The sequence below is a fragment of the Chanos chanos genome, chromosome 4, assembly GCF_902362185.1.
Source record: "Chanos chanos chromosome 4, fChaCha1.1, whole genome shotgun sequence".
In the NCBI taxonomy this organism is placed as follows: domain Eukaryota; kingdom Metazoa; phylum Chordata; class Actinopteri; order Gonorynchiformes; family Chanidae; genus Chanos; species Chanos chanos.
The window spans coordinates 48,246,521-48,390,699 of NC_044498.1; the positions used below are offsets into that span (position 1 = coordinate 48,246,521).

Sequence of the window (144,179 nt, forward strand, 5' to 3'; positions counted from 1 at the left end):
CCCTGATCCCAGGACCTGACTTGCAAACTTGTGTGTGGTATTGTATGAAGAAAGAAAAGAGCTGTCAACAGTAAAGATATAAAAGTCCTCTGATGCTCATCAAGATGGTCTAGTCCCTGTGATGTAAAATTAAAACCAGTCCATCAGACAGTTTCACCAATAACTTTTTTTTTTTTTGTTTTAGAGATGCTGTCCCTTTCATCTGATGCAGATCTTTTATAATCTTGGATTTAGATCTGTAACCGTGACTCATTAAAAGGCTGAACTTTCATTGTTCAAAGGACAGACAGAGAGAGAGAGAGAGAGGCGGTTTGGCACTGGGGAACTGATAGGTCTTGATTTGAAATATGACCTGATTAGAGGCCACTGGTCTTGTTTTGATCGCATTTATTTGTTTCATTTTGTGTGTTCTTCCTCCTCCTCCTCCTCCTCCTCCTTGCCCTTTGGAATGACTAAGACAGAGATGTGGCTTTTGGAAGTGGTGCACCCCCCCCTAAAAAACAGGGCTGCGGTCGCATGCAGATGTTAAAACGGTTTTTGCATGAGCTCTTGCATGACTAATTTAACCCTATACTTTCAATCATGGACGGAATCTATAAACCATTCTGCAGCTACGTCACAGTGCTTTACCGTATATCATCCCTACTCTGTACATGACTCTTTGATTATTTTTTTTTCTTTTTTATTATTATGTCAAAACAGCATTAGCAGACTAGGAATTTTCATTTTTTATATATATATATATATATAACTGTTCTGATCTCTTACCCTATTTAAAGAAAAATGTGACAGGAAAAACTTGAAGCGTGTTTTTCTTTTTTTTTGTTTTTCTGTGCGCGGATATCTTTGCCTTAGCGTTTTGTTTTTCTGGTTTAAAAACGGCATGCGTGCGTGGCATGGGAATTTTTGTGCATCCCTGCATGTGTATAGCATGTGAACCTTTTTTTGTTTTTGATCTCTTACAATTACTCCTTTTCACCATGCGCATGTGAACATGTTGAATAGGTTTTGGTTTTTTCGCACTAAGCTGTTTTTGTCTCTCTTGACAACCTGCTCGTGTAGACATGCATTTTTTCCCCCCCTGTGAATATTCCTCAAGCGTTGAGTGCATTTCACATGTTTGCTCTCTGCATTACAGATGTTTGCTCTTTCTCTTTTGTGTGTGTGTGTGTGTGTGTGTGTAGTGCATGCGTTTTCTCCATTTCTGTCTTCTGTCTTTCTCTCTGGAGAATCCTAGTACCATACTTCCCTAGCCACAGTGCTGCTTTACTACAGCGCTCAAAGTGCTTCATCTTCCCTCTGCTATAATTATGGCCTGGGTAACGTTTCAGGGGACGTGCTCACTTGAAAGCTTTTCTGTTCTTTTTGAAATGATATACTGCCTGTCTCATGGCCCTCAGAACTAAGAGGGAGATGAAAGGTTGAAGCCAAGAATGGGTCTCTGTCAAGGGGGAAGCTTTGGCCGCAGAGAGATGCTAACGCTAACGCTAAGGTCACTCAGAGCTTGACGGGCATGTTGTGTGTGTTTGCCCGTCTTAACGAGAACGTCAGTGAACTGCAGGAATTAGTCCTTAGTTCACGACGGTTTCTCCTCCATTATGTTCTGTCAAATGAAACCATGCCAGGAGACCCTATGAGAAGCTTTCATGCGAAATGTGTACAGAATTGCACAAATGCCCCGCGTCAATACCTTTTTCCCTTCTGTCAGACTTTACAGAAACAAGTCATTTGTAAAGACCAAAGCAGCACAACAGCAAGACAGCTTTGCGGAAATGGTTTATCAAGCGCTGCTACACAAGTGATTTAGCATCTAATGCATTTGTTTGGCTGTCGCAAGGAAACCCTCCTTTAGCAAAACACATCTTGCGGATCTGACTGTTAAACAGCCAGTAAGTATGGAACACAAACACGCCTATAGATATAAAGTACATCAGACACAGAAACCACCACTAAAAAGTGTTACGAAACATTATGTGAAATATATAATGACTAAGAGACAGCAAATATTAACTAATGCGACATGGTCTTGCTGACGTAAACACATAAGGTAAACCTGGCATCCGCTGACCAATAGGTAGACAGGCCTGTCAGGCAGATGGCTGTCTGCTGGACGCTGGTCCCCTCCCCGGCACTTTGAAGACTCCTCACGTCTCACATGCCATGCATTGAAGACAAGTCCATGAGGGAGGCGCGAATAACTTGACTGAATGAAGAAGCAAAGGAATTCCGGTTAACCATACAAGACCACTATCTCTCACTGTTTCACAGCAACCTGTCTGATAAAGAGTTTAATTCTGGATATAGTGTCAGTTGGTGGATTTTTTTTTTAAAGAAAGGCTGACTTGCTGTTTGTTTGAATGTTTTACAGAACATGTAAGTCAAATCCCTCTGGCCACATGTTTGAAATGGATATTTTTGGGGTTGAGTGACCTGTTGGTGCAGTCTGTTTGTTTCACGTATCCATGAGTTACAAGCTAAACCAACTGCAGTCTTTAAGTTGTTACATATTTTTTTGATATTGAAATGATTTTTGAACTGCTTCAGACTGAATTGGTTGAATTCCAAAATAAGTAAAATAATAAAATAAACAAAACAAACAAACAAACAAACAAACAGAAAACCCCTAAAAACTTCAGCAGATACTAAACCTTTTAGCTGCACACACTGCTGACTAGAACCACTGTTATACTCCTGTAACTACACTAAGATTGACACATCAGGTTTGTGTACTACTTGGCACAAAAGCCAAAAGTGAAAAGGCTCAGTATTCACTAAGTTCTATACCTACATTCAAGAAGACACGACATAAAATTCCTGACCATGCTTTAGTGTCGCTTTCTTCTATTGCCTTCAGTAAATCATGGTTTTACAAGGATGAGCTACCATCTGTTTTTAGGAGTTCCCGTTTGGATGCTCCCCACTGGGGAGTCGGACGTTAAGTCCTTGCATCCTCGGACTCTGATCTGTTTTAGTCTATGCTCATGGTCGTCTTCCCGGGGCGATTTGCCGGGAACATAAACACCTCTACGAGAATAGTCGTCTACTACTCTCCATCTATACGACCATTAAAGTGGGCACTTTGCCTCTGGAATTAAATACCACCTCCTTGATCTAAAAATAATCGAAGTTTTTAAAGCGCAAAGTTATCGTTAACTTCTGTTCGTTGTCAAATGAGAACCTCCTGAGAATTCGAAGGCCTTGAGACCGCGGATTTATCGTCACTGACATCTTTTCAAGCTGAAAGCAGAGAAAAAAAAATCTTTAGTTGAATTTGGCCGCTATTAATGGAGTCAAGTGTAGGAGCAAGTGTATAAGAATATGGGGAAAATATGTATCCTAAGTACAATGGCAGATGTGTCATAATGACTTCCCAGCAGCTTAAACCAAAGGGACAGTCAGTGAGAATTTATCAGCACAGAGGAGAGGTGAGATTCATGACCGCACAGAAAAATCTGGAATCCTACACAACAATCTAGCGCGATGACTCTGTAAAACCTGCATCCCATAGTGACTCATATTGTTTATCTTTATAATCAGCTGAAGCCCTCATAAGCGTGAAGCAGCATTAGGAAAAATTAGAGCGCGGTGTTTTTCAAATCCAGCCCTAGGAACTCACGAGGCGGTATATTTTACAGTGTGTCTGTGTGGTCAGACTCTGAATGGAATTAATTAAGGGTATGCAGATTAGCAGACAAGTTGTATCAGGTATACTGGTTCTGGGAAAAGAGCAAAGAGTTCTGTTTTTAGGACTGGTTCCCAGTGACTGGCTTTGAAAAACATTGCTGGAGGCTGAATTATAGGCATGTTTAAGATTAAAACGGACATGAAAAATAAAATAAAGCAGATGAGATGAATGCAATGCGGTGTAAAACAAGCTTTCTGATGCCTTTTGTATTATGCTAAATCTTTTGTGTGACTCTAATCTTTTTTTAGAGCTCACCATGAAATTGACTCCATGAGATGCATCTTTTCTCACGGTTCCAGATTAGTTTTTTTCATACTTAAAGAGCACTCAGCTGATGTGTGCCACTACGGGAGGGGCTTTTGTAAAATGTAGGTCGGTTCATTAAAAATGCTTTTTTTTTGTTTTTTTGAAACAACTCACTTGTGACTTCACACCCTAAGCAGACCTACAGGTAAAAAAATATACACTTAATCCAGGCTTTTGTACGATAACGTCACGAGATGCCACTCAGTGGCAAACATGACTGACGTCTAATTAACACACATATGACTACGGCTCAAAAAAGTGAGAAAAAGCCTCATTTACATACAAAATATGGCCCATGACACATAAAGCTTAGTCCTTATCACCCTGCAGGCTTCACAATGACACAGATCACAGTTCTTCACAAGAACTGTGATCTGTGTCATTCTTTGGAGGAGAAAAAAATGATCATGTTTCAATATGCTTGCTGAGGAATCTCTCTCTCCCTCCCTCTCTCCCCCTCTCCCTCATCCTTCCTCTCTCTCTCTCTCTCTCTTTCTCTTTTACTCAGTCTCAGTGAAGAAGAATTTGCTTGGATTTCTCGTTTTTAAACTTGAACTACAAAAACACATTACTGAGAGAAATCCATTTTTCTCTCACTCTGATACCAAAAACAGACACTTGGAGAGAAATTATGACATATACATGTCTGAATGTTTTGGATTTTGCATTCATGTTTTGTGAGGTGGAACACAAGAAACATATTAAAGAGAGAAATGGAGACAGAGCAAGAGAGAGGGAGAGAGAGAGAGAGAGAGAGAGAGAGAGAGAGAAATGAAAACAGAGTAAGAGAGCGAGAGAGAGAGAGAGAGAGAGAGAGAGAGAGAGAGAGAGAGAGAGAGAGAGACTTCCCGATGTTTCCAACACTTTCTTGGCTTACCAGTGCTTTTCTAGCATCAGTGTGGGGAAACTCAGTCATCCCCTTCATTCTGGATCTCGAAATAAAAAATTTTGCAAAGAAAAGACAGACATGGTTCACACCAACATTTTCTTTTTCAACTCAAGTCATCGTCTTAACTGCAGAAATGAAATACCTATTAACGTTGTAGGGCTGATACTCTTTGCTTTGAGTCTCTGAGACAAATTGGAACCAAAGGGGAAACGCACAACACCTATTACATGATTATCCACAGCACTGCTGCTGTACTCACACTCACTAATGTGTTGACCAGAGTGCTTTACTAACACACTTTTTAACCCCACTGTGGATGTATTTGAATGTGAATGGCACAGAAGTAGGCCCATGTCTATCTTTAGGCGATGGGTCATTGGTAGGCATAATACCCCCACATGCCTGGGAACTCAATTCCACCGCTTTAGTGCACCAAAGGGCTAGTAGTTAGCCCGCCTGGAAAAGGATGTTTGTGCTGTCTGTCCACTTTCTGGACAAGTGTTTCCTGATTTGTGCTGAGAAACTGTTGTGAGAGCGAAAGGGTTTTATGGAAAGATGAGTAAGTCACTCCGTTCAGACTGTGTGAACTCTATGTACAGTTGGTCCAAACTGTTCTGAAACCTATTTGATTTGTGTGTAACTGGAAATAGGTAGCATTAAAAAAATTTTTTTTGTGATCTGTAGCCATGCAAAAAGGAGTAGCCTGTAGTTTAAATGTTTTCTTTCTTTCTTTCTTTCTTTCTTTCTTTCTTTCTTTCTTTCTCTCTTTCTTTCTTTCTGTCTTTCTGTCTTTCTTTCTTTCTTTCATTCTTTCTTTCTAACGTTATACTGCTGTATTGCTTTGGGGTTACTGTAATATGTTCTGTTCACTATAAGACATATCTGAGGCTGGTGTTTGAAGACTTCCGATCGTACCTATAGTCTGCGTTGCTTCCATATCAGAAAGAAAGTTTGAAATATTTGAAAATATAATATAAACATATTATACAACTGTACATCATAGGATTTATTATAATGATTTATTCATTTAGTCGATTCAGACTTGTTTAGATTGACTTATTTCCTTTTCCTGGGGGCACATGTTTGAACAGCTTTGGGGTAGGAAAGTATAAAAACAATCATAGGCTGGTTCTAACTGACATTTTTTCAGGATCTAAGTGAGCTAAAGAAATGTTTTTTTTTTTTAATTTAAAACAAACCAAACCAAAAAACAACAACAAAATCATAGTATTGCCATCTTTCCCTTGTGTAAACAGCTCTCAGCCTTGTTTTTTTTTTTTTTCAGACAAAAGTTTGTTTGTTTTCTCACAGAAATCTCTTTCGCGAGAGATTTTTTCAACCCGTTTGTCTTTGCTCCGTGCCTGCATCGCATCTCAATGATTTTAATTGCTTAAGTGTTTTTTTTTGGTCTTCGTTGTCATGGTTGACGGGTAATGGACAAAGAGAAGAAAAGACTCCGGTAAATGAGGCATACATAGCATGTTAAAAACACATGCGATACCTGTAACTACACAGATGTCAATTAAGTTAATTAAACAATTAAAAACCCATCAGCCAGGGCACATTTAAAATGCAGCTCCAATTAGACATTATTTTGGTTAGCATGGCTAAAGGAAGACATCTCAATGATTTAGACATGTCAGTGACTTAGAAACAGGAAAACATCTCAGTGACTTAGACATGCCAGTACCTTAGAAACCGGATGACATCTCAATGACTTATAAACAAGGCTGATTTTTTGGGTGGGCATGTTTGCTCATCACTGCTCCTCTGGCTGGTGTTTCATGAGAACCAGGGGCTAAAACCATGTTCCTAATGGGAGTCTGAGGGAACGCTTCATCAGTCAGGGCCAGCTGTGGATGAAAGAGTGGACTCCTCCAACACCATGTGAACGCATGTGCGTCTCTAATGCGGCCGAGTTTCATTAGATGACCAGACCACTGAAAGGTAATTCGGGTACAGTTTTAAATAAATCAAAGTCAAAGTGATTTGGAAAGGCAAACTATTGCCTATTTTTATTTATTGGTAACATATCATCAGTAAATTGGGCGCTCCCGGTATAAACCGTTTTTCTAAGTTTGAAAGAGCATAAGATTCTAGCGTATTCTCCCGTTTTTGGAGCAGTGTATCGGGAGTAAGCACACGTTGTTTATTTCTTCGGCGAATTACAGTGATTATCTGAGCAGTAAAAGGTACTGACGTGACCCACCCTCACTTAAAATAAGTCTTTCTACAGGCATAGGCTTTGGCAACGAGTCAGGTACGGTAACGAACACTTGCCAGGTTCGACCGACTGCAGCACCGCTACTGGATGTCCCACAGCGAGGCTACTCAGTGAAATATCCCACAAAGACTCCGCCCTCTTCCCCGCATGTGTGTGTGTGTGTGTGTGTGTGTGTGTGTGTGCATGCGTGCGTGCATGTGTGTGTGTGTGTATCTACCCTGTGGGCCACCTATGACTAGGCTACAGCAATGCGAAGCCTGCTAAAGCCATCAGGCCGACCTGGTCAGAGGGAGGATAAATCATGTTATAATAACTGACGTCAGCAGGTAAAAGAGCCACCTGCTGTAAATCACCGCCCGACGCCCGCCCAGCGTCCGCTTTGGTGTGGAAAGCGAGGTGTAATCCGCACAGCTTTAGAAAATGCCTCGCCACCTGGCGTTTTAGAACTGTGAGAAATTTCGGGCCCTTCGTCTTTTTTCATACCCCCTCTTTGTTTTTTTTGAGAATCAGGTTGTTTACTTTGGTCCTGCTACTACCTAAGAATTCATATGATTCACTTTTTTTTTTTCGGGTCTTTGTGTTCGCTGACGTCTGTTGTAATTGATATGTTGATGTTTGAGTCATTATACTTTAACCATGCCAAAAAAACCAAACCAGGATATTTATCTTAAAATGAATATCCTTTGGAAGCTGTTGTTGTCTTCTTTGTCAGTCAAACACGTACTCAAACAATTCTTGATCTGATAAAAATACAAATTGAATCTAAACTTTGGCTTTGCCCCAGTAGTGCAACAATTATACAGCCTAAAAAAGCTTTGAAAGTTCTGTTAAAACAGAGAAAGATCACCTGATTCAAACATGTGTCCTGGATCTCTTGCCCCTGGCCTGTCCTGTTTTTGCTGTGAGCTTGTCTGTAAGGCCAGACAGACCCTCCCAAATCTTGTTTGGATTTTCGGGAGGTCTTTTCATGCGTCCCTGGTTCCCTCTTTAACGGGCCAGGGGGGCAGGGATCCTCTAAAGGTTAGGGAAGCAGGCCTGTGACTGAAAGGTCGCCGGTTCGATCCCCTGGGCCGCCAGGAGAAATGTGGGCGGGAAGGAGTGAATGAACAGCGCTTTCCCCTCCCTCAACGCTCCCTCAACATCCTTGAGCAAGGCACTTAACTCCCCCAACTGCTGCTCCGGCACGATGCTGAGACTGCCCCCTGCTCCTGCTCCTAGTGTGTGTGTGCTCACTGCTCCCGATGTGTGTGTGCTCACTGCTCTTAGTGTGTGTTTGTATAGGATAGGTCAAATGCAGAGGCTGAATTTCACTGCTAGTGTGTGTGTGACAAATAAAAGAACTTAACTTAACTAAGGCAGCATTCACGCCCTTTCCCCCCCAGTCTCCCCCTGTGTGAACATTTCCACTGGTGCTCAGGTCTTTAGAAAAGGAACATGAAGGAACACTCACACAGAATGGATTCATACATATATTTTAATCATTCCACTGGCTATAAGTATTCACTGAAAGCAAATCAAATATCTATCAACTCATACATGTATAGTGCATCCCGAAATACTTCAAAGTTCCCTTTGAATGTCAGATATGTCTTTTCAGCTTGTGGGATCATCATACAACATTAACCTAAAGATCCCTGTGTCGAATAAAGGATTCTTTATGAATGAAAGTTCATTAAATGCATGCCTGCATATGATTTACATATATATTCATGTAAGGTGAATATGTATGTCTAATAAACTTAATAAATAACTCTAATAAACGATAAACTTATTGTCTAATGAGTTGAGTCTCCCTTTGCCTCCAGAGCCGTTTCAGTCCTTCTCTGGAATACCCTTAGGGATGTTTTGATTTGTTTCTACTGGGATAATGGACGTGTTTCCATGAGTGAAAGCTTTTGTGTGCAGGAAAGCCTCTTTGAGAGACGAGGGGAAAGAGGGGAAGCTGGCTCCACTTTCTACATTTGAGAACTTTCCATAAAGGCTTAATCACTCCACAACTATATTTAGTGAAGAGTGTAAAACGAGACACTTCAGAATGTATTGCTTTCTTGTATTGCTATTTCTTGTAATGTATTGCTGTTCAGAGATTCAGGTTTTATGCTTGTAACTATTTATGCGTTCTTGTGTATTGGCCTCGGTTACGAGCAGTTCCACACGACGTCGGGAACTATTGTAAATGTCAACGTTGTGACGTTTCTGACGTGCTCTTGTTCTTCAGGCTCAGTCACAGCAGTGTGGATTTAGTTTTTGTGGACATTTTGGGACCTATTTTTTTTAGAGGATTTTAGCAACTTTTCTGCTGAGTGTCAGTTTACTGCTGTTGGTGAACTCTGACTTTTGACCTCTGTTCCTCTTTATTGGCACAGCCTCTTCTTGATTTAGGGGCTGCTGCCACAATTTTGGTCGGTCTTTTGCCTTGACAGATTTTGTGGTTCAAGTACCACAAAGCTTGCTATGCTTGCTATCCAAGTATCAGCTGCTCAATATACTTTAGAGGCTTTTCTTTTCATATCAAACACAACTGCAATTAGTTTTGAAACTAAAATGAAATGCATGCGTTAAATCTTCTTTACGTCACCATATCCTCGTAGCCACTTCAAAACACGAACTCTTTTTGTTCGACTTTTCTGCCGTTTTGTTCCCCTTCCCTGTACATGGCCAGACTAACTTTTTGTCTGGGTTAAGTGCAGTATTGACTGCTTGCCCCTGAGTCTGCAGGTCTGACACACTGGGACTTTGAAGTCTTAACCTGCACTTATTTCCACGCCCTTGCAGGTGCCCCGGGGGAGCAGGAGGACAGGTTTACACCAGGAAGGACCACAGTCTCTCCACATCGTCTCATAAAAGTCCACCTTTAATCCAAATATTCTATATCTCCTATGAAAAATTATAGCGGCACATCTGTCCCGCACGTGAGAGAGGTAGACGGCCGGGATTCTTTTGGGAAACGGAGGTGTTCGTGCATAAGCGTTGTAACATTAGAGCCTAATGGAGGCGTCAAAGCTTGACACTGACACGGCACAGGCCCCAAACCCACCCATGTCAGGTTTGACGGGGCATTCCGCTTTTTCATCACGGCGTTAGATCATAGCCACATGAGTTTGACCGTTTCTTTTCCTGAGAATGCCACATGCAGATCTTTAGAAGAGGAGGTATGAGAGCTTACAACGAGGAAGTTGTGGTATTACCGCTTTTTGAAATGTAAGAATGAATACGCTGCGATATTTTTCTGACCCTTAGTCGTACTTTGTGTCGTTGTGGGTGAAGCCAAAGTTTCGCGAGGTTCCTTTAGTCCTATTTTTTCCCTGTTGATTCACGTATCATCGTAGACTCTGTGGTGGATTTTAAATTGAGTAGCCCAGGGCAAAAAAAAACTCAGCAAGAAATCTATTGTCTATAGACAGCTTTAAGAAATCTAAAATGGTTTTATGTACACACACACACACACACACACACACACACACACACACCCGTCACACACACACACACACTCACACACACACACACACACACACACACACACACACACACACACACACACACGTACACACACACACACACACACGCACACACACACACACACACGTACACACACACACACACACACACACACACACGTACACACACACACACACACACACACACACACACACACACACACACACACACACACTCACACACACACACACACACACACACACACACACACACTCACACACACACACACGTACACACACACACACACACACGCACACACACACACACACACACACACACACACGTACACACACACACACACACACACACACACACGTACACACACACACACACACACACACACACACACACACACACACACACACTCACACACACACACACACACACACACACACACACACTCACACACACACACACACACACACACACTCACACACACACACACACACACACACACACACACACACACACTCACACACACACACACACACACACACACACACACACACACAGACACACACACACACACACACACACACACACACACACACAGACACACACACACACACACACACACACACACACACACAGACACACACACACACACACACACACACACACACACACACACATCCGTCACACAAAACAGATTTTACGCTCCCACGCTGGCATAATGACGATGTTGTCTTAGACGTGGAGGAACACAAGTCACTTTCTTAGAAACAGGTATTTTGGTCTGGAGCACGACCTGTCAGATATCAAAACATGCTCCCAAACCCCCCCCCCCCGCCCAAAAAAACATGCCCACACTGTTTTCTTCAGTGCTCTGGCACAACATCCCCGGTGACGCGGGGGGCTATTATTAGCAGTCGGAGCACGACCGAAGGGCCCGAAAAAGGCTCTGGCCCCTGTCAAACTCTGTCATAACACTTGCTGTTTCTGCCTGCGTTTGATTGACATATTTTGGGGAGACAAAAGAAATGGCCCAGACCTCACATGTGGCCGTGCCTTGGGCTGGAGCCTTGGTGAGGGGCTGGCTGAAGGCTTAGAGACAGAAAACATGAATGATTTAGAGCCGGAGAGGACACACCTGCTCTATAGGGTGGTCGAACGTTGAAGTACTGTGTTGAAAGCAAAGACTTAAAGCGTAAAAAAAGCAAAGCAAAAGACTAAAGCATAAAATACCCATTCTGAAGAAAAAAAAAAAAACACACACACACAAGAGATTTACGATACGTGGAGTATTAGTTGGTTTCCTCAAATATTTATCCAGGTTTCATATAACAGTGAAAACTTCAGATTAGGGCAGGAAATTTTTGTAAATCTGTTTTTGAATGCGAAAACTAAAATAAATTACAGTTATAGAAGGAATGTGAAGTTTCCTTTTGCTAAGAAATTTTGATGGACGGAGCAGCTACAGCCTAAAGGATAGAGAAGTGGACTTGTGATCGCAGATTCGATCCCCTGTGTGGGCGGGGGGGTGGGGTGGGAATGAATGAACAGCGTCCCCCCCCCCAACACTCCCTCAGCGTCCACGCATCCATGCCGAGGTACCCCTGAGCAAGGCACTTAACCCCCAAACTGCTCCTCGGACACGGGACTGTGACTGCCCCTTGCTCCTGCTCCTGGTGCATGTGTGCTGACTACTCCTAATGTGTGTGTGTGTGTAGGATAGGTCAAATGCAGAGGTTGAATTTCACGGCTCGCTGTTCCTAGTATGTGTGTGACAAATAAAAGAACTTAATTTAACTTAACTAAGGCAGCGTTCACGCCCTTTCCCCCCCAGTCTCCCCCTGTGTGAACAGTTCCACTGGTGCTCAGGTCTTTAGAAAAGGAACATGAAGGAACACTCACACAGAATGTGTTCATACATATATTTTAATATTTTCACTGGCTATAAGTATTATATACATATATACTTAACTTAATTTATACATCAAAGCGCACAGATACAGCAGTCATTAGACACGATAATCAAAGATATTTAACGGATAAATAAATTCATAGTTGTGTTAAAAGTGACCGATGATCGTTTTGAGAAAGAAAAAGACCAGTTAATCAGAAAAAGACAGTCTTTGTGACCTGCTTTTGTTTTTTGAGTAAACATCTCCCCTTTGAGTTGTAAAAAGCAATGCCTCAGGTCTATCTTTCATCTACAATCATTTTGTTGACGTGTGTGTCGGCCAGCTGTTTTCACTTTCGGTTAAAAGTCGACTTTTTTTTTTGGAACACGCTCCTCTCAAGCTGTGATGTGCTGAGGATCTCGTCCAAACTCAGAAACAGCTCTTGGGAGCCGAAGAGCAGATTTAGACAAAGCGTACACACAAGCTTGGATATGACACAGCTGCGACCAATCATAACAACACATGTTCAGAAGAAGTCCGAATGTTTACCTCAAAATAGATGACAGGGTGTCGAGGAACCATCAAATTAAAAAAAAAAAAAAAAAAATTCAGTGACTCTGGGCTAAGACTCATTTAGACGCCGGTTGAGTATATCGCCCACGTAAGGAATTCATTAACGTTAACAAGGATTGTGTTATAAAACAGGTGTACAATCCTGCAGCAGGTCTAACCTTTGGACGCTCGTTGAGTAAGTATTTGTCCAGTTTCCGGAACTGAGGCACCGAGGATTGTTTTTTTGTTTTTTTTTTCCCCGCTCGGTAAAATTCGCCTGTAGCTCTTCAATTATAGAAGCATGTGTCTGTTAGATCGAGATGGTGCAATAAACAACGGGCGTTCAAAAGATCAGCCTGTTTACCCAGCATTTCTTTCGTGCAGCTGTGCAGGTCAAACATGGCTTGAGGAGAGCTCAAAACATGTGCAGCGCGTTACTGTTTAAAGAGGGTATTTAGAAATTATGAATCTGACAGGTTTTAGAATTATGTTTAGGAATTTAGTCTAAATTAAGTACTCCAGCGGGAGTTACTAATCAAGTATTAATTAAACAAAATATGTGGAGCGTATAAATCTCATTGTTACATTTCTTTCATTTAAATATTGTTTCAGTGTTTGATCGGCGCGGTGGCGGTTATAACAAATTGTCTCGCTTAAAGAATTACGTCCTAGTTTGAAGCGAGTTCATTCGGTTGTATCCGCTCGTGTGAGACTCTTGACCAGAGGAAGTCTAAGCAGATGACTTGTTTTACAACAGTTGTCACGTCACTCGATTCCCTGTGAAAACTTCTTAAACGTCTCTGACCCAGAAAAAGAGGTTGAGTAGTTGAGTTGACCCTGGCAGACAGTCCCATTTCTTTTATAGAGGAGCAGAGGTTACAGAGTGTCAAAGGCCACTGACTTCTTCTGGCCTTAGTAGTGTCTGACAATAGCTACCTAGTGTTTGACCCAGGGTGCTGCGACAACTGCTTTGATTGATCTGCCCACTCAAGGAGCCGTTCAAGGCAAGAGCGTGTGCTGGGACGCAACCACTCCTATTGGGGAAGAGAAAGGAGACAGCGTGTGAACGTGCTGGAGGAAAGCAGTTATCAGCGCCGTGTCGAAACGCGCGAATCCGCAATCCAAGGACGGAGTGTCCTCGACTAAAATTAGCGCCGCAGCGAGCGATATACCCCCGTCGCAAAAATCGTGGGATTCTCACGGCTTGTCCGCCCACAGAGAGCGGTAAAAACTCCCCTTTGCAAAATCGCCTCTCCCTCCTGTTTGATGACTCCACCAGAGTTACTAGGCGATCTCTCTCTCCCCGAAAACGATCGATACGGCGGATAAATCAACCGGTAGAATCCCCGTCGTTGTGTACAAGCCCGCGTCTGAAAAAAGCATCAGAGATAGGCCCTTAAGTAGACACACAGCAAGAATGTCATAACCCGTTCAGCATGCTGGGCTTTGTACGTGATGCCCTCTCTCCTGTGTCTCCCACAGTGGGGCAAGCCAGCATATTTGTGATGTTCTGAAAAACAGAGTAGAAAACCAGACCGCTAGGAGATGTCCTCTCAGCTGTGAAGACATGAAAATGACTGCTTTTCCCCAGGCGTTTGCCCGACTGTTTTTGTTGGGTTACGGCCTGCTACAAACGTATTGTTGCGTTACCACAGATCTTTCTGTGTCTCTGTCCTCATTTTAAGTCAAAACTCATCAGTCAAAGCTATGGTGCAAATCCACCTTCAACCACAACATCACATGGAAATGGACCACAGCATGTTAAGTCAATATAAGTCCCCTCACATCGACATAAACAAAACTCTATGTTGTTTCCAGAAAAAATACAATTTTGCAATACAATTTGTCTTCATCTGCATGATACATCTACACGATTCCTCTTATTCACCATATGATCCGTCTTAGTTGGTCAGTTTTTTTTTCTCCGAATAGTTGAGTGACAGAAAATGTTTTATACTGTTCTCAATGCCATAAACCAGGAGGTGCGAGGATTCCTTTCCTTCAGTTAATTAGCAGGTGGGTTGAAGCTATTTTATTCCCACGACAGGAAGGAAATAGTTTAAAAGGGAACCTAAAGGAGACAGCGTAACTACTCGAACTTTATGAAGAGGACCTTCTCATTACTGACCAATCTTTATAAGGCCACAAGCCCCATTCTAAAGATTAGGTTCCGTCTCCCGAGAACTGCTCTGTCTCTTTTGTTGGGGTTGAGCCTTTTTCCAAGGTGGGGAGAGTAGGGAGAGGAATTTGGGATGCTCCCACACCCCCACCCCCACCCCCACCCCCAGCCCCCCTCTTGTCTTGATGGCCTTTGCAGGTTTGGGAATCAGGAGAGAGATGTTAGTGGGTGAGAGAGAGAGAGAGAGTGAGAGAGAGAGAGAGAGAGAGTGTGAGAGAGAGAGAGAGGGAGAGAGAGAGAGTGAGTGAGAGAGAGAGAGGGAGAGAGAGAGAGAGAGAGAGAGAGAGAGAGAGAGAGTGTGAGAGAGAGAGAGAGGGAGAGAGAGAGTGTGAGAGAGAGTGAGAGAGAGTGAGTGAGAGAGAGAGAGAGAGAGAGGGAGAGAGAGAGAAGGACAAGAAGGCCAATGATAGCGGCACAAGGACTAGGGACTGGGAAAGTGATCAGGATATTTGATAGGGGATGTAGTGGAAGTGTCTTCCTTTTGTGAGGCGAATGTCATACTCACTATCTATCCCCCCCCTTCCCTTTTTTTTTCTTTGTATCTCGGTCGTTAGTCCTGTCTGTCAGTCTACAGACTTCTGTCTATATTACAGTCTCTCCCTCTCTTTTCATTCATCTCTTTCTTTGTACATCCCTCTTTCTCTCACTCCACCTTTTCTTTATCTCTTCTCACAACCTCTCTCTGTCCTTGTATCTTTCTGTCACTTTGTCTCTCTCTCCCTCTTTCCATCTCAGTATGGAAGCTTCCGGATCAGAGTGGATGTGGATGTGAGGTCACCAGTGGGTGTGTGGTATTGATTGCTGTCTGCGCTCACCGGAGGAAGGGGATCAGTGTGTCCCATCTCCGTGTCCATAAAAACGTCACTCGCCGGTGCATGGTGATGAAGAACTGCCGTCGATGAGGGGGCGACGACTCCAGATGAGATAAATCCCTTCAATGAAGATTGAACGCACAGAGTCCAGGTGTAATATGCCTCAGGTCAGGGCAGGAAGCATTTAAATGGCCATTATTTAAGCCTCGTTCGGTTTGTTCCATAACACGCATCGCTTCTTTCTGTCCTTATATCCAGGGGCACAATAAAACAGACAGAGAGAGAGAGGGAGAGAGAGAGAGAGAGAGAGAGAGAAAGAGAGGGGAAGATACTTCAAAAGTCATTCCCCAAATGCCCTTCTCACTTTACTTTTGTCCTCTTGACCCTGTAAAGAGTTCTCACTGTTATTAGCGTTACAGTCGGTCGATTTGGTAATTAAACACAGCACCTGTAGGCCTACGCCGAAATAGGGGCTTGTACAGATTCACGGCCTTTCAGCTGAACACTTGAAAATAATTAACTGATGTGAATACTCCCGAAGCCCCTGGGCTTTCAGTGTAACGTCACCATTATAATAATGTTTATCTGTGAGATCCTGTGGTGATCAAGGCCAACCTCCTCAATTGCTTATTTCAGTTGCGGAGCCCCCTCCGACCCTACCCTTTAATGTCCATTGGCTCATTAGAGCCACATGTTTCGTCAATGGGAAAGAGTTCCCTTTCTCTCTCTCCCTCTCCCTCTCTCTCCCACTCTCTATCTCTGTCTCTTTTATTTGCTTTGCTCATGTTGTACCCATTATCTGTGCCCCTCATAGCCTCGCGGCTCCCAAACTTTCTCATGCCTTTACCGGTGAGCAGAGGGAACGGAGGTGTGCGAGCGAATGACTGCTCTAAATGGAAGCTCCTTCTTCGTCTTTCCCTGTAGCTTCCTCTTCCTCCTCCTCCACCTCCTCCTACTCACCACCACCACCTCCTCCATTTCCCTTTGGGGATTCACGCAGTACCCCCGGGGCTCGCCGTCCCACTAAACCCACCCCCCCCCCCCCCCCCCCCCCGTTAAGTGCTACTTGAGCTTCCTGCTCTGGGCCTCGCTTTGTTCTGCCGTTGTGAGAACAGGGGGCTTCATACAGAGAGCGCGGCCGCATGCGAGCATGTGTTCTTCTAATTTGCCTTGATAACTGCCAGATGAAAAAGTCCTGGCCAAAGCAGCAGGCAGGGGCCCCCTCCTGACTGGGGGCTGGAAGGGGACAGGATAGGCCCTGTCTGGAGAAAACCTCAGTTGGGGAAACTCAAAGATGAGTTCCTGGAAAAAAAAAAAGAAACAACTTCCCTTTCCTGAGTCATGGAAGTTGTTTCAGTCACCTGTTTCTCAGTGTACCTGCATCTGTTACGCTTCAGGACGCAAAATAACGTTAAAAAAAAAAAGATAACAGACATTATATTACGACAAAACTTTTATATTTGCAGACATAGCATGTGCCGTGTGATCAATCCAATAAACTTGGATTTACAGCCTTTAAAACACCACTCTCCCGAGGGCAGATAGCTACATTTAAATCGATTTGTTTACATTATTAATGTAAAGCTTATATTTTTTTCCTTCGTTTTTTCCTTCCTTTGCACAGATGTTTACCATTCAGGCAGTTATCGTTGCCGAACTTATCTTACGGTTTAAGTAGGGGCCAGAGTGTTGGATGTGAAACATTGGTATCAGGTAAGGTAAAGTAAATTCTAATCTCTCACAAGACGGAATGTTGTGAGAGATTAGAATTTCTTAACCACAGACACGCCAGACCCAGATCCTCTCCAGATCTCAGTGTGTCTCTGCCCAATCAGTGGAACAGCGCACGGAGCTGTCATTGTACATGAAAACCTGAAGAGAGTTTTGTGAGTTTTGAGATGAGGTCAAAAACTGCTCATAAAAAAAAAAAAAAAAAATTACGGTTCTTTCCATAAAATCTGACACCAAATATTAACATGTCAATCTAACACATTATTGTGGTAAAAACCAAGCAATTGCTGCACGATCACTAGCCGATTCCATATGGTAACACTTGTTTTTTGGTTTTTTTTGAACGTCTAAACTGTGTTTAGGCTTTATGTTTGGTAATAAGCAGATGATAAAATCTGAGATTTGAGTGGTAGTCGTAGTATATTTATAAACAGCGAAAGACAGGAAGGTACACTGAAAATGTTTGTTGTATTAACAAGACAGCGTTGTAAATAAAACCACTACTTATTAAATTGTTGGAAAGTCTTTTTCCCTTCGGTTCCTTCCAGAGAAGTCCGATAATTCCAAACACGTACGTATTAACATCTGTTGTTTTGGTGTAATCACTCCCCCCCCCCACCCTTAAACTCTACATGATGCCTTTTAATCTGGTGTGGGAGACAAAAGCTAAAAATCATGACTTCCTCGACGGAGGGTTTCAGATGGAGAGCGTTGTAACGTGACACCTCTGCTCTTTAGAGTGACTGACTGTCATTGCTGCTTACTGCTTTTCACTTCATTTCATCTCCATATGGTTTCACCTCCTCATCAGTTTTTGTTTTGTTTTTTTTTTTTACCATCTGGGCGCTGGACGCTGCGATGAGGCACGTTTTGAGAGGTTTTGTTTATTTCATGCCGACCCCCCTCCGTCCGGCGAAGCCCTGATTTACTGTCGGGGTTGGTCAGCTCTTTTCGGTGGAACGATGGGAAAGAACCGAAAGTGATTCGTGGAGCATCCATAATTCAACCCGCTGTCCTGTCTCATCACTATCCTGTCTGCCAGCTGTATGGTTAATTAGACACTACATCTCTCTCAAGGAGACGTTTTCAACAGGGGCACCATTTTGTTATCAACATTGTGCACCCCCCCCTCCCCCCTGTTTAATTTAGTGTTTAATGTCTATTTCAGAATCCAGTTCAGCATCCAAAAGCAAACAGGTTCATGCTCTCCTTCCGAAAATGTCAAATCCAGACATAACTTTTCTTTGTTTTTAAGTGTGAACTTTTAAGTGTGATTAAAATTGATGTCTGTCATCCTGCCATCATTAACCTTCTCAGCAAAACACTTTCCATATATTTGATTTACATGGATGTTACAAATTTATGTTTTGTTTAGACTTCAGAAAGAATAGTTTTGGTTGACTTTGTGCTCCACCTAAGAACTGTTGAGGACAAGTTTTTCCCTTTGTCAGAAGGAAATGTAACTTAAAATGATATATGTTCTTTTAGTTTTTCCACACGCATGACCTTACAGAGGCATCTTCTGTGCTTGTGATTATGAGGGACCATGACCAGGAAGCAATTTGTTAGGGGCAGGAAGTCTCCACTGGAGGTCACCTCAGCAGATATTTCCACTTAGTCTCCTCTCCAGGGTGAGGAGTGGTCTCCTTTTGTGCAACAAAGTTTCCTCAGTGACAAAAAAAAAAAGGTGGCACGTGTATAAGCTGAAAACAGAAACACAAATATGTACGCACACACACACACACACACACACACACACACACACATACAAATACACACACGTACACACACAAACACACAGAGACACACACACACACGCACACACACACACACACACATACACATACACACACAAACCCATACAAACACACACGCACACGCACACACACGCACACATACACACACACACACACACACACATACAAATACACACACATACAAACACACACACACACACACAGACAAATACACACACAAACACACACAAACACACACATGCGCACATACTCACACACACACACACACACACACACACACACACACACACACACACACTCATGCGTACATACTGTATATAACTGTTGAAGGGAATTTATTTCAGTTTCTTATGTGTCCTTGTCAGTGTTGTGGGCCAGAAAAGTCAGCTCTGCCCAAGGTCACAGCAACACCCTCAGTACTTGACTTTTTTGGTTCAAAATAAAGAGACTGTCTCTGCTGAACACATCCTGCGTTATGTCCGACACATAATCCCACGGGAATAAATGTTTCCCGTATGGCTGCTGAAAGAGTATAATGCTATTTAAAATGTCAGCTAGATTCTAAAAAATACATCCATTCGTTAATCAGGGATTATGCTTCCCAGTTTGAGTGTGACATTTTACGCAATTTGAAAATATGTACTTTTTGCAACCATGAGACTCCAGGAAAACTCTCCAGCCTTTCAGGAGTGAATAGAGCTGTCAGCACTCTGAAGTAAAAAAAAAGAAAAATTCAACATTTCTCTCATGTTTGGAACTCTGTGGGGACGGAGCAGGACAAGGGTATGGGTATAAAACCCAGTCTGGCTATGGTAGAGCTGGACAGAAGCAGGCCATTAAACGCATCATGTGAGAAGTTTTACTGCACCTTGTAGGGAAAACTTTGCAAGATTAATGGCCACAATAATCACAAAGCCCTCTCTGGTAGAGAACAATATTTGAAAAGTCTACTACGGTGTTGTTTATTCTGGAATTCCACTTGAACCCTCTGCAGAACTCATATTGACCGTAGCACAGGTTTACTTATCTTCACTTGAAAAACGTAACAGTTAATCTGCATGTATCATCGATTCACTATACCACATAGTCTGAGCTCTTCTGGCCTGACATGTTTACATACTTATTCCTTGAATGTCTCATGTTTTACATCTAAAAATGTACTATCTGAGCTCGATTTTATATGTACAGTTTTGTAGATCATAAATGCCCAGTTGTCCAGCTTGGGGGTGGTTCTGAAAAGCCGAGTTTGTGAGGCCGTGCGTCCAGCGACCGCATTCTGGCCCGACACAGGAATAAAATCTCTGTGGCATTACCCAAGTAAAAAAAAAAACAAAACAAAACAAAACATGGTGATGGCGATTAGAAAAGCTGAAAATACTTTACCCCGGGCAGGTTAATTACCACATAATGTCAACAAAGAATAATTGAAAACCTTTCTGAGCGTTTCGGAACAGTGACTACACCCATTCCCTGTGCTGCACTTGGATATATTCACCTGAAACTCTCTAATGTTACTGAATTCTACCACTACTGAAATACTACTCTGCGTACTACTAAATAGTGTAGCAGTACAGAGAGTAGCTCATTGAAGGTTTCAGAAGGTTACAACGTATAATACGCAGTATATGAGTGGAAAAATGAGAAAGCAGGACAGGGAGATGTGCTGGGGAGGTTCTGTAGTCTATTGAGGACAAGGTTACTGGAGCAGACACTTACAGTCTCTGTTAAGAAAATGTGTACCCTGGCTTTGATGTCTTAGCCTACCAGTCGAATCCACCAATGATTCCACAGGAAGCAGAAAAAAGTTGGAACCCAACACGCAGGAGAATCACCAAAGCAAGAATACAGGCATGGGCTGCCATTAAAAAGACTGCATTAGAGTTAATGATTTTGCCATATGTTTTGGCTTTAAGCATAGGATACATAAAAAATAATTAAAACTCGACCGAGGACGTCATATGAAATATATCCGATTGAATTAGCGTTTTAACGACAGATTGAAGGCCGGTCAGATCTTTTAAATGCAAGCCACACAGACAAGAATGATTTTTACTATTGCCAGAGTTTTTTCTTTGTTGATGCAAACAAAGCCTATTTGAAATAATCCAAGTTGCTGTTAAATTGCAAAAAAAACCCCAACAACAACAAAAAAAAACCCAGGGAAAAAAACAGAGACAAAAACCACTGCTATCAGAGATTTATTTTCAGTTTAACGAGTTACTACGTTTTCTTTTAAAGTCAGTTCACCAAAAGTATTATGTCCTAATTCTTTAAAACGGACAGAAAGACAGAACCAATAAAATGACACTAACAGCTAACAGTTGCCTTGGTAATCATCCAGATCAATCAGATTATGGATGACGCATCAGTTTCTGCAGTGCCTCATTGCAACTGATCACAGGGACCTCAGAAAGGGAGCACGAGAGTTCAGACGTTCAGTCTGTAAATGAATCTAAATCCTCAAAAGCAACTCTGTTTGTGGAAGCAGCCATGGCGGACTCAGGAGGAAATGTTTCGGTTTCCAGAAAGTCTCAGTTTCTCTAGTATCATTAATACAATTTAAATGATTGATGATTTCTTATGTTAAACTGTCCCTTGACAATCCTTGAAGAGAACAAAGGAAATTACAGCTTTAAGGATATTTTATAACAATGTGACATTTATAGTACCCGTTTATATCTTAGTTTGGGTCGGAGTGCTCCGCATCATCTTTCAAATTCAACAGTGTTTAAAATCAGGTGGTGGCATGTCTATCTGCAGGATATCCCAAATAATAACAGGAGTGCCACGGAAACCCTATTGTTTGAGCATTGCTTGTGTAAAACTGAAGATTATATTGTCTTAACCTGCGTCATGTCCAGCTTTTTAGATGCCTTTTTGACCTCATGTCCTTCAAATTTTGAGTGTTAATATAGTACATAGTTAACATGCAATCAATGCCTAAGCAATGAGATAAGATGTTGACTGGTTTCGTGCACTGTAGGCTACTGTTCTGTGGGGCGTTACCATATCCTATGTCAGAACAACATAGCAGAGAATGGTTGAACAACCATTTCATGGACGTGACATGGATCACTTGAGTTTAAAGACATACTCAATTCACTAACCGTGTAATAGCCTGAAATAGACTGCATGGGGATCAACTCTGTTTCCAAGCATTTGAATGCACTTAGACGAGTTTCTTCTCCCTCTCTCTCTCTCTCTCTGTCTCTCACTCTCTCTCTCTCTCTCTTTCTCTCTTTAAACAGCTTCTTCTCTTTAAAGCCCTTGCCTTTGCTTCAAGACTCTTTTGAGTTGACGTCTAGAGATCCAAGGGTAAGGAGGGTAGTTAGTCTCCGTCTTTCTCATTTCTCTTCCGGACTCTCTGTATATTTTCCGTAATCTATAACTTCCATACTAAACTTAAGGCTACACAAAGTCCATACGGAGTTAGCTGCACACCCCAGGCCACCTCTTTGAAGAGAACAAAAACATACTTTGAACTCAACCTGATGAACTTGATAGATGTTCATTAGACTCTCCCTTTCATCTATGTATAGAAAACAAGGTAAAGGGCCAGTTTCTTAAAATCCCATGGTAATTATGGGCATTGCAGTGACAACGGTATGTTTGCCTCTCCTCAGTCCAACCTGATTAGTGTTCTGGTATCAGGACCCTTTCCGTGGCTCTGAACTTTAACTTTAACAGTCGGTCACAAGTCTGAGTAATCCCGTCAACCATTTCTTTAAGCTACTTTTTGATATATTTTAATGTTCTGAGGTCTCGTACTTTCTAGTCCGAGGGAGCGGTTATCTTTAAAGGTAACTCAGAATAGAGTCAAGCAGTTTACTGGTGCACACACACAATAAATCCATTTATTGACTGAGTCGATTAGAAATTTCTGGTCATACAATTTCATCGTGTCAAAAAAGGAGCTTCTAGGTCCTCCTCTCTTTCTCTCTGCGTGCTAATGAACAGATTCTTTTGCGTGATGATTCTCACCTTTCTTGACTTTTCATTCCTTTGGCTTTTGCTGGTTGTATCATTCTCCGGGTCATCAGCGGGGCAGAAACCCTTCTTAATAATAGCGTTCCTTTGAAACAACACAATGACACTCATCAGAGCGAACATGCTTGGAAATGAACCATGGATGATTTTCCCTCAGGCATGTATGTGAAAGGAATGACTGAACCACATGGTCTCTTCACCCTAAAAGACACGTAGCATTTCAAGGGATGTCAGGTCCTACTAAAGAGACAGAGAGAAGTAGAAACACAATAATTAGGGTTGGTCCCCTTTGACCAAATTACTACTGAAATAACAGGGCCGTAATTGCCGCGATGAATGAGGGCTGATAACAAATTAGCTTTAAAAAAGAAAAAAAAAGGAAGAAGAAGAAGAAGAAGAAGAAGAAAAGAAATTCACCCTGTGAATTTTGTTTGAGGTGCTCTTAACATTTTCTCTGTCTTTTTACTTAGCTTTGCTCTTCACTCATCACCCTGAGAGAGATGAGCGGTGTGGTGTCTGTCAAATGCAGCAGAGATGAAGAACAAAAGAGCGACTTTGAACGAAAAGTGCCACCCACAGACTGCTGCATTGGTCATTAATGATAACTCAAACACCTGTGTCAACAACCTCAGAGCTCGAGTGTAATGAGCGTCTTTAGTTTGCCTTAGTTCCTTCAGTCAAGTCAAGTGCGGCATGGCCGCAATTATTCGTCATTGACGTTCATCTGATGGAACAGCCCCACTCCCCAATGGAATATTTGTGTGTTTCTGGGAGAGGCTGTTTTTCAGTCTTAAAAGAAAAACAAGAAACACGCCACTCGAATTGGTTTCTTTCACAAAACCAGCGTCACAGGCCAGGAAAACTCTTAAAGTTGCTTTGAGTGGCTTAACTTCCAGGTTCTGTCGTTTTTGAGCTGCTGCCAGCATTTTGGCAGTAGCAACAGGAGCTGATATCATCAAGTGGTGTGTCAAGCCTGGAGAGTCATTCATGAGCTCTCTTAAATTGTTAATTGCAGTTAATTTAAATCTTTTTTTTTTTTTTTTTTGTGGAAGTCCCAGAAGAGGAATTCGGGAAGAACTGAAATGCTACTGTGTTGCAATGGTATTTTTAGTTGGTGGTGCAATTTTGATGTTTACCTCTTGGGAAAGTTATTGTGGGTGGTTTTGCCTGTAGGTTCTGCCTCTCTTTGAAAGTGCGGCCTCTGGAATCTTTTATAATTTATCACAAGCTCATCACAATAAATCCTGTAATATATTTGCCTCAATGTGTCCACTAATCCACGAAGTTTCTATTCAACAGCTCAGCCAAAAGGTAGAATTATCCACAATGCTGTGACTTCAAGTCATTACGGGGGAAAATAAATATTCTCACACTGCTAGTATAACGGATTATTTAACTTCACATTGATCATTTTAGAGGTCCAGATGAAATCTTAATTTGGTGTTGGAATTTACATTGGCCAACTGCTGTCTGCAGTATTCCAGATCACCAGTGCGATGTTTAGGCTGTACAAGGATCTGTTCTCCAAATTCCTCAAAACCATCCCACCCACCTAGTTTTGATGGGGCCTGCTGAGCCCTGTTCTGAGGGAATCTGTAAATTCTGTCTTTCTTTATTGCCTTGAACACACTTAACCCTCTTGTTGACCTGGTAGGGTGTGATTTTCATGCCGAGGAGACTAGACCTTTTAAAATGTGATGAATCGGCTCCTTCTGTAAGACGGTATTGGGAATATCCCCCACACGAGGGGTGCTTCTTCCCTCTCACCCCTGAACTGACCTCTTGTAGCAAATTCCTGTTCGCCCATGTTCTTCTAGGTCTTCAGTTTTTAACAGAGTTCTGTGCTTTCTAGAAGTCACTACAGAAGGTCTGTTTGAAACAAAATTGTTATAAAATGAAAAGTAGGAGTTGGTTTAATGATTGTCATAACTTTTGCATGTCAAACCCTGTCTGTCTTACATTCCAGCAGCGTGTTTAATTAACACTGAGAGTGTATATGTGACTCCACATGGATTCCTTTTTAACAGTCTTAGTGTTCATTTAACACTGGTGAATTTGCTGTGAACGCAACTTTCAAGACTGCTCTCTTTGACCTACCAGGTCCACACCCTAAAGTAACAGTGGTAAAAAGGGAGCAACATAAGTTTGTGGAAAGTCCCTGGTTTTAGTCCAGTCATGCCAAGCTCTGTATTAGTTCCATTTCCAGCAATTAGCTTATTGACATTTAAAATGTTTGCTCCATTCGAGCTTGTACAATTAGTGACAATAACAGCTTCAGGGGAAAAGCGGACTACTTGAACCGAGAGAGACCCTAAGACAAGAGTACTGTCTAGACTACAAAGGAAAAAAACTAGTGGCCAAATATTCCTCCTTACAAATGTGGAGTGACAAAGTCGTATTTACTTTGGTTATCACAGTGAAAAACATGTTGTTCTTGGAATCATATCACAATGTCTAAGGATAGTGCAAGGAATAAAGTTCAAGGAACTTGGAGGGTTATCGAGTGGGAAACTGAAGAATAACATTCCCAGAGTAACGGATACAGTTATAGACAGTTACGGCACTGAAGAAGTGCATCCGAACTCCTGCCCTGTTTCCTTCTGTTTGCTGTCCAGTTCTTAAACAAGAGGTCAATAAAGGTATGTAACATGTATTCATTTATCAGATAACTTTGAATCTCTATCAGGGATAGGTCTACGAATGTTTCCAGTGTGCTTGGATTTATCTGGATGTCTGATATGTGTACTATGTTCAGATACTATGGTGGCATGTGGAGAGAAATCCTTTGATGCTCCAGAACACTGACCATGGCGACTGTCAACAGCACATGACTGTTCATTAAGACGTCAGGTCTTCAAACAGTTTTAAAATAGCTTCATTAAAAGGTTGAGCCGAGATTTTAATCTGTGTTGTCACAGTATTCATCGGTAGAATGAAAACAGCTGAGAATAATGAAGAATACTGAGGTTTCAGCTGTTCTTTTATCAGTACTCGTTGGATACTCCATTATGCAACTCTACGTCCCAATACATAATTGTTATTTCAGTTTGCCTGCGAACATGAATGAGGACACAGGAAGGTTATCTTAGAGATGAGCTGGCAGACATTAATTATGAGGGATTATACAGATTTCCGACTGAGAATTACTCGACGTAGAGAGAGATACAGAAAACACCTGTTTGGCTCTGAAGGTAGAGGCGATGTCTGAGATGTAACGCGCACGGCAGGTTGGGTTTTCTCAAAAAAATTTATGGCATTGCCCTCTTTTCCTCTCGACACTAAATATAAACACTGACAGCTGAGTTGGGTAAGATCAAGTGTTTCTGGGAGATGGCACGAGATTTGATTTATGCTAAGGAAAGACCAACAAACACTTTAACTGAGCGTGCTGAGGGCAAAGAAAATTTATAGAACAGCTGACACAATGTTCCCGACACAATGTGAGAACAATTTGCTTACTGAAAACCACGATAGTCGGCGGGGAAAAAAGGAAAGAGAAGGAAATGTTTAAGCACACTTCATAACTTCATACTGAGTTGTATGTTCTGTTCTTATCTCCAATAGTCTTTCTGAATCCTCCTTTGAAGAATAGTCAGCCTATTTGTTAACACATTACTCAATCACTATCAGTTCTATTTGAAAATATAGTTGCTGTCACTTAGTGGACGGATGATAGATTTTTTTTTTTTTTACCTTAACCTGCACGCCAGTGAGAGTGTGTTGGAGATGTTTGCGAAAGCACTGTGGACCCAAATGGTTCTCTTGTGGACAACTATTGTGATTGAGGTTCTGGGGATGAGGAATCGTCCTAGATCGAGTGGCTTTAAGCCGGTATTTCACTGATCCCTGCCAATCTAATTTGTTTCTTGGGGCATCTGATTAGCTCTTGAATTGCTGTGATTATGGGGACGAGCTCTCATGTTTTCTCAGCTGACAGTCAGTCAAATCTTGCCGCAAGCCAGCAATTAGCAATCCTCTGCCCTCTAATAGCAAAAACATGGCTAGGCATCCAAAGACCGCATTTAACGGGAATTATTGCTCCTTGACAAAAGGTCACGTTTACTTTTGGTCCCTGGGATGTTGTCTGGTAATTTTTGGTGGCCAGTGAGAATATTTTGAGTGGACATAATGTGTTTAAGAAAATATAACCGTTTCATTTATATGGTGACTACAGTTGAACCACTATCACTTTAGCAAATGTCCTGTTGTCACATCAGCAAATTTCTGAAAAAAACATAATTGAAGTTTTATTCTTCCATTTCTATAGGATAGTGATGGTTAATAACTTGAATTTGATTCTTAGCTTGTTAGCTTGGTTTAGTAAATTTCATTTGCCAATCATATTGTGCCTGTTGGACTTTTATGAAATGACAACTTGTCCTCTTCCCACCAAATACAATCCACAGCAAAGGTTTAGACTGAGCCAGGGTTTCAAAGTCTGCCATGAAAAATGTCTCTGGACTTTCCAAAGGTAAAATGTGTGAGAAAATGGCTGTGGCATTTGTTTATCCTCCAGAATGAAAAACAATCAAAAATGGTTGGTCGGTGCATAGTAAGACAGGTCAGACAATGTCAGACATCAAACAGGCCTGGCCTTTTTCAAACAAATACATTATAACATTCCCAGTAGTCAAGGAATTAGTTTAGGAATGCACTGCTGAGAGACACAACGGTCCACAGGTATGCGTTGACTGGCATTTCACATGGATTATAGCACTTTTTTTTATGTATGTAAGTCTCAGTAGACCAAGGTATACTTTTTTAATTGCAAGCTACGGCACAATATTCATCTAAAATTGGTTACAAACTTGTTTCTTGTGTCATAACACAAGCTGTCAAGAGGCAGTTTCTTGTTATTTTCTGTTTGTCTGTCAGAGTCCAGTGGACAGTTTTAGTGAGAAGGACTAAATTAAGTAGCTCACTGTGTCTGTTTTTTTTTTTTCAATTTTGTTTAACTTCTTTGGAGGTGTCAGGCATTTCAGGGAATACTGTAAGTTTTATTTTATAAAGTCACACTGACCTGTAATTTCTCCCCCCATTTTTGGCTTGCCTTCTCGTGAACTCCAGTTTTATGATCCTTGTGAAGTGCACTGAAACTGCAGTTGCTTCTATCCTGTCGTGCTTTCGAAAATGTTGAGAAATGTTCTCGTTTGTTTTGGGAAAATACTTGTTGAAATTTACTGTATGTTCAGGAAATGATAACAGTAGAAGAATCATGTTATTAAACACCCAATATTCAGTTACAACAACAATATATATAATTTAAAAAAAAAATCCCTTTTTGAAAGGACATCCACTCTGGCCTTGTGCTGCATTGCATCATACACAAAAGTATTTCAGCAGCTTACATAAAGGATACACCTTCATCCAGACAGTGAGAACAAGAAAAATAGCAAAATGTTTTCTGACTCCACTAGGGACTATCAATGTCTTACTGTCTGCATTGCTAAGCAGAGCCTGGAGAAGATAAGGGTGTTGGCTGTGTGTGTGTGTGTGTGTGTGTGTGTGTCTTTTTGTGTGTGAATGTGTGTTTTTCTTTCTTACTCAGGCTACAGCAAACCAGAGCACACCAGAGATCTGCTAAAGGACCACAGGCTGGTTCAGAAGATGTGGGATGACTTTCTTCAACACTCTTTCTGTTTTTCATCTTTCGTTTGATCTCAGTGAGGAATTGTGTTCAACAGTCTCTTACGCCCAGCGTGAGTGAACCCTGTCCAGCTCGCAACTGTCAGGCTCGTCCTACAATAAGTTATTGAACCCATTCCTTACCTTTGAAAAAATCCCTCACAGCTATTGTAACTTGCATCTGTGTGGAAATGATGATCGTATAAATCTCTAGGCCTGTCCATAATGAAACATTACTTCTTTGCACAGCTTCCATTTCTGCACTGTTACAGGATGTGCTTGTGGTCTGGTTTAGTGGGAACCCAGACTTGAAGTGCAGTCTTTCGGCTGTCACAGGGAGAAGGAATTTCACATCAGAAAATGCTGGAAGCATCCCCTTCTCTGTTCTCCACGTTTCCACACCTGTTCAATCTGCCTCCTCTGCTCCTCAAAGATGATTTGAACAGCAGCAAGTTGATGGAAAACAGGACGCAAACAATCACACACAAAGCAACACACGCACACCCACACACACATTGTTCAACCCTTCACGCTGGACTCTCATCTCAGCCACTAAAAGCTTGCGGCCAGGGGAGAGACGGTACACAGAAATGAACAGAGAAGGAAGACGCTCAGACTGAACTGCTTTGTGTCCTGCTCATCTCTCTGTGTTTTCCTGCTCCTGATGCATTTTGCATCTGGCCGTCAATACATTGTGAGAAAAATTCCTGGCTTAAACTAAAGCGTTTTACTACTATGTAGAGGTAAAGTAGAGGCGAGCTCTCCCACCGAGGAGATGTGTGATACAATAAAAACGATCACTATGAGAACAGGAGAAGAAAACCTAAAAACAAAACAAAAACAAAAACGAATGAAATTCAAATGTATTAATACAATGACGAGATCAGAGTGAGCATAACAAGCAGTTAAAAGGTTACTTTCATTGCCTTTCTACAGTTCAGTCAGGCCTGGACCATTTTATCTTATGCACATGGACCGAAGATTCAAACAGGCAAAACCACACCTAGATTTAGAGTTGGTGTTACTGTGGCCTGAGCGTTTGACCAAAAGAAAAAAAAAAAAAAGAGGCACAAAACATCAGGCCAAAGTTTGGTGCTGAAACAGCTGTTTTCACCAAGCTGGGACACTCAAAATAAACCTCGCCCTCTGACCTCGATCACATTCGGCCAAACGCGATTCATCACGGTGTGGAGCATTTCAAATGCCCGCCCCTCCCCATCCTCTGAAGATCAGAAAAATCATTAATGATGGTAATGATATATGATAAGTGGACATCTATGTTTTCATTTCATCACTTAGCCTCATATGGTTGTTTTACCAGGCCTGATTAGGTCAGAAAGGTAGCTTAGAAAACAGTGGAACAACACAGGACGTTTTCCAAGTTTTCGTCCAAATGAGACATGCTGTTTCAAGCACTCAGGAGACCTGAAATAGACTGTTTCTTTACAACAATATCACTTAAACACCAACCGAAAGCACAGAGCACGGATTTACCACGGACTTCACCTTTCCTTTCTAAATTGGACCATCAACTTGAGTTGAAATCAAGAGAAACATCAATTCACAAAATTCCACCAGTCATCAACCACTGAGCCAAAGACTTTATTTGGAGTTCTGATTTGGCAAAACTGTCAGATTTCCTTGACTCAAGAAAAGAGGCAGTGACCAGCTGGGCTTTAGGGTGAAGACCAATGTCTTCCGTTATTGAATGAAATGTCTATGAAGAAAACACAGCTGTGGAAACAGGAAATATACCCAGTGTATCCAGATAAATAAACCAAGTAATTCGATGGAGGTGCTTCGAGTGACCATAAAACACGCAGAAGGAGTGGAATGTCAGCACGTTGCTTTGCCCAACACATTGATCATGGCCAAATGGTTTTCACCACCCCAAAAGTGACTGTTTTTCTCCCCCCCCCCCTTTTTTTTTGTCATTTAAGAGACTCCACATCTGTGTCTGTGTTGAGAGTTACTAAGGGTACCTGTGACTAATTTGTTGTTTGTAGCTGTTCATTAAAGGCAGCGTGGCCTCAAAGACAGACAGAGAGAGAGAGGGAGAGAGAGAGAAAGAAAGAAAGATGTTTACAGGATCAGTGAGTTTAGGATGCTGGCCAGAAGGATGAACCCACAAAATTGGTAATGAGGGTTTTGCTCCTTCTCTGCTACACACTTCAGACAGTGGGAAAAGAACAGGACTAAAGGAGCCAGATGTTTGTTTACTTTCCCTACGCTGTATTATACCACATACGATTATAATGACACGATTGCCTTTAACAAGAACATTTGGCTGCGTGATTACGTAACCTGCTGATGTAAGAGACATAAAAAAGAGGAAGTCAATGATATGACCAGTCTTTGGCTAAATGAAAACAATAATTCACTCTTATACATAACAGTCAGCAGTTCTCATTAATATGATTAATGTGCTGGTGTACTATTCATCATACATTCCGGATGAGTTCTTTCGTTAATATATATACATATATATATATAAAACAGAGTCAAATCCTATGAGGAAAGTTTCATTAACATTGTTATTTAGCTAAATTTGGATTGGACGTGTTAGTTTATTATGTGGGGCTATGTGAAGAAATATTCCTATTTAAAAACCCAGCTAAGAAATGCCAACGGCAAACAGGTGCCTTCACTCAGCTCTTACAAAAGCAGTAAGAAAACGGGGAAGCTTTTGCTTTCTCTCTGTCTCTCTCTCTGTCTCTCGCTCTGTCTCTCTCTCTGTCTCTCTTTCCCTTTCTCTCTCTCTCTCTCTCCCTCTCTCTCTCTCTCTCTCTGTCTCTCGCTCTGTCTCTCGCTCTGTCTCTCTTTCTCTTTCTCTCTCTCTCCCTCTCTCTCTCTCTCTCTCTTTCTCTCTCTCTCTCTCTCTCTCTCTGTCTCTCGCTCTGTCTCTCTCTCTCTCTCTCTCTCTCTTTCTCTCTCTCTCTCTCTCTCTCTCTCTCTCTCTCTCCCTCTCTCTCTCTGTCTCTCTCTCTCTTTCTCTCTCTCTCTCGCTCTGTCACTCTCTCTCTCTCTCTCTCTCTCTCTTTCTCTCTCTCTCTCTCTCTCTCTCTCTCGCTCTGTCACTCTCTCTCTCTCTCTTTCTCTCTCTCTCTCTCTCTGTCTCTCTCTCTCCATCTCTCTTAGCTAGATGATCTGACCATAAATGCTGCAAGGCCTGTAATTTATTTGAAGTGGATGTCAGCAATACTTTAATATCCAGAAAGAAACTAAGATCGAGGGTGGAGCTCTGAGCTAATAATAGAAGTGTGAGGGAGCCGCACGGACCAGGCAAGGGCTAACCACACGGACTGAGGCAAGGGCTAACCACCGAAACCCAGGGCTAGCCAGTGACCGACGCAGCTTAAAAGAGAGCAGTTTCATGTTTTGGCCACGATTTACTGAGGCGGACAGTTGGCAAAAAAAAAAAAAAAAAAAAAAAAAGAACAGTGAAGAAGGCTAGAACAGAGTGATGAAGGAAAGTGCTTGTTCTTATTAACTCCTTACAGAAAAACGATGCCCTTGCTTTTTTTTTTTTTTTTTGAAGACTGCAGCCCAAGACAGCCCGAGAACATAATAAAGTTGTGTGGGAGGGAGCAGGACTTGTAATTTGGACATTCACGGAAAAGGGCTCAGCCGGTTTAACAGTGGCACGCTGTCAGACGAAATGCAAAAAGATCATTACTAAAAAACTGCTGAAACGTTATTCCCGACAGAGAGAACACTGAAGCAACAGCTGGATTTTTCCATTACAGATCTATCCGACCCAAATTCCTCACCAAGCGTTCTGTACCCATTTTGTTTGTTTGAGCGTTTTTGGCTTGGTTCCATTTATAGTATAAAAGGATCAGAATCATATTTACTGAGCATTTAAAATTGCTAAGAAAGGTTCTTTTTGCTTTCTGGTGGTGGTAATGTAATAGCCAGAACGAAGAAAAGAAGAAAAAGAAAAAGAAAAAAGGAAAAAAAAAAACATCCGTGGAGTCCTGTGAAAGACACCTATATGTCAAATGCCGTATCTGTCAACCTTGTGGCGCTTTACTGAGCAGAGGAAAGTGCTTCACACAGAGGACAGATGCTTCCCCCGGACACACCTGTCAATGATTTGTTGTAATTAGCCTCTGGGGTTCTGAACATCCTCTCCTGCCTGAACAGTCCATCCTACGCATGATGAAACACTAGATGGATGGATGGATGGAGGGATGGAGTGATGGATAACTAGACAGATAGATAGGCAGACAGACAGATAGATAGATATATAGATAGACAGACAGATAGAGAGAGAGAGAGAGAGAGAGAGAGATGGTAAAAAAAAACAACCAAAAAACGGTAAAACGAACTTTTGCTTTAGCCTGTACATCCCAAAGGACACTGTTCCCCTCTCCTTACAGATGGATTCGTTATGTTTCTCAGCCTAATTTCAGCACGTCTGGTGACGTCCTGGCCTTTGTCTTCAGAGGGACATGACGGAAGAGAAAACTTTACAGTCAGTTAGCACACTGATCCTTTCACTTTACAGTCAGTCAGCACACTGATCCTTTCACTTTACAGTCAGTTAGCACACTGATCCTTTCACTTTACAGTCAGTCAGCACACTGATCCTTTCACTTTGCCCAGTTCAGATTTATTCACATGTCAGCCGTGGAATTCGAAGAGTATTAGGCCTAAATCTGTAAAACGTGAAGCTGTGATGATTGTCTCTACAGTACAAGTGGCATGCTGGTTTTGAATTGGTTGAATTACTACATCTGATCAGGATGTGTGATTGGATGCCTCTGTACTTCCAAATAAAAGTCATTGTAGGGCACACTGCTGTACTGCTCAGACAGTAATAATGAATGAGGGTGAGGTTCTGATAACTAATACACAACGAAGACATACACATAACGTAAAAACATTCATCATAAAGGTAAAGATCAATCATTTGCAAGGGAAATGACCTAACAGGGCATACAATATTATTCTTGGAATTATTCTAGAAATGTCTAAATAATATTATTTTTATAGCCATTTCTTAAAAGGACATGTGAAGTGGCTAATGAAAATAGGCAGAAAATATAATTTCTAGGACTAGCATAGAATACCATATAACAGCATTATTGAGTGCAATACATGAGATCATCTACAGATTATATCCCTGTAAATAAATGACATATTCTGATTGGTTGAGAGTTCTGAAATGGGAGGGCTGTGCTATCAGACAGACCAATAAGGGATGGAGGAGCACTCTGGAGATTCTGAGTTCAACACCAGGCCTTCATTTTATATCAAATTTAATGACAGCATGATTGCACACGCTTGTGTGAATAACATGGTGAAACATATGGACCCTTATACTTAAAGTGGAATCAAATGTCACATCTCATAATATTCATCATTAAGGGCTTCAGCTTAAGGGAAACGGTCTCCTTCAAAACAACCGCGTTGTAAATGATCAGAGATCAGATTGCTCAATTGCTAGCAGATCATCTGAGGTGTGTTTTTGTCGCACAGGAATGGATTTAACAGAGAAATCTGTGAACGTGGACTTAAATCTTCCTTCCCCTCACACAATGAGCATTAATGGAGAATGACCGGTCAGAGAAACGAAAGAGAGGAAAATGAATGAAGAAATATTGCCCCCAACCTACCCTTTGGCTCTGGAAATGTAATGCAGAGGCAAATAAGTGAAAGCAGTCAGTGGTATCTGGAGAACACATGCCTGGCTTCCAACTCTCTTCCAATCTTTGTTGCATTGCTCCTGCAAAGGTCACAAGGCGCTGACTACCAGGAGACCTGTGCTGTCTTTAGGCCTCTTTTCACTAGACACAGCTACTAGGATGCTAAAAATATTAAGAGGGAAGTATTAAGTCTGAAAGTATGTTATAGTTCTTTAGATGTAACATTTGCTCTGTGATTTAAAGTGTGTGTTGAAGACAATGAGGAAAGACTCTATTTAAATGTATTCTGTGCTATTTCCATTCTTTATGCGTATTGTAGAGATGTAACTTTCTTCTAACTTTCTTCTAACGAGTGATGATGAATCATCACGCTTCCTCAGATATGTGTGATTTATTCTGTCTTCATTTTATATCTAATTGCCGTAAACGCTTTAGTAGCTCGAACTGGAAGATTAACCGAAACCCCAAAACAAGGCCTGTTTAAAAACAAGACCTAGTGACTGAGGAATTTTACAAGGCTTCTGCTGTCAAGATGTTCGGTCTCATGTGAACTAGTTCAACTAGAGATCAGTTACCAAATATCTGTCTGACTCTGTGTTATCTTCACCTCAGAGAAGCGTGTTTTATCATTATCTGCTAGAGCCCCTTAAAGCACCATAGGTTAAGAAGTGATTAAATCTCCAAGTGGTCCTAGCTCTAATTTTAGTGGGGGCATGCCAGAACCAACGTAGATCATTCATTGTCAGTGCCCATGCTAGGACATTGAGCTCATGGCATGATTACTGAGCAGTTGACCAGAAAATTGCCATGTTGAAATTAGGTCCAGATGCCTCTGCGTTCTGGTGAACCAAGTGAAATGGTTTAACAGGGGGGAGGAGTCGAGAGCTGTGTGCATCCAAAAAAAAAAAAAAAGAAAAAAAGAAAAAAAAAAAAGACTGATAATAGGGGTTAGTGCCCTGTACATTGGTAGTCTCTGTACTTATGGGAATTTGCTCTGACCTGTTGAAAGAAGTTTTCAGGAAGCTGTCATCACACATCAGAGAGGTAGTACTGATGGTTTCATATGGTAATATACGTACCAATTTCATTCTTGTCCAGCATGTATAACTATAATTCTTCCTCATCTTTCATGAACTGTTGGTAGAGGGATGTCTTTCAACCACGACCAACTACACAGCTGTCAAGTAATTAAACAAGTAAATGAATACATTCAAAGTCCAGCTGTCAAAAGCACGCTATTCTCTATTCAACCTACACTTCATAAATGATCTAATTTGATGTAGTCTGCAACCTTGGTTTTGATTCAAATGTTCATTATGTTTATCTCCATGTATTCAAATTTATGTATCCCTGCATCAGTTGCCTATGATAATTACAGAGACTTTCAGCACTGGGTTCATTAAAAAGGTTGGCAAAAGTCCAACCAGCACGTTAACAGAGCTCTGTGGAGCTATTAAAGCCTCAGATGTGGTTGATAGCAGAGAGGGACATCTTTTTGGTCTAAACTTCAATTACATCTACAGACGCAAGTCAGGAAATTCTCTATTAGCTTTTTAAAGCATTCTGTGGTCCTGCGGAACAGCGACTATAATCTCAGTTGCTCCGTGTGGTTTTGTAAATGCAATTAGCGAAGTCACTGCTTTGGTTCAGCCATGCTGATTCTGGCAGGCTAGTGCTCATCTACTAGGAGACCCACAGTCTTAGTTACTACACACAGCACAACAGCAAACAAACGTTAGAGTTGCCACTGCTGACATGACCTTTAATTTAAGGATTAATGTAAATCCTGGAGGAAAAAAAAAAGAAGAAGGATATTTTCAGGAGTGCAGATGTCACAGAGGAGCCATCTTCAGGAGTGTAACACCACTCTGCTGAATTGATGCTTCATTCAAAATTGTTCAAGGAGATGAATTCTCTGATTTAAAAAAAATTCTCACAAAAAAAGTTGAAAGCACTGAAACATCGCACACAAAGTGTGTACACACATTGTACATATGCACACATGGAAAACACACATATACAAACAAACATATACAATCAAATGTTACATTATTTGTTACAGTTAATAATAGTTAATTACGTCGTGTTATGATTTCATGATTATTCAATTGTAGTGTGATTAAATCAGACAGGACTCAATGGCAGTGTGGGTTAAAACACAGTGGACCAAGTGTGTGATCACTACATAAATGCTTCAGCAGTGAATCTATGTGTGGAGTGAAAGGCATGAGCATACTCAATGATTCTAGTCTGGCAGATGCACAGAAAACACACACACACACACACACACACTTCTTTCGGGAACAGAATCAAATGCCATTCGGTCTCTTTAGCCAACGCTTTCCAACTCCGGCTGTACTGAATACCCCGATAAGCGCCAAGTCACACATGCGCTGCGTATACAGGGGACAACTGTCCTTTTGCCCTCAAGGATGGGCCCGCTCAACTTCATCCAAATTCTGACTTGACCTGAAAACATGATCATCCCTCCATGACATAGTAATGTGTTGTTTTTCCTCATCTTTAAAGTAACATTTGTCAAGGTGAGCTATTTATATCCATGTAGATGAGATAGTGCTATTTGTCATGTATTCATTAAACACAGTCACTACGCCATGCACACACAAACACTTGCAACGCCGTCTGTCACAAAAGAGGAGGAAGTCAAAGGGTTTCAAACAGCTGATTAATGGTGAGGGTGTATTATTTGCTTTACCACTGACCATTCTGTACACAACTGCACCAGCGAGGCAACCAGATTCGCGAGGAATTTAGGAATTTATTGCCACCTGTTATCCATAACAATACGTTTCCTAGGACTACAAATTAGAATTTCTCAAAAGACAATTAACAGTTCTTATATTTACATCCACTCATATTCCAATTAGAGACCAAAACATGGCAGGGAAGTCAAATTATAGCCAGATTCCCATTAATATGACTGTCTATTCTCATTGGTCATGTGAAGATAACAAGGTGACTTTACAGAGAAGATTGCTTGACTTTACAGACACACACAGAGTGAAATCTGTTGGTTTATCGTGACCTAATCTAACCCTTGCCCCAGGCAAACGCTCTCTGAAGGTGCGTGCTCCCTTATCTGTTTTAGGCGGTAAACGAAAGCTTCGTGTGCCAGTGTCTGGGAGAGAAAAAGGAGCGAGTCAGGTTTGTGTGCCAAAGGAGAGAAGTGCTGGGAAACAAATTTGAATTACTTAATATCAATTCAGTAAACGCCGCTGAGCTGTCAAAGAAACGTGACAGACGATTTCGGACATAAAATTCAATTCAGCATTATAAAGGACTTCAAATACACTGTTATTTTGCAGTCCTTTACGCGTCGCAGGCTGATATTCGCAATATCCAGCTTCCGAATAGGCTGTACTCTACCTAACTATTCAGATGTTTTAAATATTAATAATTGTGATTTATGACATCCGGAACATACTATACATCTTGACTAAATGGAAATATTCTCAAAAATCATTGTCAGTGATCAAAGAGTTACCGAAGTCCACTTTACTGATTGACTTTCCGCTCCTAAAAATACTCACCACGAGTGTCGGATCAAAGAGGGGGTCAGCTACGCCGTGAATCCCGCCCAAATATTTAGCATAAATAAACTAAAAGGAGGAGCTTGCCCCGTACAGCGGAGCAAAAGGCCCGTGGTAACTACTCTACTGCTGTAGGCAGTGTGTCGGATTTCAGCGAGTGCTGGAGAGAGCGCACACAGACGGGACAGTCAGTGAGAGACACTCAGTGCCGCAGTAGTTCACTACTCACGTCAAATGGCAGGACTGACTCGTACGGCAAATTAAGAGAACTCACCGAATCAGACCGATCAATCTATGCAGCAACAGCATGACTCGCACTGTTTCGCTTTAAAGGAAAAGGAAAAGGTTGTGCAGAAGACAGCAGCAAATTGGCTTTGGTCTACAGTTTAAATATTGTTTGAATCTGTTGATCAACCCGCTTTGCTTTTCTTCCCTGTGAGTTGAGGATTTTGTATTGGATGCAAGTAGAATAGATAGCTACTAAACTTTAAGATGGAAGAAGACATTAAGTGGAGAGACGCTTCTCAGTCAAGTAAGGAGAGGACTTGTGGCGAGCATCCTTGCAAGAAACGGTTTTGGACAAATTGGAAAGACTTGTATGGAATGGCATTCTGCACCGCTTTGTCTTTAATATCGCTTGGAATTTGGATTTTGGTTTACCTGAAGACGTCGGAGCTGCAGTCCAGGGTATACAGCCTAGAGAAGCAGAGAGACCCCCCGCTCTCGGGTTGGATCGCACTCGAACAGGTGGAGCCCGTTCTCTTAAGTCGTCTGGATAAGATTTTAGAAGAGGTGAGACGTTTTAATTAGCACTGATATCACTCCAACAAGCTATTTTAACCAACTAACCGGTCATACTTATTATTGTTATTATTATTGTTGTTGTTATTATTATTATTGTAGTAGTTGTTGTTGTTTAACGGTTAAAAAACAACAAATAAGTAATTTACTATATAAATTACAGGGGTGTGTTTTCAAGCTCACTTTCTCACTGAAACTTAATCTTTGTAAATCTCATCTGTCATTTGGCTATCAGCCACTTCAGGTAGGACTGATTTTGTCAGTAGTACTTCCCTGACAAGTTACGTAGGACATTTAACAGGCACTCCAGTGGCGCATGTGCTGCAAATAAAACTAAATCTGAGTTCGGCCCCAAGTACATGTTTATGTGTTTTTGCTTCACATCAAAATAACTTTTAGTGATTTCTCCTCACGATGTTTTCGTTCTTATAATTTCTCCGAATGGTTCAAGATTCTGGTGCTGAAAATGTGCCTCTACATAACTTAAGTCTCTATTGGGCGTGAAAGAAGCTCGTGCTTCAAAGTCAAATCATCATCCTCTGTCAGTGAGAGAACGTGCAAAAGTAAAGTTGTGACTGCAGTTCTTTCCCTTTCGAAGAGCGGTTTGGGACCACTTGATGGTTCCCTGGTTCCCCTACAACAGAGCATGCCTCTAAGATAAGAGAAGGTGAGGGATTACGACCCTGCGATCACATCTGTTGTTTTAAAATGCGAGTCTTCAGAGCACTCTCACGGTTTAATTGACGACTTCCACAGCTATGCTAACAAGCTCGTTCCCTGTGATTGAAGTCACAGGAGGTTGTTTTCCTGCTGGTCTACGTTAGTTTTAACATGTCCACTTTCACCAGTGACATTTGTGATCTCCAAATTGGTCGCTGTCTGCAAAATGGATCAGTAACAGACCATTTTGCTTTTACAATTCTCTTAAAATCAGGAAGCTGAATGTTTTTAGATGTTTTGGAAAGTATTTTCTGCAGACTGAAACGTTTATTATACCGGCCATTTCTCGACTGATAAAACAAGACTCAGAATAGTTGGTATTCTCATAAAACCACGTATGCGTTCCTCTATTTAGCATGGATGTAGACTACAGCTCAGTAAACACCACCGGGCCCCTTAGTCACCACGATATGCTTCAGGCAAAGCGATTCATCCATTTGTTTAGTTCAGTTTATATAAACACCCCCAAATTAACATGACGCAATAGCAGATGCTGCAGGTTGTTCATGACCGCGTGTATATTTCACACAACTTCTTCCAGAGACTCCATTTTCACTTAATTGACTGCTGTTTGAAAAACTTTTTTATCCCCTGTGGTTTGGACTTGTCATCCTTTTGCCCTTCTAGTCTCTCTTTCTCTCTTAAAAAAATGCATTTCTTTATTAGTGTTAATTCTACAGTCTCTTTATAATGAGCTGTACGGAGAAGTATGTCTCTATTCTCTCATAGATGAATGATAATATTTTCAGTTGACAGGTGACTGGGAGGGAAAAAAAAAATTATACAGATTAAACCACACTATGCATTCCTCTGACAGAGAGTGTTACAGTTTGACTGATGAACAAAACAGGAGTTTTTGTTTTCACCCCTGGCCACAGGTGTCCAAAGTGAACGAGCCACATCTTCAGAGACTCAATAACACCATTATACCCTAAGCACCCCGACTCCCGCCGAACAAGCCATCCTATCTTTTTCAGGAATAGTCTGTTTCAGATTAGCAACCAACTTCCAAAGTATTCTCTTTAGGCTTAACACAGCTTTAGTGCACAAGAACAAATTTTTTGAAGTGCTTTAAGTCTCGTGTCTAGTTTTTTTTGAGCGGAGATTCTGAAGTGGAGAAAAGTGGAAAAATAGGGTTAGCTCCTGAGCCGGCCCCTGGTGGTCTCTCGCCCAGCAGTGTGTAAAGTATACACGGTGCTGAAGTTTTCTGGGCAAAAAATAAAAAATCATTGCTTAGCAAAAGGAATAGTTGTCCTTCTCTGTTTTGCAGATGTGAAATGATGTGGACTAAAGGGAATAAAAAAAAAAAAAAGAAGAAAAAAGATTTTTCGTGGTAGTCAAGCGAGACTTTATGTGGTATCCGAATGCAAGGTGTCAACGTCCTGTAGTGGGAGTATGGTAATAAAGAATAAAGAAAACAGAGGGGAATGAGAAGAGAAATGATTTTACCTGTGTTTGCACCTTGTTCACGACTTGCTTTGGACGTTATTTTACTTCACTGTGCGCTGATACATTTATCACGCTCACAGTCAGTATCGGTGATGTAGCTATAGTAGCATCTTTCTCCTGTTGTGTTTTGTGTATGGCTTGAGGAAACCAGAAAAAGAGAGAGAGAGAGAGAGAGAGAGAATCAAAGTGGGAAAAATAGTGAGACAGAAGAAGAAACAATGAAACGAATTGGTCTCATATGCCACAGAGAATGAGAGAGAGAGAGAGAGAGAAAGATAGAGAGAAAGAAAGAGAGAGAGAGAGATAACAGGACCCCCAGGCAGCAAAGTCTAGGGTCTTAGTAGTAATCGGACATTGGAATTGTAAAACGTTTTGTCATCCTTTTTAAAATAGAATGTTAAACCCAGATCAAAAACCGAGGCGTCAAGTTACCATTAAAGCTTGGAGGCAGAGAGGCGGAGAATGCCCCCTCCCTCTTTTTTTTTTTACTCGTCCCCAAAGTCAGGATGGCATCAGCTGCCGTGCACCATTACCGTAACCTCACCATCTTTACAATCTGTGAGACAGCCCTCGTCATGAGGGCCCCGAGGAGCAGAGGAGTCATAGAGCTATATGTATGTAAATGGATTTACGTGACTTAACAAGAAACTCGTTCTCAGCTTTCTTCTCATGCGCCGGGGGGGCTTTTATGAGTGTGTGTAGCGTGTCTGCGTCTGTCATCCTCGCCTGTTGTTCATGTTAACTGTCAAACTTTTTTAGCTGCGTGAGTGCTTGCCATTTTTAAAAGCGATTCTCTCAATGGAATGGGTTTCAGTTGCTTTAAAGCATACCTAAGTTTAAAAAAAAAACAAAACAAAAAAAACAAAGGTCTTTCTCTTCCTTTCCTTTTCTCTCTCTCTCTCTCTCTCTCTCTCTCTCTCTCTTTCTTTCTCTCTCTCTCTGAACATGCTTCACCTTATTCTCAGTATACTCTTCGCATGTGTTACAATATCATTGTGCTTCAGATGACTGAAAAAATATGCCATGATAGCTTGTAGTGTCTGAGGCTGGTCTCTGTGAAGACTTTTGCAGCTGGGGGGGATGACTTGCCAATATCAACCAAATAAAACCCTGGAATGATATGCGGGGAACATAAACTGGGGCAAGAAAAATATGTCTGATTGCAGCCCGAGAGTGATTTAACACAAGTGTTTCAGTATTAAGGGGAAGGAGGAACTTACTCTCAGTTCTTTATTACCCCACAGGCACCAACACTAGGCTTTTTCAGCCTGGTGTGCGTCTGCAGTTGCCATGGTAATCAGTGAATGATGATTATGTAAGAGATAACCACTTTGCAAGTAGCATGATGATGCGAGTGGTATGATACCTCCCAGTGGTGTGATGTCATTACATTATGAGATAAGTGGTTAATATTCGCTATGTTTCCAGAATCTTGTAGTGAATATGGAAATGAATAGGATTGTATTAGTAGTGTTAACCCAGTATGGTGACTGGTAATAAAGTGACCAACAACACAGCAGCACCTGTTGCTTCTCTACAGTACTCTAGCGTGCCTCTGGTAATAGCATGAATGGCTCCATCTGCTATGTAGTGGGAATTTAAGTTGTGTCTCTGGTCAAGGTCGAATTACCCCCTATATTTGATTATCTATTTAGGTCAGCCACAAAACCCTTTTATAAAAAATACAATAAAATTCGTTAAAAAAAAAAAAAAAAGTTTTTTGGTTCAACCCCTAAAAAAAAAAAAGCCTGACTTCAAGCAATTACTATTTTTCTAACAGTTTCCTGCAATATGATTAATATGATTTAAAAGAGAGAGAGAGAGAGAGAGAGAGAGAGAGAGAGAGAGAATAATAGTGACAAGTAAATTAGTGAAAGCACTCCAGATCAACCGCGTACCTTCTGCACTTTTTACAAATCAACTTGTCCGTTTCATCGGCACATTCTGTTGCTATACTGGTATCTCAGTGAGTCTTATGTATTTTTATGCATTTTAATACAACATCGTTTCAAATGAATTAGTTAATATAGCAGTTGATCATAGACAGGGTTCTTGAATTTTTGGTTGACCACACTAGACATTGGAAATTTTAATAATGTGGGGGAAAAGGAAAAAAAAAAGAAAAAAAAGATCAAGTTTATCATTTTCTGGTCATTTTCCTCAAGGAAGATAATAAGACACTTAAATACCTGTGATTTTTCTGACCTGTGCCAGTTGCAAATAAAAAGAAATTTGTCTTTCTTTGGCCTTTGTGAAATGGAGCACAGACTTTTTTTTTTTTTTTTTTGGAGAGAGGAAGGAAAAATCAAGTGTAGTTTCTTACAGTTAATGTCCTTTACCACATATCTGACTTTCATTGTCCTGTTTCGCGTTTTCCTCTTACAGAAACTAGCAGCTCGTCTACCGAAGATTCGAGAGACCCGTGAAGCGTCCCATAACTGCCTGTGTCCGCCAGGTAAGCCTTACTCAGCTCCAAGCAGCCTCCTGTCCCGCACCCTCGACCCCCCCACCCCACCCCACCCCACCCTGCCCCGCACGCCTTGTCTCTCCGAGCTGACCACAGCACACCTGTGTCAGTGTGTTTTGGAGTTAGCCCCTGTTTGGCCCGCCACAGCTAATCTGAGCTGTTGAATTTATGCTGTGGTTTAGCCTTTTGGGGGGTGGGGGGGGGGGGGAATAAGTGCCTCTCCACAAAATGATCCTTGTCCTGTCTGGTTCCTGCGGGCAGACCCAGCTATTGTTAGACGTGTCTGTGAAATGGAGATCTAATCACATCTAGACAGATTTGTTCCTCTTAGCTGTCTGTGGTTTTTGACAATCTTTGAAAGTGTTGGACACTATCTGTATTCAGCTCAACATGAAATATGTCTGCATAGTTCAGCCAATATGCAGAATAAAATGGGCCATTTGACCGTAACGTGATGCATTTGTGTGCTGAATCTTTCGGTCTCCATTTCCAAGTCCACCATCATACACTTGTGCCCTGGGTTTGGCATGGTTATGACGACAGGTGCAGTTGTATTTCTGGCACTGCTGGTAGTCATAGGGTTTCGCCTTGTGTCATAGCACATTATGATGCAAATCAGGGTGACAGGGTGGCATCGTCTGGGCATTCCTGAGCGCAGAGAACAGTCAGCAAGGTCTGCAGGGTACGGCTAACGAGTCATATCCGCAAATGCCACACTTCACCATGGAGCTGGTCACCGGTGGAAGCACAGTGGACGTGCTGAAGCTTGTCAGAGCAAATAAAGGCATACGCGGAGCAGTTCATTTTTTGATGACACCACTGACCGTGTAAACATACACTGTTCCGACAGTGAATGGCTGGTCTTTCAAGAAGTTCCCAAAACCCACCTGTTTCCCCAGCCCGACCTCCAGGTGTCTGTCATTAAGTAATTACCTTCTGTGGATGTGTGTGTGTGTGTGTGAGTGAGTGAGTGGGTGAGTGAGTGACTTCACGCTGAATGGCTCTGTGAGAACCATGGGAGGAGACAGAGCACACACCCTAGTGATAATTAGGCTCGTCAGAAGTCACTGAAGTGTAAACTGAGCTGGAAGTGTCTTCAGACGGCCCGTTAAGGGCAGTGAAGGTAGACGCGTCCTCGTAAGTCCCTCAGAGAGCAAAACCCTTTGTTCCAGGTGTGAGAGAACACAAACAGGACACATCCCAGATGGCATTTGTGTGTGTGTGTGTGTGTGTGTGCGCTTTTGGCTTGTAGTTTGGCTGTACTAAAGGTGCATCCTTTGTCATTGCTCTTTCCCCCTAGCATCTTTGGCTGCTACGTCAACTATTTCCTCTTCCTGAACAAGAAAAGGAAAAAAAACCTAAACCTGGATTGTGAAGTGAACTCTAGTGTCAGTCATCTTCCCATTCCTCAATGCTAATTGTCCGTGATTAATTCACATCATAGCGTGAATCATCTGAGTGAACTGTTCTGCTTTAACGCCACTTAGACTTCCACTCTACTGCCCGTCCTTATAAAATATCCAAGCTCGCCTCAAACTATCGTATTTTGTGCTCTGCCAGACTGTCAGGTACCAAAGATGAATCTGTGTACATGGCATTGAACAAAGGCCATGATTTCATGGCATGAAATTGGCATTATATAACGCTGGGCATGTTGTATTGGGACAATAGTGGGTTTTATATAGACACATGTGTATATGTATGTAAATACGGTGTATGGAAATGTATGTTCAGTGGTTCCTCCAGCCCAGCTGTTGTCTGTCACTCAGCACACTGTACTGCATTCAGATGGCTTCCATTCTTTTGTTTATTTTGAGTGTCAAAGCATGGGTTATAGTGGCCTGTCTGTGGCCCTCGAGAGCTCCTCATGTCTGTCTATCTCTCTGTCTCTATCACACACACACACACGCACACACACACACCCACACACAGGCTCCTGGCTCCATGAAGATGGGTGTGTGATGAAATACTGATTTGGTGTTATATCAACAAGAGATAATTTTTAGAGATACTAATACGCCCCCAGCCCAGACATCATCCTGTAATGTTACTCTGTTGGTATGACATGAGTAATCACTAAAAGAAGTGTAGTGTAATGACTACACCATCAAAATCATTTATCAACTTCTACAGTGCAGGAGAGCCACAGGATTTTCATTTGAATGTCTAAACATTGTGGGTTTTTATTTTTCTCTACGGGAACTTTAAATAGGCATTCTGTGTAGGAATGTGTGTGGGGGTTTTTTTGGTTGTTTGTTTTTTTTTTGTTCCACAGTGTTCAGCTCTCCTGATGGACAGTGTTTTATTCCAGGCTTGGCATGTTTGTGAAGGACTGACCCTCAGCAGGGCACTCTAAACATGGTACAGGACGGTGATGTTTAAACATAGCACCTCCACTTTTAACATCATTGTTTTGATGTGTCGTTTCTTTAAGTGTTTCTGAAATCGAACTTGTTAATCTTTTGTCGCATATGGGTTGGCCGAACAGGTTTCTGGTTTTCTTATCTCTTCAAAAATACATGTTCAGATCATTACCTTCAGTGAAAAGGTGGAAGTGAGGTTTATGGAGCCACCCTTACCGTTGAAACGTGAAGGAAGTTAACTGTTTATAAATGTGAAACCCATGGAGTGTGTGTTGTTAATTATGGCATCCTCCTCTCTTTGTTTTTGTGAAGAGCTGGATGCGAGAGCATGTCCATCTTTGAGCCCGTTGAGCTGTTGACAGAAACTCCGCCTCCAACATGACATCACCAGTGTGACGAGTATGCACAAACGAAAACGAGAAAAAAAAAATGGAAATAACGAAATAGAAAAGGAAATAGAAAAGGAAACAAATAGAAAACAAAAACAAGAAAAAAAAGAAAAAAGAATTAGTTCTGAAGCTTGAAGATAACTTTGAATAAACTGTCTGACTTTCAAATGACTTTGACCGGTTGGGAGTCCTTGGGAACGGTTGGCAGGGAGAGAGAAGCGGACATTCCCAGAGTTTGTCCACGTCTCCGTGTAATTAGATGAGCAAGACTGTGGACGTGGAGTCTTTAAGCGTCTCGGCTGAGAATGTCACATGACAGCTGTCTTCAGAGGCGTCATCCTCTCTGAAAGCCTTTTTACTTATTATATTCAGTAGTATTTATGTCAGCTAGGGTGGTTAGTGTATATTTTCAAAATCTAATATGAACGAGATTAAAGGTCAAAAGATTGATTATTTTTACAGAAATGAGCGGTGCTTTATTTAAATGAGTGATCTGAAACAATATAACGTCTTTCATTTCGTGTTTTAGAGACCGTTATGGTGGCCTTAGTTGTCCTCAAGGTTTTAAATAAATACATGTAAACATCATTTATCACATGTGCCAGCTATAGGACGGTATATGTGAACCGGATGCCCAGAGTAAAGTGGAATGAGCAGTCATTTGTTGTAACAGCATTGTTTAGGTTTGACCTTTTGGGAAAGGTGGATATTGTATGTATACACAGAGGCAAAGATTTATGTGTGTGAGAATGCATGTGGAAGGTAATGTTTATCTGTAGAGCCCTGCTGTTAAGGGTGTATTAGCTGGATTTATTTAGATTCTAATGTCACTGTGAGAGTAAAATCGAAAGTCAATAGCTGAGACGAGGGCAAACGAAAGAGATGACAACGGCGCAGAGACGAATTTGATAAGTCTATCTCGGTTAAAGATTTGTACAGGATCGGAGGATCGCTTTCAAACGACGACCGCGTCAGAGCACGAGAAAAACTCCCCGTGACAGTTTGATTGAATCCAGGCCTTGGCTTCCAGATATTTCTTGAATTCATGCATTGTTTGCCAAGGGGCTGAATGGCACTTTCTTGGACGTAACATCGGGAAAAGCAGAGAAAGAAAGAGACCGACATCCCCCTCACCCTCTCACCCTCTCTGCACCGCAACCTCCCGTTACCCTCATTTCCGCCTCCCCAAAGAATCCGACTCCATGACGGATTTAGCTGCTTTGTGATTGAAATCAGAGCACAAACCAACATTGGGCAGCGTTAGGGACGAGGGTTGGAGGTCAGATGTGTTGGTTGAGGGGAGTGGGGGGGGGTCTATCTTTGGAGGTTCGCGTCACTCACTCTGTTCTGACAACTCCTAGGGCGATCCAGGACAGATCTGTCGGCTAGCTGGCTTTAGGAAAAAGAGGTACGGGGAAAGAGGCGTACGCCTGTGGCCGTCTGACGGGATTAATCCCGGGACAAAAAAGCGATGGTGGGGACAGCAGGAAGAGCCAGAGGATAAAGGCCTGTAAACGGCCCCACCCGCCGCACCACTCCCCCCCCCCCCCCCCCCCCACCCCCCCCCCAGCCCCCTGAGGCAGGAAGTGAGATTTGACAGTTTACCTGGACGTTCTCCTAGGGGAAGCTATATCCAGTGTGTGTGTGTGTGTGTGTGTGTGTGTGTGTGTGTGTGTGTGTGTGTGTGTAATCAGAGCCGGACCGCGGGGTTTTTAAAGCCTGGCATATTTGTCATTGCTGTGCTCCACACTCCTGTGCCAACAATGCCCAAGCCATAACAGTCCTCAGGCAGATCATGAGGACACTTCCACCCTGTCTCTCTCTCCAGTCCAGGCCTGGAGATTAGGCTGGCATTCAGGCATCCTGTATGCATGGGCCTAGATCACAACTCTCCTTTCTCCTTATATGTTATTGTACACATCATTGTTTTCATGTAACGATTACGCTCTGCACTCTTAAATGCAGTTGATGGCCCGAACCTATGGGTATTATGTTCCTCTTTTGCCTTGTTGGATTACCGGGTTCATTACTTAAGAACAACAGATTATATAGTATGCAGTGTCCAGCCAGTGGGAATAATCCAAGATTTCTATTCACTTGTGTGAATATGTCTCTAACGATTCAGACAGATGTATGTGTGATAAATTAATGATTCTGTAATGATGCACTGCTTTAGATAAAACTGTTAACAGAAAGTGAGCAGTGTGTGAAGAGGGCATGTTGTGAGTAAACGTTAGAACTCTTTCTCAAAAAGATACAGCCTCAAGCTCTTTCAGCCTGACCCCTGAGTATTCGTTGCTAGGTAACGGTGTACATCGGGCGGGTGGCATGATGGGCATGCAGAAAATGCCCAGTGCTTGTCCTGATGACAGGCCACTGCAGTCTGATAGGCTGGATCAAAAAAAAACCCCAAAAAACGTGTCTGTGAATATCAGTGTGTGTGTGTGTGTGTGTGTGTGTGTTTGTTTTCCTGTGTGTGTTCATGTGACGTGGGGAGGGGACGGTGCCATACACCCAAATTAACCTGGCGCTGCAAAGCCTGTTAAATCCGCGTTCCTTTTTATAAAAAAGAAAACACACACACACACACACTCATGTGGACTGTAATGTGGTTAAAAAAGGCTGCATTGCCCTTGTAAACAAGAGGCTTCTTCTAATCTTCGTGGCGGGGTCAACTGAAGAGGTCGCGCTCCCGGTTATTTAAGGAGCCCCAAGTTCACCTTGACGTGTCTGCTGACAGGAAGAAGGCTCGGCAGATCTGCTTTCCTCACCTGTGATTAGTTCACCCTGCAGCTGCCAGTCAGTCTCCTTACTCGGGCAGAGGCGTCATCTATAAGAACTGACCAGCGGAGGTGTAGTCACACCGGACGGATAAAGAACGTGTGAAGAGAGAGAGACAGAGAGAGAACGACAGAGAAGTGGGGATAGCGAGTAGAGGCTCGTCTAGCGAGAGATGGAGTTAGAGGGACGAACAGAGAGAGAGAAATAGAGAGAGAGAGAGAGAGAGAGAGGGAGAGAGAGGGAGAGAGGGAGAGGTATAGATGAGGGAGTCTACAGTTAAGCTGGCCATCTGCTTTTCACATAACAGCTTGTGTTGCCCAAAGAACTTGCCGCCACCCTGATCCCCCTCTCCACCTCTCACTTCTCAAGCTCTAGAGGAACATTCACATCCTAAACTTGTTAGCGTCTTGTTTGTGGGAATTTCACAACGGACATTTAAATTCCTCTTCCTGGAAGACACACCTTCGGGAGGGTTTGACACCCTCCGCTTTTTTTTTTTTTTTTTTTTGGCCATTCTGAATTTTTATAGGGGAATTTGGAGAGCTAACAACATCTGACGTTCACCAAAAAGATATTTCAGCGTTTAGCGGGTGTGTTTTTCGTTCCGCAATTTCGGACACACCTTGTTTAAGACTGTTCTCATCTGAAATTCTCTTGATCTTGGATGTCCCATCTAAAACGATTTCCTTGAAGGTTCTCAGTGCTACTATCAGGCATACAGATCTTCAGCTCGGGGTTAAAGTACAGGTGTTCACTTTCATGCTGTTGAACTGTAAGCTTGTGACTTGATTAGGAACTGAGAGAAATTTTCCACTATGGTTGGTAAACTGAAAGTGCCTTTTTTTGGCTCTGGCCAATATGTTCATGATGGTGAACCTATAGGGGTGAAATTAGATGTAATTCAAGACTAGTTCCAAAAAAATTACAGTCGGGCAACCGTTAATAGATACATATCCTTGAGAGGTAGTCTGGATGTCTTGGCATTGTACTGTTTAATTTGGGAAAATCCGATACACTACCATGCTGTGTGTGTGTGTGTTTTTTTAAACTGTCAGAGATGTGGAGATTGAATCGGGCTCTGGAATCTTAAAATGGAATTATATAAATGTTGCGGGGAGAAAACGTCGCGGTCGCTTGATAAATTGTATAGATAATAGTTTTCTTCCTGGTTTTCTCTCTCCGTGGAATACATTGATCATCTCACACAATCAAAACCACATTTTGAGGAGCTGCTAAGTCCATATTTTACTGTGGTTTACAGGCTGCTTTTGATCCTCTACCTCCCATTCAAACTGTTGCACACCGCATTTGTCTAAATCACTCTGGATACCGGAAACCAATGGGAATGGGAAAAGTAACCTCGCTCTTCGTCAGTGTGCCGGACAAAATTGGAGCAATATGTCTCGCGAGGATTTAATGCATTTCACTTTGTCAAGAGCGAGAAATTGTGAAAGTAATGCTTAGGACTAGTCATTTTCTTTGGACTGGGACCAACAAGCACAAACATCTAAGCTAGAATTTCAAACTCAGATGTTAAGAAATTTTTTGAATGGGCTCAGCAGATGGTGCAGAGAATTAGCAGCAAACCCAACCAATACAATGTTTCTGAGCTCCATATGCAACACTGATATCAGATCTTATATAAACTAGGCAGTGTTGTTTTAATGTTGCGATCCCATGCAAAAACCCATACAAGATATGTAAAACTAGCTGATTTTAGATGATTAGGTAAATCTTTGTCGCTTATGAAAGGTAATGCAAACCAATTGCGTCTTTGAGCTTCACATTTCTGCAATTCCACACATTACTCACGCATTGCACATTAATAGGGTTCTTTAGAAATTTTGTGAAGTGTAAATGAGAAATAAGTTCCATTACTGTCTAAAGCAAAGGCAGTTTTAAAGCAAAGTACATCTAAAAAACAAAAGAAAAGAAAAGAAAACAAAACAAAACAAAAAAAAACGTCTTTGGGTGAAAACGCCAATAAACGTGCACCACATCTGTATCATCTACAAAAAAAGCATAATTTGGAAGGGGCACAGGGAAGGCCCCCAACGCATTATTATGGATTTTTATTATTATTAGTATTTTTTTTAATGATGAAAAACTGCGTTTTTTTTTGTGGAACACTTCACAAAATCAAAGCTGGGCATCAAAGCTGAAGAAAAAAAACAGACTTATCTTGTTATTCTGTGCTGTAGGTCCTCAGGATACTTCATAAGGACATAATTGAACTACATGCATGAGATGCCGTATAATGGACTTCCAGAAATATTTAGTCCAAACAAACACACACAGTCCCAGTTTGGGTTATCATGTGATCAGTAAGGGTGGACAGGGCTGTTAGGTGTGGTGGAGAGGTCACAGAGTCCCTCTGTGACAATGTCTGGAAAGCGACGCAGCTCCTCATCCTACGCTAACTGGGTGTTTCTCACATTCTCTGAACATCCTTTGGCAAATGATGCTCTTATCAATGCTAAAGACTTGGCCGTTAGTCTTCCCTACCTTGCCAAGCTTTGTCTCCAGTTCAGCGTTAGCGATACATACAGTGAAGGTTCTGGTCGAATTGTTCGAATATAATGGATTTAGAAATAATGTATTATTAAAGTGCGTTTCTGAGTGTATTTGTGCATGAGTGTGTGTTCATACATGCGTACGTGGCCCCTCCTCCAGTCCCCTGAGGCATAGTCTTATGTTGGCATCGTCTTTTGGGTCCCACCCCCCTGTCTTTCACACCAGACTTCCTGTGGGTATCAGGGTGCATGCTACTTACAGTAACCCAGAGGGAATGAGTTATTCTGTTAACAGCTCTAGGCAGTCTGCCAAGTACAACACTTTTTATTGAATCTGAAAAGTTGTAAAAAAAAAAAAAAAAATCAGCCTTTTGTGTATTTGTTCCGTAGCCGTTACAGTAGTAACGGTAGTTAGAATTCTGGTAGCTCGTTCCCAGAAGGTCACACATCACCTTTTTGGAGTCTAGGACTAATTAGGGACTTGCGAGTCTTGGCTAGAAAGAATGCTGCTGTCCCTTTTCCATCTAACAAATGCTAGACTTTGGCCTTCGCAAATGTGCAATGAGAACCAAAAAAAACCTTTCCTTCACAGGCAACGCCGCCCCCAAACAGTTCCACAGACGTTTTTATACAGTGTAAATGAGGTCTGTTAAATGCTGTGTGTTAATAAGGACTATTAGAGTCCTGAATTAGTGTCTCTCTTTGCAAATGGGGCTGAAGGAAGCTGACATCTGCTTCTCATCAGAGCACAGTTGGTAGGGAAAAAGAGTGGAACCTCAGATATAATACTCTGTTGAAAAAGAAAGATGCTGAATCTCTTCTTTGTATTGATCTGACAGATGAGTGATTGACCTCAGATTGATATACTTAGCACCCAGGCTAAGAAGGGATGCCATTGTCGTTTGGTCGCGTAATTTTTTCTTTTTTTTTCAAATTTATTTCAGCTACGACTTTTGGGATTTTTTTAGATGCTGTTTTTGTTGGTAGATGCTCAATGTGAGATGAAGATGCATATTTTAACAGCAGTGTTTCAAGTTCTTTTGATTTGTTCGGTATATTGCTGATTTATACTTTAGAAACAACTAGCTATAGCTACCAGATACACACACGAGACATTCTCACAGTCTCTCTGGTGCTGCCTCCTGCTTTCTTCTCTCTCTCTCTCTCTCTCTCTCTGTCACTCTCTCTGCCTCTCTCTCTCCTTCTCTCTCTGCCTTTGTCTCTGTCTCTCTCTCTCTCTCTCTCTGCCTCTCTCTCTCTCTCTCTCTCTCTGCCTCTCTCTCTCTCTCCCTCTCTCTCTCTCTCTGCCTCTCTCTCTCTCTCTCTCTCTCTGCCTCTCTCTCTCTCTCTCTCTCTCTCTGCCCCTCTCTCTCTCTCTCTCTCTCTCTCTCTCTCTGCCTCTGTCTCTCTCTCTCTCTCTCTCTGCCTCTCTCTCTCTCTCTCTCTCTTTCTCTCTCTCTCTCTCTCTCTCTCTCTTTCTCTCTCTCTCACTCTCTCTCTTTCTCTGCCTGTCTCAACAGAGGATTTTTCTTTTTTTTTTGCGTGTGGACCTCACTGACGTATGACAAACTTTCAACAGTCGCTCACCTCCATCCTTCCCAGCATCCTCCCTTTCCCTCGTCGGCTTGGCTTTCATCAAAATGTTTAGAGGGAGACTTTCAGACTCCCTTTAAAGTTCCTTCAAACAGTCGCTCTAATTTTAAAATCAGGTTATCCGCAAGGGCCCTATTTTTTTGATCGGCAAAGGAAGGATTTTCGATTGTACGCGTTTTTAAAAGTCAGAATAAGAAGGTAATAGCAGTTACATGAATAAAGGAAGCCTTTTTACGCTTTTGAAATATCGGTTCTTTAAAGTGAGTCAAAGTAATGAAGAAATCAGCCTTTCTGTGACTAAAAACCCTTGGCATCAGCACTGTGTCTAAACCAATGAGGACAAAACCAGATGTTAATAGTACGAAAAGTTCCCATATAGATGGCTTACCTTTGCGGTATTACGGCCACATCAGGCACTGATTTGAGAAATTGACTTGGGGCTTCACTTGTGCCATATCCTCTTAAGTTCAATTACCTTTTCGTGCGATACCCAAACTTTATAGGTGAATGACGTACACACGCATAGACACACTCTGCTCCGTTATTAATGATTCATTAAACGATTGCATCATCTAATGGTCGTGTTTATGACTTATTAATTTGGGGTCATGTGGGTTTAATTTCGACTTTTTATGACTTGTCTTTCATGGTTCTCTGTTTTTTTTTTTTTTTAGGATCTTGTTTGGGGAGGTTTCTGCTTGTACGTTCGACCTCACCTTTTTAGCGGAAGAAAGAGAGCGCGGCTAAAATAGGGTCGTTAATTTCTGTGTGATTACAGGGTCGCTTTATTATTAAAACGTAATCTATTCTCAGTTCACTGTGTTTGTCTCACACTCACACACATCCTTACACACATACACATCTTTACACGGTAAAGGTCAAGGGTATGATTATAATTCCTGTATGCTCCATGCCTCATACTGGACTCATATAGCTTATTTACCGCATGACTCACTGTGACAGTAATGCTAGTGTGACACAGTTTCTCTCCTGCCTTTTTCCTGGGCCAGTCATAGAAGTCACATAAAAGGAGCCCTTTGTGAATCCAGAACTCCTCAGAACTATTAACAGGGCGGACAGAGAGGTTTAGAATTGCGTCACCAGCTCTCGGCAAAGACTAACGCCGGTGGGGGGTGGAGGGGGGGGGGGGCAGGGATTTGAGATCTGTTACAGGCTAAAGAAGCTCCTGGGGGTTTGCTTTGGCCTTTGACCTCCAGCATCCCCCTCCACCACCACCTCCACCTCCACCCCGCCCTCCTCCAACAACTCTCCCATCTCTAAAATTACCCACAATCACTTTTACAAGAGTTTGGTTACGTGTGGGAATTAAGAGCGCGGCCTTTTGAAGTTGTTGCGGAGGATGTATTTTGCAAACTTGGCAAAAAAAAAAAAAAAAAGCTAAAATCATTATGTGGTCGCAAGTGATGATTCTGCTTTCTCCCTCGCCTCACTCGTCCGGAGACGGTCACGATTCTGCTCTCAGGAGGACAAATGTTTTTACCGTCAGTCCTGCCTACGCACCCTGTTTTTGTGCCATCGCCGTCATCCACAACACACACACACACACACACACACACACACACCATCCTGAGAAGCACTTAAGAGCTAATTTAATCTTATTAAACAGATAGGCGGCACATCCCGCTCTTTGTTTGACCTGCGGAGGGTAAGGGGTCTTTCACTCTTATGTCACACTCCTCTCTCACCCCCCCCTCCCCCCCATCTCTTCTCCCTCTCTCTCCCTGGCACTCCTCCTCTGCGTTTCGCTCTCCTACATTTTCATACAGCCTCCTCTTCCACCTTGTGGCATTCTCTCCTTCCGTATGGAATTTTTATTTGACGGGAATAAAGGAAAGGCTTTTCCTGCGAGCCAAATGAGAGAGGATGCAGACGAGAAGCTTCGGCGATCTGACCCCAAACTGATGTTTTGATAGAAAGCTTTCATGTTTTTACAAGCATGCCCTGAGGGTCTTACAAGTTTATAAGTAGCTGTAAGTAATAAAATAAACTACATCGCTCATTTTTATATGTAACGTGACCTGCATGTGATGATATTTCAAAGTTCAGATATGTTTATGGACACACTTGTGAAATTCTTGAGAAATGTATGACTTTTTTTTTTTTTTAGCATATGCAGAGCTGCCTATAGACAGTGTAGCAGCTGACAGTATACAGTATTACATAAACAAACAAACAAATAAATTACAAGCAAACAAAGTCTTTCTTTACAGACACTCTTATATTTCTGTCTTCCGTTTGCTTTTTTGGTTCCCAGTCAAAAAAAAAAAAAAAAAAAAAAGAGATACTTTGACGGTCGCTCATTTAGAACGTAAAGAAAACGGTCACACCTCTCCTGAACAACCTGCGTTTTATTCTTCTTCTCTTCAGCTTCTGAGAAGCAACACGAGCAAAAACTTTTCACTCGAGTGGAGATCTAAAGTATCTCACATTCCTGATTCACTAAAGAATGCAAAAACTCCCACTTTGGCCTTACTCCTCAGTCTCTGCCTTACAAAGCTGTTAGAAGCGGCAGTAGCCTCAGAGCTGAGGAAAGTCTAGAGAGAGAGAGAGAGAGAGAGAGAGAGAGTTCTATGTGTTTAACAGGGACACTGGATCCTGAACTAGCCTCCATTCCTGCTTACGCCAAGAATGAAAGGACCTCTGGTTGACTTCCTACGGAGGGAGAGAAGGGGGCAAAAAGAATGAGAAAGAGTAGAGAGTGAGTGTGGGAACGTATGTATATGTAAAAGAAAGAATGAGAGAGAAAGAGAAAGGGAGAGACAGAGAGAGAAAGTGAGAGAAAGAGAGAGAGAGAGAGAGAGAGAGAGAGAGAATACATTGTAGGGGGGCTAGCAGTCAAACCTAGATAGAAGAAACATGGTCGAATTATGCCAGAAATGATGTTATTCTAAGAGTAACCGGAGAACTCTGTGTATAAACCATAGAAATTCTGCTCCGGTGCACATTGTATGTCAGTCGTACCTCAATCACTTATCGCAGTTTTAGAGGATCTGATTAGATGTGTCTCTCTGTGTGTGTGTGTGTGTGTGTGTCTGTCTGTCTGTTAATGAACACACTTGGGACCAGTGAAATAGACTGGCCAGCCACACTGTCAGGGATATGAGACTGTGATGCTCCTGAGACCGGGTCAGAACCACAGACATGTGGCCTGAGAATGATCATTTCCACAGACTACTGAACTCTTCCACTCGCATCACACAAAGAATGACAGGCACTTATCAAGTCCAGATCGTTACCGGGCTGCGCTGGGGCCCGGTTCTGCTCTCCGGTGCGTCACACGGGTCTGCGACGCTGTCATCGCTTCGTAAGCTTCCAGAACCCCTTCGGGCTATCTCGCTTTAAACCTGCCTTAAAAGATTCCTGCCAACGACAGACCTCCCTTTAAAAAGACTGGCTGGGAAAATCATGTTAATATTCAGAGAGGAAACAGAAGATTTGGTCTGCAAGCCATATAAATAGTCTGTCCTTCTCCATATCATAGTTTTAAAAAGCACTTAGTGATGGAAGAAATTGTATTTGGCGGTCGAATGTTTTGTTTCATACTTTAGCTAATTGAAGTGCCATTAAGAAAGTATATTTGGAAAGATGGCAGATGGATTGGAAAATGTATTTTCCAGCCTTCTTACATTTCACCATACTGATGTTTTTTTTGTTTTTTTTTTTGCTCCAGTTTTATGGGTTTAAGGTTTTTGCCCTGTGGCTCTGTGGTCAGATGATGAATTGATTGCCAGGCTCTGACCAGAGAACCCCACTGGTTCTGCCGGTCTGATGCGGTTTACATTATTTTATGATTGTATCTTTTATCAGTGTCTGTGTATCTGATTACATCGTATACCTGCGGTCGCACCAAGTACCGTGTCGTTCTAGGAGTTCTTGAAGCGTGTGATGGTGCTGGGTTGTGCCTAAGGCAACAACTTTCCCAGCTGTGAAACGGGGTTCAGAGGTATGTGTGTGTGTGTGTGTGTGTGTCTGTTACTGTGCGTGTGTGCCTGAACACCTAGTGTAGGGTGTAGGGGGAGGTGACAGGAATGACCAAACAGAGAAAAACATGGCTGGGGGGGGGGGGGAGTACATAAACATCTAACGCCTTCTCCTCCTCCCCCCTGGTGAAGACCAGACAGTTGGTTTGCTCATTGCGCTGTGAAGTGTCCGTTTGAAGTCCCCCAAGATAAACAGCGTTATTTACAGCACTGAAAGGATGCCCCTCTTCTCTCTGCTTGGCCCCTCTCTGGGTTACCAGGCAGATGTGTGTGTGTGTGTGTGTGTGTGTGTGTGTGTGTGTGTGTTGAGGTGTGGGATCAAACCACAGCCTTGTTCTCGGCCACTTTTGTCTTTGGTTTTCGGGGCAGGAGCTTTGTGCGGGATGGTCACATGCACTCTTTTGCTCTTCATCAGCGGTGACCTCAGCTTGACCTTTTGACCCTTCAGACACTCAGCGGACCGCACTGTTTCCCACCTAATGATGGGGAAGAGGAGTTTTAACGAGTCAAACTTATTTACACAAGCGTTTCTTTTTAATCTCACATGAGAGAGCAGAATGAAGTAAACCCTAAAGAGGCCTCTTTGAACACAAACCTTTTTTTTTTTTTTTTTTTTTTTGCTCAGTATCCTTTATGGGGTGAACACGTTACCAAAAGTTCAAGCACTTCAAAGCCGCGGAACGATAAAGATTACAGTGAGGTGAAGCGGACCTTCTTAATTTTTTTTTTCTCCCTCCTCTTGATTCTTTAAATACGGCTCTGAAGAGCAGCTGCAAGACACCGTGTGAGATTCTGATAACTGACCTAAGCACAACCTTTGATCATTTGACCGCCTGAAGACTTTTCACGCTTTGGTTTTTCGGTCCTGTTTAACACAGGGCACATCTTAAGTTTTTAAGACTAGCTCTTGTGCTTCTGCTCATATAGTCTGCTGGTTGCCAAAAGGGGTTTAACCGTTCGCTTCAATGTCTCCTTCTCCGTGTCTGGATCTGTTTTGTCCCTTGTGCAGTGTGCGTATGCGTGCATGTGTGTGTGAGTATGTGTATGGTTATGTGTATATGTGTATGTGTGCTTGCATGTACATGTTTGTGTGAGAGTGTGTGTACAGTGATGTGTATACATGAGTGTGTATGTGCATGTATATGTGTGTGTGTGTGTGAGTGTGTCTCTGTGTGTGTGTTGGATGATGGTCTCAGTCTTCCTGTGCTCCTCTCCGTAGTAATCCTGGGCCAGAGAAAGGGGCCCCCACCGTGTCTGTAACGCTGAGAGCCCTGTGATGCGGCCGTGCTGGGGCGCAGGCCCCAAACCTGATATCATAATTTACTGTAGGCCTCAGCTGAGCCAGCTCAGGGGCAGGAAAAGGGATTTACGTGCAGCCTTTCACAGCCAGGTAATGCCCAGCACTGGGGCTGGAGTTTGGGGGCTGGTAGTCGGGTTATCAACTTGTCTAAGCACACCATAGTAATCCAGGATAAGAGCCCTCTGTTTGTGTGTGTGTGTGTGTGTGTGTGTGCGTGTGTCTTTTGTGTGTCCGTATTCTATCCATCAATATTAGCTCTCTATGAAGCAAAAAAGGTGATGACTGATTGTAATCCATGGCTCAGATTAGGGGCCAGGATTTAGAGGGGGGGGGGGGGGGGGGGCAATAAATTGTGTTTCTCCTCTCCATGGTAACCGATGCCATGAGAAATATGGCCCTTTGAGTGTGTATCTGCACATTTGCGCAACTAGAGTGTTTGTTCTGTAAATATGGAATGTGTCCAAAGGTACGGTATTGCGATTTGTTGTAAGGAAACACGAATGGTGTTCAAATGATCTCCTCAGCGTATGGTAAGTAAAACATACAGACGACGCAGCACTGTGACTGAATGTTTCCTGGAATCTGTTTATCTCGAGATAAACCTTTATTATGTTATAGCCGAAAACAGAAAAAAAAAATCTTGGTGTTCCATGTGGTCGGGTTTTTGTCCTCACTGTGGGACTACACAGTTCACTGGGGGTAACCGTTTCTGTGGCAAGGTTGAGCGGGGCCATGTCAGCGCCTTTGTCTTCCAGCCGCCCGATAATTTGTGGCCTGTCGAAAATATTTGGCTGCAGTTAACGGGTGTCCATGCCACCGGAGCAGAGTGAACTCTAGAGACGTGAGAAATAAACAAACACCTGCAGATTCACTTCCCTGCCACAACTTTACAGGCACACACACACACACACACACACACACACACACACACACACAGACAAGCACACACACAGACAAGCCCACACGTCAGGGCCCAGGGTCACCTGCAGTTTAACTTCCATCCAACTTTCCATGTCTTTCCATCCTTCAAACCTTGATGTCGTTCTCACAAACCGTGTTTACAGTCACTATGAAAGCCTTTTCACCGTCAGAGTGAACGGGCTGTCGACACGCTGACCTTAATGCTGGTTTACCTGTTCTATCTGTATGTTGTGATTAAAGTCAAATGACCCCCTGGCCTGTTTCCAGAGGCCTAAACATTGCTCTCTTTGTTTGACTGGGGCGTATTTGACTTCGCGCTTGACGCCTTCCCCTCGCCCCCCGTGTTTTTTTTTGGGGGGTTTAGTGATGTGTGTTAAGAGGGATTTCCCCGCGCGTGGGGCCTGACAGGTGGAGCGGGACAGACGCCGCTGAGTGACGATGGTGGCCCGTACGCATGGGTGGAGGAAACCGGCACCCTGGCCTTTCTCGGGCATTGTGTCCCCGAGGCAGGAGTCCCGGTGCGACAGGTCAGCAGCAGCAGGAGTGTTTGGATAGGTTTTTCGGTTCTGCCTGGTTGATCACAGTATCAGAGCTGAAGAATGGGAGATGATGTGCACTGGAGGGTGGGGTGGGGGGGTGGGGGGAGGGGGGGCTGTATTGTTTTGCGCCATGCTGATCCTACGGCAGATGGCGTGTGAGCTGATGTTCTTTTCGCACATGCATGCACACGCGGACAATCGTTACAAACCCTGCAGTAGAAAGACCTCTCGCACGTATGTATGCCCTCCCCTGCGGCTCGTGCGCTTGCAATCTCGGATTTTAATTAACGTCAGACGAAGGCTCCTGCGGAGGAGATATTCAATTGGATTTTCAGTCCCTCCGATCCTTTGAACTTCTTTCCTCTTTTTTTTTTTTTTTTCTTTTTTTGGAGATTGTTGGTCAGTGGACAACAAGGGCGAGGTTGAACCAACCAAGCGGTTGTTGACGCAGTACGCCTTGAGTTTGGCTTCAGCTCTGAAAATATAAAACTGATAAAATAATTTACACTTGTCTAGATCTAAAAATCGAAGAAAAACGGAAAATAAACAACAACAACAACAACAACAACAAAAACAGACTGCCGTTGCTTGTCGTAAGGACTGTCTGAACAATCTTTTCACTCCAAAAAACCCTGAACCCGGTCCCACAGCCAATTAGAGCGTATTCTTTCCCCCTCGTCTCGAAAAAAAAAAAAAGAAGGGTCCCTCTCAAGAAAAGTCGCCCGTCCTGAAGTGCGCAGACACAACAGCCTGAAGTCCGAACATCCCAGACTCATGGGCACTGTTTGGCTTTTCAGACAAAAAGAAGGGAAACAGGTCACTTTGTTTCCTCTGAAGAGCTTTCTGACTTCCTTTCCTGCTGAAATGCCCCAGGCAGAGTATTTGGAAGTTCTCTTGCAAGACGTGCCTGATTTTTTTTTTTTCTTTCTTTCTTTTTTTACTGCTGTATATGAGAGAGTCCATATGCCGAAGTCTGAGAGACAAACATGGTCTGTTCCCTGTTTATTGATGTTGTGTAATAGCTTTTGAGTGTGTGTGTACATAGTGTGTGCGTCGGGGAGGTCAGTGTGCCACACACGATTATTTCTCTTCCTGCCATTACAGTATATGAACATTCAATGGCCCTCAAGGGCCAATTGTAGTTTGTTGTGTTATGTACATACTGAATTGCTCATATACGTAGAACCGCAGTATGTTTTAGTAGATTAGTTGCTCTGTAAAAACACGTGCAAAAAACAAACAAACTATAAAACAGATGTTATTAATTTGATTTGATGGTATCACATGATAATGAACATGAATGATAATGAACATGACCGTGATAATAGATCTATAGAAAGTTCTGGAACATTCACATGAGGTGTGTTTGACATTTGCAGGGTTTTTTCTTTTCTTTCTTCAGACTAAGCCTCTTTCCTAGACCACTCCAGAGTGTCACTGCTCTCTTTGTGTATGGCTCTAGGAGAACTGGTTTCCCACGTGGAAGAGGAGCTGAGTTCCTGCTCCCACAGGGAGTGTGAAGTTAATCATGCAGAGTTTGATTGACTCCTCTGGCATGCTGAATTTAGGCCTGTCCCTTGCACCTCCACAACACTGAACTGTTTGGAACTCCGGTGGCAGTTTGTATGATGATCTATACCAGCTCCCTCACGTGTGGTTTAGTTCACAGACTCAGACTGGTTTTATACCTGCACAGTGGTGTTGGGTGACTTCTCTGGCAGATGAACTGGGACGAGAATCTTGAATCTGTCTGAGTACTTAGTGAATTTGAAAGGTATGTGTAATAGAAATTTCCAGATGTTTACCACAGTGTTGTTTACATATGGGAGAGAGAACCAGAGAGAAGATATGAGAGAAGGAGGCTAGAGAGGGGTTGAGGTGTGTTTGTCGAGGGAGCGTGTTCTCGTTGCCATGGTGTTGTTGCTTGTTGCCATGGTCAGTCTGTGTGCTTCTCAAGGGGCATAAACAGAGCTTAGCCGATGCTCTCCAAAACAACCCAGAATGACAGCTTGTCTTTTCAGGCAACATGTTATGCACTCGCTCACACGTACACACATGCACATAGAGGAAGACCGGAAGAGTTGTCGAAAATGTTTCAGAACTGAGTGTTCAAACTTCAGAAAGTGATTTTGTTTTTGGACTCAGTATATGTGTGCATCAGCATAAAACTAACAAGTGCTTAGTCCATGTATTTTGGATTGAAGAAAAAATATGGATAGAGAGACGGTCTTGTGGTTCATATCGTCATGTCTTTCTCTGTTATTTTCAGTACAACCAAGTGAATTGACTGATCTCAGTTCAGCATTTGTAACCCTGTCGTGTTGATGTACCTAGACTGGGACATGAGTTCCATGTCGCTGGGGATTATTTTGAGTGTAATGGAGATGGGTGTTGAAAATGTCCCCAGTGTCCCCCGGCAACAGCTCTTAACTAAGCAACAAGGGTTAGCACGCATACAGGCAACAATTTACAAGCTGCTTATGCTTGCTTCTTGTTGTGCTGATGTTGTTTTTACTTCGATTTCCTTCATCAAATCCCAGAGCTACAGCGCGATAAGGAAGCAGGAGTCAGGAAGGGCACAAAGGGAGGGGGGGGGGGGGTGCTTTGTGAGTTTTTTGTGGGTTTGTTTGTTTTTTTGGTCAATATCTCAGTCATATTTTTCACCCTGCTGCTTGTGTCAGAGCCCGAGTCTGTTTTTCTCATTTAGGCTTCTCAACATTTTACTGAAACCTGATACTTTGGAGTAATTTCTGCTTTTTGCTCTTGTTTGCCTTTTGTATAGACATGTCATCCTTCTTCAAATCCTTGTTTATTTTGATATCCTGTTTAGAGAAAGAATGAAAATAAACATCTGATTGGCAAACTGGCCTGACTTTAGTCTTATACAGGAGACTGCATACACAGATGTGTGTGTATATGTGCGTGTGTGTGTTTTCCTTTTAATTTAAAGCTGTTTTCTGTTTTCATTAACTGGATAAAAGTTATATTTCACTTAAAAGCCCTCCATTTCCCGTTTCAGTGTAAGAGGACTTGACATGAGTAAAACGCGTCTTGGTACCTGTCGCTGGGTCCAGAGAGGAGCAGAATCTTGTTTTTTTTTTTTTTTTTTATAGTGACCTTGTGATTCGTTAAAACTTTCTGGAAGATCAAACCTGAGTTGGGGGTGCGCACTGATGTAATAGGGAAGATACGACGCACCAGTGTTTCCAGCGTTCCCAGTGACCGTGTCCAAGCGGTGGCAAAGTGCCCGATCCAACACAAACAACAGCGTAATGCGTTCTACTGACACCTTCCTTCACCGCGGTTTTAGGGCAGCGTCAAACGCTACTGAGGGCGTGGCTGTCTTGGCTTTTAAACCCACACTGCAGGATTTACTATGTGAAGGAAAGAAAGGGGGACGGGGGAGAGATGAGTCAAAGTCTGGAAGGGAAGGTTTAGTGGAACGTACCATTTTGGTCCCCTTAACACCCGGGTGTCACCGCGCGTCAACTGTCGGGTAAAAAAAAAACGTCCGAGATGGGTCCGTGGACTGTATTTCCCTTCTCAGAGCCGAGGGAAAGTTTTGGTCCTTGTTCTGATCCGGGAGCCGAACAACAAGGCTTTTTTTCTTTCTTTCTTTTTTTTTTTTTTTCCCCACTCTGTAGAGATTAGGCCTGTGTTAGGCTAAGTTAGCTTATAGCAAACACAGGCCAACGCTGTCTCCCCAGTATTCACAAATTATGTATTTGATGATATTATAAATACATTAAACAGCCTGTTCAGCCAAAGTGCTCCAGATTTGGCCTCCTCATTTTCAACCCAGTACTGAGTGATGGCGCTGGTCTTTTAACACTTCTGTGCCTGTAGACTATATATCCCCCACACTCTGTTTTTGCAATCATCTACAAGGCAACACTCATATGATAGGCTCTTTTAACACTAGAAACTCTGTGTGTGTGTGTGTGTGTGTGTGTGTGTGTGTGTGTCTGCGTGCGTGTGCGTGTGTGTGTGTGTGCATGTGCACATGTGTGCGTGTGTGTGTGTGTGCATGTGTGCGTGGGTGTGTGCGCGCACGCGTATGTGTATGTGTGTGTGTGTGTGTGTGTGTGTGTGTGTGTGTATGTGTGTGTGTTTGTAGAGTCGAGCTGGCCAAATGCCAGAGCTATAATACACATGGTAAAAACATTAAGGTTGCTCCCCGTTTATTTCAGCAATGCCACTGAAGTCTGCTCGTCAGGCTCCTGTTTTAATAACTCCTGGCATGGTAAGACGCCACCTCTTTACTCGCAGTAACCCAATATGGGAAGACACAGTCTCTCTAAGCCCCGTGCTGCTGTTCCTTTCTGCACTTGGCCGCAGTGAGTGAATGTAATGTGGGGTGGTTAGGTCCTTAGTGTGCTGATCTGCCGGGAGTTCTGCTGTCTGTAGTTTTTCACTTAACTGATGTGACAAAACTCAATAACGGATTTGTCTGACTAGAGTCTGAGAAAAAGGCTGGAGCTACTCTGGGAGGTGGGGGGGTTGGCGTAGAAGGGGGGGGGGTGTGAGGGGCCTTTGAGACTCACTCAACTCCTTTTTTAAAGAACATTTAGTCAGAAACAAGGCTGGATTATGTGTAGCTAATTGGTATTTCAGAAACAACATACTTTTTGTGTGTGTATGTGTGTGTGTGTGTATGTGTGTGTGTGCTTGCTGAAAATATGACATAGCCTTTCTCTATCCCTTGCTGTTCTATGTCAATGGATTGCTTAGGCATTTTTTTCTTTCATTTGAATGAACTTGTTTTATTATTATTAGTAGTAGTAGTAGTAGTAGTAGAAGTAGTAGTATTGTCATTTTTATAGGTGAACACCTTTAAATTTGTTGGAAAACAAAACCACTAATCATAGCTCTTATCTCTTTTCAGGCAGAAAGAAATGATCACGTTTCAGAGCCCTGAAAGGTGAAAGAGGAAATCACAAGTGTGCACTAGTGTAATTAGTATTGTCCTAGCACTATAGACACTATGCACACCCCACTGCTCACATGCATTTGTCAAGCTTTCTCTCTGGGAGCAGTAAAGCTGTTGTTTTAACCTTACCTAAGAAGACATTTGTCTTATACAAATAACATGTTTGTTGGGCAGGAGGCTTTGAGGGGGAGAAAGAGGAGGAGGTCAGCATTCAAAGGAAGGATAGGGCGCCTGCTTGCCTTGCCTGAGTATTTCTGTGTGTGTGTGTATGTGTGTGTAAGTGTGTGTAAGTGTGTGAGTGTGTGTACGTGTGTCGGTGTGTGTGTGTGTGTGTGTGTGTGTGTGTGTGTGTGTGTGTGTGTGTGTGTGTGTGTGTGTGAGTGTGTGTCAGTGTGTGTGTGTGTCAGTGTGTGTGTTTGTGTGTGTCAGTGTGTGTGTTTGTATGAGTGTGAGTGTGTGTGTGTGTGTAAGTGTGTGAGTGTGTGTCAGTGTGTGTGTGTGTGTGTGTGTGTGTGTGTGTGAGTGTGTGTCAGTGTGTGTCAGTGTGTGTGTGTGTATGTGTGTGTGTGTGTGTGTGTATTTATGTGTTCTGGAAGAACAAGGGCACGTCTCCTTGTTTTCCCAGACAATTTCGCGGTCACTCTAAGTGGCATTGACCCGAGCTGACATATTTACATTGTCAGTTGTAATTCGATATAAATTCTCAGGTCACACGCGGGTTCAGCCTGTCTCTTTGTGTATAAGAGTCTGTCTGATAGATTGTCCTGGTATTACATTGGGGATCAAATGTATGTCAACAAATCAAACCAGACAGAGATGGTTAATAGAGAAGGTAAGATCAGAGGCTGTAGTGAATCACAGTTTCAGTCTCGTGTGTGGTGTTTGTCGGGCCTTTTATTGTTTTATTAGTGTTGTAAATGTCCAGAGATCAGAGAGAGATAGATGATGTCTATGACTGTCCATGCCCACTCTCCTCACTGTTCTCTTCTTGATTCGGGCCTTAATCCAAAAATAACATCCGTTATTCTCACACCACACCTCCTCACATGTTTCACTAATGACAAAATGCTCTCTCACAACTACAGTAAGCATTTGATACCTTGCATACAGCAGAAGTGGTGTACACTAAGGTCTCCGATGGTTTACCGCAGTGCTAAGCATAGTAGGTGGTTTTTTGGATCAAACGATCACGAGACCTTTGAATGATAAAGGTAGATGAATTTTTTTACGCACGACAGTAGGTGGCTTTTCCCTCTGGTTGAGTAATATCAGCCCTAATATGTTAAACACAGGCTTTCTGGTCGTTTCATTCTCGGCTGTGTGGAAACGAGGCATATTTGTGCTCTGGATTTTCGTGGATTTTCCTCTCACTCTCTCCTGTATTAACAGTTAAGAGAACTGAAGCGTAACGGCTTTTACATCTGTTAGATCGAGCAGATGTTAACGCCATTTTTCATTTTTGCTTTTTTTTTAATGTGTATTTTATTTGTGATAGATAAGCCGACCATATTTGTGATAGATAAGCTTACCACTGGCCCAGTAGTAGAGGATTTCTCCGAAGGATGTGGATAACCCCCCCCCCCCCATTTCCCATGCGCACACACACACACACACACACACACACACACACACTCACACACATACTCACACACATACTCACACACACACACACACACACACACACACACACACACACACACACTCACCCCAACATTGAAATCAGCTCCCTCTGCCCCCATTGACTTTTCTGTCACATCAAAGCCCTCCCTTTTCTGCTAATGAAGTGAAACGGACCTTCTCTTTCCTGCTTTGCCTTTTGTTAGCCTGATTCATGGCCCAGGGTCTAACAACAGTGCTGAGCAAACAAAAGCCAGCCAAGTCAACCTGAATGAAATGTCAGGACATTTTAATGCGAACCTGCCATTGACCAAAACACCAAATTAAAGAGGAGACAGGAAGAAGCCTCATTAAACACAGTCCCCTGTTTCAAAAAGCCCTGACCCTGCATCTATTAGCCAGGCCAGTTCAGCGCGGTCTGAGGGTCTTGGCCAATCTCATCTGAACAGATTCAGGATGTTCTCAGTTTAATACATTGAAATTCAGCCATTATAATTCTAATTTGATTGGGCCGTGAAAGCTCACAACCATTATTACCAAAAAAAAAAAAAAAGAGAGAGAGAGAGATAAACCAGCTAAAGGAAGACGTTATATGACTTGTTCTTGGACGGCTCTCAGATCCGTAATTATGGATGCATTTCATCGGAGCCACTTCTCATTTGGGGCTGTTTCTTGTCTATGGAAAAAAAAAAGAAGGAGAAAATAATGGTGACATGAAAACACCAAGATTTATGCTCTTTCTCAGCCAACCACTCAGCACAATGAACTGGAATAGGAAATCTCCCTTGCATTCAGACTGAAGAAGCTGTTCATGTTTTTTTTTTTTTTTCTCCCCTCTTTAATGTATGCTTTTTTTCTTTACTCCAGAGAGCAATTTGGGAGAATAATGGTAAAGTCAGGTTAATGATGGCTTTTCTGGCGCTAACACAATGCTGTCTTTGTGGTCATCTCCTGTTAGAGGTTTTCTGTAATTATTTAATCTCAGGCTTAGTGGCTCACTTTTTCTGCTCCAAGAATTGTTTGGGAAATATTTTCTGTCTGACCCAAGGTACATCTTGGCTTGAGAGAACACAACAGACACAGACCAAAGACACTCATTCAGAGCATTTATGGGAAAAAAAACGCATAGCGACCAGAGGATGAGAGGCAGGTGAGGAAGTAAGCTGACGTTTTTTTGGATAAACAATCCTCTGAGCTTTATTCAAGACCCGTTTATCTTGTACTTGACTTTTGCTCGACACATTACGATCTTAAAAAAAAAAAAATCATTGTACTGGAGACCAAAGAACTACACAACATGAGGCCCTGATGTTCAAAGAAACACAGATCACAGGAAAAAAAAAAAAGAATCATTTATTTTACTCTATGCATGGATATACTTCATATACAGACTATTATGGGACAACAGACTGAGCCACCCATTTTCCCGAGGCCTGATGATCTACAGATGTAGAGCACTGAGTAGCTTTTCACGCTTGTGTTGCTTTTAGATCCGCTGGCGTACTTTATCATTGGATTTTCTGTTTTCACGTTGAGGCCGGATAAACACCCATTTCTGACCTACTCCCTCTCCCCAATGTCCGAACTCAAAAAACCAAAAACTGGTGGCACAGCTAGTTGGAGCAGGCTATCTGAACTGTCTTTTGATCGGTATTGGTGCGCGTCCACTCCATTCTAATCCAGATATCTCGCTGCATGACATCGGTACGACGGGAGCCAAGAGGTAAATGCAGAAAATGTCCGCGTGTGATCCGTTTTCAAACTATGCCTGGGGTTTAGCAAGGCAACGATCCAGAGAGGGATCATCTTTGGGCACAAAGACAGGAGCGGTCCTGCTGCTATTCTCACCCGTTTCTCCCCCTGGCTGGTTCAGAGACACGCTCCTCTCAGCAGACGTCGCTCCTCAGGACCTAGCTTTGCTGAGCCGACGCAGGAGCACATTTGATGAACTGTTGCCTTAACGGGTTCGGATGGTTTTGTGGAGCTCTCTGAACCAGATAGGGCCTTTGTTTAATGTTTATTGGCTCCCTGCGGACAGCAGAGGTGCGTGGAGAAGGTTATCCTTTTTTTTTTTTTTCTCCCCCTAGAAAAAAAAAGAAAAAAAAAGAAGAAGACAGCTGATCTCTGCCTTTTGGAATGGTCACACAAGCGTAGTTTTATTTGGTAACCAGGTGAATTTCGATTTGACAAGGTTGTATATTATAGCCGTGAAAAAGGTTTGAAATTTGCTGAATGGTTTTTCCAGATTTCAGTGGGTTACAGAAGGGGGATTTTCTCAAGTGACAGATGTACAAAAGTTCACGTCTTTCATTCAACTGATACACACCCCACGAATAAAACTCGCTTACTGTTTTAGTGCTTTATTGGTTACTGCTTGCACAGTTATGCTAGAACCTTTTCATATTTCATATATCTTTATTTTCTTCAATTTTTCTAATCCTTTTTTAAATAAAACTGATATTCATTTTAAGTGGCTCGTCCATTGCGTGTAACCACACCATCCAGTCTCTTGTTAAGGACAACATCCAGATTAGAAGTCAACAGGGTCAACACACATATCATCTTGCTGTGAAAGTCCAGTCTTTTAATTTAGACTGTGCTTCCCTTGATCAACATTTGTTATTTTATTCATTCGTGACTTTGGCCCCTGTCCTATCTTCTCTGCTGATATTTCTGTAATACTCTTATAGTACGGAAGTCTAAAAGCCGACACACTTGTCACTGGCCACTACTTTGTGTTTACAGCTGAAATTGGAGAAGGGGGGAATCCGAGAGATTGGCACAGCATAAGGGGAGTGGTGGTGGTGGTGTTGTGTGTGGGGGGGGGGGGGGGGGGGGGGGAGGTTCGGTTGAGGTATTTTTGGCCCTTGGAATTCTAGACGTTATTCCTAGTTCTCTACAGTGGGATATGGGTCTTCTCAAGATGGTATTCCACCTGGTTTAGAGTTTCTACTCCAGTGTGTCTGCTGCACAGTAAAATCCCATGGTACCGTAACAACAGCTGAGCACAACATTCTAACAACATTCCCTTAGTTGTTTTAAAGTGACTTTAATTTCAAATCGATTCATCAAAAAAAAAAAATCTGATTAGAATCGTACACCAAATGATTTTCTGAAGCAATGTGAGAAATGGCGATAAGGTTCGCTGTCAGAAAGAGTTAACTTATATAAGGCCGGAATTATGTCGGATTAATCGACTCATGCGATATGAAGAAGAGGACGGGCAGTGAACTCACAGGGCTGCATGCTAGCACGGAACAGAAGATCTCCACTTCCGATCATTACGTCTGTGGGGCCTTGCATAAGCTGGGCAACAGGTGGCTTTGATATGAGGCCAATGCTAAACTGGACTGAGAACAAACTTTGCATTACTTGGTATTTATACTTACATACGGGCTAAAGTTGCATGGCCTTATCGCGGCATGAAAGCAACAAACCTCTGAACAGCTTGCGGTAAATGTAAGACATAGGGAACTACAGACAAATGTATGTACTTCTGTCGCTTCTGTCTTTTCGTTAGTCCTCTCGAGTATTCTCATGTTGGATATTCGAAAGCATCTTCTTAACGCGATGTATCTTTGGATGAAGGTTGTCTTCAGAATGTCCCCTGAGTGGGACAGCCAAGCAGGAAGTGGTGATGAGCCCAGAATGCGTCAGGAATCCGAGTACACGCTTCCACATGCCTGTGTGCGGAGGGTTTCACCTTTCCCTCCAAAGCTGTTTGGACCACAGGAGTTCAGCACCGCAGTTCACCAAAATGTCCACTCACCACTATGGCCAGCTCAGCATGCAGACATTTATAGCAGGATAGCTGCCTTTTTTTTTTTTTTTTTTTTGGCATGACTCTGAGGGCTCTACTGTGCTAGCATTTTACTCTTTTTTAAAAAGTAGTTCAGAGTAATGTACTTTATACTGTAATTATCCGGTTAGTCTTTTCTTGAAGGAGGGTACATAGCTTTGGTCAGTGTTGTTAGGGTGTAGTTTAACTGTTGACTAATTGCATGTTTTCCAGTAAGTATTAAGTATTGTCAGTATTAAGTATTGTCAGCGGAAAGAAATGGAGTGATTGAGACCCAGGTGTGTCTGACGTACACAGAACCCCATTGGATCCATTTACCGGACAAGTGTTCATTAGTTCAGAAGTTTTTTTTGACACACAATTATAGGTATCTTAAGAGTGACTGACATTACTGTTGTCATCCACTTTACTGGGGCTTTTTTTTTTTTCCTTTTTTTTTTGGTTCCTATCTTAAATCTTGTAGCACATCTACTGAGGCAGGGAATGAATTGAAAAGTCTTTTTACGTATAACGCGACTTTGGCCGACCAGGAGCGCTACGTGTTGAAGAAGCCTGTGACATGATCATGTGTTTCGAGTCATATCGGAGCGTGTCGTGTCACTCCTGATGAAGTGACGGGGACTCGTCTGGAATGCGGTGGGAGCGGGTTTTTTTGGTGTGTGACCACACATCTCTGGTGTGCGGTTTGTCTGCTCCGTTTTGACGTTCGACCCCGCTTCTGGCTCTAAAATATCGCTTGCCGCGTCAGCAGAACCTTTTGAAAAATGCTTGCTCTGATTACTAGAAAAATATAGGCATCTCAGGAGAAAAAAAAAAACAACAGGAAAAGAAAGAATAACGCAGGGCACACTGGAAATATGCTTGTCACTGATGTGCCGTGTTTTATGTCTGGTTATGTTATTGCATGCGTCTGAGCTGTGATTGGCCTTTAGGAGTGGTCAGGTCGCACATTTTTTTTCCCGGTGTATTTGGACGGATCATAGGAGATTACGGTCGCCTGAGATGTTTCCCTTAATGAACACCAGACGTTTTTGTCTGTTAACTGTATTTTAAGGGTAACCTCCATAACCTGTCGTCTTCATTATAGAGACATCCCCAGTGGTGGAGTTCATACCCTCATCCTTGTCTCTCCTAGAGAACGCAAACTTTCTCCCGCTCTCTCTCTCTCTTCCTCTATTCTGCCTCAGACCATTAAGGATACAAACTGTCATGTGCCGACACTTTTCATGCCCTTTTTAAATTAAACAGCCCGGAAAACTCTCTTTTTTTTTTTTGTTTTGTTTTCTTTTTTTTTTTTTCTTTTACGTGTTCCAGCAGGAAGGGTAGCAGCTTGATTTATTTTTTAATTTTATTTTCTTTTATTTTTGGAGATATCTTACTCACTTGAAAGAAATTGCTTCGGTGACCTTGCTTCTTGCTTGTTCTGCAGTCAAACTATTAAAAAAAAAAAAAATCGGTGTAAACTTTGGATGAGGTGATTTGGATGATTTTTTGTGACATATACGGAAATGGTTTTCTCCGAGTTATTTTCCCTTCTGGTCATAGGTTGACTGAAATCATCGATTGGACTTGTGTCTTGGTTTTCCTGTAATTGATTTTGTCTGGTAACGGAGACTTTCCTGATTATTCTAGTCTCAAAAGGCCACAAGCACGTGTGTGTGTGTGTGTGTATTGGGGGGGGGGCCTACCTGCCTGAAGCATCTAAGTGATGTATGAGCAAAAATCCTGTCCCACCCATATGCTTTTGATGAGAGATGGAAAGGTTTTCATTTACAGCAATAACCAAAACATCATTTTGAAAAAAGAGACACAGATGTTTTTTTTTTTTTTTTTTGAGGGGTATTGGTGTGGCTGACACACTCTTCAGTGAGGTCATATTATGTTATGTTCTCTGTCCACAGCCCAAATCATCTGCACTTTTAGGGCCATCACAGACAGTGCCCTCTGATCTTTGCCTTCCAATTATAATCAACTGAGAAAGCTCTTTACTTTGGTTACGATGCTGATTTTGGACCGGCCCAACGGTTTCCCCTAATTTTACTCATCGGTTTAACCTCCGCCCCCTCTGTAGTCCAAACATGGCTTTCCTGTTCGGTACTTGACCCTTTAAGCTTTTCCCCATGAATAAAGTGGTCAGTCACTTCTACAAATACTGCATTTATCATACCTAGGTGTGGTAGGTGTATGTCATGCCTGGAGAAGTTGATGAATTGTTGAGTATCGGTTATGTGGTCTGGTGCGGGTCTCCCTCTCCCACTCAGCTGTCTGTCTTTGAGCTAGTGGGCCGTGTCTTTCTGACGCAGCCAGGGAAGCCGCGGTGTCTCGGGAGAGTTCTAGGTCTCCTCAGCCCCACTGATCTACTGCATGTACGAAGACGTCTGTGAAATGAAATGCCTCTGAATGTGTGCTTAACCCCGCAGCCCGGCCCTTAGTTCAGTGAACGTTATCTGCTCAGTAGTTCAACGAGGTGTTTTTTTTTTTTTTTTTTGTCCTTGTGAGTCTCTAAAGGAATATTGACTAGAGATGATGAGACTGCATTTCCACTCCAAGGTGCGGTCAGATGAGTGTATGGAAATCACACTGCATTTGTCACCGTTAGAACTTAAGTTTTATAACACGTTGGCTGAGGAAAAGCCACTAACAGTCCAAGGATTGTATTTTATTGATGGGCCGTGTTTTAGAGATCCAAACAGTCTGTGTTGTGCTGTATGACTAAATCTTTCTCTCTCTCTCTCTCTCTTTTTTTTGTTTTGCAGGACCTCCTGTAAGTAGAACTGGTGCCAATCTGATGGGAATGTGGTAAAGTGAAGCAAACTCTGTCTGTCTGTCTGTCTGTTTGTCTGTCTGCCTGTGTTTGTTTGCGAATTTGGACCCTAAAGCATTCCACGTTGAATTTTCATATCCTCCTGCATTGGTTACTTTGGCAGCATCGCTTTGAATGCACTTTTGAGGGTGAAACTGCTGTGTGTCTTTCTTCTGAGATGATGTAGTGGACATAAAAAAAGCAAAAAGCATGATTTCAAATGCCGTCTGAGCCCTCTGACAGAGAGCTTGCTGCCGCTCTCCCCGTACTGACGCGTTCGTGCAGTACGTGCAAGTCGTTTTTTCATGTTAGGCGTCTTTAGTTTAAAATACATTTTGGATCATGAATTAAGATGTCAAAATGATGAATTTCTCATAAACACCATTTGTGCTTGGCATTCTTTTTTTTTTTTTTTTTTTTGATGAAACCGTTAGAGACGTTACCTCAGCACTCTGTCTCAAACCTGTTTCTTTCCATTTTAGTCATGCGCATTTCCAAAACCTCATCTCTTGTCTGTTCTCCTCACGTCTCTGAGAATCCTGGCCCTGTGGCTGTTTTAGAAAGGAGGTTTTGGACTTTGTTTGCAGTTGTGTCCTAAACAGCTCAGTTAACATGCTTTCAGCTTCTTAAATATCAACGAAAGCCCTCCCCACTTTAGTCCATCAAGTTTTAGATTTCCTGTTAAGAGGAAAGAGGAGAACATCTTTTCACGTCCTGGGTATGATCCATCTCCACCATTATCTACATTGCTGTAATTAATGATAAAACGGGGGAGCGTTGTAGTCAGGAAGCCAAAGCGTAAGTTTGGATTGAATTTGGATTTAGCGCCAGGTTATCAGGTGTAACCTGTTAATCCAGACACCCTGGAGAAAGAGTAGGGTTGAATGGAGCACCTTGGGCTGGAGGGCAGAGGGAGTAGAAAGGCTAAAATTAGGCTCGACTGCGACAGCTGCGTCCCAGCAGTGAGAAACTGAAGGTCGAGCTCCTGCTCTTAGCTGTGGCAGTGATAAATGAAATAACCGCAGCCAGGGACAAACACATCATGAAGGAGTGGACCCCAGGGTTCAGAACAACACACACACACACACACACACACATAAACATGCACAGGCAGACACATAGACGCACTCACACACACACACACACACACACACATAAACACATAAACACGCACAGGCAAACACATGGACACACACACACACACACACATAAACACACACAAACACATAAACATGCATAGGCAAACACATAAACACACACATAGGCACACAGGCAACACACGCACACACACACACACACACACACACAGGCGAACACACACAAACACACACGCATGCTCACACACACACATGCACACACCAACACACACACACACACACACACACACACACATGTGCATGTGCACCCGCCTGCTCACACTTGTACATACCCCTAAGCCAAATCACACTGAACTGTAGAATTGAAAGGGCCATTCAAACCAAGGCCATGACATATGAGGCTGTTACAGTCACAGACTGAAAAAGCTGTCACTTGTTGACAGAGTGATAATAGATGATTAATACAGGTAACAGCTAACCAAAGTCAAGACATGTTTGGATTTTAATTTTTCATTATTCATTTCTCAGAGTCGCTGCCAATTTAAGGACATAACAGTTCCCTTTTCCATGAATCTGTTAATGGTCTAGAAAATCACCCTGTTAAGTTCTATCAGTTTCAGAACAAATTTAATAAGCTATACGATTAGTCATGTCATTTGCTTTCAAAATGCCTGGTGCGAGGATTGATTGGCAATCAGTCGCAATGTGACTTAATGGCGCTATTTGTTTTCAGCAGTGCGAGGAGACACCATGGCAGCCCTGTTGATTGATGCCTGGTTTCAGCTTGTCTTTACACGCCGGCCGTTGCGTTGGCCAATGGCGACTCTGAGAGGGGGCAGGGCTAAAGTATACCCAGTTATCCCAAGCCTCTGTTTACATAAGTCTATGTTAAGATAACACACTTACTCATGTGGTTGCAACTGCACAACTTCATGAAATGGACCCTTTCCTGTTCTCTGTAAGGGAACACTCTGAATGTTTTAAATACATAATTGTCTGTCATTCTTCACAGGTCAGGCTCAGTGGGCCTTAGCCCTAGCCTTCTCTGTGGCCAGGCACGTTCAAAACAGCCTTCAACAACAAACGGCGACAGGAAACAGCCTCAGATTGATTTAAAAATGCGGATCACGAAAGCCTAACAACCATGGAATACTGAATAGTGCTTATTCTCCCTCTGCTCGATTTGCGAAGGGTTGAATTGTGGAATCCATCCGTGATAAGTGTGTGTATTTCTCAGGTTCCTGACCCGCTGGATGTCCAATCCCATTGTGTCCCATTTAGTCAGTGTCAGTCTCATTGCTGTGAGCGTCATCAGTGAGATATTGGTCAATCATTTAGACTTATCTACTCTGGATGGCTCAAGTCATGTGACCATTGCCTTGGACATTTTAACCATTTCGGTTATGCCCACTGTGTTGGTCACGTAGAGTTAGCTTCATAAAAATCTTAGGAAACTCTCAGGAAATGAACTGCCTGGTAAAACAGGCATGTCATGACAGCAGGTGCAAGCCCCGACCGCTTTATTGCATGTCAGCCGAGCCTTCGGTGGTGTCCGCGGTTGACGTGGGAAACCCTGGACTAGCATCGTTCCTCTCCCCATGCCCATAGAGTGCTGTGGGACTCAGGAGGCCCTGCCGCCCCCCCTCTGGGGAGCCTCCTCATTTACCCAGCAGCACACCACTCCAAATCAGAGCCACATGTGCTGTGCTACCGTGGAGCTCCAGTGAGGGGTTCTTTCCGGCTGGGTCACCTTTGACCTTGCCAGATGCTCCTCTGGGGCACTGTGTAGCACCCAGCGGCCAATAGGAGAGCGTACCTCTGAGCACCTGGGATTTCTCATCAACTCAACACATGTCAATCTCACCAAAAAACACATCTCACATACGTCTCTCACACACACACACACACACACACACACACACACACACACACACACATACACACGTACACATCACGCACAATGTAGTACCCAACAGAAGCTTGTTCCCCCTTAGGTCTCTGCTCTGAGAATGTTTTCTCTCAGCCCTACCATACAGCTTTACGCCCAAATACCCTAACCTCTGGCCCTTCACAGCCTGCTTCACGTCACAGACATCGCATCTGGAAGTACTGGGAACAGGCATCTATAGTCCTATTGTGACCACGACACAAAAGATTTTTCTGCACAATAAAACTGGACCAGACTGTGTGACAGTAGAGCGGTATTTCTGGCATCCTTGCGTTATTGCGTTAATAAGTTGTTTTCTGCTTGTTCTGTTTGTTCTCTCTTATTAGCGAACTGTGAAGGAGTCCAGGCGTGAGATAGTAAGGATGTTTGTGTCTCTTGACAGAGTCCCCCTAAGGACTTAAGCTTGACAGATGACTTCCCTTTCATGACTATAAGCCCAAAATAATGCCACACAGGTAGAAACAGAGGGAAGAAACAAGTGCTGCTGTATCAGGTGGTTTTCAGCAAGCATGAAAGAATGTTTTTAAGAGACCAAACATCTATTATTAATTCGATAATTGTCAGCTTGGTGGAAACATTGAGCTCAATGTCGAGAGCGACATAAGGAAGCACCTATTGAGTTCTCCTCTAGTGTATCTGGTTTTTAACAGGGTCCCTCCTAGACATCAAGAGAGCCTCTTTTTCTTGAGATATTTGTTTTTACATGTGTTGAGTCTAAAGAGGAAAACGTCGTGTGGTGTGTCATGTATTTGTGTTAGAGAGTCAATAGAAAACTTTAAAGAGGTTTTTGTCAGTAATTTAAAAGGAGGTTGTACCGGTTAGTATCAGTTAAAATGAAGCGTCCAAAAGTTGTCCCATTTAGATCTTATATTGATTCACATTTAAATCAGTCTTCTTTGCATGTCTTCTGTGCATCTGAAATGGTGATTTCTTTTAAATGAAGATGTTACGCCCTTGAATGACAGACTGTGTGACTGACATGTTCCGATACGCGTGGTAATATTTTGAATGATCTGCACACTGTAGATTTAGATTCTTCCTCTTCATGTTTGGTAAGCATGACATCTCGATCTCGTTGAAGAATATTTGAAAAAGTCAAACAAAATTCGTGTCTTTTTAGAGGAACGTTTTTAATTGTTATTCTTCCTTTTTTTTTTTTTTTTTTTTTTTTTTGGGAATGCTTATGAACGTTTGCCTGTTTGCAACATCAAGCCCAGCCACAACAAAATGAATGTTTGTGTAAAAACTTGTGCAAAAAAAATCTGCCTGAAATACCGCATTCTACCGCATTATTATATTGCGAACTAAATTGTGTAGTTTCAAATAGATCAAACACACGGTTTGTAAATGAAGTGTGTTTGATCATGGCTCGGCTCGGTGCTGCGTTCCTCTTTGACTGTGTAGGACTCTTTCTGTGATGTTGCCAGATTTGCTCTCTATGTTATACCCATTTCTCTCACCCTTTTTCAGGGTCCGCCTGGACGAGCTGGCTTTCCGGTAACTGTCTCATAACGTGTGCCCTGTCTATCTGTCTCTCTGTCTATCTGTCTCTCTGTCTGTCTGTCTGTGTGGGTTTTATAAAATATCCTCCTGTTCTCTTGTGTCTGTCTGAGAAGCTGCGTGTTGCTAGCCAATTCAAAACGTCTAAAGGAAGCATTTTGAATTTTACGTTGTATTCTCCGATGAGATGATTTAAACTTGATGCAACATTCAGACAGCTTCTTAGATTGGACACTTAGAGATCTCTTTTCCGCAGAGGGACTGAGTATACACTGGCCTTAATAAAAACTGAATTGAGTTTAATTTGTGCTTTATAATTCGTAAAGAATACAACAAATGGGAAATTTCAGTCCAGTTAAGCACAATGTAAGAAAGTCAGCCCGAGACAAACTGAGTATTGCTTGACAGACATTTACAGCAGTATCTTCTCAGACCCTCTGCCGCCTGCCCGGACCGTCCCCTCTGAACCTCTGGCGTAACTAATGTGACTAACTTAGACCTGGACACATCTGGTCTTCATCACTGCATGTTCTAAAAAGGCCATCTTAGATTTGAACTCTGTTTCCACCTGCCATTTACAACCTGCAAACCTTCCTTACTCCTGACAGGGCTGCTTGTGAAATCCAACTATGTAGTCAAATAAAGAAACTCACACAGAAGTAACAGCTCCTTCAGGGATTACTTGAAAGGTTTAGTCAAAGTTGGGAAGTGATCCCAGCCAAGGTTTTTGATTGATGGTGTTGCTGAAATGCTGGAAAATTCACTGCAAGCGCTATTTTGTTAGAAATTAAGGATGTGGGTTTTGGAGAGCACAGCTCTTGCATTTTCCAACTATTGTTTCTACTAGATTAGCATGTGGGTTAAAAGATCTTGCTGGGTTTTTACAGTTAGAGGTACTATTCATTCATTCACAAGTATAAAGCAATCACATATAAACTGAAGGAAAATACACTTTCAAAACAGCTATACTGTTAGATATATCTGACTTCTGAGTCTTAATTTCTTTATGATACCTTTTTGTAGAATATTTGTTTTTCATTTTAAGGCCTTCAGAGACGTCGTTTAGAAAGGTTTGAGAACAAACATAATGCCGTAATATGAATCCCTGCCTTATTTCTCTGAACCTCAGGGACTACTGTTTCAAAATAGTAAGGAAAAAGACATCTTGAGCAATTTTAAGAGAGATGGCCATGAAGAAATCTCTCTTTGACTCCAGTGGGCAGCAGCTCAACAATAGAGAAACCTCTTCAAGCTCTGTTTGCTTGAAGAAAAATTGTGCATTGGCTCTTTGAAAAGGACAGTTGCAGGGCAGATAATGTTCTCTGGCTAAAGAAGACCGCTGGAAATATGCCTGGTCCAACTGAAACCCACCTTTCCATCAAATATATGAAATAGCTACCTCCACTGAGTCTCAATAGATACCCATGTTATCTGTCCAAGTAACTGTGACGATTTCTAAATGAACACTCTTTTACCTGATAAATAAACTTGGAACCACAAGCACTTTAGGAAGAGGAGAAGATGGATTATGTTGTTTGAGAAATGAGGTCTGTCCTCAGGTTTACAGACATATGAAGTTTAATCACTTTGTAGGATTCATCCAAGTAAGCAATATTCATCATTTACCTCATTTTTTCAACATGCCATTATATACTTTACATAGCTCCAGTCAGTGTTCAGCACCTTGGACAGTGCTGTTCGGAGCTTAATTTTTTGCCAGCGTACCCCCTAGAGACAGTGCTCTTTTATAGTCAATAAATTCTAAAGTTAGAATGAGTCTTGGACATGTATCAATGTAGGACATTTCATCTTCCATCTTTCAGTCTAAAGATTTTAACAGCAATCAGCATTTTCTAGTTCATTCTAACTGCATGCCAGCTTGTTAGATCATGTTGCCAGCTGCATGTTAGGAGCAAATAGAGGTAGGCATGTGCTCAAGGGAGGTACTGTTCACCACTCAGATTCCTCCCAGACTCTGTCTAAGATACAGCGCAGAAAAACGGGCTGCGAGGACTTATGATGGTCGGGCCCCTCCCCCGGCTCCACCCACTCTGGTGATATGCTGCCATGACGAATCGCCAGAACGAGTCGTCAGGAACTTATCTCCAAGCAATGCACCGAACCAACGGGTTACAGCACACATTAAAAGAAAAAAAAAAAAAAAAAAAAAGAACTTCTGCGTATGAGATCCTTACACTCTGGCAACTGTTTATGGGCTTTTAAAGCTGTGTGAAATGAAGGGATTTGTACCAGGAAGGGATATATATAAGGAACATGGACTTCCAGTTTATTATAATGTTGTTAAGGGCGTTTATTAGGTTGAAATATGGATCCCATACACACTGTTTAACATCAGAGTCACAATGAGGAATGCCTCACACAGAACTGACCGCATATTTCTCTTAAATATCATTGTTAGGTTGAAGATGCTGAGAGCACTGAAAATAATTTTAAATACAAATTTCCCCTATATTGATCAAATATAGGTGCAGAAATCAAGTAACTGAAGAATTGTGCCTTATGTTCGGGTTGCATTGCTCCTGTGAAATCCGTCAGTAAGAGACACTACTCGAAATTCTGCATCACTTTCATTTTAGTTTCAGTTGCTTCTTGGGGAATGCCATAGTATGGTCAGCAACACAAATGTCATCAAATGCAAGATTATTGAATGGGCCTAAATATATATATATATATATATATATATAAAAATACTTTATTAACATTGCTTGTCTCACATATTATAATAATAATATCATTGATGAGGTTTGTTGACTGACCACCTCCTGCTCTCCGTGCATTCAGGCTTGCGGGTCTTGCATAGTTGGCCTCAGTACTCAGTCTCTGGCATGTCTGCATTGAAACTTCAACCTACCATCAAGATAATGCTTGGGAATCCATAGCATTGTGTTAATAGTCACACTGGTCAGCTTAACTTTACTCCCTCTTTCTGCGTTAGTCGAAGACATGCAGTCAAACTCATATGACAGAACCCTTTTTTTGGTGAGAGGTAAAATAATGCATATCAAAACAAGCCTCAGAGAGCTCGCTCACAGCTCCACCCTGTTAGTAAAGTTAAGCTGTTGGTAGTGGCTATAGTTTTAGACATCCATTCTGTCAGCATCATTGTTGAAACCTCTCCTCTAAACTTTGCATTGATCATTAGGGAGACAAAGGAGCAATGGGCATTCCTGGAAGAATGGTGAGTGATATGACAAATGTTAACAAACAGTTAGCAGTCTGTAAAGGCCGTCGGCGGCATTCAGCGCCAAGACAATGATATCGTGTTGGAACAAGGTCACAGTAGCCTTGATGATAAGATAATGACTTTGTTTTAATGAGCGTAACATTTCTCCGTCAGGGTGTATGCTTGGTGCAGATTGAGAAACAGTAGTTTCTAGAAGTGGACTCATTTTGTTTTCCCTAAGGCATTCGAGCTGAGTCTCAAGATTAATTATGGCAAGTTTCAGGATAATTTTCTAGAACAACGAAAGAAATGTAAATCCACAGTTTAAATTTAGCCTATTTTTAACTCTTTATCTCAACATCCAGAGTTACATTAAATAACGTTTGCGACACGAATGTGAACTTCAGTAATTTTTCTGTCAGAATTCTAAGGTATGCAATGATTTATCCTTTGCTAAAGACCAGGACATATTTTGTTATCTTCCTGTATATTTTCCAATTTTAAATATAATGCAAGTCCACTTTGTGGTTTCAATTATTTGATAAATGTTTGTAGGTCTGAGTTCTCTTCTCTTTTGTTTTATGAGAAACACATCCTCTTTTTTTTTTCATTGTGATTTCACTTGCTTCCAAATGTGTTTTGGCTGCTCAGTTCTTATTCACCTTAAAGTGGTTTATGTCTCCAGTCGTAGACAATAGGCCAGACAAGGGGGAAACTACTTTGGCTGCTTGAGACTTCAAGAGCCCAAAATCAATGGCTTGGTAAAGAGCAACATTTGGAAAAGAAACGCAGGATATTTACTAAAACACCCACTGGGAGACATCACATGCACACATATTTCATTTTTAAAATGAGAAAAGCAGATTTTCACCCCAAATTTTCTATCCTATCTTGCTCTCTGCCTCCTTGTTTATTATGATTTGTGCACCTTTTTTTCAACAGTTTTTTTTTTTCAAGTTAATTTGACTTCTCTACAAAAGTTTTTCTTTTTCAGTCTTCAGTAAAGTAGATACCTAAACTAAAAGATAAACAGAGAACATTTAATCGAATTATGTCCAATATTCAAAGATCATAAATGATTTGTAGAACCTTCGACATAGCGTTATAGAGCACAGAAACTGTAGGCGGTGGATCTATGACCTAAATGATATGTTTCATGAAGACTAGACTAGTTCTTGCTCTCAACTTTAGAACTGTATTCTAATCCTAGAACATATTCAGCAGTGTTTGACAGGGGGTTTGATTGAAAATGGGGATTAGGCTTAAAGAGAAGATTCTATAGCTGTGAGTCTTTGTGTGGTCGCTGATGCTGGAGTGGACCCCAGTATTTTTTTTCGAGAAAAACAATCCCTCCCTAATAGCAGGTTTTAGCGGCACAGCTCCAACTGTGAAACCTGAGCAGAGCGCTCCATATTTCACACAACATAAAGCTACTATGTGGTCCTATAGATTCTCACAGGAAGTGGCTTATCCCTCTCCCCCTAGACCTCTTCCACTGACAATCTGTCTGGGAGAAAAGTTAACAGTCCTTGTGTCCACAATCCATTGCTCCCTGTAGCCAAAAGTGTAGCACAGAGGTCTGGTCCAAAGCTTCAGAACCACTTAAGATTTTCACATCCCTTTTACTCGCAATATTACTGTTCCCTCCCTCCACCCAGCCCAGTTCCCAGTCCAAGGCTTCCATTCCTCAATTTTCCCAGTGCTCCCATTTCCCTTCCTCATGACTCCCCCTTCTGAGGCTGGCTGCATGCCTGTGTCCTCTGTGTGTCTCTCTAACCCCGGTTCCTCTCTCTGTCTCTCTCCTTCACCCCCTGTGCATGCGACTGTATCTGCTGTGACTGACCAGGGCTTAAAGGGATACACGGGGGAGAAGGTAAGTGTGAGACACCGCGCATGCCTGTGTAGAACCCAGAATCTGTGGCTCTTTCTGTCGCTGGCTTTTGTAAATGCAGAGAAAGGAGGTTGGCCTTCTTGCTTATCAGACAGTGCATAACGGGTACGGTGATTTATGTCAAAGAGTCTTTGGTTTCTGATAGGCCTTGTGGGAGTTGTTGTCTAAACGATTTTTTCTGACAGTGGTTGGATTGCTTTAGTTTATTTTCTGTAAAATAGCACTGTACAAACTGATACAGACTTACGGAACACTAATTTAGGACTCCCTGTGGTAAGCAGAGATATTTGTGGAATGGAGCAAACTTAAAAAGGCTATTGAGAAAAAAAAAAAACTTTAAAAAGTCAGTAATCAAAAGCATAGCGATGCATTTTAATAGGATTTAAGGAAGCCTGATCCTTTCAATGAACCAATTTAGTTTGAGTTCCTGTGGTAGCAGTTGGAATCTTAGCTGTTGCAAAAACAAATCAGTTTGGCAGGTCCCATTGTTTCAGTACAAGAGAACAGCTTTGTGGGTTTCCTTTCATCAGATTGGAATGATTTGTGATTTCTGAGGTACTACATGGAGCTAGAAAAGAAACATGTGTACCATCTTTCATTGCAGCTATGACGTACTGTAGCACACACCAGCAAAATTTTGCTCTGTATATGAAATTATGGGAACTTTGTGAGAAACCGAAGTAGTAATGTAGCCATCAAGTCTGTAAATGGAGAAGGAGACTAGGCATGGATTTTGGAAGGATTTAACAGATCCCCATCCAAAACAATCTATTGACCTTGCTCGTATTTCTATGCATCGGTTGTTTAAGTGCACTTCTGGTCCGTTTGCTTTATGTGCGGTTAAGTCTTGCTTTCCATCTGGGAAAAACAGCGACGGAACCGTAGAACTTCGCCATAGATCTTTATTAAATAGGGAAACAAGCTATATGGGCCTGTAATCATGCCAAGTCAAAGGGACACATAAAACCCAGAGAGTGTCTGTCCTGACATTCACCGCTCAAAGCAAAATGAATTCTGTGTTATGTTGGAAGCGCTAGACAGACGGAGAATAAGGTCAGAGGTGGAGTAATTGGAAATGGATGGGTTTGGGCATCCTGAGGACCATGAAAGTAACACTTAGCTCTCTTTCGGTGGTTAAAGAAATTCATACCTACCACTGGGAAGAGAATTTGCTTTAGATTGTAGGTTCAATTGGTCGCCCGTTTCTAGCTGCCCAGAATGTGAAACGGAAGCTTCTCAAAGGATATCTCTTGGTCTTTGGATGACCTGTCGCTAGGATGTCTGTGAGATTCTGTGGGTAATCATAAACCTTTTGGGTTAAGCTGAAAATTCTTCCCCTTTTCCAGTGGCTTCAGGTTTTTTTTTTTTTTTTGCCCATACTCGATGAGGGTTCCATTAATTTGGATTTCCAGTAGCCGGGGGATGGGGTGGGGGGAGACTCTACAGATACTTAAGACCCAGTGTGAAAGCAAATACTTCCCCCCCAGATAAAACAGGTATTCACTTAGAAACATTAAAATCACCTGCATTTTGATGGATGGTGGGACCATCAAAGAGGTCTCTCTCTAATCGAATTTTTGCAGGCGAGAGAGCTAATTAGGGAAATTAGTTCTGGAAACTTGAGAATGTTCCGGTCTGGTCTTAGCGTGCTGTGGGATTGTGCCGGGAGGCTCAGTACAATGCTAGAAACAGGCCGACACCGTGCAAATCACCCAGTTTGTGCCAGAGAACCAGTCCACTGAGCCCGCCGCTGTTTACTCAGCAGTACCGCTTACCCAGCAAGCCGAGCGGTCGAGGATTTAAGTACGACCTTGAAACAAGAACCGAGAACAGTTCAGTCAAAAGATTTTTTTTTTTTTCAATGAGAAAACAGCGTCTACCCCACAGACACCTGCATATTCTCTTAAAATGTGTTTCTTTTTTCTGTGAAGAAAAGAATTACGTTTTGCAGATGTTTTACCAGATATTTTAACAATATTTCTCCCGTTTTGAGATGGATCCACTCACTAAAGCACTAGTGTTTTTCTTTACTTGTTTTTCCTCACCTGTACCTGGAACTAGATTAGAAAGAGCAACGTACTCAAGGGTTTTTTTCCCCCCTCTCTTTTAGTTACTCTCCTCAGTCTCTCTCTATGTTTCTATCTGTTCTTAGGGAGCCCCAGGGGAACCAGGTTTGTCAATCATTGGACCGCGAGGACCTCCTGTAAGTGTTTTTACTGTCTCTATTAAACTTTCATGTTGTCTCTCTCTGCTACTTTTAATGCCTCTCTGTAGAGGTAGATTTAAGTATAGAACCTGCCAACCAAGCGAAGAGGTCAATTTTTTTTTTTTTTTAATCTCTTAGAGTTTTCTTTTTTTGTTTTTCCCTTCTTTCCTCCCAACATTTCTGTTGAAGGTTCTGCTGTATTCAGCTTTCTCTATGTCTCCCCTTTTACAATTAATCTCTATTTGTCAAATGAACAATTCTGCTCAGTTTGGAAGTGTGAGAGTGTGAGGTTATCTCAATGTGTTACATATGAACAATTGGACCAGTAAATCGCCATTCTCTTACTTTAACGAAGCAAAGGTCTCCTCCTATTCAAGAGCACAAAAGCACTTGCAGTGTAAGAACTATGCATATGGACTAAGAGAGATCTAGTGGAAATGACCACTTTAGCACATTGTATGGGAATACTGATTAGCGGCGGAGGGCTTTGATTTCCCCGTAATGATGGTTATTTGGAATCCCAACTTCATTAAGAGGGGAAACGAGCACATTCAGTATACTCGGATAATGACCCGGACACTGTGCTCTCTGATTGCCTTCGATTACAGTCTATCTGTTAATGAACTGCTGGCATGCCATCAGATGAAACCGGACTTGCCCGAGACTTAGCAACCTTTCTCTTTTCTTTCTCTTAGTTTGTTTCCAAACAGCAGTAAGACAAGGGGCTAGTATTTCACCCTTGAAACCCCCCCCCCCCCCCCCACAAACACACACACACACACACACACACACACACACACACACACACTCCCGACGACATCCACACCCCACCCCACCCCTGTTCATTCAGCCGCAGTCGAGCTCACTGGATCGCACAGGGTGGGGCTGGCAGACGGCTCAGACAGAACCAGACATCTGTTTTTCAGCTCAATGATTACACGCCTTTCTCTGTGCCCATGCCCCTCTGCTTGTAATAAGGCATTTCTAATGGCCAGCAGGCAGGTAAAGGGAAAGGGGCTGTACTTTGAGAACTAGAAACAGAAGGAACTGTCAGTAGAGGGCTTCTTTAAACGGGGGAGTTCTCCCAGCAGGTGAGGCTGACAGAAGAGGCTTTTTGTCGACCTCATGGAGGTCAGGAGGTTGATTTTTGGGAGAGATGTGGTGAGGAGAGAGGAAACGACAGCTTAAGTCAACCAGGTGAAGCCAACTGAGTGACTATAACATCCATTTTCCACCGGACAATGAGAACATTAGCCAACTTCTTCATTAGGTACACAGAGAATGCAATTGGGTAGTATCTGAAATAGGGAGAAAGGGAGCTTTCTCTGGTCTAATAGCAGTATTTGATTTCAGTAGTTTTTAGTCTGTCAATTTTTCAACAGGTTTATTGTTTTCATGATGCTGTCAGGAAAAATCTGTCAGTTGACAAACCTTTATAAATTTCAGTGACCACACAGAGCAGGAATAACCCAGTAACAGTGATCAAACACCCTTGTGTTTGCAAACTGGCAGAAAAATGTGTGATGTTGGAAGAGAGCGTTTGACAGTTGTGTTTTGAGTATGGTGGTTAAATGATTGGAAACATGTAATGCTTCCCCATAATAACATTTAACAATTCAGTCAAATTTAGCCCAGAATAAAGATATTTCTGGAGATGTTGATGCACTCTGTTAGGTTGAAAGAATCAGAACGGAAGGGAAAAGAAAGCAGAAAAGTCCATGGCCTTCAAGGTTCACGCTCAAACAGACTAATTTGTTGTGCTCAAGCAGGTTTCCTTAAGATAGCATCATAAACCAAATGTTTTTCTCTTACGCAAACAGGTTGCAATTTTTATCCATGAGACATATAGTGAACTAACTATTTAGGGAGTGTGTTCTGATAATTGTCATTTGCGATACAAGTAAAAGCTTTTGTGTGTATTGCATAGAGTGCTGTACTGCAATTCACTGGGATTGTCCAGTTGTGGATCTCCATCTGAACAATAATTTTGACATGCATAGCCACCCACATGATGTTTCCTAGAACAGTGAGTCCAAAACTTAAAAAGGAGTTAACGCCTTAGAACCTCACCAGTTAGCTTCAACACCACTAGTTTTGGAAAGACATGACAAACTGCTGGTCTTGTATTCTCATAAATTCTCTCACAAATTATCTTTTCCAGACCTCAGATTTCAGTTCCTCTGGGAGATGGAGAAAAAGGGAAAAAAAAAAAAAAAAAAAAGCAATCAGCAATTCTCCTGGTAACTACATGCGTGGTAGACATATAATCTCTGTCATTAGCTACACTTACCTCTCCCTTGTAATTTTCTCTGTTTGCCTCTCCTGCCCTCCCCTCTCTTTTTTCTTTTTCTTTTCTTTTTTTTTTTTCTGGGGTATTGAAAAGCCCCTTCCTCTCTCGTGAACAGTGGGATTTTGTCCACGTAAGCAAACGGAACATTGTCTGTTGGAACGACTGAGCGCTAATTGTTATTAATGTCTACTCATTCAATTTATTGGCTAGCCTTTCTGTTTCTGTCCTTCCTGGATCAGTGCAGCCCCCCCTTTACGTAGTTTCCCTCTTCCTCACATCCCTCCTCAGCGTTGGGTTTCAGTGTGTTTTCTGCCCCCCCCAACCCCCCACCTTCCCCCCCCCCCTTTTTTTTTGAGAGCGACGTTCATTCTCTTTCTCCATCCCACACACCAGGTGCTCCCAGCAGGCACTGGAATCTCTCTGTCTTTCAAACTCAATTACTGCACTTCACTTCCACATTTCTGTGGAGGAGGGAAAACCGGAGCTTTTAATGCTGACCTTCATTCATCGAGTTCACATCAATCTTTTTTTGTTTTTGTGTAGAAAATAATCCAACTCCTCTCTCTTTCTTTCTCTCTCTCTCTCTCTCTCTCTCTCTCTCTCTGTGTCTCCCCACAGGGACAGCCAGGGACAAGAGGATTTCCAGGTTTTCCGGTATGTCTTTATGACCTAAACCCAAATGAGCTAGTATGTACTAGGAATTTATTTGTGAAGCTCCAAAGGACAGAGGTGTCCATTGTTAGCTTGTGGAAAGGCAGGTTCATAGAATCGATCATAGGGTCTCTTGACTCTCTGTATAAATGCCATGTCACAGAGCTGCTGTCTTTTAAACTGTAAGTTAAAGCAATGTAAAAGTGTATATGCTCTCCATGTTGTAGTCTGTCCGGGGGGGGGTTCTGTGCTGAAAGGATCTTTTCAGGTGTTTTTTTGCCCACTACGACCAGCGAACTGCTGGACACGTTGGGAGGGCTAAACTCAGATACAGGAGCCTCACTGTTCCTCCAATGTGCTACTATTTTACACTTGACTTGTGCCATGACCTGACCCCTGGAGGAAATACCGATTGTGTTCCTCATAAACATTCACATATCGGTGTACCAGTCTAGACAGGACTTCAACTGTTACACCGTGCTCCTCCATTAATAGTGCTTCTCTCCCTCTCTCTTTCTCTCCCTCTTTTTGTTCCCTTTTTATTCAAGGGGCCGATTGGTTTGGACGGGAAGCCTGTGAGTTTTAGCCACGTTTCTGTCACATGTTTTGACTAATTTTGGACATTTTGGGTATTGGAACTTGAGGTATAAATTATTTAGGGGTAATTGGTAATGATGGTCGTTACTATAGTGATGAAGGATAATTATGATAATAGTGATTATGGCAATTATAGTAATAAATCTACTATTATTACAATCATTATGACAGGGGATGTAATGAACGGTGAAATAAATATACCCTGCCAACTTCCTATGGGGTTATTAGCTGCACTTCAAAAAAAAAAAAAAAGAAAGAAAGAACATGTGAGAGCTAAATAGATGTTTATAGGTTATTTAGTCATGTGACCTTTCCCCCCTTTTTTTTCTGCAGGGACAAAATGGTCTGAAAGGTGATATGGTAAGCATTCACTAAGAATTTGCAAACAATTAGAGTCTATCATGTGTATTTATAAGTGTAAAACTGTCTTTAATTAAATAACTAATGCAATGCCGCAAGCAAACCCTCTCCTTTATAGGCGTGTGTGTGTGTGTGTGCACGTGTGTGTGTGTGTGCACGTGTGTGTATGCCGATGTGTGTGTGTGTGTGTGTGTGTGTGTGTCTTTGTGTACGTGTCTGAATCAAATGTGTGACGATCCAAGTATACCGAAATGACGCATATTATGGGTTCTTGTGTTTTCTTTATGTGTCGTGAAGTATTGTTGCAATGAACTACTCTGGGATTAGCCATCAGTAACACCTTAAGGACCTTATCATAAAGAAAATCATATCCATGTCCATATTACTCAGCGGAAGACAGTTTTTGTAACCTTCGTGTTTATCTTGCTTTATGAGTTTAGCTGTATGATGCACAGGGAAAATAGTTATGGGGGTTTGATTTATTAGTGTGAGTAACTGGATAACAGTGGGATGTATTTGCTCATGACAGAAGACCGTTCAGTTAAACACAGGTTTGACAAAAGAGAACAAATCCCTCAGCTTTCATTAAAACTTTGGCAGCTACCAACGTCAAAACAGACTTTTTCCACCTCTCTGTTTATTTTAGTAGATTTTTTTTTTTACCATTACCCAAGGCCTGTTCCTCAGATGTTGAAAGAGATTAAGAAATCCAGAAAATACAGAAATACACGTCCCAAGCATTTTGTAGTAGTTTTTTGATGTTTCAGCACAGACCCATGAATGATTCTAACAACTGTAAAAAGGAGCGAGGCATTCCTCAGACAAAGCGCCGTAAATTAAAGTTAGATTCTCCCCGATCATTGTGACACCTTTACGAGTCTGAATCGCTCGTGGACTGTTCCCCGCGGAGATTTCTAAGCGACATGCACGGACTCGCTCGCCCTGTTCAGACGTTGCCAGGCCACCTTCATCTGGGATTTTGATTTATTCTTTTATTGATAAGTTCCTTCTCAGATTCACAGCCCCCCCCCCCCCTCCACCCGCTCCCTTTCTTTTTTTCGGATTCCATCGAAGAAGTTGATACCTTGGTATTTCTGGACGGACCCAGAGAGCACCTTGGAAGACAAAATGCTTAAGAAATCTTTGGCCCTCAAGCTGTGTCTCAACACCCCAGCTGCCAAGTTTGAAGGTCTTTTCCTGCCTTCCTTTCAAACCTGCCTTTTTTGTGGGGGTTTTTTTTTTTGGTTTTGGGAGAATGTGTGAGTTGTCAGGGGGGCTTTTGTTTTATGAAGAGTTGTTGTGTTGTTGGCCGTGCGAGAGTAACAGGGGATTGTGGAGAGCGCGCTGGCCCACAGAAGCTCATCCACCGCTTCCAAAACAATTGACCAACTCTTGGATGAGCACACTGTCGAAGTGCATAGCTGAAGCACTGACAAATGTTTCTGCCATGATCCACTTTCCACTCTCTACCCCAACGCAAGAGTAGTCAAAAAATAATTTATAAGACACTAAAGGCTACAGTAAAGACCACACTATTTGCGTATGATTCAAAAACTGTGCAAGTCTGTGTTAGAGCGAATATCACCTTTAGTTCTTTTTAGGACATAGTGCACAGTGTTGCTCTCACAACCGCGATGATTTTATGTATATGTGTGTGTGTGTGTGTGTGTGTGTAAGGGAGAGAGAGAGAAACAGCTGCTTAACACCTCTCTTGTGAAGTAACATTTTTTTTCTTACGCTGCTACTCTATTACATATATTTTCCAGGGACCTCGTGGCCCTAAAGGAGCCCCAGTAAGTCCATCTTTCTTATATGTGATATAACCGTCAATTTCGCACATCTGGAACTGGCTTTCAAAGTCTGTTTGATATTGATAATAAAACTGATTCATTTTACAATAGGGTGAACCAGGTCCTAAAGGAGAAAAGGTAAGTCTGTCCTTTAAGTTAAGTTGACAATTTTCTTAGTGAGTTGTGTTGACCTGTGAGAAGTGAAAATAAATTTGATTTTTTTTTATTTTATGTATTCATTTTTTGCAGGGTGTTTGTGGTGACTACACGCATCGGGTAAGTAGACGCTAGGCCGCGGTAACGGTCTCCATAACAGGTTGTGATATCTTTCTGTGCCTTAAATTGGAGTCTTATTTACCAACATCTGCTTGTGCTGCAGCACGTATGTTGTTTCTCAATTTGTCTTGTTTATCCCGGATAACAACATAAACAAAGTAATTGCTTGTCCAAAAAGTGAAGGAAAGGGAAAAAAAAAACAAAACAAAACAAAAAAAACGACAGCAGCTCTGGACTGACAAATCGTTCTGGTCCATGATGGGGAGCATATGTAGCATGTGCAGAAGGAGGCTCACGGGGATAAAAGTTTGAATGAAAACAAAGCAATTGCCGTGGCAACGTGCCCAAGCCGTTTTGATAAGGGCCTCTATAGCTAGGTGCCAAGGAAAAAAGCTCTTGCATGTGGTGAAGCATTTTTTTCTTTTAAAATAAACTTTATCCAATTTCAGTTGCCAATTCCAAGATAAATGAATAATAATTAATCTGTTTTCCACGTATGTGTACGAGCTCTTCCCCGGACTGAACAAAAGGCCACGTAAGAAGAAATAAATTTCAGGAATTCGTACTGAGTGAAAGACTAAATGAAGTTTTCATTTACTGTCAGTGAACGTAGCGGTTTTGAAATGAACAGAAATAATAATAGCACTACAGAATTGGAAAAATGAAACGAAAATTGGCAGATAGAAATATGTGTGGTTTTGAATGATTGTATTAAGACTGACTGTGAACAGTAACTTTGGTATACCACACAGTCAGGTTTAGTTTCTAGCGTGTGTGTGTGCGTGTGAGTGAGACAGGGTGTGTGGAGTAGTGTGGTCTGTATGGGAGGTCTGGGCCACTGAGTGGTTAGAACTGACTCCTTGCTATCGTGTTGAGAGGGGCCAAAAGGTCAAACTCAGTACTGTTTCCTAAAGTGCATGGATACACCCTGGAGCGTTTGGTGGAGAGGAAAGAGAGAAATGGACATCATTATTCCTGTGTGTGTGTGTGTTTGTCTGTGTGTGTGTGTCCGTGTGTGTGTGCATCTGTGTGTGTGCCAATGTGTGTGTGTGTGTGTGTGCGTGTGTATTGGGCCGCTCTAAGCAGGGACACCCACTGAAAACTCTGGCTGCGTTACGCTCCAGTCAGGCTCTGATGTTTAAGGTTTGTGGGTGCACCATGTCCACCACTCCCAAATCACTGTGTGTGAGCACCAGTCGTGCTGCAAAGAGAAACTCAACTCAGGCCTGTCCTCTGATTTAGTCCAGTTTATCTGTGGGTTGTAACTGTCCTGGGTGAGGCTGGAGAGAAGTCCACACTCACATTCGTCAAATACAGAATGAATTGCTGCTGTATGTGATATGGTTCTTCTTCTTTCTGCTGGGATTTTCATGTACTAAGGGTCACTGGTGATATTATCCGCTACCACTGTATGCTTTAATGTGCACTATGTATTTTTTTTTTCTGGTTAAGGAAAAAAGTTATATCCATGTTATATGAAGACGAGATCATAAGGAATATTAAGATGTATTTCATCTGTAACTTTGACTGATTTATCAAGAACCTGCTGTGCACCTTATAGCATTCTGGTAACCTTGGTGAAAAAAATCTTGCTTACAGGGAAAAATAAAAACTTGCCTCCTTTCTTTGTATTTCCTACTTCTGTGACTGAATTTTATATATGTAGAGATAGATAGATAGATAGATAGATAGATAGATAGATAGATAGATAGATAGATAGATAGATAGATAGATAGATAGATAGATAGATAGAATTGTCTCACACATTCGACATAGACTTACATGTAAAGGAGCTTGGAAATACAGACGTTGTGCAGAAAGAAGGCAGGTTTATATCTATGCTGCTTTATGTCACTGGGAAAGCAATGGTCAATAACTCTTCAATCTGTACCTTACACTGCTGGTGAATTCAACAGAAACGACGTATTGTCCACACCTGTGTTGGAGGACAGGCCACCGTAAGTCTGTGCAAAACTCTCTTTGTGGCAAGACTGAATCTAGCCTAGCCTGACCTTCAAAGCACTGTAACAGGGCGCTGGAAGGTTGTCACGGTGGAGAATGTTCTGGAAAAGAAAAGCGGTTATGACAAGACTCGTCCAATTTGACTAAATGACCGCTGCATATGTTTAAAAGCCTTAACCGTTTTTTTTTTTTTTTATTTTTTTTTTTTTTAAGCGCCTGCCTCTCCACCCTGACACGTTTTCTTCCAGCCCCCTGTTCGGCGGCGGCGGCGCGGTCGCCTCTTTCTCACTCTTTCTCTCCGTAGCCCTCTTTATCTCTTTATCCCTCTGCCTTGCTGTTTCCCTAATGTTCACTCTCTTTTTCACTTGTTTTCTTTTTTTTTTTTTTTTCTTTTTGTTCTGTCTCTTTTTCCTTCTCTTCCCTTTCCTTCCCTGTCCTTCCCGTCCCTTCCTCCTCCTCCTCCTCCCCGTTTCTGCCCTGGCGTCCCTTCCTTTCCGGCGACCCCCCGGTGAACTCTCTTGCCCTCCTGACTCTTTTTCGCACCGCGGCCCACCTGTGCTTTGTGACCTCAGCAGATGTTGCCAATCACCGTGCGCAACATGCCCTCAATAAGCCCTCTAATCCTAAAGCGCCTCAAGGTACATCTCTCTCTGCCCCCTTTTCCAAGTTTTTTTCCCCTTTTCCACGGATGCCAACCGCTGTTGACCGACTGCCAGTTCGCTGCCGCGTCACTCTCTGGACACTCCATTGTTGTTATTGTGTTTTTTTCTTTTTTTTTTTTTTTGTTTTTAATTTAGCATCATCTCTCTTTTATTACCAGGAGTGTTGGGGGGACATGACAGTGCAGTGGTGGAACTACAGTTAACTTTACTGATTTTACATACAGAGCAGTCAGTGTGGATAACGTTATAACAGAGTTACAGAAGAGAGTTACAACAGAGTTACACAGCACACTAAAAAGTAGTGCAAAAGTGAAGGTACTGGAGTTGAATCTGAAATCGTTATTTTCCATTATGCTTGAGGGAGGATTCTAGATTCAGACAAATCAAATCACGTTCGTTCCAATGCAATTACATTATGTAACTCCAAAAGGACCCTAAATCTATTGATCTTGTTGATCTAATGAATCAAGAATAGTAAGCATGCTTACAGTTTTAGCATTTGAACAAAACAAACACACGCACACACACACACACACATTCACATGCAGGCACACGCACACACGCACACACACTTAAAAAGTCTTCCTGTCCCAGTCCCATAATGTAGATCTAAAGATAACAAGAGAGAGAGAGAGCTTATTTGGCAGTACCTAAGTCCTCTCCAAAACCTGGCCTGTGAGCTCTTCCTACTCTCTGAATGGCCTCCTGTGTCTCTCTTGACACAGAGAGAGCTCCACTCCCGTTCGGAGATCGGCCTCCTGGCACAGGTCAACCGCCGTTGGCATCCGTCTTCCGTCCTTGTTTCTTCAGGTGCACACTCTCTATGTGCCAGAGTGGAGTGCCATGTTTGGAGACAATGGTGCATACTATGAATGGGGGCGTGCTCTAGGGGAAAAAAGCCTGGGGCGGGGCGGGGTGGCCACCTCCATCAGCGATTGGCTGAATTTTCTGAACTGATTCCTGTCTTCTCTCTGGACTGGGCTAGTGGAATGTGTTCGCTAAATGGACGTGCATCTGGGATCATAAATCATATCCAGACAGGCGCTGTCAGAACTAGATGGATAAAATATGGATCCGACGCTGATGAATGTGTTCCTGATGTAGCAGGCCTCCATTTCGCCACAACACAGACACAATGTAAAAGAGGGTTTCTTGGCATCTTTTTTTCTTATTTAGACCGTTCATGAGTTTACCAATAGCTATTTTGGGAGACGTAGATTAAATATTTTGGACAGAAGGAAAATTAATCAGAACCCAACAGTAATTATTTCATGCGGTCGGAGATCCTGTCTAATTTAGCGTAATGAGGAAACCGGACGTTATTAACGAGGCATTAGTAGGTTAATGAAGGATAATTATTCCCCAGGTCTCTTAGACACTTCCCAGAAATGTCAGGATTTTGTTTAATCCGATTTGATTTCCTATTTTCACGTCCCTCTTTCTTTTCGAGTATTGGACGCTTTCCTGAAGATTGATTTTGTTTAGGTTCCTCTAGGGCTTAGGGTTTCCTCTGACTCGCGGTTAGGAATAAACACAGACACTTTTTAAGGGGAAACCACTTGATTTGAATCAAGAGGACAACCATTCAACTACTGTAAATCTGAGAGACTGACACACTGGAGGCTGTTTATCATACTCAGGGCTCAATCAAACAAAACATATGGGTTTATGGTCAACGTTTAAAATGCTGCAGGAAGACCTCACGATAATCTATCATTTAAAGCTAGCTTAAATGTTAAATGGGTCAGCGTTTTCTTTCCAAACATGGTACTCTTTGAAAGGAAATAACCTTTACCCCATTCATTTAACCCCTGTTATAACCCTTATTCAATATCTGATGTTAACTTTATTTTAACTCTAATGTAAAAAAAAGAAAATTCAATTCCAGCAGTTCAGCAATTGAATGTGAAATTGAGATTGAATTGAATGAATTGAAATTAAAAAAAAAAAAAAAAAGGCCTTATCTGCAAACACAGTCATGTCCTCCAATTTCCAATTCAATTACTGACTTACTGGAATTGAAAGAATTATTTAACACATTTTACACTTCCTCGGATTGCTTCTTTATCTTAGATGGTAACTCTTGGTTTCTTAGCAGGGCGAACCAGGAGCTCAAGGACCACCTGGCCCTCCTGGCCCCCCGGGGCCTCCCGGAACCCCAGGTCTAAATGGTGCCAGTGGACCGCCGGTATGTCATTCAGATTCCCAACTGGCATGTTGCTGAAAGTTCAGTTTTGATTAATAGCGTGTCAGTTTCAAAACAGCTAAGCAATCGTATGGTGAAATTTGTACTGACATTCTGTGATCGATATTCTGTTTGAAATATCTATATAAGGACCACAAAGCTATGTTAATTTTGACATTTAAAAGATATTGTGTCGGTCATGTTTACTGTCTAATCTGACAACCTGATTTAACTCCCTCTTAGTCAAATGAGCTGTCAAATAGAAAAACAGATGAATGAAAAAAAAAAAAAGTATTCATTTGGGTAGACATTTAAAGATATATGCTCATAAAGGTATCAAATGCTTACTGTAAACGTCAAAACTGTGACACAGGGTAAACCTGGAGAGCCAGGGAAGCCTGGGAAAGATCCAAAGGTGAGTGAATGAGTGGTTACCTCGCATTTCTTTCCAACACTGGTGATCACGTCTTGCATTATTGGTCCAGGGATAGTTTGAAAAACGGGTGGAAAAAAGGATTAAATAGGATATTTTTTTAAATGACTAAAATGACTATGGCTTTTTCAGAAGATTAAAACTGATTGATTTTAAGATTTCTTTTTACGACTACTTGTATTGTATTTGAAATAAAAAAAAAAAGAGAAACGTTTAATTTTGAATTATGCGTTACCTCTTGATTAAAGTATTATTCAGATATTGTATAGTTCGAATTGCCAAAATGACTGCATTTTTCCGAAACCTCAAATCAGTTTTTAATTTCCCCACGTTCAGTTGAAATTCTAAACTACATCTACTCTGTTTCCTTTCCAGATGTTACCAGGGCTGAAGGTAAAAGATGAAATCAATTTGTTATTCATACAGAACTAGGATATACCTGTAGGCCACTGATCAGCCGTAGAGGAGCTGTCCGAGCTCCCCTCTGTGCGTTTATCCTCCATAATTCAACAGAGCTTCTCTTGAACATGATATAAAAACGGTTCCCTCTTATGCTCCAAAGTCTTAAAGGGTGGGTCCACACTCTCTCTCACTCTCTCACTCTGCTTGCCAATAGAGAAAGGGTGGATACGCAGTTTTGCGGTGAGCCTTGTTGCTGTTGGATAGCTCCGTTTTTTTTTTTTTCCCCCCGATACATTAATTGCCATGGATTATTTAGGCCGGGGAATTTTAATTGTGGTTCACCACGACACGCAGGTCCTGTAAACAAGCACACCCTGGCCCTCCATAAAAGCCGCAAACCTGCTCATGTCTCAGCAGGGGCTTTGGAAGCCCGCTCCGTAACTTAGCGAAAACGACGCCCACTTGAACAAAATTCCTCTCATGTAACGGCCTGTGCCCTGATATGGCCGTGTATCTGGTATAAAATGTTTTTCCAAACCCAGCGGTTCAACTCAAAGCACTTCTCTATAAAAAGCTGTTTATTGTGAAATCTTGTGTCGCTATGTGAACAGAAATAGCAAGGATAAAATTAGTAGCAATTTGCAATTTTATGACTATTACTGGATTTGATGGTTTTTCAACACGCTCTCTGGTAATTTGCAGGGAGAGCCAGGCACGCCCGGCCAGAAGGTGAGTATAAAATGTTTATTGAAAGTTATTTCCGATAATTCAGGGGTCTGTTAAAAGAGATTTAGAGAAATTTCATAACAAAATGCACAACAGAAGAACAGGAGGCATGCAGAAAACAAGGGCCTTATAGTCTTGTTATTTTTAAAAAATTATGGTAAATCAATGCATGTACCTCAGGAGAGAACTGAGAAACACGAGGAAGGGATATATCATGTAATGATCCAACAGCCTGATTGAAAAACACTGTGCTGGCGGACAGAGTAATGTATGTGCATGTCGTCAGTAAACTAAGGAGTACCACACCAGAGATGGGAACTTGGCTTATCACGGAGTAAAAAAAAAAAAAGCAAAAGAGAGACGTTCTTAGGTCAGGCATTCTGTAAATCATGTAATCATATAAATTATACACAGACCGTTCTTACCTGCTCTGATCTGACCACCAACTTCCCTTTTCCTCTTTTACTACATGCCGCACTACATCTCTCTCTCTCTCTCTCTCACTCTCTCTCTCTCTCCCTCTCTCTCTTTCTGTAACTGACTATTTTTGTCTTTTTGTCTCAGGGTGATCGTGGAGACATGGGCCTACGTGGACCAGAGGGTCCCAAGGTAAACACCTGTGACCTTTGACCTTAACCATCCTTGACCTTTTGAGGTTTAAACCTCTCTAAACGATCTACCTGCCCTCCGTCACTTCCAGGCCACTCTTATTTTACATTTGAAAGTTCCAGCACCTAACTGATGTGATTATGCCCACCGCCCTCCCTGTAAGAAATAGTACAGGCTAGTGCCGCAGGCTGGCGCAGAATCACATTCTGAGATATAGTGGAACCCCTGTGCAAAGAACGACTCTTTGTGATGTCATTTTTAAAGAGCACCTGCTCCCAAAAGTGTTTGGTTTGACGAGTTGTACTCTCTCACAGTTTTTCTCCAGTTACGCTGGGCTGGAGAGTTAGAGCACACACGCACACACACACACACACACACACAGAGTCAAAATCTCCACGTGCTCATCTCTTTCTCTCTCTCATCTCTCACACAAGTTTTCCGTGGCTTTACAGAATTCCCCCAGAGAGATTACACACACACACAAACACAGCTACCCTGAATTCCGCCAGCACACAGCGTGCTACTGTCTCTTCCTCTATTAATATGACTTTTCCATAACTCTCTCTCTCTCTCCCTCCCTTTCTCTCTCCTCTCTCTCTCTCTCTCTCTCTCTCTCTCTTACACACATGCAACACCTTCACTGCTTCCCCAAGCACTTATCGCCAGCATAAAAGAACAGGTCCCACAACAGCAGCGTCTGTATGCCGTTATGCATCAACATGATTGACAGCGTTTTAGACGTACAAGCTTTCACTTGGATAACATGTGTTTTTTCCATTTTGAAGTAAATAAACTTTTAAACCTCGTTAAAAAAAGACAGCGGTTAACACAATATGCGGCGTACTCTGTAACCTATTCTATCAAATCTTTATACATTTGAACTTTGGAACAACTTTCTGCTCCATTCGCTCATGATCTGGCCAGTAAAGTGAAGTTTTTCTCCACTGATGGTGAAGCCACTTTCACATCAGTTCATCCAAACATCAGTGGTTCCAGACTATGACTAACTGTAACATATGTAGGCCTTTTACGGCTCATTTCAGGAGACTTCTAGTTATCATTTGAAAATATTCATTTCAAATGACTGTCACGGTGATGCGTGCGTCCACCGCATACTCTTAAAACCACTGTCTGATCTACATATTTTATTGTGACTTTTTTGGACCTCTTGTGGGAGCTTGGTAAATCTTCATACACACACACACACACACACACACACACACACACGGACAGCACCATCTGGTGGATGCCTTTAGAACCACTCCCTAATGATCCTGTGAGAATGCATTCGCTTCTCCTCAAAAGTCGGGATGAATTTTTATGAAAGCAGGTTAAAAAGAATGTTTCCCCACTGGGAGTGGAGGCTCTCCTCTCTCTGAGCTGGCCAACTGTCAAACACACACACACACACACACACACACGCAAAACAGCTTTACGATTCAAAGCACATATAAAAACTAAATAAGTGCTTTACCAACACTATTAATCAGGCACTGAATCTTGAAGTTCTCCCAAGAACATTTATATCAAATACATACACTACTATTTATCATAACGCTGAATGTAGTGCTGTTTGCTATCTGTTGCCAAGTCATGCTGATATACGAAGGTAAAGTGGAGGTCACTCTGTAGAAGCTGCTTTTATTTGACTGCTGTGTGCTTTTTTACTTAGCCTTGTCGCTCAAGTCAAGACAAAAGTTGCTTGTGTACTTAAAGACTAGGTTATTTCAGAAAGACGTCCAAGCCTCTGAGTTACATGAAACCCATGACGGCTCAAAACACTGAGGTGTGACTAACCCATGTTTTTTTCTGATCTCTCCCTCTCTCTCTCTCTCTCTCTCTCTCTCTCTCTCTCTCTCTCCATTCATTTATCTGTTTCTCAACATCTGCATTGAAGGGAGATGAAGGCCTGAAGGTAAGAACGCTGTTTTGGTGGGTTTGTTCGCTCTCTGAATATTCATGCTCTCAGAGCAGAACTCAGTGATGGTGGTAGATGCTTGGCTGCCATATTTCTTCATTCATAAAACCAAGCAGAGCTGACAGTCAACAAATGTCCTGCCTCAATGATGAAGTGTCTCTGAAGATTTAGAACTAATATCTCTTTGTCGTTAAAACAACGCATAAAGGCTTAAAACCCGTGTGGCATATTAAACATGCAAAGTACACCAATTAAATGTGCACTGCAAAGCTGTCTCTGAGCTTTCTGAATAGCCACTTGCTATTTCAACCTGAACTATTTTTTGATAATACATTACTAACCAATAGGTACTATGTCTAATATATGTTGGTTTAAACGAACTTAGATTTGATAGCAGACCTCCTGCTTTGCATGAAATTACTTTATTACTAGAATGATGTCTTTGTTTTGTCATTTGCTTGTCTCTAAAAGGGAATATTTTTATTATACAAAAATGAGTGGGCGGGACATTATGTTTACACCTGCAGAGACACAAATACTTCCAATGGGTAAACACACACAATCGAGTTTGTCCATCCCCTGAATGCTGTGCATTGTTCTTTTCTCGCCCCCGTTGTTCAACACACTCCCCCCAGCACATATCTGTGTGGGTGACTTAGACAGGGTGTGATATCTCAAATAAACCGGGTGATCTTATCGGTGAAGATGTGAAGGGTAGGGAAACCGGCCCTTCCAGGCAGGCGGTCGGTCAGTCAGTCAGTCAGAGACCGCTCTGCAGACATCAGCACTGGCAAGTCAACCTCCTCATCCTGTCCTCCTCTGAGACTGGGTTTAATGGTATAGTCATTTCCCCTCTGCTCCTGTCTCGGGACCACCTGGTCAGGCCACGGTGGTGGCGGCAGTGGAACAGACCGGCGGTGCTTTGAGTGACCGGTAGACTCCCTCTCACTGCTTCCTCCGGACTGATTTACGCTCACTCATTCGTCTAATCCTTTTGTTTAACATTGTGATGTCACGCGGTTCCGTGAGCCCCGTTTGGTCTGTTGCTGGAAATGTCTTTGTGTTCTGAAGACATCTCAATCTGTGCGTCCTGCAGGGAGAAGAGGGGAAACCTGGGCTTAGGGGAGAGAAAGGAGAAAAGGTAGCAGCATGTAGATGGTCTGGTGTTGTGTTCGGCATGTGATGAACACTAAGCTTTGTCTGAACCGGCTCCTAACAGTGTGTGTGTGTGTGTGTGTGTGTGTGTGGGAGACTAAGCCTAACTAAAACCCAGCCGAAGACCAAAGCAGTTTACGTATCGTTGTGTGTCGCTTTTTGGAGGCTCTGACTAAGTCTGTGTGTGCGCGACCCACAGTTATATAATGTTATGGAACAAAGGCAGGCGAGTGTACAGGCACATCGTGACAGATCGTTTTTAACGGGAGACAGGCTGCTTTCCTCATCTCTGACTGATTCAGCGTCTGCGAATGGGGTACTTCTTTCTCTGTCGTATGCAAGCTCCTGTGCCTCTGGTCTCCTGCTCTTAGATCTTTCTCCTGAGAAACACTAGCCGCGATGTTGGCGGGTGTGATGGAGAGCGCTCGCTTTAATTTCCTATGTGACGTCTCCCTCCTCCTGCTGATCGCACGTTGCCATCCTCCTGTCCTGTTTTGCCCGTTGCTATGGCGATCGCTCGGCCTAGCGCACAGCGACACAGCTTTCGTATGTTTTAACCATCAGATTCTTTTGACCTGGGAAGACATACAGAGAAAAGAAGAGAGAGACACATAGATAGATAGATAATTAGATAGATAGATGGATGGATAGATAGATAGATAGATAGATAGATAGAGAGTGAGAGAGAAAGAGAGAGAGAGACAGAGAGAAAGAGAAAGAAAAAGAGAAAGAGGAAGAGAAGGAGCGAGATGAGAACACCCTTCAGCCTAAGAGCGGCATTTAGAGACAGTCACCACGGCAACACTGGCACTGTGGAGAGGGATGGTTTAACAGCGGAAAGAGGAAAGAGAGAGTGCATCCGAGCGCTTCAGCAGCCTGGCAGACCAGTACTTTAAAGACAGCGAAATGATTTCCTGTGGGGTCAGTGCTTTGGGTAGGTGATTTCAAGGTCAAGACAGAGTCAGGTCAAGCTTGAACCTGCCGCTTTTATTTACAAGCGGTGAAAGCATTCAAGAGATCAGACATCAGAGTGTGTCATTTTAGCACTAGTAAACATTCACTGGGAGTCCTTTGAACACGTTCAATAGCAGAGAATGTTTTGATTGTGCCTAGGGCTCCCCTCTGTTTCTGAATTCATCTGCTAACCACAGAGGGCATACATATGTTCACCATATTCTAACTAAAAATACCTTCCTCGATGGACACTTGAGCTTGTATAACGAGGCATGGAAGGATTTTTATGACATAAGGATAAGGTGACTATTCTCTAATACCTTTGGGTTATGAACCCCACCCCCCCCCCCCCTCTCTCTCTCTGTCTATAAGCATTTAATTGCAAATGTGGCTCAGTCACGCTAAGATTCTGGTTTAATGAGTCTGTTAAATGCGTCTGTGTTTCCTCCCTGAGGGAGAACGGGGGGGGCAGGCACACGTGTACACACGCACTCATAATTTCTCCCCCAGTCACTTTCCGTTAAGGCTCTGTTGGCATCCGCACGCCAACACGGACACTTGAGTCAGGAAAGGCTGAGGACAGACAGGGAGGATGCCGTGAGAGGGGTCAGTAAAGGAAAGAAGGGTGTGTGTGTGTGTGTGTGTGTGTGTGTACGAGTGTGTGAGTGAGTGATCGAGCAGCTGCCAAAAGCAGCACCGCTAAAGACTAAACGGTCGTCTGCCCTTCCTCTGGCCTGCCTTTCTTCTTTTCCTCCTCACCCTCACCCTCACCCTCTCCCTCTCTCTTTATCCTCTCTCACTTTCTCTTTCGCTCCCTTTCACGCAAACACATCTGGAGAGAATGCAAAACAATGAGCTGAGATAGCAGCAAATATATATATTTTTTCCCTTTTCGTTAATTAAGATTTTTAAATTTTTCCCCCTCTGTGAATGTTAATGCAAGAGCATTAATCTCCCAAAACCGCATGGCTGACATTCAAATTCGTCTCCTCTCATCTCATCAGCTATGATGATTATTAGCGCATAATGCTCTTGAGTTTTTTTGGACTGAACTTAAAAAAAAAAAAAACATGTGCATATTAAATGGGGTGTCCAGTGAGGATTTCAACCAATGAACAAAGAGGACAGGAGACAAAAAATTGGCACGGTGGAACCACTTCACCCTCCCACCTTTGTCTCTGTGATTCAGTCTGGAAAAAGCTTGTGTTGAATGTGGAAAGCAGAGGATATATTCTGAACTGCTGATAGCTGTTCTCCTCACCCTTAAAGAGCTCCTCTGAACTCCAGAACCCAGGTGCTCGTCATCTTAGAACACAGATTATCACACTGATACATCAGCTTTAGGCAGCGTCTGAGTATGTGTAGAGCGACCTCTTTATCAGGTGTCAGGTACGGCTGTGTTAAAATAGACGCTGTAGAGAGGGGAAAACAGAGTCGATGACGACAGAGACGATGGCAGGAATGGTGTGAGCTGATTGGATAAGGAGGGGATCAAAGAGACTTCCTGTTTCTGCTGCCTGCTTGGGAGCCTAGAGACTCGCTTGTTCACTTTCGCACACAGACACACACTCACACTCACACACACGCACACGCACACGCACGCGCACGCGTAGGATTAAAGCTTTCAACCTTCAACTCATCCCACCATTCCCCAGTCAGTGGGACGAGATGGAGCCGCACGCTTTCATCTTCCGGGAAGCGTTGACACACAATCTCCACTTCATCCCTCCCCCTGCACCTGAGGCCAACACAACCCTTTCTCCCAACGCGTCCCCTTTGGCTGCACCCCAGTGACAGGCCGATATGAAAGTGCCCACGGAGGCAGCTGAGTATGCTGTGGTCTCGTCTCTGGTCCAAAAACTCCTACCGAGTGCCTGGGATAATTGGCACACACACACACATACACACACACACACACACACATACACACACACACACACACACACACACACACACACACGCACGCCTGCCCTCCCCATCTTGCCTCAAAACCACAACCCATGTGAGGTTCAACCACTGCACCTGTCACTGTCTCGAATCATGTACTTTTGCTGAGTATGTTTGTGGTGGCAGAGAGAGAGAGGAGTGTGCCAATCATGGCTCTGCCACCTGCCCTGTGGTCAGACGCACTGGAGTCCACAGACCATCTATGTCCTTAGCTCAACAGATCTTCCTGTGCGTGACTGGATAGTTGGATTTCTCCATTGTCGCTCTCTTTCATGCTTGGAAATCCCCCATGTGGCTTTGCTTTTGCTGTGGCAAAGCATGACACGGTTGCAGATTTGGTTTGGTGGGAATGGTTCTGGTGTGTTTTTGCATGGGAATTGGTTTCTTTGGAATGATGTCGTTTTCCCTGCTTCTAATGGTGGAGAGTTGTGGTTTACTGATGCTGCTTTTCCAGGGTGAGAGAGGGATACCTGGCATGCCTGGGAAACAAGGAGTGAAGGTAGTCAATTAAACATCTATACTCTTATCTAAAAAAAAAAAGAAAAAGAAGTTAGGTGGGCTCAATGTTTTTTTTTAGTAAACTCAATTCAGAAACTGGGTCCACAAGCTGAGCTTAGAACGGCCCAAATATTAAGACGACATTAAACAGTTGTGAATTAAGTCGCCTTTTAATTTTAAGCACGATTTCTTGTAGGGTAAGAACCCATACACCCTCTGACTGAGGCCCAATGCCATTGCCCCTTCACTACATTACCCACAATCCACAGCCCTGCCCCTTTGAAATGTCCACGCCCAGTACAGTATCCATAGTTTTTAAACCCCAGAATTAAAAGCCATCACTTCAGTAGTCACAAATCATTACCAAAGTATCCATTATGTATTGCTTGTACTTTGCAGAGCACATATATTTCTACACAACAGCGGTTATATGTAGGAACAAGAATCAGTTTCACTGTCCTTTTAGCCTTGTTGTCAATTGAGAAGTGTCATGTGTCTTAAAATTATGTCGGTAGATATAACCAGAGACTTCCCAACCTCTTCAAATGTGTCACATTGTTTTATGGTAGATGTTACAGGGTTTTGACCCCAAATGGTTAAAAGAACTACCCCACCTTCTTTCCCAGTGGGCTACTCTCTTCTTTGCATGGATTATCAGTGAGCGTTCCATCATCCAAACCTAAACTGTTAACCAGGATGAGAGAGATCACATGTCTAAATGATAAATTCTCCTCTGATTATGCACGCCTGCATAATTGTTGATGAGCAAATGATGTTGGCGTCGCGTTGGGGTCTGATTAGCGGCTCGTCGTTAAGGCTCCTTGTGTGCGATAATCTCTCCCCCTCGGTCTGAACTTTGGCATCTGAAAAGAAAAAAAGAAAAAAAGAAGGGGGGGGGTGAGATGGCACGCGGAGAAGTGATGGGACGTGACTTGCGCAATGACCTCCCCAAAGCTCCTGGGTTCATGTGGACAGCCAGCACAGCTGTGACTGTACATCACCCCCTCCATGTGTCCACTCATTAATCTGCGCTCAGAGAAACGTGAATTAAATAACTATCATGTGTTCTTTACTATTAATAACAAAGTAGTTCCTGGAGGCAGAGGGGCAGGAACTCGTCATGTCCCAATCGCGACCGAGCGTTTGTGTGTCTAGAACAGACAAACTCATCTCACTTCAAACCCATCTAAATATTGATTTCTGAGCGTGTTGCCTAATTATTCGGCTACAAATAACGACGCCCGGTAGTCATATCGTGTTTACGCGGATGTAAACAGCTTTTGAGTTGTTCCAAACATTTCGCGGTCATATCCGTGCATGGATGATGAGGCATGATTGCAAAAAATGATCTTAATATAAATGTGGTCTGCTGATGACAGGAATGATTGGTTTTTCATTTAGTATTCTGTCAGGGAGCTCTGTGTGATTTGTACACTCTGTTGAGTTTCTCAGATCAACGGTGTGAAAGTTAACTCTTTACGTTTCTCACCTTTTTTTTCTCTCTCTCGTGTTTCCTCCTATTCCTGCCTCACGCCTCCGCTGCTGTTCTCCAGGGAGAGCCTGGTTTACCGGGCGCTCCCGGACGCAAGGTAAAAAGCCCTGAATGAGTTTGTCAATGACAGTGACACGCGAGCGCTTGTGTTTTCCAAATGATGTAATGCCGCTCTTCTTCTTGCTATGAAGGGTCAGGCCGGCGTTCCCGGTATTCCTGGGAAACGAGGCTACAGGGTAGGCCTGGAATGGTCGTTGTGGTTGCATGTTTGTCGTAAAAGTGCCGTGTGCTCATTCTGTGTTTTGCTGGAATTCCATCCAATTAGACCACTCGCCGAAACCAAATCCCACTGTGTCCCTGTTCCATGTAAAGTTTATGTTGTGCCGAATGATGACTTACAGTGCAGGAAGTTCTCTGAAATGCTGTTTATTTGCCTGGTTCTAGACAGTTCTCTGTGCGGGAAAGATGAGCTCTGGAGCTCTTAACTACTAACATTGTTTTTTTTTACCTTAGATCAAGGTGTGTATTCAGTGAAAATGTTCTTGATATCTTGGTGGAGCTCAGAGCCTCAAGGCTTAAGTCAATCCAGGGAGAAAAGTCTGGATTTTCCTGACTGCATCTCATGAACACCGCCAGTCCTTAAGTCTGGTTGTTCTTGAAACAGTGCTGTGCAGCTGTTTAATAATACTTAGTAATAAATTACAGTTTTGCTTGAGTACTGTTTGGTTTGATGAGTCTTTTTATGCTTATCAACTTGCATGCTTTGTGTTTCACAGCAGTAGTCACATTCATACTACACACATGTTCCATTCCAGCAGTGGAACTTTTCTTTTAGCACAATAATATGTGCGATAACTACAATGCCTAAAACTTTTGTTTGATCATAATGATGTATCGCACAGCCTTTTTGCATATGCTGCAAAATAATCCCTTGATTGATTGGACAGGGTGAAAAGGGAGAACCTAGTGCTGCAGGAACTGGCATTAAAGGAGAACCAGGCACCCCGGGACTGCCAGGACCAGCTGGACCCAAGGTAGTTTCCCAACACAGTTCACCCATTATGTCTTACAGAGGTTACCACTGTGTGGATGCCTGATTCCAGGACTCCTCCTTTTTTTCAGGCACCATTTGTAATGTTATCTTGTACCAGTATGGCAGGATGTGATTTAATAGTAATTGTCGCTGTGGGGCTGAAAGAAAGTGTAGTGGATTGACTGTCACAAAAATGATAGTATTTCACAGTCATTTACCGCATGGATACTTGAAGGGTGTTTACTGACACAGCCCATTTCGTGATCATGTCGACTGTGATGTTCTTTTTTAACAGGGCGAAAAAGGCGATCAAGGAATTAAGGTGAGCAGACTTGTGCTTTTCGACAGTTAGGTAGGAAAAGACAGGTTACTGGGTGTGGTTCATTATCTCTCCTCTTTTTTCCCCCGCAGGGAGATGCTGGACCCGAAGGCCCATCTGGACCAAGAGTGAGTTCAGGGCATAGATTCCCCCCACTTTTCCCCTAAAGAATATGACAGTCCCCAACAAAACCAGCATTGCATATTAGAAAAAAAAATCTCGAAATCACACCTATTAAGAGTTCATTGCATTTAAATAAATATATCATCCTAAGTGATCAGTTGAGAGAAATGTAATAACATTAACATATTCTGTCTTCAGGGTCCCCCAGGTCCAATGGGAGAACCAGGAAAAACATTAGTCAACAACAACGAAAATGTATGTTGCATTTCATTTTATCTCCACTGAAAATGCCTTTCGTGGAATTCAAATATATTCAGCGCGTAAAGAATTAAAGTTGTGGCTAATAGTGTATTAAACTCTTATGTTTTGCAGGACATCCGCAACGTTCATTTAATGGTAAGTTTTGTGCATGTGTAATTCAAAATGAGATTTACCAGAATTGGTATTATTGAAGGACGGTATTTCAGTGCATTCAGGTATTTCTACTGGAGGAACAGATGGTTGCTTCTTGGTAGCTGCAGTGGTGACCTACTCATGTGTGAAAGTGCATATCAGATTTCATAGTCAAGTATGACAAACTTCAGAGAAGAACTAGAAATGTATTAACCTCTGGAGATAAGATGTTATGTCTCCTTTTTTATCTGAACAATATATTTTTCTGTGTTGTTAATCATTTCAGCAGGGCCCACCTGGTCTTCCTGGCCCCCCTGGGCCTCCAGGCACTAAGGTAGGCCTTTCTAGCCTTCTGTTATCTCAGCTGTGGAGATCACATACTTACACATTTTTTTTCATTTGCTCTTTCAGATGTTTCTAACATTTGTTGTTGTTGCTGTTGTTGTTGTTTTTTGTTATCAGGGTGAGGTTGGTCTGCCAGGTCCCCCTGGTCTTGATGGGGAAAAGGTAAATCCTTTCTTTTTCCACCCTCCCTCGATTTTATAATGATTGCTCTGTAAGAAGAAGGTTCTGTTTGTTTATGCAACGTTCTTCTGTTTGGCAGCTAACGTTAAGACGATAGATCGGAGATTTGAGTTGATTTTTCTGGAAGGGATAGTCAAAAACATCATTTTTTTCCCATCATGCTTTACAGGGTCCTAGAGGGAAACCAGGAGAGCAAGGGCCTGTTGGACCCCCTGGTCCTGAGGGGCCAAGAGGAGAAGGAGGAGTCATGGGTTTCCCAGGGCCAAAAGGAGATAAGGGGGACATGGGCCCTTCAGGATCACCTGTAAGTACCTGTATAAAAGGGAGTCAAACTGCTCTCTCAACCACTGATCATTCAAATCATAGCTCTACACTTGGGGAGAAATTCTCTCGATTTGACATAAATCCTGTGTGATTAACTGACTGCAAACCATTTTGTGTCCATGCATCACAGTATGGGTTTACTGTGGGAGGGCAGCATTGCGTCCGTCTGTAGGATCAAAGTTGATCCTTAGACTGCATTCGTTAATTAAAAAAAAAAATCTTAAACTGAGACTGCTTTCAATTTAGGATCTTACAACTGTCTTAAACAAAAATGCAACACATTTTGGAACTTAAACGGATTCTGGACTGTCCCAATTTTGTTTTTGTTTTTTTAAGAATAATTACCCAGATTCAACTTGCCGACAGTATTAAACCAGTAACTTCTATCTCCCTATTCCTCCCCTGCTCTGTAGGGTTTAGATGGCCCTACTGGTGAAAAGGGGGACACAGGCCCCCCAGGTCCTATTGGATTACCAGGCTCAATGGTACGCAATGGTGCCCCTCAGGTTAAAGGCTGTCATTGATGCTTAGACATCAGATGACACCACAGAGAATCGATCTGCAATGAATGTTAAAGTGTTTTGTTGCCTGCAGTAATAATACTATTTGAACTATTTATTTTCAAATGAAAATGTAGGGTCAGAAAGGTGAACCAGGCGAGAAGGGTGAAAAATCAGATCTGGTAAATACTCTTTGCTATCATTTGACTCTTTTTTTTTTGTCCTTGAATATAGTACGTTAGATTTTGAGGACCTACGATTTTGAGATCCATGTGATGCATGTGCAGATGAACACTCAATCATCTTTACATTTTGAGTACTTAACTCCAAACTCTGGTATACATAATGTCCCTCACACTTTGCCTTAGCGCTAGAACACTTATAATGAGAATTATGCTAAACATGAGCTCTGGAAGCCACTCAATGAAGTATGCATTAAGTTTTATAGTCTGATGTCACCAGTGTGATTGGAACTATATTATCATGTGACCATCTGGTGATAATAAACAGGAACTGTTTATTACATCGGTGTGTAATTGTCTGTTGGTTTTAGGTGTATGGGCCTCCAGGACCTCCAGGACCCCAGGGGCCAGTAGGGCCAATGGTGAGAACAAAGTTGGGCTTTACTCCATATAAGCCTTAGGTTTCACTGAATTTAAGTAACTCTACACTGTCCTGAGCAGGACAGAGCAATGACAGAGCAGTAGATTGTAATGAGTGGGCAGTTAATTGCTGTTCTGGCCTCAAGCAAAGAACTGAAAAGCCATTACTTTATGAATCCCGCACAAAATTAAACTGAAGATTACTATGTTAAATGGACTTTCTGGAGATTTTTTTTAGGCATTATGTGTAAATCAGTTATACCGTAAGAGGTTGTTCCATTGTATTCTACATTCACATCTAACTCTGTTTTTCCTCTCCACACTCTACAGGGACCTCCTGGACTGTCAGGGTCAAAGGTAAAGATCAAATTAGGCACAATTTGTAAAATCATATGATTTTACCACTGTCTAACACTAAATGCAATCATCTGTTGTTATAGAATGAACTTAGAGTACATAAATTTGAGCGTGGGAGAGATCCAGAGTTGCGGTTTGTTTCTTGTTGTCTGTGTTAGGGAGAACCAGGGGTGGGTGTCAAAGGAGAAAAAGGAGCATCTGGCCAGAAGGGAGATAAAGGAGACAGGGGCCATCTTGGACTTCCTGTAAGTACTCACCTCAGTTCCTCGGGTGGCTCTTAATAAAAGTCTCCCTGTGTTAACCCAGATGTGCCGCTTCAGTTTGACGTGTCTTAGCTTTCGGTCTTAGTGTTCCGCTTCGTGTGATATGCTTTAGCTTAAAACGCGTGCCGTGTGACTTTAGTGTGCGTCTTACGGATATTTCATGTCTCGTGTGTCAGTGTGAGTCTGGATGGTCAGACAGTAGTGTTAACAGTAGTAATAATCGTCTGTGTGACTTCTCAGTAGCATTGTATTTTAGACACGATAAAACACATGAATCTCCTTCCATAACATATAAGTAACGCATCACAATAAGTGATAAACTGAATGGTATTATTGTTTTATGTGAAATAAGACTCGATGACTCATTCCAATGTAAAAATCTGTAATGTATGTGTTCACATGGCAGACTCTGGTAGTGTGAGATGGCATGTCATAGGTTACTGGTTTATCATGGGTCTTTTTCCTGTTGTCTGGTGTTGTGTATCTCTTTGATGGCAAAGCCATTGATAAAAATGTTTAAGTCACATCATCAATGGCACAGTAACTCCTTTTGTGCTGCTATGGAAACTTACACGACCTTGAAAGCGTTTAATATTTATTTAATGGTGTAATCATCAAACTATTAAGATCAAACAACTCCTGGAATAAACAGAGTTGAATTAATCGACTATGTGATTTTGAAATGAAGTATTTTTAGGAGAGTACCCAATTAGAAACCTCAAAAGCTGCCAATTAAGTCCTTTTTTTCTTTCTTTTTTTCTTTTTATTACTGTCCCTAGTGAGAGTGAGTTGTTTGTCTGCACAGTGCCGGTCCAAAAATTAAGTGCATTTTAAATGTAGAGAGAGTGAAAAAGCACACAGACAAAGTGACAAACAACAGAGCAAAGGAGTTACTGATGTTTTCTCACATTACAACTACACCATTATCACCCCTTCACCAAAATTGGTTTTGTTTTGTTTTTTTTGGGCTGGGGGGGGGGGTGTTTGTGTGTATGTGTGTGTGTGTGTGTGTGTGTGTGTGGTGTGTCTCTGTCACACGAATCACCGCTTCACTCACTCCCTCCCTTCCTCCTCTCCACCTCCCACCCTTCCACACCATCCATCTCTCCTCCTCTCTGTAACTTTTTACACACTGTCCAGGGGGCTCATGGTTTAGACGGCAGGCCTGGTCCAGTGGTGAGTGGCGCAAGACCCGTTCCCTTCATCCCTCCGGTGCCCCCCTCCTCCTCCTCCTCCTCCTCTCATCTCTCCCCCCCACCCCGCCCCCGCCTGCTTGTCTGCCTGTCTGTCTGCGCAGTTATCTGTCTGTCTGCCTGTCAAGTCTCTTGTGCTTGTGTCTCTGTCTCTCTTGTGTTGTTGATGAAATAAAAGGGCTCTGTTTAGACACTCTGTGAGGCTGTATTGGCATGAAGATGGCTATGAGGTGATTCTTCTCTTGAGTCTGTTTGGCTGTAGCTCACAGCAGTTTTAAAAAAACAGTTCTTTCATTTATTTCTCTACCTGTCAGCTTTCAGCTGTCCAGTTGAGGATATGGGCAAAGGCTGTGGAAACACTGACTGTCTTTTTTCCACATCTCTCTCTGTCTCTCACTCTTTTTCTCTCTCACAAACACACACTCACACCCTCTCTCTCTCTTTATCCTTCTGTCTTTCTTTTTCTTTGCATTGCAAGAAAAAAACTTATTTCATGATATAAATGAATCATTTTTATAAAAATCTTATGCCTCTGCAAATCCTCAAGTGATCTGTTTAACTGGGCCCCAGAATACCATGTGCGAAACAGCTTTGACCTTTGACCTTTTGTTGCCATACCAGGAAAGCATGCTGGGATGCAAATGCATGTTACTATGGTTACAGTATGGCATACCATACACGTGGCTGAGAAGCGAAATTGCAAAAAGAAAAAAAAAACAGACATTCTAACCCCTTGTGTTGAATCCTATCGAAGACAAGGAAGGAAAAATTCAAGATGGATTCATGTATTTACTTGTGTGGTCATGTATTCTGCCTTAGATCAACAATCTTGTCAGTTGAGAATTTTTCTTTATTTCTTCCATGATTCTAAGGCTAGATATTCGCTGATTAGCATAGCTCTTAGCTTCATTTTGTTTGAACCATTGAAAAAATGAAAGAAAAAAAAAACCCCTCTGAAATCAAGGAACAAGCTTGTTGATCTATTGGTACTTAACAAGGTTCTCTCCCTCTCCAATTCCTGAGTCCAAAATCTCTTTCTATCTCCCCTTCGAGGATTACTGATGGTTTTTGTTTCCTTTTGAATTTAAAGGGTCTGATAGGACCAGCTGGTGTACCTGGCCCAGCAGGACCAAAAGGAGAAAGGGTTAGGTCACAGTTTTTTATGGGTTTTTGTGTGTGTGCGTGTGCGCGCGTGTGTGTGTGTGTGGCTTTGAACTATGTGCCTTTAACTGTAGTTTTAATGGACGAGTAAAGCGCAGAGCACTTCAGAATTGGATATTTCTGTATATTTGGATTTCCCCTAACGTGTTTCTCGAAAGTTTCATTTTCATGCCTGTGATTTGACGCATTTCTCGTTTTACTGGTGCAGGGGGAGAAAGGAGATATGGGGGCACCAGGACCAATTGGGCCTCAAGGCATCCCTGTAAGTACTGCGCTATAGTCTGTCATAACCTAATGCATTCAATGGACCATCATAGCCTCTGTGGTTTACATGGCATGTGAGACTGGTAGGACAGAAGATATTGATCTGGGGGTGTCACGATATACAGGTATTGACAATAACGGTATTATTTAAAATATGACATTGATACCATGTTAATAATACACATACGATAATATCGTAAACTTGAGGTGCATTTCCGCGAGAAAATGCCAATGTGATTGCGTCACAGCATCATCTTAACTGCAGAAAATGCTGGATCTGTCACCAGATGAAGTGTAGTCACAGAGCAAAAGACCATTTAATCCACGTATCGAGTGCCAGTGTGTGCAATCCCTCGTCGTAGCACTACAGACCTGAAGCTTTCCCCATTCGTTTTCAATGGGAAAAGAAGCATTTAAAAACGGTAATTTAAAAAGAAGAAAAAACAAATGAACAGATCAAACAAACGGCAGTTAACAATCATAATACTTAAAAACGAGAGCAAATATTCCTATTATAAGCTCTGTACCCTTTGCAAAGAACTAGTGACTCTCAGCCACAGGTAGCAATGTGCTGGCTACGTGAGGCTGTTTACCCAGCAGATCATGAGCTTTGCTGACAATCGTCAGGCTATGTACATTCAGCAAGCACATTAAATACTAAACATTTGTATTGTTAAAAACCGAACCACATTAAAAGAGTTCAGTTACATTGGTTTAACAGTACATTACATCACCTCGTGTTGCTGCTTGCCTGATGCTACAGTGTTCCCACGGACCTCTTACCGCTGGAATGGGTTCGATATTGTGAAAACTGCAAGCTCCCTACAAGTGATTTTGTTTCAGTTGACATTGTATTGATGACAGATGTTAGGCCTTGGGGATCTTTTATTTATTTTGTTTATCAGTTCATCTCGTAAATAATAGCATTATTATTATTATTTTGTTTACATTTTCTAGAGATATCGCGATAATATCGTTATTGTGATTTCTTTTGGCCACGATAATTGTGTAGTGAAAATCTGATATTGTGACAGCCCGATGTTGATCCATTCATAGCATTTTCATAAATAATCTTTTTTTTTCCTTTTTTTTTTTTTGAAAAAGGGTTTAGTAGGACCACCAGGATTTAAAGGAAATCGGGTAAGAAAACATACTGTTTCGCGTTTGATTGAAAGCTTTCCTGGAGTACAGTGTTATTGTTTTTCACAAGATGACAATAACATGCATTCAGTATCCAACAGAGGACTCTGAATCCACAGTGATGCTGCTCTCTTTTTTTTTAAAGTATAAAAAACAAACGCTGTTGGAAATATTAGTAAATGAAGCCAGTCGTCTGGAGTACATCCTACTTTCGGGGCCTTTCTGACCTAGCCGGCTCTTTTACCTGTTTATTTATCTGTAGTTTTGAGCAGACATTTGGGGATTCAGAGAAATTGTGTGAAAGCTACTGAATGAATTGAAAATAGAAATATGATTAATACACTTAAAGATTGTAGATTTGGTGGCTATATTTTGTTACTCCAGAGGAAATGCTCTTCGTAAGCATGCAAAATAATTTGGTGTTGCAGAAAGAGGGGGGTTTTTGGGGGTTTAGTTTATCTGCTATGAATATCCTTTCGTTTTGCAGTGGCTTTTTCTCAAACATATAAAAATGTTATGCATGTGCAAATAAACAAGAGACAAAAACTAGATTTTATGCAGGACTGTGCATTGTATGTGCAGTTCTCAAACTGATAGCTACAAGCTTTTAAATATGTATAATGAAAAGAGTTACTTCAGATTGTAAGACTTCAGATTGTATCTACTTTTAATTTGGTCGTTTCAATTTCAAGATCACTCAAAACACATGTAAAAAAAGTACTTTGAGACTTTTATGCCACAGTTTAGTTTAGCAACTGTTTTGAAACATGACCATCTTTCAGTATTGTCTTTGCTACTATCTTGTCACCCTATTCCTTTACCATATGTAGTCTATAAGGCTAAAGCATCTTGCAAAATGTGGAGTTGTGATAGAAAAGTATATTTCAGCTGTATTTCTGTCCTGTATTCTGTATTTCTGTCTTTCCTCCATCCTTTCCTAAGTAGACAGGTGTTTCTTCCTATTAACACTTAATAGCCTGATTTAGTATCTGAATGCCTCCCTCCTGTTGAAAGTAAGATATGTCAGTGGTCCTCCCAGCACCCTGAAAATCTGCAACAGCATTTGGAAAAATTTAGCTCATCGTCAATACACTTTCCTCAAATCGAGACTAAAGATCAACAAACTTGAGGAAAAGTTTTAATGAAAAATTTGGACAATAACAGAACTTTAATGTTAGAAGGCCATAAACTTTCTTTCAGAATGCTTGAATTTATGGACGGTACAATCTTGCCAAATATGATACCTTGCATATAACATCCATATAAACACAGGTGCTAGAGAGTAGATGATTATGAAATTACTTTTATGAGACAGATGTTCTTTAGTTTACATTGCGTGCGGAGTTCGGTTCGAGGTGCTGCGGATGACCTTTTAGAGCACAGTTCTGTTTTTACTCTTGTCCTCCTTTTTTGTCTTCCTCTCTCTTTTTTTTTCCACAGGTCTTCCTATCCCCTTTTCCTCCCCTGCACTCTGGCCTGTGTCCCGTGGCTCTTTTTTTTGCCGGGGGCGGGCCATCCTCTCTGTCCCTCTCTCACTCCCTGGCCTCCTCCTGCACCTCCTGCATTCTAATGTCATAGTCTGGGTTAATACTCCTCTTTTATTTTCCTCCTTCTCCTCTCCTTCACTGACCTTCCCACCAAGCCTGCCTTTAATCTCCTCCACTCCAGCTAGTGTGCAGCCTTCTCACTCAAGATTTATTCATGCACATACATTTAAAGAGTGGCAAAAGAAGTGGCAATTTGAATGTAGAGAAACACACCATAGAACCGTGTTTCCGTATCTTGTCCTTGGACATCCCATAACACTGTACATTTTTAATACGTTTCTATGTTCTAACACACCTGATTCAACCTGGAGGCTAATACTGAAGCCCTGGATGAGATGAGCCAGATGTGTTAGAACAAGGAGAGACCTGATGTGCAGAGATGTGGGGTGTCCCAGAGGAAGACTGGAAAACACTGCCATAGAACCCAGCTGTTCACCTGAAGCGCTTGTTTTAAAACCCTGGTTCCAGTGCCATGTGTATAATTTGTGTCATGGTGCTAAACAGTCAGAAGCTATGCTTAAATCTCATTAGCATCAGAGAAATGCTGCTTTCGCAGGTCAGTCAGGGTTTTAATACAAGCTCTTCATGATGTTGTTAAATTAGTGATCACTCCACGCTCTCGGGGAAGCCACTCTTTTGAACTCTTTAAGTGGGTGTCCCAATCTCGAAGTTGTTCCATTGTGAGAGCTGCTCACTAGATGGGACTTATGATTCCTCCAATTCCAATTCCTCAAAGTAATGACGTCACGGTTTCATTTAGTCAATGTCCTTGGTGAGCAGACCTGTAAAAGTAAAGCTAGGTCAGGCTGTTTTATGTAGTATGTAGTATGTTTTTGTATAAAAAAGTCATTTGCTTAAGATCATCATTGAGTTACTGAGTGTTTCTCTAATGGTTGCTTTGTATCTAAATTCTCTGCATTGATGGTTCAGTTACTGCTCTTAGAACTTTTATTATTAGAGTTATTAGAACATTTGTTTCAGTCAATAAGGTGACATAGCTGCTAGATACTGTATTTCTTTTTCAGCCTCTCAAACAACATTTTAGCATTTTTAATATCATCCATACAGGTTTTTTCACCTCAGTATTCTGAATTATTTAAACTGATCTTCTCATAAACAGTCTTTATGATAAATGATCAGGGATAATTTGTGAGAGTTTGTTTTGCTCTGAGCAGTACAATGAAACAGTTTAATTGGTCACTCGCATGACTGTGATCAGCCTGTTGAAAAAAAAAATAATTAAAAAACAAAAAAACTTTCCCGTTGCTGTACCATATACACAATCAGTAAACTACTGACATTGCTTTAGGTTCCACAGTAAGTGCAGTAATTCACAATGTGAGGACATTTCAATGTAATACAAAATATTGGAACTGAATGAAGAAAAGAAAATCAACCTGCTCACCAACAGCACTGACGTAAATCCCTGTCCCTTAACCTCTTCCACTTACCCCCCTTAAATGTTTTATTATTACTTTCTTCTATTCTGAACAAAAGAAAAGCATATTTACGCTTTCCTAAACCACTTAGAGGATAAATTAGGTCAAAAGTGTAAAAAAAAAATAAAAAGAAATAATAATAATATTTTTTTTCCTGACTTAAGCACACCAGGAGGACTAAAGTCTGTATTTTTGTGAATGCGCTGTTATTTGCAGGGGGAGAGGGGCAAGAGAGGCAACAGGGGGCCGAAAGGGGATAAGGGAGACCAAGGAGCCCCAGGATTAGATGCCCCTTGTCCGTTGGTACGTCCTTCGTTCAGTGTACTGCCAGAGCGAGGCAAGAGGAGGGAACTGCTTTTTGGGACAGCGCAGTCCTCAAAGGCCATGTCCCTTAACGTCCCCTTGTCTCGTTCTCAGTCAACCTAATAAACCCCATAGACCCTCTGGTCCATCTGGTCAAATGTATTAGGAGAAAAGGTTCAGTTTGGAAAACTACTCTATTCCAGACTCCCGTTCATCTATGCAGTCATTCATTCAGACATTCCTGAAAATGGATATAGTGGTTGGGAACTGTACATCATAAAACGTGACCTGGGACCAGCGATCTGTGTGGGGGATTTTCTCTTGCAGGAAAAGACTTATGGGAGTATGGCTCTTTACTGCGTCCAGAGAGAACCATTCACTTAGCTTTAGGCAAGCTTATCTTTATTCGTTCTGCCAAAACGTCTTCTCAAACACATATGAAAATCCTACGGAGGCTGTATCCTCCTGGACCCGATGAGCCTTCTCCTGTCAGTCCCAGGTTGGACCTGCATGTTCTGGTCCGGTCTGGTCTGGTCTGGTCAGATCTCAGGGAGAACCGGCTCTCCCCCTCCCCCTCTCCGACCCCAGCGAGGAAGAGGGGTTGCAGGTGTAAGAGCTAGTCTTTGATGCAGTTGATTTTATGAACAGGGTTTCCGAGGCTTTAAGGGGGAGAAAGGTGAACCAGGTTTGCCAGGCCTGGATGGGTTGGATGCCCCCTGCCCTGTGGTATGGTGTTCTCTCTCCCTTCCCTTCTGTGGCATGCACTGGCTTCCTTAACCGCTCACCTAAAGTGCCATAGAAACTTTAGGGGAATCTTTAAATACTCTAGTATTCTTTTTTGAAGTGTGCTGCTCTGTAACATTTCAAGGCTGTTTGGCTGAATCTTTTGCACTTATTTCTGTTTTTAACTATAGTTACTGAATATCCTGTCCTTTAATTTTCATATTAAAACTTAAGAAAATTTCTAAACAATACATAACAATACTGCATGACCTAAGATGGGAATCTCGTATTTCATATACTTGTAGTCAAGTTGAAAACTGAAAAACAGGGACATGTCTCGTTTGTTAACCACATGAACTGTCCAACATTTGTCTCAGATAATTTTTCATGTCATTGCATAAGATCTTACGTGATTAGTCATCTCAGTCAAATATGATTAAATTGGTTGCTTGACACTAACTATTAATATAGGTCTCTTGGAATTAACATAGAATACACTCTATTAAGTATTTCTATTCATAATCTTTGTAATCTGTTCCTTGAATGCCTTCAAATGACTCTACTCTTAGACCTTTTCTGACTCTGTGTCCACATGCCTAACTAACATCAGACTGGTGTCCCCTGAAAATGCAAGACTCAGATCAACTGGCAATGGCTAAGAAAACCAATTTACGAAAAATAACAAATGTTTCATTAGCTTGTATTGATTCCTGTTGAAATGAATAAATGAGGGCATTGCATGATCCTGCTTGACACTTGTGCACAGACACATGCACACACACACACACACACACACACACACACACACACACAGGCACACACACGCACACATACACACACACACACACACACACACTCACAAGTATGCCTGGCTGAAATGTGATGAGAAATTGTGCAGTTGAAGTGCATAAATGCCATATTTTATATTAATGTATGAGATGAGATCAGATAGCTCTCGTGTCCATTGTTATTATCACTGGCAGCGTGAGATTCTCACTCCAACTGTTCTCTTTCCCTCAGGGCGAGGATGGTCTACCAGTATCAGGCTGCTGGAATAAAGTAAGTCCTCACTTAACAGTGCTGTGGATTTGAAGTGATAGTTGTCAGCCCTCATACATATAACTAATCCACTAAATGATGTAATGAAACCATATGTTTGATATGGAGGTATAGATTATGTTTAGATATGCATGGTTGTTATTTTTTTAACATTTCTCGACGAATATGATATCAGAATAACTGGAGAACACATCTTAGTCATGGATAGTGGTATCTGGTGAACATTGAGAAAGGAGTCTATGTTCTCCTATTGATGTATATATCAATACATAAATATATTGGTAACATTAATTAATGCTCTCGCTAGTCCTATAACAGTTCATGTTTTGTTTTTAATGTAAAATTCAGCATAACAAAATACTCTGTTAGCTTCAGTCCCTCAGTCAGAAGGGAAAAGAAACAAAAGAAAAGTGCTATACCTCCATGACCACTTGCATGATATCTAACCTGTGTTCTCTTTGCCTCTTGTTTTGCAGTGACGTTAATTCCGGAATGCTCTGTTTGTTTGTACATAGAATATTTATTTTTGTACTTTTGTTTTTTTTGTTTTGTTTTAGCTTTTTTTTTTTTCCTCTGTTATATTAATAAAAAAAAAAAACAAAACAGAAAATCAAGGAAAAAAAAAATTCTGACAGGATATTTGTACAGATTTTTTTATTTTTATTACCGGTAATATTGATTATGTAATGGATTTTATACCTATGCATTATTTCCAAAAAATGTTTTGATTACGGAAGAAATATACTGTGGCAGCATATGCATGATATTTGTGCACTATGTTAATGGATAAATGCCTATTAACTTATTGTATCACGGTGTTTTGATGTGTTGCAACAGAGACCATGCTGCACTGAAGTGTGGGGCTGGAATTATGAAGTGGTGGCTTTTACCCTAAAAAAAAAAAAAAAAAAAAAACCCTCCTTTTAGAGTTTAAATGGGATGAAAAAGAAAAACACGTGGCCCTCAGAGGCATCACTGTAATTGCTCACGGTTCCACGCTATAAGTAAACATTTTGAATCTCTGAGAGGGTTTTTGGACAGAATGTTCAGATGTAGCTGTTAAGAGGTCACTGTGTCCACCAAAGCGTTAAACAGTGCAGTATTTCAAAGAAGCATAGAGTAGCTGCTTGGTCATTGGCTGGAGCAGACAGACCTCTCTCTCTCTCTCTCTCTCTCTCTCTCTCTTTCTCTCTCTGTCTTTCTTTCTTTCTTTCTTTCTTTCTTTCTTTCTTTCTTTCTTTCTCTCTCTCTCTTTCTCTCTCTGTCTTTCTTTCTCTTTCTCTCTTTCTCTCTCTCTCTTTCTCTCTCTCTCTCTCTCTCTTTTCTCTCTCTCTATTTCTCTCTCTCTGTTTCTTTCTCTGTCTTTCTTTCTCTCTCTCTCTCTCTCTCTCTCTTTCTCTCTCTCTCTCTCTCTCTCGATGCAGTGGCCTTTTATGCTTTATTAATCTTTGGGGGGGTTTTTGTGTTGTTTTTTTTGTTTTTTGTTTTTCTTTTAGTCAAGTCATTTACTCTCTCGGCTTTGTATGCAAACATGCTTTTTTTGGGGGGGGAGGGGGGTAAATGTTCAAAGCCGTCTTTAGAAGAAGAAGAAGAAGGTGGCGTTTCAGAGTCATATTTCACGCTATATTAAGTCTTAATCATATTACGCGTGAAGTTTTTCATTAATTTATCATACATACTGCTGCTCTCTGTCAAGCAAGCCGCTGCCGAATTTGCCATTGTGCCTCTTAGAGCCCAGTGTACCTCAAAGATCCAAATGAAGAAACTTAGTCGGGTTCCAGGCGACCTGACGCCCCGGCTTGTCACGTTTAGAGTTTTCATTCACAGTATATTGTCAGGATCACACAAGTGTGGTGGATCCCTAGCTAATGTTTTATGTTTTATGTTTGTCTGTTTGTTTGTTTGTTTGAACTGTTTTTATTTTTTGAAATAACTGTTAAACCAGTGTTGAAGAAAAAAAAAAGAAAAATGTCTCGTGTGGATTGTTCTGGATTGCTGCTGCTGCTGCTGCTTACCATGAAAGAAAAATAAGGAAGCTTTGTCTGAGTTTGGTTCTGTCCGTTAACAGTGAGATTAATGACGGTGTGCGGTGATGACCAGCTTCAGAAAACCCCATTTATCAGGCTGTAATACCTCATACTAACACGTGCCTTAACGACTCATAGATGTTAAAGAGATATGGCTGTCATCGTTATCTCTACATGAAGAACAAAACGAAAAATAAATGGTTGCTACTTGTGATTGGCCCAGCATGTGTTGTTTTCCAGCGTGTTTGAAATGTATTATTATGATTATATTATTATGATCAATTTATTATTATGATTGTATTAATATGATATTATTATATTATTATGATCAATCAGATACAACTTGTAAGAGACTTTTTGTTTGTTTGTTTAATTCACTCTTTTGTCATTATTAATTGACATGTAAGCTGAAATAACATTTATATATATAATATATATATTTAGCAGTCAAAGGCTTTTTAAACAGTGTCTAGCAGTTTATTTGTAGAATGATCATTAAGATTTTTAGGACCTGTACAGTTTGTCTTTAGTGTCCTTCTGAGATCATACTATTTTTCTGAATTTTAACTTGTCTGAGGTTTAGAGGGGATGGAGGCTTTAAGGGTCAAAACGGACATGAGCAGTTAGAAGTGCAAATTTACCTTTATCTGTATTCATCAAAGCAACGCGCCTTACTGACATTAATGTAGTTCTTAAAAATGAAATTTCTAGAAGTTTCCTGAAGCTTTTTTTCCCCCCCGTTCGCTTCTGTGCCATAATCAGATGTGCCCATGGTATTTAAATACTCCTTTTTTCTGTTATTGAAAGGGTCAAAATCCTTTCCAGCTGGCTAAGAAGTAACAGTCCCAAGAGCCGCGTCTGATCGCGACGCTTTTCTCTACTAAGCTACATAAGGAAACTTGAAGAGATTATGGGAGATCTTTGAGTTTGAACCCTCTCATGGTTGCCATCGCGAGGATTTTTCCAGAGAGCCTGAGAAAATGGTCTGCAGTACTGGAAGGCTCCACATGGTGGCAGAAGTGAACAGACTTGATTTTTATGAGACTAAAAACTTCAAAAGGATTTGCATTTCCTTTTAGCTTTCTTCTTTTCTTTTTCTCAGTTGAAGCCTCCAAAAAAGGGAAAGGCCATCATTTTCACTAAGATAGAGCTGCATTTCTTTACGGTTTATACGATTTTATTTTTCTTTTTGTTTTTCTTTATTTTTTTTTCCTTCACCTTATTCACTATGTGAAAGAAAACATGAACATTTTATAGTGTATGATAATTCTTTTTTTTAAACAAATTATTTTTATTATTATTATTTTATTCGACACCAGCAAAATGTGAACTGAGAACACAATGCAGCTCACTGAACATGCAAATGACATCTTAGTGTTTCTTTCCAGACATACCAAAAAAAAAAAAAAATAGAAACAAAAGAAGAAGAAGAAGATGAAAAAAGAAGCTTTTGATGATTCCTGATCAAACTTTCACTGCCTTTCTCTGTCCAGTCTGAGTGTAGCATGCTATGTACAGCAGCATTCAAAGACAGAGAAATCTATTCACGTATTTCTGATGACTAAAATGATACATACGTATTGTTACTGTGAGCATTATTCAGTAAGTAGTGGACTTATATCTGTATATATTAGAATCATTATTTGATTTTGTCCTTTACATCTTTGTATGTGTATATACACAGATGGTGCTTTAGTACAATCAGTAAAACCAGTGCAAAAATGCATACAAATCCATGCAGGTTTAAGAAAGTTTGTAAGTCGCTTCCAATAATACTAATTATACCATGATATCATACCAAAAATGATTTACCATTTTTGTTGAACATCCTACATAATATACTAACATGATCAGTACTGGTTTCTTTCACAGTAAAGTTCTGCAACACACACCGTTAGTGGAAGTTATACATAAAATAATGTTATAATTCTGTTTTTGAGTTGAAATACTCTTTTAAACGAAGGGCATTGTTTCCATTTTTGTATATGAGATCACAAAGATGTACTGTAATGTATAAATTCATGTTGGGCAGCTAAAATATACTGGCGTGGTTCAGACAAAATCAAAACAACACACGATTTTTTAAGGATTTTTTAGTATCTCTATGTATCATTTCAGCCAGTTGTTCATATATATATTTATTTAACAAACCATATGTTTAACTGCAGTGATCTGTCAGAGTGACTATTTAAGAGTGCTTTTCTCTGGATGTTCTCTACAGTAAATAATAAGTTACAATAAACACAGACGTTATAATCAGATCTTTATTTCTGAGGTTCTGAACAGCTGGGTAACTTTAATCTCACAGCTAACCAGTGTATTTTTACTTGTCCAATACTAAAGGTATAGTTATATTTAGAGCTTTTATAGAGAGAGGGAGATTTCAAAACCTGTCACACTAATGCCTCATTACTGGCTTGATACTCATGTCTCATTAAGCGACATTAATAGTGTAGGTTCAAAATGATTTGCTGACTGTTTCAGAGACCTGAGCTAATAGCTAATTTGATGTTTGAGCTGTCTTGACCTTTTTTTTTTTTAACAGAGAACTGAGAAAGTTTAAGATCCAGCTTGGTAGAGTGTTAACTTGTGAGTTTTTATGAGTTTTAAATGATTGTTCGATAAGCACTCGTTCCTGTTTATGTTACTGTCCTATCGCACGGAAGCATTCCTCTACGTTATATTTTTTGAGACCGGCTTTTCAAACCCTCTCAAGCCTTAAACCAGCCAGTGTGCACAACAAAGATTTCCATGTCTTTCTACTTTCTGGATCAGTACATAACAAACAGGTCGTATCCCAGGAATAGGCACATCTGATTCAACACTTTTGTATTTGAATTGCTTTTAGAATCAAGATGTGAGAGTAAATTGTGATATTTCCTTTGTCTCACAGTTTAGAATTGGTCATGTATTTCACTTTTGGCGTGGTTTTTAAGTCCAACAGACATACTGAAATTGATGCCCACACACTGGAAGAGAAAAAAAAAACTCTCTGTTTAAGTTCTAATGGTTTTTTTTTTCCAATTTATATTTTAATTCAAAACATTTTCTTTTTATGTCTTTTCTTTTTTCTTCAAATAGTGTAATTGGCTACGGACTTCTTTGATTCTTTGTAGTTAAATAAAAAGTCCATTTTTATTAGTACCCCCATAGAACATAACACATCTCACCCTCTTTTTATACAACTTTTCTTCAGTCTAACTCAATAAGCTCGACATTTCTTCTTTGTCAGATGACTATTATTTCTTTGATGATGCATGCTTCATTGCTTTTTTACCTATTATAATTATGCAGCACAATATATGTTAGTCAGTAGCAACCAGATAATGTTAGTCATTAAAGTCAGCTTGAGTTATGACATTAGCATTAACTGCCTTGGTCAAATAGTTAGATTATCTGTCATTTCCTTATCATTTGTTTTCGTTTTAAGACGTAACGTGAGTCAATATTTTTGTGATGTCACGCACAGCGGGGTTTTTTTTTGTTGTTGTTTGTTTGTTTGTTTGTTTGCTCTGGACAGTGAAATTTTGCACATTGTTAGCAGTGTTGTCATTTTACCAGGTCCACAAAAGAATTTGAAGTGTATCGTGTGCGCATGTGCTTAATTTATTTTGTATGAAGAACATTTCCCAGTTGACACAAATGACACTGTGTCACGTTATGTCACTTTCATGGACAGTGTACTTCTCCTACACCACTTTAACAACTATTACTTTAAATGCAATTCATTGGTTATTACTTGAGCCATTCATTTGTGGCACCCAACAACATTTTTTTTCTTTTTCAAACATGAGAAATATCACATTGTTTATTTTGAATTTGATCATGTTTGTGGACCTGAGAGCAAATTATGTCCTTTGTTTAATGTATTTTCAAATGTTTTGAAATCAAGCCACATGGAGAGAAAGAGAGAGAGACAGATTGCAGAAAGCCCTGGAAGTCATATTATACATCTACTGAAAAGTGCTATTTGACTGAGATGTATATAGTTAAAGAGTGTTAGGTCGTAATTTTACACACCAAATTATCAAACTTGACAGGTGTACATTTTAATGCTAGTCTGTTCACTCATTTCATTCTGATTCACACTGAATGGTAGCACCTCCCTATTTCTTGTGGTCATATAACCATGCAGTTCACTTGGCATTACTACACAGAGTTTTGGCTTTTAGTTTTTCTATATTATTTTAATTATACTGTAAGCATATGGAGTAGTCTAGCTATCAGAACATATAGGTTAGCAGTGCTTAAAACCATTTTGTGAGATACTTGGTGTGTATATTATTTTCAACAGTTTTAACCGACTGAAAATGGATATGAGGGCATTTATTTTAGTGCATTGATGTAAAATAATTTTATGATCTGTCACATGCATGTTGATATTGTGGTTTATGTGCACTATTCATTGTACTCTCATTTAAAGATCACAGTAAGTGATTTCTTTGTTATTATTTTTATCTGTTTGATAGAACAACTTGTGTTTCAGTAAGATCTTTCTCTCAATTTACATTGACCTCACAAGTATCCCTAAACATTTGTGTTGAATTTGAACATTGAATTGAGATGTAAAAGTTAATTTCTGTGGATTCAATGTACCCAGAGTTGCAAACATTTACCACATAGATTTAAATTCAATTTCTGCCACAGTTTAACATTATTTTATCGTGTAACTCGATTTTTTTTTTTTAAATGTAAGTATTTTTCATATTTTCATTACTGACATATAAGAATATTGTCACTCAGTAAATAAAGTAATTGCAAAAATAGCAAGTGTGTGAGTGTTTGTTGCTTACATGAAGCACTCGTATGCTACCGCGTTTAAAACAAACAGTCTATAGTAAACCGCTGTTAGTCACCAGGGACACTTGTTGCTCCCTTGTTTCTGAAAATGGATTCTTTAGCCTTTTGCCGCAACCGCTCAAGCAATTACTTGTAATTTTCATTTGTGCCCGACAGAGGTCACTTTACACATAGTCCCGATATCGTAAGCACAACGCATCAGTTCATGTTATTTTGCCTGAAAGGGGTTCCTAAACCGGGCTGTTTGGCTGTCGTCTTTTTTTTTCTTTTTTTCAAGAACCGTTCTAACGCACTAACAGCGTCTTTGTATGAGAGAATGTCGCCTTGAAACTTGCAGGGAGAAAGTGGAATGATCTACGAGCCGTTCACGAGAACACAGTAAGTAGCGCGGTCGATTTGATTCACTTAATATGATGAACAGATCATTTACGATATTTAGTATGGAAGAGTTTTTGTTCATTTTAGGATTTTTATATGACACAGACGCCTTCTTATATTAGTTTTCATATATGAATCTGATAGTGTATGATGACTCTGGAAAATGGATTATCACCTATTTACTGATATTTGCACTTAAAATGCAAGTTATCCTTTAGCCTAATATTAACACATGGTGCGGATTAATAATTTCTGGGTGTGATGGAAGAACCCTCGCCCTTTAGACTACCAAACGCTTTTCACTGTTCAACACGAGTTAGGCTATTTCTAAAGGACTTATCTAGAATATTTTATAAGGAAGCTGGGTTTACAAAAAGGCGAGAAGCTCAATGGGGCATCATGTTGTTTTAGAATGACCAGAATTATCTCATCTAATGTAGCCTGCTCAAAAGTGCTGTGCATGAACTGCTGACAGCTAAATGTGTTAGAATTTCACTCAGTGAAGTTAAGATCTTGGTGGAGACGACCGTCTGTCCTGCTCTACTAACTTACAGCAGTTGCAGTGTAATTCACCATAAATAAATAAATAAACATGGCCATATGCTGCAGTAATTTATGCACATAATTTAATGCTCCATAAAGCAATATGTATTTTGTATCTTGAAACACAGTTATTCCAGAAACTGCAGTGATCAAGCCCTGCTGTGAGCTAATAATTTAAGTATTTTATTATTGTGTTATATATATATATATATATATATATATATATATATATATATATATATATATATATTACAACTTAGTTCTCCGTATTGTTGTGGTCTTTCTTAATACAGTTCACTCCTTTTGGAGTACATGCATCTTCTCACTGGGCAAATGTCAGTGTTCAAGCAGTGAAGTGATCCGATGAACGAAGTCATCTCCTATGGTGCCAAGTAGTGTGTGGGAAATGGGGAATGGTTCAATAAAAGGCTCCCGGTTGGAGCAGACTTGCCTGGCCTCCGGTCTGAAGGAGCAGCCCGTCTGGGAATCTGCGGAGCCCCTGAAGCTGAGAATCGCCCGGCTGGAGGAAGAGCTTGCCCGCAGAGACCAAGAGCTACGTGCCCAGGAGCAGCAGCTGCAGACCCTGCAGAAAGAACTGGAGGCCAAAGTCTCTCAGATCGACAAGCTCCAAGACGCGATCGGCTACAACGGCCTCGGCCGGTCGCCTCCGGCTCCTCTGAGGCACAGTCGTCGGCTGCTGGGCGTGATTAACCAAGGGTCCGCGCGCTTCCACAGAGTGGCCGTGGAGGTCCACAGGCGACTGAAGGCCAAAGAGGGAGTGTCGGCCGAGCCCACGTCGGGGCACTTCTGCAGCGGGCACAGGGTCCAACACATCTCCATAGAGAGAGCGCATGTCCGCAAAGACTCCAGGTTAGTGTGGGCAGGAATCTGAGGGTGTCTTTAGGTGAATTTGACATTGCAAGCATGTGTGAATATCTTGGAATAACGGAATATGAAACATAAGCAGAGAACAATAGACAGAGGGCTCAAGCACTCAGAGCAGTCAAGTGCTGATTTTGGCGTTCGTAAATCAAGGCATGTCTAATACAAGGTTTCAGGTATTTCTCTGAGGAAACCAAGCACAAACAGTGGCTCCCAGTACATGTGCAAATGCATACTGTTTGGACCTTAGTCTTTGCCTTAGTCTACCCCTCTTGTTCAGATGAAGGCTCACACATCTGCTGTAGTTCAGAGCCAAAGCCAAAGCCAAAGTGTACTGCTTGTATGGTCAAATCCGGCAGGCACCGGGAGCAAACAAGGACATGCTTTCTCCCCAGTTCTTATTTCATTATGGAGTCACTGTACACTAAACTGACTCTCACTGAGAAAGGAGACAGTAGAACGCTCCAGTCAGCCTTTGTAGTGTCTCCCAACCAGAGGAGGCATAAAAGCAGGTATTAACATAACAGACCAGGAAGAGGATGGAGAGGCTTAAGAGTGCACAAAGAGTGGGCCCATCTGCATGCAGGGATAGTGATCATTACTGTTTTAATGAAACAGACCCCGGCTGCCAGTCCACAAATCTCAGGGTTTAATTCATTCACAAGTTCCATTTTAGGTTAATGGAGAGACCTTGTTCTTTCAGATGTGAAAATGAGAGGGTTTTGGGGTGTGTGTGTGTGTGGGGGGGGGGGGGGGGGGGGGGTAAATTCTAGAAGGAGGAATCGATATATAGCACAACAGTGTTTGTATAATGTTGTTCTCCCGTCTGCAGGGATGTGTTCTTAAACATGAATTAGACAGAAAATGTTTAGGTAGAGGATGTCAATATACCAGGGCTTTTTTCCATCTCATTCTGGTTCATGTCTTCTATGATGACAGAGCATTGTTTGAATTCACTTTCCTCAGATGCAGAACAACTATTAATTATCATAAGCTTTGCCAGCAAGCTCAACAACCCCTTATGGTGTAATCCGTTTCTGGAGGCAGTCATCTGTGGATTGTGCACTTGCTGTTTTATAAATGAGAACATGTTTGGGAGATAGAAGAATCATGTCAGGGCAGATACGGGCATTCATGAAGGTTTAGGTTGAATGGATTATTTAGTTGGTTTGTGTGTTATCTCCCTTTTGTCTGTTACGATGTGAGTCATGTTTATTAACATTGCTTGCTCATGTTTGATATTTTGTGCGCGTGCAAAACCAACCTGACCAAGATTTGCTGCAGCGTACATAGTTTAATAAGCTCATCGATCAAGCGCGCTGCACATTCGTCAATATTACACCGACGCTGAAAACGTTGAAATGAAACTGAGAGCATGCATAAGAATCCAATGCCAGCCTAAACGAAAGAGAAGAGGAAGAAAAAGAAAATGAGTGTGCGTGAAGACGCTCAGTTAGAACGGTACAAAATCACCAAAAAAAAAAGGCCTCATTTTTGCAGCCAACTTTAAAAGCACAGAATATTGAACTATTGATTTGAATATTCAGTCTGCTTTGTGACAGCTTTGCCGTCTCAGAGGCTTTGCGGCGACAGCCTGATGCGTTGTAGTGGAGCTGAGTACACAGAGAGCTCCTTGAGATTCATGAAATATAAGACTCATTCAGTATTCAGTGACTCGTCTGCTCTATCTGACAGTTCTAGCACAAACCAGTCTTCTGTCCCAAATCTGCTACCTAAAGAGACAGCTGAAACTCGGAGATACAGTTCAGACAGTCTGTAGCATGTGAGAAATAAACTTGTTCAAAAATTGAATAATCTGAATGAGGTCATTCTCAAAAGTGTAAATAGAGGTTTGTTTTGAAATACAAGTTTATCCAGCTCCTCTGTTTCAAGAGAGGAGACAATTATTAGATTCACTACTACTGTCTGGTGTGTGGGGTTCATATATGCTTGCTGTGTTTCAGTCATACACAAAAGTAAGTTGTATTCATTATTACCCTCATCAGTGTCAGATTTTACATAAATATCAATAGCTATCATTTTGAAATGAAATCTTTGGTAAAAGCATCAGGTAACATGTCCATCTTTCTTCTTCTTGTTGTTCACGAGGCAGTAGTGGTAATCAACTAGAACCAGGTGGGTTCAGTGGGTCTCATCTCTACACAATCACCAGAGTGTTGCTGGTCCCCATCCTAGACAGAACACTTGAGGATATTAAGTTACCACCGGTGGAGTTGTAATGTCTGTCTCTTTTCTATTGGCGGCTGTCGCTCTGCCCTTAAGGCACTTAACTCTACGTTTCTCTAAACATCCCTCCCACACCTCCTCCTCTCATCCCAGGCTTGCCCTAGTGCAAACAGGCCTTACCACAACCAAACCAAAGGTTAAATGAAACTGGGACCGTATAGTGGAATTTAGTTTAAGCAGATTTCCAGCTGAACAATCAGACTTTTTGTGAAAGTAATGATGAAAATGGGATCGTTGCGGTTGATAAGGTTTTGGTTTTTGCCACCAAACGAACCAGAGTTGTGCAAGTTTTAAAACCCAGCGAAACGGAGGTTCAAACTGCATCTTCCTCTCATTTCAGTACGAAAAAGCTGATTAACGAGGCCATCATGAATAATGACTTTCTGAAGAAGCTGGAGTCGCAGCACATGCGTGAGATGGTGGAGTGCATGTATGAGAAAGTCTACTCGGCCGACCAGCTGGTCATTCAGGAGGGGGAACCGGGGAACTACCTGTATGTTCTAGCAGGTCAGCCACTTTTCACTCAGCGTCATGACATTCGTCATCTGTAGGCGTGTATCTGAGCGCTGAACTCACGGTTTACTACGTGCCATGGTCTTTGGTGTGTTTGGTTCACTTTGATATCTTTTCAATGCACTGGGAACAAAGACCTGTGAAGTCAATGACTGAATCACATTCACTGTCTACCATTGTGAAATTATCCATCAGAGTAAGAATTTTGAAAAATGTCTGGCACTTACGTTGCTTGAGCTTGTTAAATAGGCAGGTTCATGTGCTTATTCATAAGGCAGTGATGGATTACAATGATATTATAATCTTTACTTCCTCGTACATGGTTATGCCTGTAGAAAATTACACCAAAGGCACTGTGTAATTTCATGTATTTTTTATTAAGTTTGCCCAGTGCAAAATTGTTTGATTTGTGATAAACATGAAGCATAAGTCTCACTGGTATGCACTCATGTGCGGTCACACTCCTACTGAGCAGTAATAATGCTTGCATAGACATGTTATACATGTGACCTATCAGTGTCATTAGGGGTTTTGAATTGTCTCTGTGGAGCTGGCACCATGAAAGAGTCAGGCGCTGTCAGAGTGAAATGCGATCTTTAAAAATGGTTAAACCCAGTGTTCTTTTGACTCTGCGCCTGTAGATGGTTTACTTGACGTCATACAGAACGGGAAACTCCTGGGCCAGATGCGACCTGGGACGGCCTTCGGAGAGTTGGCCATACTGTACAACTGTAAGAGGACGGCCACTGTGAAAGGTGAGTGCGGGACATCATGTCTCTGAAAGCTCTGGGGAACTCCACCTGTCAGAGTCGCCTCAGGCTTGTTTCCGTGACTACCTGTGCCGAAAATTCTGTGATGCGGGGCGGGGGGGAGGGGGGGGGGCTATGAAAGAATAAAACCAAACAGACCAGAACAGGACGAGATTTAATTTGTTCCACAGGTTCTGTGTGAATTCCCAGTACTTCTCCTCTGGAGAGGATGATTGGCGCATGTGACACGCAGACTGATCATGTGTGTAACACAGCTGCACGCAGCGGTCTATGACAACGTGTCACCTGTCATGTTTTTACTACGACTCCCAGCAGATTCGTCTCCTCTCGTTTACACAGTACAAGTTAGCAGAGTGTTTCGGAAACGTTAAAGAGTCCCGTCATATGTGGAAAAAAAAAAACTGTACTTGCTCTGTGAAACGTGTACTAAAGCAGTCATGTGGCACTTATTTCTGCATAGTGCCTGAACGTTCGGAGGAATCAGAGGGAAAACACAGCTGGAGCTGGATGGAGTTTTGACACACATTGTACTGTAGTATCAGAAAAAAGAATGAGACACACTTCTGCATCCAGCAGAGTTACACTGAATATTGTTCATTTACAGAAATCTGTCTCTCAACAGAGTTTAATTATATACACACGTTAATAATAAGTTATATTATTAATAATAAGTTATATTAAACCTAGACCTGGACCAAGAATACCTTGATAAATTTCACATAACTGGATAGTTCTTTGTCACCTGTCCCAAGCTCGGTAACACATAGCCAGGTACCGTGTGGTAGGAGAACCATCAAAACCAGGTGCACGTGGATTGAGGTGTCTGAGTGAATAGTATAGGATCTTAGAACTGTGTTTTTGAGAATTACGCTTACGATGAGCTGCTACTGCATACCAATATGTGTCCAGTGTCCCCACCATAAGGTTCCATTCATCAAATCATTTGTCAGTGATAATTAATTCTGTCCCAGTCTTTGCTGCATGCGTGACAGGGAATCGTCCGAGGTGCAACTGTGATTAGAGACTGATTGACGGCATTCCTGTTTCGACAGCTGTGACCCAGTCCCACATCTGGGCTCTGGACAGACAGACCTTCCAGACCATCATGATGCGCTCCACTCAGGCCAGACACGAGGAATACTTCAGCTTCCTCCGCAGGTATACAGCCCTTTTTCTGCTTAACAGATTGTAGTGTTCTGGGCCATTTCCCCATGAAATAGATGCTGTATAACTGTTTTTTTTTTCTCCCTCGTAGTGTGTCTTTACTGAAAGATTTGCCAGAAGAAAAGCTTGCAAAAATCGTGGACTGTCTCGAAGTGGTAAGTTATAAAGCGCCCTCTGTGTGTTTTTGTGTGTGTGTGTGTGTTTGTGTGCGTGTGTTTGTTTGTGTGTGTATGTGTGTGTGTTTGTGTGTGTGTGTCCATCCATATGCTCACAATAGAAAATGTAAAATGCTTTTTCTATTTTTTATCGTTTACAGGATTACTTTGACGAAGGGGAGTACATTATTCGTGAGGGAGAGGAAGGCAACACTTTCTTCATTATAGCCAAAGGAGAGGTAATTTTGTTTTTTTTTTCCCCCTGGAATTCTACACTCTGAATATAAACACTTTAAATTAGAACATCACCCTGTAGCATTAATCCTTTCTGTTTCATTGAAGAAGTATGTCACTATAATACAGTGAAACACCAAAGTGTCTTGCAAACATTTCTAGAGCGTTTGTGTGTGTGTGTGTGTGTGTGTGTGTGTGTGTGTGTTATATGGGTGTTGTTTCTCGGCAGGTGACAGTAACACAGAGCACGGATGGCTGTCCTGAGCCACAGGAGATAAAGACTCTGGGTGTGGGAGATTACTTTGGGGAAAAGGCCCTCATAAGGTTGGCAGAAAACCCCTGTTATTCAGCTGTGCTTTTAATGGCAAAGAGGCTGAGTTAATTAATGCTTCGGGTTGAGGAAATAAGCCATGGGGCCCAATTTAAAACATGCTCAAATAAAACCACAGGATCAGCAGAGGTGAATCGCATGAGATTATTCGTTTTGATGTGGAGTCACGGCACTGCGTCTTTACCGGGTGTCTGGTATAAATTAATCACCGTTTTCCCATGTTGTTTTTATGAAAAATCAATCCAGCGAATGCACTAACTTTGAATGTTGAGGTTACATACTAATACATCACCCTGCACTTTCCAAACCTTCAAAAGTTTTACTTTTCTATTCATCTGTATCACATGGCACTTTTTAAATTATGCTGATGATTTCCCAGATTTAATCAGATCATTGTCAGCGAGAGTTGTAAGACAGATGACACCGCTGTATTTGATACTGGACAGAGTACAGTTTTTTTTTTTCCCCACAAGATGAATCGTTCTCTTAAGATGTAAACTCACTCACGTAATGTCACCGTTTCACCAAGCTTTTAATGCCAGTGGAGGAGTGGACAGAAAGCTATGCTTAATTGCAGATGGAGAAACGAAATATAACTCCTTTTGTGGTGTCAGTCCTGCTGTGTATCTGTCGCAGACAATGGACTGAATTGTCGAATCACAGCGGAGAGTCATGCACCTCTCCAGTCAGAGAGCTGCGTGGTCACAACACTGTGTGTTTAGTAGAATGTTCTATGTATGGGAGTCAGTGTGGGAGACAGAATTTCAAGCATTTGAGACAGAGCAGCAGTTAATTGTCCTTCTTACATTAAAGCATTGTTTAGGATTTTTAGAAGCATTCATTTGGGGGAAAAAAAAATGCCATTGGAATTTGATCTGGGTACACCTCCTTAAATTTAGTATACAAGATTTAGTTTGTATCTTTTGTGATATTTGTATCTTACAGTTAACAGGTGGTGGAATCTAAAAAGACAAAGAAACATCCAAAAAAATTGCGGGGACTGTTTCTTTTTTTTGATGAATTCATTCATTCATTTATTCGTTCTTTCATTAACTAATTTTTATTCTACAGTGACTTGACGATTTCTTTTTGAATCTGACTGTAGTGAGGATGTCCGATCGGCAAACATCATTGCAAAGGAGAATGACACGCAATGTCTAGTCATAGACAGAGAGTGAGTGACATTTTTGTGGTGCTCACACCCATACACACAGAACACAAACACACCATCACACGCACACACACACACACACTCACACACACACACACACACACACACACACACACACACACACACAAACTTATGATTGTTCTCTCTGTCACACACACACACACACACACACACACATACACACACACACGTAAGCTGGTCTTATGTTGCCACATTGTTTCCTCAGTACCTTTAACCAGACAGTGGGAACATATGAGGAGCTGCAGGCCTATCTGAGGGAGTATGTAGAGCAGTTGTCACGCAGCGACGAGAGAAGAAACGCACTGTGAGTGTCTGTTTTGTCCAGTAGACCACAAAACCACGCCCACATTCGCATTCATAGTCCTTTAATCATAGCATAACTCTGAGTTTTCTCCAGGAGAATTTTCCAAGCATAATGTTTTTAACATCAAAACTGTCGATTCCACACATCCCTATTTTATTGTGTTATCTTCTGTGCTAAAAATGAGGTCGTGTTTTTTTTGTTTTTGTTTCTTCTTTTCAACTCCTCTTGTCCATGCTGTACAACTCAACCAACCAATCAAACGGCGACCGTGCGCAGGCCTCAGTCTCCTCTGTACGACTGGGGTCCCGACGGCTCGGAGCTGAAACGACTCAGGGAGAAGGTGGCCCATCTCTCCAGTGGCTCTCCCTTCCAGAACCTTCAGATAGTGGCCACTCTGGGTATGGGCGGCTTTGGCCGAGTGGAGCTGGTAAGCACTCACACTCCCTGTCTCACTGCAGCAGGAAACATGAAGGGGTAAGCACTCCTACTCCCTGTCTCACTGCAGCAGGGAACATGAAGGGGATGGACAACATGAGTCAGAGTTTTTGGGTTTAAACACTAATGCTGTATGTCTCAGTGCAGAGCCATTCACACAGAAATTATTGGAACCTCAAGCTCTTATTTCCAACTTTTTTCTTTTTTGCACTGACTCTTCAAAAACAGCTTAGTCCAGTGGTTTAGCTTTGTAGTTTAGTTCAAATATGTTTTGGTTTTTTGTTTTTTTTTGGTTTTTTTTTTTGCAGGTCAAGCTGAAAGATGAGGACACAACATTTGCCTTGAAGTGCATCAAAAAGAAGCATATTGTGGACACAAGACAACAGGAGCACATTTACTCAGAGAAGAATATCCTCCAACAGACAAACTCCAACTTTATTGTCAGGTACTATACTTTAAATGACTTTTTAAACCTCTTTTCTTTTTCCCTTCGGCTGTATTTTCTGGATTTGTCAAACAATGCACATTCCTCAGTATTCAGCTTGTTTGAAACTCACAAACTAAGAACAGATTGTCTTTCACAATCTCTATTATACAGGAATCTTAAAGCCACAAACAATACGGGTAGCTTGTCATTGTCATGAGATGAATACAACATATTTGACATGAAAATAATGAAAAACCCTGAATGTGCTTTACCATTTTTCTACATTTTATAATGTTTTCATGTAGTTCATTTGAAACAATGTCAATATGAACTGGTACATTTAAAGCCATTATGTGTATAGATCATAGACTGTAGATTATGTGTGCTATTCGCAATCAATTCAACATCCTGATTTATGGCTGGACGATTTACTGCTACGCTGAAAGCCGTGTTTAGATTCATGCATGCATTAGCATCCCATTGAAGAAGGCCCCATTGTCCCCTTGATTACTTTGGTTTTGTTTGAAGAGTCTGTTTTCGTAATGATAATTTACACTTCTTCTGTTTGCATAATATTGAATAAATCATTCTTTTAATGTGATTAAGAGGCACACGGTGTTACTCCCACATAAGGCTTGAAGTCTCTCCACACGTGTTCAATATGTATTTTAAAACATTAACCCTTTTTACGATTGTAAAAGTTATTGATTTAGAGACTAGTTTAGAGTCTAAATCATTTAAATTCGTCCCTTTTAAGGAACACTGATCAGTGATGGTATTGTAGATTGATATCATGAATATTAAAGACATGTTGAAGAACTTCACTTAAACCCTGTATCTTTAAGGCCTTTTTCCTAAGACTGAGCCAAGGTGATAGAGAACAGTATGTCAGAATGCGTTATCTCTACGATATTGACACTAGACAATGTTCGTGGAACATTTTAACCGGGGATTCCTTTCATACCAGTATCTGCTGTCCACGGTCAGCGATAGAACATTTTGCATGTTGCTATGGAGCCCTGTGGAAAATCTCCGGCCCTTGTCGCTCCTGTCCGATAGTGTGTGCTCTGAATTGATTCATCAGCTCATTGACATACAAGGACAAAAGGCCGGCGGGCCTTAGCATGCGTTGGTACTACAGCTCCGACAGAGGAGTTGCCAAAGGTTCAGAAGTTCAGAATCTCTTCAGTTTCTCCTTTTCACTCCCCCCCCCCCCTCTGCCTTTCTTTCTCTCTTTCTGGTTTCCTCTTTCAAATGTGGTGAAGAAAAACACTGTCAAGTGCACTCAAGCCCAGAGGAGATGAACTGTGAGTTCTAGCAGTGGTGTCTCGTGTTGCAAAATGCCTTTTTGTGTCTGAGTTTTATTATAGAATGTTCCGGACCTTTCGAGATGATAAGTATGTGTATATGCTGCTGGAGGCCTGTCTGGGAGGAGAGTTGTGGAGTGTTCTAAGGGACATGTGAGTGTGTAGGTTAATTTTACATGACACTTACAAACCCCCCCCCCACCCCCCCCCCCCCCCCACCCCCCCACCCACCCACTAGCAAGATCTGCCCACGAAAATTAAGCCCAAAATAGTATTAAAAAAGAGTGAGTCAGACATCTTCGTGTTCAGACATCTTGCTGTAAAATTTCCAAATAATTTGCGAGAGTCACATCATATTTGTTCAAAACGTTATTTTTTCTCAGTCAACAAAGACTCAACAGTCAACATCACATTTTCTTTGAAATGTCATTGACCGATTAGCGGACTGATCTTGAAGATCGTGCTTAGATGATGTTTTTCCTAAACGCGGTTTAGGAGCTACTTTGAGGACTCCACCGCTCGGTTCTGCATCGGCTGCGTCCTGGAGGCTTTTGATTACCTTCACGGTAAGGGGATCGTGTACCGTGACCTGAAACCGGAGAATCTTCTCTTAGACGGGGAAGGCTACGTCAAAATGGTATGTTTTCCAAAGCTTTGGAATTACAGTTGTATTTTCCTTGTTCACGAGCCATTGCATTATTGTACGCTTTAGGTGAGAATGAAACGTATATAATTAAAGGTGACCGTCCTGAGCCGTTTTCTGACTTTTCCCTTTTTAAAAAAAAAAACAAAAAAACTGTCACTCTCAGGCAGATTTTGGCTTCGCTAAGAAGATTGGACTGGGAAAAAAGACATGGACGTTCTGTGGCACACCAGAGTATGTAGCCCCGGAGGTCATAATGAATAAAGGTCATGACTTCGGGGCTGACTGCTGGTCGTTAGGAATACTCATCTTTGAGTTACTCACAGGCAGGTAAGAACCATCCAGTCAATAACCAATCCTTTATAAACTGCCTCATATCCTTTATAGCAGTCATTTTAGCAGAATGTTATTTAATGGATAATAACTTTACAGGATCATGCTGGGGGTTTTGTCAGATTCTTACAAGTCCATATCAGATAGAAGTGAATCACAACAGATTTGCTGAACAATATGTTACCCTCTTGCCAGATAAGATAATATCTTTTGAGGCATCTTTTGAGGGTTCCGTGAAGGACCGTATCTGTGCTTTTCACTTTGAAGGACATTAGATGGTAGATTAGATCATTATAGATCCTTCAGTTTAATATAGGTCAGCCTTTCACTAATCTTGACATCCTGTGCAGCCAGGGACTTCTCTGAGCGTTTCCACGGAAACAGGGTACACTTGATGGAATTTTAGAATAGTTGAGAGAATGTTAGAATTGCAGGCGGTTGATTTAGGTTTGCACCAGTGCCATGATATCTATACATGTTAGAAAGTACGTATCCTCTACATACTTTGGTCTACATACTCTAAAGGTCTAGAAAAAGTGTGTGTAAATGTTCTCTGGAGTTTATTTGTGAGTTTGCTTGCCAAGTAATAATGAGTCATGCTGACACATAGTTAGGTTTGACAAAACAAAATCACAGTTCAGTTTTCATTCTTTAGAGGATTATTTTTAGATTTTTTTTTTTTTTCCAATTTGATTGAATATTCTGCCTGCGATGGACTGGCAACCTGTCCAGGGTGTTTCCCCGCCTCTTGCCCAGTTAGTGCCGGGATAGGACCACCAGCACCACCCGCAACCCTGATTAGAATAAGCGGCTAAAAGAATAAATGAATGAATGAATATTCTGCATTTTATAATCCTTTCAGTTTGTTGTAACTACTGTAATCATTATTCACTGTACTATTAATGATAAATGACATTTTCTGATAAGTCTTTCATCTTTGACATACCACCCTCTATCAGTCCACCTTTCACAGGTTCTGACCCGATCAAAATCTACACCATGGTCCTCCATGGCATCGAGAGGGTGGACATTCCCAAACGGATTTGCAAGCGTCCAGAGGACCTCATCAGGAGACTTTGCAAGTACATCACCCATTAGCTTCCACCGAATTTCAACATTTAGAGCGCTTTTATTTTGTTTTAAATTTGACTTTGACTTTGACCTTGAAACCTAGCATTGCGTCACGCTGTGACCACGTCAACGCCACAAATAGCCGATAATTAAGGATAATTCTGAACATGAGCGTTCTGATTGACGCAGAGAGTGGAGTGCAAACGGTGGCCATGTGATCGGAGACGGGTTGATAACGTCGAGTGTCTGGCAAATCTTCGGCCATTTGGCCTGCAAATGGGAAAATTCGGCGGCAGACCACGTTTAATTGTATTCATTTAGACGTGACACACAGTTTGTCATCTGGATGAAGCCACTTGGCAGTATCCTGTAGGGATGAACCCTGATACCCATGTGAAAACAAGCCACTTATAGCCGAGTCACACACCAGGCTTTAAATCTGTGATCTGGCTCTTAAACAGAGGCTCTTGAGAGCTCGCACAAACACTGTCTCCTCTAAAAGAGCATCTGCCACCACCCAACAGGCAGTCTGTCGTGTGACTGTGGAACAAGAGTTCCCGTGTGTGTGTGTGTGTGTGTGTGTGTGTGTGTGTGTGTGTGTGTGGTGTAGGTTCATGACGACATCACAAAATGCTCCTATGGGGTTATGCATATTTGACAAGTAAAGACATATTGGGTGGGGACATCTGCTGGCTGGCTACCTGGGACAACCTTTCTTTGTTCTTATTAAAAACAGCCAAAATATTTTTTGGTGGTTATGCTTGTGGTTGAACTTATTAATCATTATAAATGTCTACGATTTAAGTTATTAATTCTTAGTTACACTAAATGAGGAAGTCCATACAAAGAGATCTAAGTCAGTCTGAATCAGCTGATCAGTCACCTTGATTATATAATGTTTAATGTGACAAACATGTTCATCCCCTGTTTTCCACTACGCAGGCTCAACCCAGCAGAGAGATTAGGCAACAAGAAGAATGGCATCATTGAAATCAAGAAACACAAGTGAGTCTCTATGGGTCATTTTTTTGTAGTAATAATTCTAGATGATGTATATTCACAGTTTAGGCTTTGACACTCACACACACACACACACACACACACGCACACACACACACTAAACTAGTTACGGCAGAAAAACACACTGAAATGTGTTGTGGTGTGGTTACAGCATGGTGTGCTCTTCAGATGTTTGTTCAGTTTGGTGGTTGCGGTTTTGGTTTTGGTTTTGGTTTTTGCCTGCTCTATATATCTCTACCACCATCTCTCTCTCTCTCTCTCTCTCTCTCTCTAGCTATCTATCTCTTTCTCCATCTCCTCTGTGTTACAGTACAATAGGTAGCAGACACAGCCTGCCAAATTAGTGATTCTCTGGCAGAATTGTCAAAACCAGACCAAGAGCACATTCACTGAGGGAGCAATTAGTGGTCAAAACAAGGTAGTGGGGGTGGGGTTTTGGGGCGGGGGGAGGGGGGGGCGGGGGGGACTGATACAGCTGTTGTCACATTGATCAGGAGCAATAAAGGCGCAGGCAGCAGGGATGACGCACTGGGCCTGTCCTTGGTGCTAATCAGAGCAGCAGTGCTTGAAACACTGAGGTGCGGATGGTGCTCTCCTCCAGGCCAATCAGAAAACAGATCTGCTGCTTATTGGCTGTTTGCATTTACCAAAATGGCAGATTAATTCTTCCATGACAACAATTGGAGATGTTCTACGATGATATCCCAAAAGCTCTGTGTTCTCTTTAGGTTGCGCCATTACACGTGATACATTATGTAAATTAGGAAGCATATTCTGAATGCAGCTAGATGATTACATATCATGAATATGCATGGACACTAGAGTATGTATGCTTGAATGAATGCTTTTGAATATCGGTGTGGAATTTCAGAGAGATATGTCATTAGTAGTATATAGAGATCGAAAGGCACCATGTTTAGACCCAAACATCAAACCAGACGCTGTGTTGCCTATGACATCTTAAAAACTCTCAGCTCTTTTCGTTCTGTGTATTTAAAATTCATTCTTTACTGGCGGCTTTCATATGAGAAGTACATTCTGTCCTCTAGTCTCTTGTTCAAAGGTGACGTGTTTGTATCATTACATACTGACCGTGTGTGTGAATAAAAATGGGCTGTCATAGCTGCAGACAGGAGAAGTTATGTTTGTGTGTGTGTGTGTGTGTGTGTGTGTGGATATGTATATTTCATTTTTTTTTTCCCCTAGATGGTTTCAAGGCTTTAACTGGGAGGGTCTGAGACGAAGGAAGCTGACATCTCCATTAAAGAGAGAGGTGACGTGTGTTTCGAATTACATTTAACTTATTCTGTCATTTCACATGCCACAGGCTCTGAACGAGACAATGTAGAATCCCACAGGTGTTACCACGGTGATCTGTGCCTTGTCCCGTTTCTGGGAAAAGACCTCATTAAACTTGTCATTCTTCAAAACCGTACATTTCTGAATCTGACTCTTTTTCTCTTCAGCTTAAGGGACCACTGGATCATAGTCATTTTGACATGTTTCCTCCAGAACCGGAGGAACCTCCGGAGGAGCTGTCGGGCTGGGACAAGGACTTCTGACAGCCTGGGTGACACATACGTTACAGAGCCACTGTTTCGCACTCGTACGTGTGGGGGCATATACTGGAAGCGCTGCGCAAATGGCTGTCGTGAAGCGGCCGTGTAGAGCAAAAAGCAGCAGACCAAAAAAAAAAAAAGCTCAGTTCAGTGATAACGCAGACGAAATATGGAACTCTGGGACATGTCTTCACACGGCCTGCCACACGAAGGAGATTATTAATGTCCATTTGGATCAGATGAGGCTCTCATTTAAAACAGGAAGAGTGAAGAGAACAGAGTGAGGTGTGGGTGATTTTTTTTTTTTTTTTAACAGGAGGACAATGGGAGCTTTTCATTGCATCACCCATAAATCAGTCAATCGGTCTGTGTGGACCAATCTGTCATGAGAAGAGGAGATGAATGAGGATTGATTTAACTGTGCTCATGAACTTAAAGCTGTTCTTGTTAAAGCGAACTTTGTGAAGCACCTCGGACAGACAGCACGAGGCGATGTGAGTGCTGGTTTTCGTGATTATTGATATGAAACATAAATAATAATAAATAGGCAGCACATGGTAATAGCAATACAGTCTGTGTGTTTCACGTGGTAAAACACAGACATCTGTATGGTAAGTACATTTTGTACTTTTACATATGAACGCTGAACGGTCACGTTGCAAATCCTAAAAACACGTTCAGTCGTTCGGCGGCCCGTTGGTCTATGATCGTGCTGTCGGTGACGTGGTGTCATCTGGATTGCTGCCTTTCTTCTGCTCTTGTCTTATGTACCATCAGCCTATGACATGAACAGTTCACTCTGTTCTGCCTTTGTCCTCGGTATTCAGAGATTAGGTTTATTGTGGGGTTTGGGACAGCGATACGGTCTTTAAACAATAGCCTATTTTTTTTTTTTAAAGAGATTGCCAATGAATATGTAAAAACTGTAAATATTCTGTAAATGAAACTGTTTGCAAAGTTTAGTGTTAGTTTGTGTATGTTTGTTTATTATAGATACACATGCCTGTATTTCAGTGTATATTAACATTTTGAATGTAAGAATATGTCTATATTTCTGACATTGATCACTGTTGGTCTTAATATTTGTTTCTAAATTGCACTGCCATAGTGACATGTTTGTGATGACATCACACATATTTGAAAAATAATACATTGTAACACTGTACATGAACTGACCAAATTGTATGGTTTGTCTTCATGAATGAAGAGCTTTTTAAGTCATTTTTTGTAAAGAATCTTTTTCAAAAGGTTTGTAACTCTAAAATGTCTTATTTTAATATGGTGTGTATGATATTTTTGCCATTTAGTGTTTGAGTTGCATCAACATCTCTGTAGTGTTGTGTGTATGTTGAGAAGAGACTATGGTAATCCAGCAAAGCGACTACAAAAGAAACCAGGGTTTTTTTCTTTTTTCTTTTCCTTTAATTGATCTTATTTCAATCAGTGAAGCAACAATGTCCTCCTGTGGCCCACTTGGGGAACTGCAAGTACCACAGATACTCTCACAGAGAAGCAGGGATCTAAAACAAGTGAGTAAGTGAGTGAGATGAGACAGAAACATCCACTAGCCCATTATTCTCTCTGCTGCTAAGGAAGTTGAATGAATAATTTAAGATTTAGTCAGCCTATCTGTACTTGACTCCCGCACTATATTATTATAATCTGAAGGTATCTAGAGACAGCCCTGTGATGCAGGTGTTGTGGCATGTACTACAGAGGGGAGCAGAAATCGTCTGTAGAGCTTTACTGAGCGGTGATGCAGCCGGTATAGTAACCTTAAATTCACCACTTATTTCAGCCCTATACAAAACTTTAAACCTTTAAATCTAACTGGATAAATAAACACTAGTCTTCATGAAAGGAAATATGCTCGTAATAATCTTTGTTTCATGGTTTAACTTTGAAGAAATTCTATGTAGTTAATATACACAGAGAGCAAACAAAGAAGTTTCATATTTCTGTCATTTGTTAAAGTGATAAACCTGAAATGAATGAATGTCTGTGTGCTTTGGTATAGCGACCGTGGTAATGAATGAGAAAATAAAATTAAAAATCAATGTTTATAGTGGGAGCAGATACTGACATAGGCAGAGCGGAGAAGAAGAAGGAGGAGTCTTCAGCAGAGGAGGAGACATACTACATGTGTTGTGAGGTACAAAATGGCAGTGGACACATAAACCATTTATCTCTGGGTCGTGTTAAGACTGTGTGATGAATAACGTTCCATTGAGCATGATGTACACCCTTTAGACGTGTTTTCACAGGTTTTGTGAAAGCACACAGAACCCCACACTTCTGTAGAAACATCCAAAAAACTTTTCATTAACAAATGCTGCAAAGTTGATGTGGATATAAAAAAAAAAAAATCAAAGCGACGTATTTCAAAGGTAAAGTTCATGTCTTTCTTGAAGATTTCAGACATAGGCTGGGAGAAGGAGAAGGTCCTGGAGGGTGACACAGAATTAAGAATGACACCTCTCCTCAAGAAGTGAGGAATCTCTTTGAAATAATTCTGTCAGGGGAATTTTCTTTCTTTCTTTTTTTTTTACCTAAAACAAGATAAAAG

The 144,179-nt window shown here is 41.8% G+C and overlaps 2 protein-coding genes across 12 annotated transcripts; both read left to right on the plus strand.

Moving 5' to 3' along the window:
• Positions 1–38,440: 38,440 nt before the first annotated feature.
• On the plus strand, positions 38,441–119,788 carry col13a1 (collagen, type XIII, alpha 1). 11 transcript variants are annotated; one of them, XM_030772959.1, is made up of 39 exons: positions 38,441–39,083; positions 43,647–43,716; positions 73,231–73,238; positions 77,793–77,819; positions 80,986–81,021; positions 82,853–82,879; positions 85,050–85,100; positions 88,012–88,047; positions 88,593–88,619; positions 88,975–89,001; positions 90,768–90,794; positions 90,903–90,929; positions 91,041–91,067; positions 92,154–92,210; positions 95,787–95,879; positions 96,250–96,291; positions 96,685–96,702; positions 97,414–97,440; positions 98,002–98,046; positions 99,944–99,961; positions 106,958–107,044; positions 107,339–107,365; positions 107,455–107,490; positions 107,684–107,740; positions 107,858–107,881; positions 108,165–108,212; positions 108,341–108,385; positions 108,573–108,707; positions 109,141–109,212; positions 109,365–109,409; positions 109,781–109,831; positions 110,160–110,186; positions 110,345–110,431; positions 112,733–112,786; positions 113,012–113,065; positions 114,172–114,207; positions 117,410–117,496; positions 119,240–119,278; positions 119,755–119,788. In XM_030772959.1, the coding sequence occupies exons 1-39, from the start codon at positions 38,784–38,786 to the stop codon at positions 119,755–119,757; spliced, it is 2,004 nt and encodes a 667-aa protein (XP_030628819.1). In that variant the 5' UTR covers positions 38,441–38,783; the 3' UTR covers positions 119,758–119,788. The 11 variants fall into 11 exon arrangements, with proteins under 11 accessions (XP_030628819.1, XP_030628820.1, XP_030628821.1 ...); XM_030772960.1 differs by having other exon boundaries at positions 108,168–108,212; XM_030772961.1 differs by lacking the exon at positions 92,154–92,210 and adding an exon at positions 92,984–93,025.
• Positions 119,789–127,408: 7,620 nt separating this feature from the next.
• Positions 127,409–141,616, plus strand: prkg2l (protein kinase cGMP-dependent 2, like). Its single transcript, XM_030771403.1, has 18 exons — positions 127,409–127,896; positions 130,496–130,662; positions 131,310–131,423; positions 132,491–132,596; positions 132,694–132,757; positions 132,919–132,996; positions 133,221–133,315; positions 134,428–134,496; positions 134,720–134,818; positions 135,095–135,245; positions 135,562–135,698; positions 137,051–137,140; positions 137,483–137,624; positions 137,797–137,960; positions 138,923–139,045; positions 139,977–140,039; positions 141,261–141,327; positions 141,521–141,616. The coding sequence occupies exons 1-18, from the start codon at positions 127,409–127,411 to the stop codon at positions 141,614–141,616; spliced, it is 2,313 nt and encodes a 770-aa protein (XP_030627263.1).
• The last annotated feature ends 2,563 nt before the right edge of the window (positions 141,617–144,179 follow it).

Coding starts and splice junctions, on each gene's coding strand:
- col13a1 (XM_030772959.1), top strand. CDS start 38,784: ATGGAAGAAGACATTAAGTGGAGAGACGCTTCTCAGTCAAGTAAGGAG. Junction 91,068..92,153: donor GTGGTGACTACACGCATCGG/GTAAGTAGACGC, acceptor CGCTCTAAGCAG/GGACACCCACTGAAAACTCT. Junction 110,432..112,732: donor GGGGCCATCTTGGACTTCCT/GTAAGTACTCAC, acceptor TTGAATTTAAAG/GGTCTGATAGGACCAGCTGG.
- prkg2l (XM_030771403.1), top strand. CDS start 127,409: ATGGTGCCAAGTAGTGTGTGGGAAATGGGGAATGGTTCAATAAAAGGC. Junction 133,316..134,427: donor GGGGAAAAGGCCCTCATAAG/GTTGGCAGAAAA, acceptor ATCTGACTGTAG/TGAGGATGTCCGATCGGCAA. Junction 139,046..139,976: donor CTCATCAGGAGACTTTGCAA/GTACATCACCCA, acceptor TCCACTACGCAG/GCTCAACCCAGCAGAGAGAT.